At 34.2% G+C, this 144,179-nt stretch overlaps 4 protein-coding genes, 1 long non-coding RNA gene and 1 other non-coding gene across 8 annotated transcripts; 1 reads left to right on the top strand and 5 right to left on the bottom strand.

Annotated features, from left to right (window-relative positions):
• Positions 1–33,643: 33,643 nt before the first annotated feature.
• Positions 33,644–63,480, bottom strand: LOC147845589 (uncharacterized). Its single transcript, XR_015480637.1, has 4 exons — positions 63,343–63,480; positions 58,597–58,846; positions 34,329–34,423; positions 33,644–33,948 (listed from the first exon to the last, which is right to left on the bottom strand). It is a non-coding gene; the product is annotated as an uncharacterized LOC147845589 (long non-coding RNA).
• Positions 63,481–63,487: 7 nt separating this feature from the next.
• On the top strand, positions 63,488–66,933 carry s1pr5a (sphingosine-1-phosphate receptor 5a). The gene is given in 2 exon segments (NM_001007316.1): positions 63,488–63,555; positions 64,601–66,933. A coding segment is annotated over 1 exon segment (1,200 nt). The 5' UTR covers positions 63,488–63,555; positions 64,601–64,805; the 3' UTR covers positions 66,006–66,933.
• A 971-nt stretch (positions 66,934–67,904) lies between these two features.
• Positions 67,905–75,967, bottom strand: spc24 (SPC24 component of NDC80 kinetochore complex). Of its 2 annotated transcripts, none has more exons than XM_087242751.1 (6): positions 75,764–75,967; positions 73,982–74,175; positions 71,721–71,865; positions 70,154–70,258; positions 68,577–68,653; positions 67,905–68,483 (listed from the first exon to the last, which is right to left on the bottom strand). In XM_087242751.1, the coding sequence occupies exons 2-6, from the start codon at positions 74,154–74,156 to the stop codon at positions 68,377–68,379; spliced, it is 609 nt and encodes a 202-aa protein (XP_087098877.1). In that variant the 5' UTR covers positions 74,157–74,175; positions 75,764–75,967; the 3' UTR covers positions 67,905–68,376.
• Positions 75,968–76,677: 710 nt separating this feature from the next.
• On the bottom strand, positions 76,678–95,374 carry kri1 (KRI1 homolog). Its single transcript, NM_001002041.1, is given in 19 exon segments — positions 76,678–77,339; positions 79,236–79,331; positions 79,487–79,551; positions 82,213–82,343; positions 85,342–85,513; positions 85,630–85,748; positions 86,241–86,316; positions 87,443–87,613; positions 90,835–90,930; positions 91,039–91,171; positions 91,501–91,607; positions 92,030–92,107; positions 92,206–92,296; positions 92,438–92,487; positions 92,985–93,039; positions 93,262–93,364; positions 93,450–93,555; positions 93,898–93,974; positions 95,201–95,374. Coding segments are annotated over 19 exon segments (2,298 nt in total). The 5' UTR covers positions 95,277–95,374; the 3' UTR covers positions 76,678–76,843.
• LOC137490809 (Z30 small nucleolar RNA) lies at positions 82,059–82,157 on the bottom strand. Its single transcript, XR_015481566.1, has one exon. It is a non-coding gene; the product is annotated as a Z30 small nucleolar RNA (small nucleolar RNA).
• A 12,798-nt stretch (positions 95,375–108,172) lies between the features above and the next one.
• Positions 108,173–132,774, bottom strand: ldlra (low density lipoprotein receptor a). Of its 2 annotated transcripts, none has more exons than XM_087242323.1 (18): positions 132,552–132,774; positions 127,001–127,123; positions 126,268–126,390; positions 123,397–123,774; positions 121,770–121,892; positions 121,558–121,680; positions 120,171–120,290; positions 119,797–119,922; positions 119,545–119,716; positions 119,211–119,438; positions 118,203–118,321; positions 117,978–118,117; positions 117,753–117,894; positions 117,513–117,656; positions 117,206–117,421; positions 116,997–117,077; positions 110,473–110,636; positions 108,173–110,377 (listed from the first exon to the last, which is right to left on the bottom strand). In XM_087242323.1, exons 1-18 carry the CDS (start codon positions 132,607–132,609, stop codon positions 110,345–110,347), a joined length of 2,613 nt encoding a protein of 870 aa, XP_087098449.1. In that variant the 5' UTR covers positions 132,610–132,774; the 3' UTR covers positions 108,173–110,344. The 2 variants fall into 2 exon arrangements, with proteins under 2 accessions (XP_087098449.1, NP_001025454.1); NM_001030283.1 differs by lacking the exon at positions 108,173–110,377 and adding an exon at positions 111,872–112,141 and having other exon boundaries at positions 110,467–110,636; positions 119,211–119,318; positions 132,552–132,609.
• Between the last annotated feature and the right edge of the window lie 11,405 nt (positions 132,775–144,179).

Below are 144,179 nucleotides of genomic sequence, written 5' to 3'. Positions count from 1 at the left end.
TACTTTTTAGCTGTAATAAATTTCAATACGTGTTGGTATATGTATAACAAGTTATGCTCTATGTAAATGTTTATGATTGACGTATGGTTAAGCTCACACCTAATGTTAAGACACAATTTAAAAAACCATTTAATATTACTTTTAGCTCAATAAACTTCTAATTTGCTGCTTATTGATATTAAGGTAATAGTTAGTTTTAGGTATTGGATAGGATTGTGGATGTAAAATAAGATTATGCAGAATATGCACTTTAATAAACAGCCAATTTCTTGATAGTAGCAGTTAATAAGCCACTAGTTAATGGTGCGAATTGGTACTTAAACTAAAGTGTTACCATGGCCAACTTAACGAAACATCATAACCTTCATCCTGGCCAGTGTTTTCTTTCTGTTTTCCATTCTCATGAAATTTTATTTTTTAAAACATGAACAAAAAATTAACTGAGATCTGACCCCTATTTCTCTATTTCTGATTGCATCACTGAATCACACATTATTAAATTAATGCCTCTGACTCTTGGAGGGCAGAAAGGTGATAAACTCTTGACGTGATCTTCACTGATTTGATAATGGCACCATTAAAGCGTATTGAGGCCTTCAGGCGTCTCTGCAGTGTGAGAAAATGAATTTGTTTAATGATTAATTGAAGTTTACTTCTCAGCTTTTCTTTATGAGTCAGCACAGCTGTTCTCAACTGCCTGAGAAAACAACAGAAAGGGCTTGACATTTACTTCTGGCTTAGCAGGCAGTACCATTGCTCATACTTACTTACATTTGGTATTTGAACAAACTGTAAATATTACACTTCGATATGTAACAACTGCACAGCTTGAGCCACAAACAAGAATCAAGATGCAAACATATACTGTATATGATCTTTTTTAGATGCAAAATCTGAAAATTGTATCGCAAATTTAAACTGAATAAAGGGCTTTAGAAATATCTGTGACTTCTATTTTCAAAATATAATTTTTTTCTTCAAAATAACATGTTTATTTCAGCACATTTTAATACAATATAACACAGAGGTATCATTGATGTTTTTGTGATACTAAAATGTTTTTAAAAAGCTGTGTTATTCTAGAAAAAAAATGAAGTATATACAGTTAAATGCAAAATTATTTGCCCTTCTGTGAAATGTGAATTATTTTTCAAATATTTCTTAATTGATGTTGGGACAGAGAATTTTTTTTTTCCTTAAAAAAATTCTTTTTTTTTTTTTTTTTTTTTTAGTTTGGCTGCAATGAAATCAGGTTTTCAATTTTAAGTTAAAAAAAAAAACGAAATGTGGTCAATTTTTTTAGCCCCTTAAAATTTGTTTTATTGCCTACAGAGCAGCCCTAGCCCTAAAAAAACAAGTTAATCCTTAAAATTCACTCAAAACACCATACACTTAAAAAAAACACAGTCAAGTTTATCAATAGCTGTTTGTAACATTTATTTAACTTGTCAGGTCTTTTTTCCGTCAAATTTCTTAGAATCAATATAACTCTGTTTGAATCGAACACTATTATTTTTAATCAGTTAAAAATATGAATATGGAATAAATCTATCTAGCAGTAGAAAAAGCCAGATCCATCAAATTCTATGTCTTTAGTTCACTTAATATTTGGGAGCAAGCTCTATATCAGGGGTGGCCAACCTTGTTCCTGGAGAGCCACCTTCCTGCAGATTTCAGTTGCTACCCATATCAAACACACCTGAACCAATTAATTAGGACCTGAACACCACGTGATAATTACAGGCAGGTGAGTTTGATATGGGTTGCAACTGAAATCTGCAGGAAGGTGGCTCTCCAGGAACAGGGTTGTCCACCCCTGCTCTATATACTCCACACAATAGATTAAATCCAATGTGTTTTAAATTAAAAAGAAGAAAATAGAACACTTCAGATTTACTGATATTATTACATTATACTTGTTCTTATTGGTTTCATTTATGTTTAACTAACAAATATCAATCAGACCCGAACGAGTATTTTCTCCAGATGCAGCTCAGCAACCCCTACAGCAAAGAGCTGACTGAAGATCCTGCTCTTTCCAGGCAGCTACATGCATGTAATATCATGTATCCCCATTTCAGACCATCTACTAAATCATTACTGACTGGCGTGGCTTTTGGAGCTTTACCTATGGTGCTCTTGCATTTTGTGTTGAAGACAGACAAGGACAAAAAGGATCCCAAGATAGATGCCAAGATTTATAAATGGCCCTTTAATTTGTCATGCTAAACTTTTCTCACATCACTGTTTCTTGCAACAAACAGTACTTGTAATTATATACTAGACAACTTATTGTTTAAACATCATTACTGTTGTTAAAGAAAACTTTTAAAAAAATAAGCAACAAACAAAAAAGTAAAAAAAAAATCTCTCAGTTATACAACTCTACATTTGAAAATATATTTATGGTTCCACATGCAAAAGTACTAATAATGTTTGCCTTTAACTGTATATTTATTATGCAAGTAAACCTATACAGTTAAAACCAGAAGTTTACATACACTGTATAAAAACGCACATAACCATTTAAAAAAAAGTCAGATGTTAATGTGACTAAACTTTTCTCTTTTAGGTAAGTTAGGATTATCACATTTTGTTCTGTAATGCTTAATAGCAAAATAATGAGAGATCATTTTTTTGAGAAATTGTTATAACTTTTCTTGAAAGTCAAGTTTACATACAATAAGATTATTATGCATCTGAATAAGCGCAGATGATGGTGTCAAGGTTTTGGAAGTTTCTGATTGGCTAATTGACAAAATTTGAGTTAATTGGAGGCACAACTGTAGAATAGTATTTAAGAAAAACACATTGCTTCCTTGTGTGACAACATGGGAAAATCAACAAGCCAGAATCAACAAAAAAGCCAGATTACAATTTGCTAAATTACACTGGGAAAAAGAATACGTTTTGGAGACATGTCCTGTGGTCAAAATGAGCAGTGTTACATTTGGAGGACAAAGGGGAAAGCTGACAAGCCTAGGAACACCATCTTAAATGTGAAGTATGGGGGCGGCAGCATCATGCTGTGGGGCTGTTTTGCTGCAGGAGGGACTGGTCCACTTCACAGCATAGATGCCATCATGAAGAAAGAACATTAGAAATACTGAAGCAGCATGTCAAGACATCAGCCATGAAATTTAAACTTGGCCACAAATGGCTCTTCCAAACAGACCATGACCCTAAACATACTGCCAAATTAGTTAAAGTGTGCTTTAGGGACATTAGAGGAAATGTTTTGGAGTGGCCATCACAAAGCCCTGATCTCAATTCTATAGAAAATTTGTGAGTTGAGTTGAAAAAGCTTGTGCGAGCAAGACAGCCTACAAATCTGAGTTACACCAATTCTGTCAGGAAGAATGGGCCAAAATTCCTACAAACTATTGTGGGAAGCTTGTGGAAGGATACCCAAAACATTTGACCAAAGTTATACAGTTTAAAAGCAAAGTTAACAAAATACCAAGGAAATGTATGTGAACTTTTGACTGTCTAGAAATTAATAAAACATTTTATTAAGCAAAAAGAAATTCTCTTACTATTCTGGCATTTAGAAGATGTAAATCATTTAGTTAATCCTAACGGACCTAAAATAGTAAACGTTTAGTATGATTTACCATCAGGCATTTTTTTTTTTAAATGGTTATGTTCCTTTTTTTTAAGTGTACGTTAACTTCAGGTTTCAATTGTATTTACTTATATTTACCAACACGGCATAGCACACTGCAAAAAAAAATGCTTGTCCCAACACAGTTAACTTTATTTATTTTAATTTTGACCAAAAAGTGTGGGGAAAAATTAAGAATTGTGTTGTTTTAACTCATTTAAATAAAGAGTTTAAAGAGTAAACAAGCAGCAAAGTCTTTTTTTTTTTTTTTGAGTGCAGATGATGTCAGCCAAAGAGGAAAGACATGTCAAGGTAAAACAAGTGGTTACATTTTGCAAACGGATTAGAAAAACAAACAGAGCTTTACACTATACAATGTGCACACATAAATCACTCAGTTTTTAAAGAGTTGAATGTCAAGTTTAAGTCTGCTGTGCAAGAGCCAGATTTTTTTTAAGAAAGAAAAAAATTGACCACTATTTAATAAACTTGTCATTTAAACCACAATAGGTAACGCTTGACATTTTTATCTCATACACCTTTTACCCAGAACGCAGATGCAGGTCAGAACAAGCACAGCTCTCTTCCAACCCAAAGGCTTTGTTAATCAACTCGTCAAGCGGCTCTCTCTAGCTATTCAAGGGAATTCACACAAACCGCAGCATGCGTCCCTCCCCCTGGCATGAAGCTCATGGTTTGTGCTGATTAAAAACAGGTTTGAAATGACACGACTGATTTCTGCATGTGGGAAAGAGGCAACACGCAAACGCCTACATCGGTGATTCAAGATGAATCAATTGTGTAGCACAAACAGTGTGCTTTATTGTTTCCCACTACTATTTGTTTTCATTGCACAAAGTGTCTTGCTGGCTAAAACAGCCCCAAAGGACAAGCGCTCCAGTCTCATCTCAGCGTAGCATTTCTCTCTATTCGTGCCTTCAAGCGAAAGGAGAGATTGTGGAGTTTTACAGCTGCATATACCAGCCTATAACTTCAGGATGGCTCTGACAAGATAAGAACATAGTGAATGCCAGATGGCAAATAAATCTCATTATATAATTCAAAGTTTATTGTACACTGGAAAAATGTTTTCCTAGATAGTCTACAAGTGTGCTTTATGATAGAGAGGGCACCCATTTCAGATCTGCCTGCAGAAGTTATACCCAAAAATTAAGCTATTTATTTTAGTACATCTTGATGCAACTTGTGACTTGAGATTATTTTCCCTGTTTGCTTTTTAATTTGCTTTTTAATTAGATTATGGATTTTTCTTCCAACAACTTTTAACAATAAAAAGTTTGAAAAAAGTGACTTTTATTAACTTTTTAAAAGTTTGATGTGCTATATTGTCTGGTTTGATATTGTATATTATGCTCCAAAAAATTGTAATAAACTGCCATTTTTGTTATTTTTAAAGACTTCTTCTTTCTTTACGTATTATTTCTTATACATCATATTACTTCAAACTACTAAAATTCAATTAAAGTCACTTTGTTAAAATGTAGAGTTAAATTTTCAACATAAAAAACAGCAGAGATCAAGGTCCCATAATGCAATTTAAAACTGTTAATTGACAGATTTTTTTTTTACAGTGTAGACATACAGTGCAGTGTTTACACCTTCCTTGTTATCTAAAATGACTTTTCAAAATTTGCAGCAATATTTGTGACATATTTGTCTCTAAAGACAGATTATTCTGAGGTTTAGAACAATAAATTGTATTTATATACGTTCTAGTCTGTATTAATGTTGTGCCTAACGTAGTGAACGTACCTGAAGAGCTGGGAGGGATGCGGTGGAGCGGGGTGTGCGACGTATTTAAGGACCGGGGGGTGGAGACGTGCGATTTCCGGTAGATTATCATTTGTTTGCGGGCATCCGGGAGTCTATATGCATTTGTGTGAGACTCCTGAAACTTCTGTGAGACTTTGGATGTCTGGAATTACATTAACGATACTAGCCATTTTGCGAGCTAGTGTAGCGCGTGCCAGACTGTAGTAGTGTTTGCTGCTTAGAGATGGGCGGGTGTGTGCCTATGGTGATATGTGAACAGGTTATTGAGATTGGTTGTTCTGTGTCTGGGTCAGGGTTGCTGGGGCAACGGGGGCGGAGCCAGCACAAGCAGGCTGACCCGAAACCGCATACTTCCATACTATATAGTATGCTAAAATCAGTATGTGAGCCGAGTAGTATGTCCGAAATCATAGAATTCGAAAAACAGTATGCGAGAGGTACCCGGATGACTTAATATTTCCGGCGAGATTCTGGAGTGCACATCCCATGCATGCTGTGCTATCCCATGATGCCCCGCGAGCGAATTCATGAATGGGAGTGAAGCGACGCAAATTACGCAGGTACGTCATGTGACTATGTCAAAATGGCGGATGTAGTACGTCTGAATTCCATTCATACTTTTCACATTCATACTGTATAGAACGTACTTTTCTAACGGCCGAGTAGTACGTTTAAATTCAAATCCAGTACCTACTGAGTAGTAGGCGGTTTCGGACGCAGCCCAATAATATCCAGTTGCAGGCCCGCAGAACCACACACGTTCTGGCACACACAATCTGGCACACACAAGAGTTTCCGATCACCATTCAATATAATAGACTGAACAGTCAGTCATCATGATCAGTCATTATTATCTGACACAGTCAAAAAAGCAAATACTTGTTTGCTGGCCTTGCTGAAAGATCGAAATTGTACAGGTTTAATTTATATAATGGATTCACTTATGATGAAGGAAATAAGAGCAAGTTAATCTAGGCAATAATACATTTTATATGTAATAAAAATCTTTTACATGTGATAAATGTATAACACTATACTAGTATTTTACTCAAGCGATTTAATAGTGTATTTGCTTAATTTTCTAATAACTTTTAATTAATGATTTCCCACATTTACTGTAGTAATTTATAGTAAGCAATATATTGTTTTTAAACCAAAATTTAGAAATAGAAACAAATTAACTATTTATAATTAATATATAAAAAATAAGTATATATATATATATATATATATATATATATATATATATATATATATATATATATATATATATATATATACTTATATATATACTTATATATACTTATATATATACTTATATATATATATAAGTATACATAAGTGTATATATATATATATATACAGTATATATATATATATATATATGTATAACTCAAAGCTGTGACAGTAAAAGACAGTAGTTTATAATCAGATAATCAGTTAAGATAATCAGATTATAACTATATTATATATTGTTTCAATGATTAACTATAGTAATTCATTGTAATATGACACATTATTGTTGTATTGCTTTTATATTTTAGAAGAAAGTGATTTTAACCAAGTAAGATAATATTAAGATCCTGAATTAGTTTATTACACTTAATCCTACAATTAGACGGTCTATTATAATTTCTTTGTGTATGTGGACATGTGCATAAAGTCATAAGTGTCTTTAACCAATTGTTTTTATTAACATAATTTGAGTTAAAATTCAATAGGTGTCAATAATGCTAAGGAGTTAGTTAGTTACCATATAGCACAAAGTATAAACCTGTTCCGTAGAAAAGCAAAATTACTTCTGATGTAATCTAACTTGAACTAAATTGCAGAGGAAACTGTTAATCATCGCTTTATTAGATTCACCAGTTTGACTGCTCATGTAACCAGCCAATCACATTGCATGAACTGCATTTAAGGAGTGCAGAAGAAAGGTCATTAATTGACAATGGACATGGCATAGTAGCTGCTAACAGACGTAATGATTCAAGTATTTAAGAAACATTAAATTCCTGGCATTTTCACACATAATCATGGGTTTGCAGAAAACATTTATCCGAAAAAAAAAAGAGAAAATCCCAGGTGAGCTATGTGGATGGAAATGTCTTGTTGAGGCCAGAGGTCAGACGAGAAAGACCAGACCACTTTAGCTGATAGACAGAGAGCTACGGGTGTCTCTTACTAAGCGTGGTCTAGAGAAGAGCAAAACCAGCAACATTCACGCCAGCAGATGACAACAAACAAAACAGAGAAAACTGAACAACTGAAGATTAGAATAACATTGCATGGTCTGATTTCTGCTGTGACATTCAAATTGTAGGCTCGTTATTTGGTGTAAGCGACATGAAATGGCTTCATCACGTCTTGATTTGACTACTGTGTAATCTCTTTTCTGTGGTCAAGCAAATACGACAATAAGTAAGCTACTGTATAATACGTCTAAAAATCTTCAGTTTAGAGTTGTAGCCGGAGTTCTCACTTTCCCACTGAAGTCAACACGCATATCTCCCATTTTGCAATAACTTCATTGGTTACTTTTCTGTTAGTGACTTCAATACATGTTACTCATCACCAACAAAGCATGGTCTTACCCTTCCATAAATTGCTGATCTCATTCATACTTGCACACCCACTTGCACTCTACCATCTTCTGACATTAGCCTACTTGTATTTGCAAGCCACAAGTTAGCATCGTTTCATGGATGCGCGTTCTCGGTTTCTGACCCCACACTTCGGAACTCATTTCCTAAACATGTTCATGATCTACCTATACTGCAATATTTTAAAACACATCTTAAAACATATCTCTTTTTTTATTTAGTTTTTCTGTTCATTGGCTGTATGACCATCGACTTCATGTTCACCTGTTTGTTTGCTGCCACATAAGCAACATATGACATATTTCATGGCAAGATCAATGTAGATGAAAACATATTACATAACAATATCTTAATTCAACAGGATATTATTGAAAAAAAACAATGAAATAAAAAATAAATAGTTTTGATTTTTCAGTTCTCATGTATACCGGTGCCATTTCCTGCTGTCTTATGGAGTATGAATTCTCATGATCTCATAATTTGCAAGGATTTGTTTTCTATGTATTTATGGCAGCATTTTACAAATGTTCACTTTAACAATATTTGTGTTGTCAGCGCATTAGCCTAGGGGTTAATGCGCTGACATATAGTGCAGTAGCATTTTAGGGCGTCCCGAGTTCAAATCCTGGCTTGAGGACATTTCCCGACCCTACCCCCTCTCTCTCTCTCGTTTCCTGTCTAAAATACTGTCCTTTCCTCTCAATAAAGGCAAAAGGCACAAAAATAAATCTTATATATATATATATATATATATATATTTGTGTTTTGAGTTCTCAAAATACCATTGTCGTGTCAACAAACAGGCAAAATGTATAAAAAAAAAAAAAGGTTTCCATTTTTGGCTAAAAAGTTTGTCATGTCAACTAAATCATTAACTAGTAGTGCAAACCACACACAATAGAGCCTTTCACAAAGCAGGGTTTCGGCAGGTTTCAAGTCAAACTTAGGACTTTTTAAGTCCTATGAAAAATGAAACTGTAGACTTATGAAGGGTTAAACACGAAGGATTTCTAAGGATTTTAGTTTTTTTCCCTGTCTTTGGGAATTTGCTGTAATATATATATATATATATATATATATATATATATATATATATATATATATATATATATATATATATATATATATAATTGTTTCTCTTTGCAAAAAAAGCAAATAAATAAATAAAAACTAAAAATAAAAAACAATGTTTTATTGAGATGTATTGTTGGTGATTGGATGGATATCGACCTGATTGAGTAGCTTTACTTGGGAAAAAGCTAAATTAAGACCTGTTTAAAATGATTCCTACAACACAAGGTCTCAGTGAATTTAAAACTTTTTAAGGCTTAAAAGTTCTGAAATGCTTTGAAATGTAACACTTTTTAAGACCCAGCAGACACCCTGCAAAGTGATACCAGTAAATATCTGGAAAAGTTCCAAAAATGAGCTGTTCACATATCACACTCAAAAAAATAACTCGTTGGATGAACTCAGTTTAAATGAGGGCAGGAGTTACCTCCAATAAATTTGTTTAGCACCAACTAAAAAAACTACACAATTTAATACAATTGAGTTGGTCCAACATGAGTTTATTAAATAAAAGTTTTAAAAAAAATTGTATTTTGATTTAACTTAAACTCAAAGGTCTGATAATGTCATGTTTGTCTATTATGTGTCTTACATTTCGAAGTCTCTTAGTTTTATTTAGTTATTCCAAACGAACTAAAAGAGCTGTTTTTAAACATATTACATGAGTTACATTTACAGTTGATTGAGACTGATCTCAGAACTCAGAACTTACACTCTCAGAAAATAAAGTACACAAGCTGTCACTGAGGTGGTACCTTTTTAAAAGGTACAAATTTGTACCAAAAAGCTCCATATTAATACCTCAAGGGTACATATTAGTACCTCAAAAGTACAAAAAGTTTCTCTTAAAATGTGTAGTATATATATATATATTTTTGGTACCAATATAGACCCTTCAAGTACAAATGTGTACCTTTTGAAAAGGTACCACCCCAGTGACAGCTTGTGTACCTTTATTTCTGTGTAGGACACTTATTACTCACTGAGCAAAGTAACAAACTGCATTTTTGCTAATTAAGCTGCGAACATCCAATGTATGGGTGCTTCTCCAAGGTGGTAATCTCAAAACATTACATGAAAATATATTTTTACATTTTTAAACTAAAGTCTTTCTATTAACTTTAAACCCTTAAGATTACTATTATTGTCAACATTTTCCTCTCTTAATTCAATCCCACATCCCGCATTCTGGGAACTACAAATCCCCTAACCAGGTAGTTAGAGCAACACGATTCCTTTATGCTGTTCCAACATGAAATGCTTAATAATGGTTTACAAATGTAAGCGGACTGAAAATAAAACAAATAAATTGGCCAAAGAAATTACAAGAATTGTGTTGTCCAGCTCATTTTAAACAGGTAGTTTGAACAAGCAGCAGTCATTTTTTTATTTTATTTTATTTGAGTAGGATGACGTTACCGTAACTTTTTTGAAAAAGCACCGTTCATCCATCCTCTAAATGGCTGCACTTGTATTCGCAAACATGAAGGGGTCAGGCTTTTTGTTAATGCTTTCACTTTTATTTAAAAAGTCAGCAAGTGTGCAATATGCATCAGATTTTAGCCAAAGGTCCATGGGTGGTGCGATATCTGAGACAAGTAATGTTACAACTTGTTTCCGGAAATATGGCACATATTTATCAGTATTTTCAAAAAGGGCCTGTTCACACAATCTCTTTGGAGATAATTTTCTAGAAAAGTCTGTAATGTGAATGGCTTTGCAGCTTAGTAACATTTACCTGGAAGAACAGGCAGATATGCATGAGTGAACAATTTCTGCGGAAATAAGTAATGAAGTGTGGACATATGCCAAGAAATCTCACTTTAACCACAAACTTGGAAATAATTCTTGCACAACGTCTTTTGATACTGATCCACATGGCTTGATTTCTTGAGAAAGAAAAAGAAAGCTTGTTTTGAAGTTTGGGCCTAAATCATCCACAGAAGTGTTGTGCTGTGCCAAGTGTCAGATTTATGAGGGCAGGATATACAGCACAGTGTTTTAGCATGCACTGTGGCGTTTAGTGTAGCTGAGGTTGGATGGGCATTTCATCATGTTCATCCCTAGAAGAAATCAATAAAGCCAGACTTTCACACGCTTAATGGAAGCATGCACACGCAAACAAAACTCTCTTGCTCATACACACTGTTAGTAACAAAACCCTGACTTCTGTAACCAACCAAAGTCTTGTTTACACCCACGCTAAAAAGTGGAAAGATTGTACCTTTAGGTTTACAACAGCTTGTCACTGGTGCATTTCACACAAAGGGAGGCCTTTCAACACCAAAAGGCTGCAAAGTCAAATCTTTAATGCCGAGTTCAGACTGCATGGTTTTCAAAGTAGTCGTGTCACATATGTTTTCACACTGCATGACTATCGTTTCTTTGCTGCTTTTTTTACACTGCAAGATAGATCGGCGACAGGGACTTTCACATTGCATGATTTTACTATAGAAAGAATCGCCGACAACTTCGCCCAAACTATGTCTCACAGCCAAAAACACGTAGTATATCTTTTGTTATTAACTACATAATGAGAAAGAAGCCTTTAATGGGGTATAACATGTACATGTTTGCTCACCTGGGTTTAAAAGGAATTAGCCATTTCTCCTCAACGTTGATAATAAACTAATTTCTTGTGTGTCAAACAGACACGGTTGCTCCTGAGTCATGTCAAATCTCCACTAGTTTTTCCTCCATTTCATGGGTCCAAATAAACCGAAAATGAGTGCTTTTAACTTCTCCCCCAGCCTCCCGCTGGCCTGCAGCAGGTATTCACACACACATGCAAGTGAATGCCGCTCTCTCATTGGCTGTAGGCGATCACTGATGTTATTTTCAGTCAAAACTCAATTGACACGGCATGATTTGAATCGCTGACAGCTCCAGATATTTAGCATGCAAAATATCTCGCAAGCATCGGCGACTCATAGGCGATTCTCTCAGATCGCCTCCTCGATAGTTCATACTGTGTGATTGTCACTCACGTGCACGAGCACCGATTTGCCTGATAATATCCTGGCTCTATATAAACTACAAGTCCTGTCATGCACCACACACCCACAACAAGTCTCCTTTGATTACACTCACACAGCTGAAGCTGCTCATGTACAGATTACACACGCATATATGCAGCTCACTTTGACATTGTCATTGTCGAGTCTTTTTTGGTTAAAACCCTGTAACGTTACAAAGTTTTCCCTGGTATAGTTTCGTGTTCTGATCCTTGCTTTGTTTTATCGTTTATCCTGTGTGTCTCCTGTACTGACCATCTGCATGTTACCTGATGCCACCAGATTTTCTAGTTTGTTCCCGCTTGTGCCTGTCTGACTACGATTCTTCTGACTACGATTCTTCGTTGTCACTCGTGTCCCTTGTGGTTACAATACAAAGGACAGATCTGCATCTTTTAAAAAAAATGGACACAAGGTAGTGTTTTAATAGTGTTTTTCGTATTTATTCGTATACCGTCAGAGATTCAAAAAGAAGCTTTTATTAAAGTGTTACAACATATGAACCAAATCATCTAGCCACCAAGTCAAAAGCCACAAGTGATATTTTTACAGTACTGCATTGCAAGCTTTATGCGAGTAAGCAAATCTAAAAATCATTTTTCCCACTCTTTACTCACTGCTACTCTGTGATTGGTGGAATTGTCGGTACTGTATCATGGGTAATAGTCAAAGACTATTGAATACACAAGACGGGGAATAGTGTAGTGGTCAATATGACGAATGAAGCCCCGCCTTGTAGTGCCGGAGCCAATCATTGATCACTATAGGCTGAGCATATTCTGGAGGAGTGGCTTGGACCAGACCTGTTTCTGCAGATTGTGTGTGATTCAAATGTTAAGAAATGAAACTAAAGAGACAAGTGGTTAATTTTATTAGTGATTCCTAATATGAAATTTAATTGTAAACAATTTTGGAAAATGAGATTTTTTCCCATTTAACAGAATACCCAAGCATACTGCCTGAAATACGTTTCAAAGATGGCCGGCCAGTGAAATGACATTCCTTAAAGGTTCTTTGATATAGTTTTTGATATAGACTTTAAAACAATCAACAATCTACTGTGCAAAGTACATATTAACATATACTTGTTATTTCCCACTGCTGTAATTATGGTTATAATCTATTTCATTATTCAGAGGAAAACATGCTACATATATTTACATGTTGATCTAAACTGCACTTTTAGCATTGTAGGTTATATCTCTATAAATTGGTGTCTTGTTAATCACGGGAGTTACATTCTAAAAATAAGCAAATTCAGCTCCATTGTTTACAAATATTATGAATGTTTTAAGGCTGTAAAATCCCTCACTACACACTTTTCTCAGACAGGCATTAACATTTTCACACTTTTCCCTCTTGTTTAAACACTCTCAAAGTTTAAACTTTCATAGAAAAAAAAGTCCAGTGTTATAGAATGAATCCAAAGATCAAACCCTGTTATGATGTGCAAACATTTATCACTGTCAGCAAAAGGTTTATAAAGCTTTTAGCTTTTGTGTGGATAATGTTGGCATCCAGCATAATGTTCTTCTTTCATGCAGTTACTAATCCAGAAAGCTGAAGCAGACTCCATGCTTTAGGGCAGTGGTCCTTAATCACATTGCCGAAAACAGGTAGAGGTCCGTAGATCAATTGGTACCATGCCGCACAAGAAATTATTAATTATTTCTGTTTTATTTTTTGTCCGACTCTAAACAAACTTTTATTTTGAAAAATGACTATTCTCTTGCTTACATCTCAGTGCCCAAATTTAACCCACAAGAAGCAAAATGAAAAAGAAACAGACGTTTTGGGAAAGTTTTTTTGCAAAGGGGAACAGGCCCAGTGAAAGACCCTCTAATTGCCAAGGAATGGTTCAGCAACCCATTTGTTAACAAATCAAGTGAGTCCAACCATGTCTGTGCAAGAAGATGAATTGCTGGAGATTAAAAATGATGGCGGCCTTTTATGGGTTGTTCGCATATCACGTCTTTTCTAGAGTTTGAGCAAGTTCATTATTTTCAATGGAGTGATGCAATCGCGCCTTCCAGTTGCGGCCAGTTGAATAAACGCTGTTAGTGCATCGCAAGTCACATGACAATAACTGACTGATCAGCTTCAAACTTTGTATGAAATATACACATTACGGTAGACTAATTATCTCAGACAAACACAGAACACCCAAACACAGCAGTGCTTTGTAATTTTGTCCATAAATAAAACTTGTATCAGAGTGACAGCAATGTTTTGTCAGCTTGTCATCCTCTGAGAAAACGGTTGATGATCACCTAACAACCTACCAACCCCCCAGCCAGAGTCCACAATAAAGTTATCAAGCATTGACCGGTTCACGGGGATAAAAACGTTGGGAACCATTGCTTTAGGGGATCGCATACTGAATGTGCCACGCACATGACAATTGAAAGTAGCCTAACACAAACTGGACGCACACATTTGCATGTTATTTAATTTGAAATTGTACAATTGGTGCGAACAGTGTCCTGAATCGTAACTGGGCAACACAGACAGCCGCCGACTTGCGGCGATGGTGTGCATGCCTTGATATAAACCTATGTTTCCAATTCTAAAAAGCATGGCGAGGAGCATCCAGTGTGTGATGCCCTTTATGATGCTCTTGCTGCAGACAGTTAATCTGCTCTTTTTGCATTCTTGTTGAAACTCACGCTGCTAGAACTTCAAGATTTATGCTAATTTGGCAAGCTGATTGCATTCTGTACTGTAAAGAGAGACACGGAGGAGATTGGCAATCAGGACACAGAACACAATGCGCTGTTAAAAAAAAGAAAAGAAAAAGAATTAAAAAGAGCACTAAAAATCATCTGTGCGAGGCCGCGAGAGATGATCACAAACAGGTTTTTAGTGTCAGTCACTGATCATTTTACTACAAAAGAGTTTCAAAAAGTGCAATAAGCAGTGCAATATTGTTATCCAAACAATACATCCCGTTTTTCCACATTTCAGAGGAACATCATCAGACTTTTTTGATGATCTTTGCCCGATTGTTTGTGTGCCAAGACTCAGATGGCACCATTCACACATATTCGAATGAATTTCAAAAACAAAGCAATTTGTTTAAATCAAATCAAACCTGCCAAGAGTGTGAACACACCCTTAAGAATGCAATCTTTCAGAACGCCAAAGCCAAACCTTAGTAATTGTAAAAAGAGCTAACTTTGAGAACTATGAAACCGATCTGAGATCTCCTCTGATATCTGATGTTAGTTTAACTTGTCGAGGGCCGCCAGTAGCAGCTTTCATCACTCTCGCTGTTCCTGCTGGTGCTTATGATTATGCCTCTGAAAACAATCATTGAGATTGAGAAGACAAATGATTTGAGGATTATTTTACGCGGCCAAGCCTGATTCATGTGGATACGGGCGCCTGTCCTACAGTCTGAAAACAGGGAGGAACTAGATCAAAGTCTTGAGAATAATGACTGATGTTGACCAGCGAGTTTGGAAGCTTTCCTTGGCAGCCTCGCTCTCATTTTTTCACTTCTCTTTTTCTTTATTACTCCCTCTTTCTTCTCTCTCCATCCGCCCACACATCCTTCCACGGGCTTCCCAGGCCTTGGCAAAAAGCAAACCACTGCAAAACTAACAGCCTGGGCCTGTTCGCCTGCCAGTAGGACAGGAATCATGTTTCTAGAAAAATGACAGATGAAAAACTGCCTCAGATACACAAACACTCAAATCTATTGTGTTGAAAGTCTGAGGTTCAGGGCCATTTTGCTCAAGGAGCTGCAAAAATATTTGAAATACTGCATGGGTAAGCCTTTGCTCTGGGGTTGGCCGGTGGTAAAACACAACGATGGTGGTCTTGTTACAGAAATTACAGTAGAGAGCTGCGTTTTGTGGTTATTTATCTTTGACTTGTTGGTTTCAGAAATCTGGGAGACTTGCTGAACCTGCAGGACAAGAATTTGAAGTAATTGTTCACACATTTACCCTCACATTGTGACTTGAAACAAACTGAACTGTTTTGCTTGTCATCGTTTCTCACTAATGGAGACAATTTGCTAGCAAACAGCACTGCTTTAGGAAACTTACTTTTAGGATTGGCACACAAAAAAAAGAAATCACTGATCTAATCAATTATGTCAAGCTTACATTTCTCCTTTCACTGGACTCACTTTCACTATGCTACATAGCTAGAGCAGGTTGTGAATTAAAGTCACAAAGCTGTTTAAAGATTGCACAAAAATCGTAGTGCTGAATTTTCAGCATCACTTTCCTAGTTTTCAGTGATCCCTCCATGAATAATGCTGATATTATGATTTGCTTATTTGAAACAGAAATCTTTAGCTTCTGTAATGGAGGCCAGCTAGTGAAGTGCTGTGCAGGTAAACGTCACTCCTCTGACCTCTAAAAAAAAAAGGTGGTCTAGCGACAGACGCTATAGGCCATGGTCTTTAACCTCCTTGGTTGAGCAACCAACTGCGGCGGGGTTACACTTCTCATGATTTTCTTTACAAGTAACGCTGTATGATATGGGAAAAAAGGGATATTGCGATATTTTATTTTTCTGCAAGAAATTTTGCTACATGTATACAGTTTCACAAGATGGTTTAAAAAGCTCTGGCAGTTTCCCGCTTCTTTTTCTTACTTTCCGAGTCTTTTCTTACTGTTTTTTGTCTAATTTTGAATCAAAATATCTAAAACTCTTTGATCAACTAATAATATTGTTTTGTTTGCAGTTCAAAAACAGATTTATCTACCAACGAGGTAAGTAAAATATTCTTTTTTTTACTATGAAATCTTGATATTTAGACGAGAAACAAAACAAAAAGTACGAAAAACTTAAAAAAATTTTTTTGCATATATCATATATAAATAATTGAGTACAATGAATCTCCATAGAGAAATGCCACGTGACCCAGCTGGGACTCAAACTTGCTGTGAGGCAACAGTGCTTAAGTGGATTTAACATAAAACAATAAGATCATCCCAAAAGCAACTTAAGAATTTAAAAAAAAAAAAGTAGTTTGAACAAGCAGCAAATAAGCAGTAATTTTTTGAGTGTGTGTGTGTTCACCTTTGCGTGCAACATTTATATATTTATAAGTCACTGTCATTGTTAATTTGTGGGCTAAAAAGCTTGAGAACCCCTAAAATGGAGTATAAGGGCCCTATCATACACCCGGCGCAATGTGGCGCAAGGCACAGCGCAATACTCTTTTGCTACTTTTAGCTCGTCGCAAGGGTCATTTTGAGGTGTTGCGCCATGCTGTTTAAATAGCAAATGTATTTGCGCTCAAATGTGCGGCCATAGGCGTTCTGGTCTAAAAAAGCAGGCGTGTTTTGGCGCGTTGCTATTTTGAGAAACTGTAAATAGTCTGTTCTTTAGACCAGAACAAAGTCGGTCTATTGTCTCGCGCAAAGTGCACCTGGCTTACACACTACACAAAAGATGCAGAGCAATACGCAAATATCTTTACATATGAAAAATATATAATATCTTAAGTATATATATATATATATATATATATATATATATATATATATATATATATATATATATATATATATATATATACTTAAGATATTGTATATTTTTCATATGTAAAGATATTTGCGTATTGCTCTGCATCTTTTGTGTAGTGTGTAAGCCAGGTGTGTAAGCCAGGTATATATATATATATATATATATATATATATATATATATATATATATATATATATATATATATATATATATATATATATATATATATATATATATAGGATATAAATATAAATTATTAAAATATTACAAAACATATTAATTTCTAGCCTACATGAAGATTTAAAAACCACTGCCTTACTTTCTTCATCTCGGGAGGCTTTTTCAGTTCATTCAATTTGCTTTTGTATAATTTTATTATTATTAGCAGTATTATTTTTTATATCCATATTTATATTTGTTTTAATAAAAACAAGCTTAGATTTGACCACCTGTCAAATTTTAGACCATATGGGGCATGGCAGGTGTATTTGTACATAACTCTTGGTTATTATTGTTCATTTATTCGTTTGCTAGAAATAAGAACGGATTTTAGAAATAGTTTTTAAACAAATCTTTGCGCTTAACAAACAAAATTAATTATTTATAGTCTAATTGATGTCTGTGCGGTAATATACCATATCCACGAGAGCAAAAGCGAAAGTGAACTTACTTTACGTCAAAATGCGCTTATGGCGCGATGCAGCTGGCTCTTAAAGGGAATGGGAGATGAGGCTCTAATTGGTTTATTCTCAAAACACACCTATAACTCATTAAGAAAATAAACTTAACCCTTTTAGACCACGCGCCATGGCGCAAAGAGGATTTTCCCGTCCTTAAATTAGCAAAAATGCCTTCTGACACGCCCTAAAAGCTTTTGCGCCCTGCGTTTTGCGCTCTGCGTATGGACCGTCAAAATAGAGCCCTAAGTCTTTTAAAATGATTTTGCCTTGCAGAATTTCACATGTATATTACAAAATATTAAAACACAAGATCACATGATTGTTTACTGTGTTGTGTCTGCCTACTCTGAGGTACAAATCATAATAAAACGTGGCTTTTCCTATTTGGAGAATGTGGAAGTGTATCAGTTTATGATGCCCTGCTCACTGCATGGTGCTTTATTTGTATATTTTACGCCAAATGTCAAGTCTGGATAAAAAGAAATAGCCATTTCAAGCATAAAGAGGTGTTAGAACCTGACTTGAACACAGATCTGTTTCCCACAGTTACACTATAAGTGTCCTTCTTAGCGGTCAGCATTCCTGAGCGAGGTTTCCACATTCCTCCAACCACACTTGGTTAAATCCTGCTGCTTCCCTTCAACTCTACAATGAGCATTGCCTGAAGCAGACAGCTGACCACCTTAATTGGGTCTTTAAAATGTGGCTGGGTATAACCAAACTGGGACTTCATGTGGTCAAAGGGCCAATCCTGGCCAATAAAAATGGCACTGCAAAGGTGGGTGAAAAGTGTCCCATGCAATCCCACTAAAGAGAAAGCGAAAGTCCGTCACATTACAAGATGCTACTGTTAGTTTATTGCCGTTTTTAAAATATGCATCTACTTGTTTCTATTTTTGATTTATTTGGCAAAGAAATATATACTTGTATTGTGGTCATCTCCTCACAATGCAAAAAGTGATTAGTTAAAGCGAGTAAACCAATTGCCTTAAAAGCAACAATTTGACTTTACAAAAATAATGTAAGTAAACTCGTTGTTACTTAGAACTGTTAAGTTGACTTTATTTTTATAATTATGCAAATTGTATTCACATTATAAAAATAAAAGTGAACTAATCCCTTTTTTCTAATACACCTTTATTAAATTTGTTTTTTCCCCAGCTTTTCTTTATCTAGCAAAATGACAGTAAAATAAATATGCTCTTCCAGACTCCATGTGAGTCTTCTAAATTCAATACCTGCAATAATTGTAGATTTTTTAGACTTAATGAAGCACCAAATATATAATATTGTGATAATTACAGTAATTATTTGAAAAGAGAAGTGGTAAAAGATTTTGATGGTGTTTTTCCCCAGCTTTTCTGTATCTAGCAATGACAGTAAAATAAATCTGCTGTTCTTTTTTTAACAGGTTTTAATTTTCCATGTAAAGCTATACGCAACTGGGCTAACACCGATTCAATCACTGACAATTTATTTCAATAAAAGTTTTCAGAAACATATATTTACTAACTCTGTTTACTTAATAATATGGTTTAATTATCTTCCTTACAATAACATTTGTTTTTAATGTTTTTTAAGGTTGTAACTTTGTCATTTTAAAAATTGTGTAAGTCTGAAATTTAATTCATTATGGTCTTAAAATTGTCTTTAAAAGGTCTTAAAGTCTTAGTAATGCCCCATTCACATAGGGCTTCAGCGTCAACGCTTGATTGAAGGCGTGTCTGAAGTTGGGGCTAATGCAATCATCATAGCAGCATCAGCCAATGAAATTTAGTCAGCAACAGGACACTGTCTAGCTGGTGTATTTGCATACAGCGACCTGATTGGCTAATGCTTCAAATACACCAGCAAATATACAGTTAGACAGTGGTCTGTTGCTGACTGAATTTCATTGGCTGACGCTGCTATGACGATCGCGTTAGCCTCAACATCAGACACGCCTTCAGTCAAGCATTGACGCTGAAGCCTCGTGTGAAATTTGACTTGATGAATCCTGTAGAAACCCTGTTACTGCCCAAAAATTTTTTAAATGTTTCTCTAAATAAAATATATTGTGTTCAAAGGGGAAAAGTTTTTGTTTTTTACCCAGACATTGAAAATCAAAATATTTTAGAGGAGTAATCACAATACCATGATATTTTTATCCAAGGTTATCGTACTGTCATAATCTTATACCGGCCCATGCCTAGTGGCAGTTAGGAACTCTGTTTAGGCACTATATTAATAATTTCTCCAGATTTTTTATTCTATGGTACATATTCAGCCCCTAGCCTGATTGTATTAATTTGTTTACTTGTTTGTACATTTCCCATTACGTCTTGCTGTATGGCTTGTATTTGTATGAGCATGTGCATTAAAATAAGCCACAATTAATAAATAAATAAATGCATTGCTGAGCATCAATTACACTTTGATTTAGCAACCAAGCAACAATCTATAAAACCACTTCTTTTAGGCAATAGCACAACAGCCACCCCCAATTCTGATAATACCACGGATAAAACCTGCCTGTTTGTGCTATAAACCGTATTGGTCTACAGCTGGAATTTATCACCAGCATCAGTTTCAGTTTTACTTGCCTGAAAATTTTGCATTTCAGCATTTACTGTAACTGCACATCAAGCAAATAGGCTAATAATCTTTGCATCTTTAGTTATTGATGAGTCTATAGTTTCTTTTTAATAGTCATAAAAATAGTTTTTAAAGAAACATTAAAGTTATGAGGAAGTTTTTGTGCTCCTGTAGCAAGTTACGCTCATAAAAAGTATTAATATTTATAATTAATAATAACATAAGTTATTTTTTAAATATGAATATTTGGGTTGACTTTATAAAAATTACATTAAATTGAACTGCTTGTCTGCTGGAGCCTTCAATTTATTTGTCTATTAATTCAAAAATCAATTCATTTCTTGGCCTGGAGGAATAATTAATCTTACATTAAAGACATGTGACCTCGCGGTGGAGTGGGTTTTGGGGGGCTGCTTAAAAAGTTTATATAATAATTTCATTCATTAATGGCACAAAATGAATGCAAAGTGATAATAAAGACATTTATACCTACTTATCAAACAATTACAGCTTCAACAATATTCAGATTTAAGGGACATTCTACCAGAAACATACATTATCTCTCCCTGAAATAAAAAACATAAATACAGTGAATAAAAAGTATCTCACACCAAAAATGTCTAAAACGGACTGATGGTTGATTTTTCATGTCATTCTTTTGGTTCTCAGATTTTTGTAACTTATTAAAAACACCTAACGCTGTACAAACCCTGTCATTGTACTTGTCCTCAGCCCAATTGAGCCTACAGCTTTTATAGTTTTGTTATGCTAAAAACTGTTATTTATGGGGAAAAATAAGTTGCTATCATTTACATCAATTGATTAAAAACATGAATTTATAAATAAATTCTACAGGTAAATACTATTTTACAATTGTCCCCATGTTTCTGTCACATTTGTATTCAATTTAACAAAATGTGTGCATTACATGTTTAAGGCTATGCCTTGGAAATGACATCATTTGACAGATGTAAAGGTGACAGTGATCAAGGATGCGCTCCATCATTGAATTGTATGATTTAATGCTTGTTTTTGTATGATTTTATTTTTATTTTTTTGAGGAGGGCAAGCTTTAGTCAGGCCCTGTCACATATTTTATAAGTGAAAATATGTTTAGAACGTCCCTTTAAGCATCAAATGAGCATAATAAAGGATCATGTGACACTAAAGACTACTATAATAATGATGGAACAAATAGCTGAGATTGCTGGATATACCACAGCAGTCAAAATGATTCGCCCTCCTGTGAATTTTTTCTTACTAATAAAAAGGAAAAGAAAAAAGCACGTTATGGTCAATATTATTAGCCCTCTTAAGCAATATTTTTCTGATTGCCTACAGAACATGTTATACAATGGTTATACATGGTTTTATTAACCTAACTAACCTAGTTAAGCCTTTAAATGTTACTTTAAGCTGAATACTAGTGTCTGGAAAATATATCTAGTAAAATAGTAAGTACTGTCATCATGGCAAAGATAAAAGAAATCAGTTTTTAGAAATGAGTTATTAAAACCTGTTAGTAATGTGTTAATTCAGAAGGGCTAATATTTCTGACTTCAACTTCAACTCAACATATATATATAAATAGGATATACTTATATAGTTTATATTTAAATTTAAATCAAAAAGATTCTTTTTAAATTGTAATAATATTTCACAACATCACTGTTTCTTTAAAGGACTTTTAATCAAATAAATGTTGCCTTGGTGAACATAATAAAGTCAGGAATATAATAAAAATTATATATATATATATATATATATATATATATATATATAATATATATATATATATATATATATATATATATATATATATATATATATATATATATATATATATATATATATATATATATACATACATACATACATACATATATATCTGATGTCTGCTGATATAATGTGACATAATGATAATAAAAGATTATTTCTGAAGTTAAACATTTTTACAATTTTTACTTTACTTAACACTGAATTACAACTGTCAACCAGGCAAGTCATACCAGTCAATGTGTCTAACTTTAAACAGTAAAACTGTCAAACTGGTAAACTAGCTGACTAGTCATCATCACTGGCTTTGACGTGTGGTCTGATGGTGGCAGCACCTTCTTTATTCAAGAACTTTTGTTTTCTTCACAAACCAAACAATTCTCCTTGAACCTCCAGTTTCTATTGTGTTTAATTATACTGTCCATTGGTTTTTCACCACAAGCTAGTATGAACTGCGTCATGTGATACTCTGTGGGAACTGCTGAATGGCTGATTCTGATTGGCGAATGAACATTCTAAAGTATGTAATTATTTTCAGATAAAACAGCCCAACCAGTTCCAATTACACTTCCATATCTCCATGGTGAATAATTTTTGTCATTTCAAAAGACAAAAGAGCCTACAACAGCAAAACATGCAAACTATACAAGTAGTTGAAAATTGTCAAACAATTGCATAAAAAAAGGCAAATTTTCTCTAGCTCTAAACTGATGTTGATTTAGCAAATAATTTTTTTAATGCATTAAAAATGTCCAACATACAAGGTAAAATAAATCATGTGATCAAAGGTAAAGTGAGATAACCATATAAGCAGAATAATCAACTCCAGGCTGTTGAATGATTAGATAAATAATGCAATGCTACACCAATTTGCATCACTGCCTCAGGTATGCATTATTCTTCTTCTAATAATTCCATCGCCTCAGGTCAATTATTCTGGATAACGTAATTTTCGTCATTATGATCAAGTTTTATTGTCAATATACTTTAAAAAAGTATATTTATTGGTATTGATTGTTTCATTAAGAACCTTTAATATCAACATAACTTCTTCAACATGCAAAAAATACAATTTAAATGTTCGGCAAGTCAAGAAAAAAAAATCTTCTGGAACATCATTGTGAAACGTGTACTTTTAAGAGTGCATTCAGTCACTGTCTTTAAAATATAAACTGTTGCACAAGTTTTATGATGTTAAAAAAAAGGCAGGCGAAGTACGTGAGGGGGAAACTCGGAGCACTTTGTTCATTTCCAGCAAAGCAGCTGTGTCAGATCCTGACGCTCCACACACACTTGAGGATCCACACGTAACTGTGTATATCACCGTCCACGAAAACACCCCCGCGCCACCCTTAAACCCCTCCACCTCTGACCTCACAACCTCCACACCACACTCGCCTGCCATCACAGCTGCTTCCCACAGATTGGATGAGATTGTATTTTTGTGTAAAATGCAGAACTGCATGTTTCTATTTTTATCCACAACACTTTATAGTGCACAAAACTTACATTTACATTTTTAACATAATTTTGACAAAATTGACATTTTTATTAACAATATATTTTTAATAAAATAATTAGAATTAATTACAATTATAAACTTAATTTAATTTAGATTTTCATATAATTTTATAAAATATAATGACATTTTAAATTATTAAATAATGCAGTAAAAATGTGTATTTTTTAAATAATACGCAAGGTTAAGATTTAAAAAATGCATTCATTAACTAGATTTTAAACTAGCTTTAAATTTAATTCAAGATAACTTCAGGCCTGTTTTTCATCGAGGGTGAAGCCATGATATACAAAAAAACAACAACTGGATGTATAACACTTGTTTATACCAGCAGAAAACACATATCTGTGTCTCATCTGTATATCTGGGAAAATAAAAAAGGTCTTTGTTTGGTTTGTGTTGTGTTTAACTTTTCTGTGGGGACAATATGAGGATACGAGAATTTGATTACAAGACATGATAAGATCTGGTGTAGAGCTCTCAGATATACAGCAAAAAGAGAACGCAAATGCAAAAAAAAAAAAAAAAAAAAAGTTAAGGATATCTTTATATGTTGTGACACGCCTGAGATTAAAAAATGATAGCTGTGTCCATGATTGCTGAAAGGAGAGCTGTCCAGACAAGATTGTAAAGTGATGATAATATGGCCTACATTATCGTGTCAACAGATAATACTATTAGAATAGAGCATTTTGTTGAGATATAACTCATTCAGTCCAACATTTAAAAAAAACCTTCAGACTAACCACTCTACAAAAGCAAAGAGCATTGTGTGTAGTGAGTAGGACTGCATGATATTGGTTTCTAGTCCAAATCTCTAAAAATTCTTAGATGAAATAAAAAATTGATTTCTAAAGAAATAAATTAAAATAAGTAAAATAAAAAGTAAAATAATATTTTTTTTTTGCTTTGAAATGTAGATATTTGAACTTGAGACAAGAGAAAAAAATTAATGAAAAAGTACAAATATAAAAAAAACCCATGTTTGTTTGTTTTTTATTTATTATTTTTATTATTTTTTTGCATAAATCATATATATTCCATATAAATAGAGTAATTAAATTCAAGTCTGTAGTGGTCAACTAAGACTCAACATTGCATATATTGCCATGTGACTATTGCGAATGTGCCCATTGCGATATTATTGCTGAAACAATATATTGTGCAGCTCTAGTAGTTAGGACACTGTGTTATACATGTGATTCTTCTAATCCGAATACTCATAAGCACAGAAAGCATGACTGAGATCATGTCCACACTAATACGTTTTAGTTTAAGCATGTTTTGGCGTTCTGAGCTGGCATTTTTAGGAAACGTAAATGCATCATTTTGAAAACATTGTCCAAAGTGGATTAATTTAAAAATGCTAATTCCTTGTTGCAGCGTGGATTATGAAAATTAACATTTTCGAAAACGATGCATTTTAGTCATATGACCAATTCAGCTAACATGGTGAACAGCATTGTAAAGCAGTCCATTTTGACAGCTTTATTAAAGATTAAAGTCAGTTTGTACATCCACCATATTGCCTCTCTTTAAAGCAGTGATTTTCAAATGGCCCATTTCCACTGAGTGGTAGGGTACGCTTCGGTTTTCACTGTCAAAAGGTACCAAAAAGCAAACTGTACTGCACCACTTTTTGGGTATCCTTTTGAAAGGGTACCTAGCACAACAAAAGGCTTACCAAAAGGTGGAGCAAGACGCACAATTGAACACTATTGGTTTACAGAGATACGTCACAAGCTCGTGCACAAGCCAGGAGAATGAAAACAAATGAAGCCCAGTTTTTTTTCACAGCCGAGACACTGCACCGTAATAATATATACATATAATAACGAGCCATGGTCAAACATTGTTGTCCTCTTGATGAACAACCACAAAGCCAAGAAGAAAAGCAGAATCTACCCTGTGCCCCATAGTTGTTTACAAGGCTGTCTAAACGTGAGCGGTTTCACTTTCTCGAGAGCTCGTGTGCGCGTCTATATTTAAAATAACAAACTTTTATGTGTGTGTGATTATTGAAGTGCTTCTGACATAAAATCCTTTCAGAAACGGACAAACATGAGAGTGACACATGAAAAAACTAAAGAGAAGCCTTAAAAAAAAACTAAGGAGTAAATGATATATTCAGCAACCTAAAACATGAACAAACTGCTGTTTAAGTTATGTCATTGGCTAGAAAACTTGAAATGACGGAATTACTTTCCAACTAGAGGTAACATGTGCTGGTGAAGATTACAGATACAGATGAGAGGTTACTGTGGACTATATATTGCATGTTGTTTCTGAATTCAAATAAGGATTAAATGTATGCTGTGTGTAGTTTTTCTGCAATTGGAAGGGGGTCGGGCTCGCTTGGTGATTTCCAAAAGGCTCATATATGTCGATAAACTATTAAAGTGACCATATTTTATCTATAACATAAAGAAGATAAAAATTGTTTTTATCTTAGAATATATTTAATATATACTTAATATTTTAATCGCTACATAAAAAACAAGATGCAAATAAAAAGCCATCAGCCTTTCAATTTTTTTTTCTCTTGGATTGCGATCCCTGGGGTTATTATGCTAGATTAACATCACAGCAATAGCGTTAGTTGCAGAAGATTGATTTTATGACACAATGTTTAAGTTTGACACCTTTATGGCACTCACATAAATGAAAACAAAGCCTACGACTGAACATAGACGATGATCTCCAAGTGGCAGTCTACAAAAATATACTTGTACTGTAAACATTGTGCCCACCATTCACATTAAGTGAGGTTAAAAATCAAGTTAAACCAATGAATAATGATTATAAAAAAAAGTATATGGTTGTTAGACTGTTGCACTTTTTTCTGTTGTCAATATGCTTGTGTTTATATAGCTCCTATAGGTGTGTGTGCACAATTGTGTGCAATATTTGTATGCTTATAACCACCTCTGAGAATAGCGGGGGTCGAAAGTCACTGGAGTTGTTATTTTAGGGGTCGTGGGCTGAAATATTTGAGAACTCCTGCTTTAAAGGACATGAAATGTTTATTGGGAGCTGTTGTTCAGAAGCAGACGACAGTTGCGACATTTTGCTGCAATGTTTCAAAGAGATGGAAAGTAAATAAACGGCAGGCAGATATGACGCGTGTAAAAACGTCTTAATGCATGCGCAGTACATGAACGAAAGCATTTTCAGTCATTTTAGTGTGGATGATGGAAAGAATATAGTTTGGACATGGGAGTGTTTTAGATGCCGTTTTCAAATTTATCTGAATTAGTGTAGATGTAGATTGAATTCAAACACCAAGATCAAAGGTTCAACAGCTGCCTTTTTTCTCAGATCAAAGCAGGTATAAACCCAGGTTCAGAACAATCTACGTGACCCCCAGTATATCCTGTGGCAGGACGGCCTCACAGCTCATCTCCAAAACAAGAATTTTATCAGTGTGCAAACTCATCTTTTCTACGGCACAATGCATGCTGGATTCCTGCTTAGTCAATTGAGGATAAGGAGCAATTTAGATAAGAGTGTCTCGGGGTCTGTGGAAACAGGCAGAGGCCTTTGAAAGGACTTGTTGGAGAGCAGTTCATTGGTATAGGACATTTACAATGTTGTTTCTAGGTAACAAAAGGAAATGAACCTCTCAATGCTTTGAAGGAGGACGTTAAATGGTTTTCATACAAAGAAAGTGAATGGATGTTGTCAAGGTTAAAAAAAAAAAAAACATCATAAAAGTCGTATAGAAAAGTGAGCTGCTCACATAGAAAGTGATTTTTCCATTACTATGATATACACATCTGACCACTGCCATCATGTCTCTGATGTACAGGCTTAAATTTTATGTATATTAATTTTATGATCAATATTGCGTGTATTCAAATGCGGCCAGATCTGATAATTTACTGAACCAAAATGATATTAGTTTTTTATATGACCAAATTCAGAGATGAAAGAGTAGCTTTAAGTACATAATTCAGCTTTACAAATGGGTGATGCCATTGAAATAATACATTTATATCCATAATTTAACAGTTTTCAGTATTTTGAGATCCAATTTTTTGTCATTTGTGCATTTGAATTGCATAATGGGACCTTGATCTTCTCTTTGAGAAATTTTCAAAAGGTGACATTTATTGATATTTTTAGTAGTTAGAAGCTAAATATTATCTGGGTTTGTGTTGTTGGTGGTAATAAGCCTTCAGTACTTTACTGTTATTTTATGGACATAATTCACTATATATCAGTTCTTATACTATGTCAATAAAACTCACTTTGTTAAACAGCACAGTTGAATTTTCAATATCAAAACCCGAAAGGGCAGAGATCAATGTCCCATAATTTATTAAAGAAATACATAAAAAGCATAAATCAAATATAAAAATTGTCAATTGATAGATCTTCTTACAGCCTAAAGCACAAAATTTAGCTTTAATAGCTTAAACTAAAACAATAATAATAATAATAATAATTATGGGATATGATGGGAGTGTTTGAGGAAATCTATTTGAAAATAGTCTCTTTTTTGTACGCTTTAAAGGTACTGTACATAAGTTTGTGACTCTTCTAAAGCATAAAAATAAACATACTTGTTTATCTGAAAAACAATGCTGAAGTCAGTTATTCTGTTTTGAAAACGTCCGTTTCAGTCCACCCAATGCCAATTTAACCAATTATATTTTAGCACTCTGAGTTGCCTTGATGGAAAACCGCGTATTTCATTCATTCATTGATTCAGAAAGGCTTTGAAAGCATGTGTCCGTGACTGAAATGTGACCTCTGGTGGACAGTAGCAGACTCCGAAATGAGACACAGATTCAGAGCTCTACATGAGGTTATTAATTAGCAAATTATAAAAATATTACGAGCGTAAACATTAGGTTACATTGTAACCCCGTGTCCTAACAACATGCTTCGTGACAAGATACGCAGTGATAAGCAATTTGGCTGTTTGCACCACACGAAACGCAACAGAAATATAAATACAGCCATTTAGAAGCACAGAATGTGCACTCACTCAGGAAATGGTAAGGTTTATAATCTATTTCATACATAATAACCCTCTTTAACATTATTACATATGCATTCTGAATTACTCATATGTCTACAGTTCTAAAGTTCAATTTCAAAAGGTTTATTTTATTTACTATAAACTGTATACTGTAAACTATCTGCTGCTGCTTTCAGTAAATGGCAATAAACATAATGTAAAATGACATTAAAAACTCACATTGTTAGTATTTAACACTGAATAAAGCACATGAGGTTTACCTAAGGTAATCATTGTCAGTTTTCTGTTGTTCATCAGTGAGAAATAGGAGTCGTTTATAATATATCAATCCGAGGTGTTGGTTAGGACAAAAACTTTTAATAATGAAAAACATTCCTTCTATCAGGTGCCATTGCTTTTATTTAGAGCACTGTTTAAATCACTCGCTCATGTGCTCAATCTGGCAACCTGCGCTTGGGTTTGTTTTGATCCAGGAGTGCAATACCTAGTTCAACAACTGGGTGTCAAACTTACGTATGCATTTTTAATTGAGTGACGCTACATGCAATTTTTTATTTTTTTAAATCATACAATTCAACTATAAAAACTGCAGGCCAATTTACCAAGGCAGTCAATGGTAGATTAGAGTGTATAGCGTTAGATTGTGAAACAATTTTTTTTGCTCTACTTGGGAAGACTGATCACAATAAAAATTGAATTCTTGTTACACACAAAAAACATGTTCAGAATCTTCTGACAATTGTAGTTGGAATGACATCTTAAGTGAAAGGAAAGGTTCAGGACGAGACAGAGCAGGGTGGAAATAGTCTCTCTCGTTGAGCCAGTCGAGATCGCCTTCAGATTGTGGTTCTGGGAATAAACAAAGCCAGCACAGGAATGCATGTGATGTGGAGCGTCTGTTTTTCAAGTAATGGAATAACTCTTATTGCTAAGTAAAAGTTTCCTGCGATAAAAAGCGCCACAGACGTCAAAGCAATATTTCTTGACATATTTTCAAAAGAGCTTCCTGTCCCTCATCCAGGCCTCCATATGTTTCAGAGTGGTCTCAAATGTAAAGGACACAGCAGGGATTGGTTTCCTCAAGACCACTGGAGAGATCATGTAATGACAGGCCTCACTCTCCAACCCCCAAAACCAACAGATCAGACCCAAGGCCAAGAAAAAGGAGGAGAGCGCGAGAAGCTGAGAAAAGGGAGGAGAACAAAAGAGGGGTGAGAAGGGTGTAAAGGGTGGAGAGGTTTGGGAAATTGCCCCATTAAAGACAGAGACGAATCTCTGGTGGATACTGGGGTCTGCTAAATTACTGCCTGCATAGAGGTTAATGCCAGAATAACACAGGAAACTAACTGATGCGTGGTTCTCACTGTAACTTCAGCATTAAGCATGTAGTATTTCCAGCGAAAGCGCAGACGCCTCTTTGTAGCACATCTGATTCTGCACTTCACAATGCATTCTAGATTTATAAATAACTTTTTGGCACATTTATGAGCGTCCACATTAACAAGCACTTCAAAAAATGAAGAAAAAAAAGGAAGAAGCATTCTTGCAGAAGTGTGAAACTGAGCCTCAGACGCAAGTGCGGAAATATATTCGCATGACCTCAATGACCAAAAAGGAAAGAATGTGGTTGTAAAACATCAAACATACAATGCAAATCGACTGCATTAAATGAGATACTTTGATTCAGCTTGCCTACGCTAAATGTGGGCTGTTTTCCAGAGCTGATGCAAAAGTTATGCAAAGTGCTTTTCACTTGAGACTCTCTGCACCGTGAGAAAAGGAAGGGTTTTGCTAATGATTATCTAGCGCCTTGTTGCAAATTAGCTGTTTTAAAACATCAACATGACACTTATTGCAACCGGTTGTTTGGTTGTGGCTATAAAAAAAAAAGTAAGGCTGAATTCCTGAATTTCAATTCAGTGAATCGATTCCTCATCGATGTTATGATTCTTTTTCAGTTCCTGTATATAATCGCCATATCATTACAGCATTGAAATAAGTGCTAGAAAATACCAATTTCAGTTTCTCCATCTGACTACAAGAGCATAAGAAGGAAAGTGAGTGAGTGAGTGAGTAAATTAACGTTAGTATACATGAGAGAAATCAAAATACTCTGTTTCATTACTAATAGACAGCTCGCTAAGTGTTAAAGGTGCTGTGTGTAAGTTTTTGACTCTTTTAAAGCATTAAGATATCATGTATGCAGATATGTTTGCAGATATTTAAGAAACATGCTATGTGAACATACTTGTTTAATTATGTTTATCCATGTCGGAACGTCTGTCTTTGTTTTGGTTCTTTTAACTTGTTCAATCTCAGTTTAACAAATTATATTTCAGCACCCCAGGGTAGCGTTGGTAAAAAAACAATGCATTTCGTTCCTTCAGTCCAGAAGGCTCTTAAAGCATGCACCCATGACGAAAATGCAACCTCTGGTGTACAATAGCAGACTCTGAAATGGGATGCAGATTCAGAGTTCCACCTGAGGTTATTAATAAGCAATTAACAAATATTACGAACATAAACATCAGGTGTGCAGGTTACATTGTAACCCTGTGTCCTAATAACATGCTACATGATAAGATTTGCAATGATTAGCACATTGGCTGTTTGCACCAGACAAAACAAAACAGAAATTTAAATACAGCCCTTCAGAAGCACAGAATAGTGCACTTACTGCACTCCAATAAAATGTTAAGGTTTATGATCTAAATAATACATTATTAAACTTCTTTAACATTATTAAATGTAGATGCTGATTCACTGATATGTGTTGGTTTGCACAGTTCTGAAGTTCAATTTCAAACGGTTTATTTTATTTTCAAGATTTGAGGTGAACTATCTGCTGCTGCTTTCAGTAGTATGGCAATAAATGTCACATAAAATGGCATTCAAACTCACATTGTTAGCATTTCATACTGAATAAAGCACATGAGGTGAACCTTAGGTGATCATTGTCAGTTTTCTGTGGTCCCACACTTATTTCAAAGGAGCGCTACCCTGTACTAAAATGGCGACTCTTTTGACGCATTCATTCCAACAGACAACAATAGCGTAGGCGACTTCTAAAGTAAATATCTATGAGTAGTTGGTAAGTGCTTTTTGGCATGTTGCAGTAGGTTTCAATGCAGTTAATACTGTGTTTCTATGTGTGGTTTCTATGGGATAAGCTATGGGACATGCCATTTGTACTGCAGTGCCATGGCATTGATAGTACTCTGAAAAGCAAAACAAAGTAACAATCTCACAATATCCAAGCAAAACTGTCTGCTTTCAGCTCAAATCCCTTAGAAGCATGGGACTAGCATTTAATGAGTCTTGAGGAAATGGCCTTGCATGCTCAGGAGCCTAAACAAGAGGTCAAAACATAATCAGCAACAGATAAAAAAGGAAATACAACAAATCTGAGAAATAACAGGATGTTCTTGATAACAGACTCGATAACAGCGGTGTATGGAGATCCTCACTGTTAGCACTATCGGGTCAGACGCTGATAGCATCTGACCCCTTGCTTCCCAAATGCAGATAAGCACATTTTTTAATAAAGTAAAAAAAAATGTCTGTAAATGTAAAGCAAAATGAATAGTTTTCTGAATCTTGCAATCATTGTTCCTATTAAACCAGAAAACACATACATATCACATTCATACTACATATCAAGAAGTATCAGAGCTACTGCTGATAACATTGTCAGTTTCTGAGAATCGTAGCTCAAAAAAAAGCTAGCCGCAGAGAGGGTGCTGAAAGTCACAGCTACTCCACCCCGAAAGCCACAGTTTCAAGTTTTAGCACCTAAGTCAATGTGACATATTAAACTTGTATCTGGCATTTGCAGAAGTTATTAATCAACAGTGCATTCATTTACTTCTCTGAAAACAAAACATTTCATGATATTCATTCTTTAAAAACAAACTTTAATCTGTCAGGTCAGAATTTTTACTATTTTTAAACTCTTTTTATTGATTTCATACTGTATATATAAACTACGGATTTCATTTCCCTAAAAAAAAACTGTCTTTTTTACACAAAATAAAATAAGGCAAACTCAAGTTGTCAATTTATTAAAGGGCACTTATGAAGAAAAGCATCTTTTGTAAGCTGTTTGGACAAGTGTGTGTAGGTTCAGTGTGTCCACAGTCATATTGGAGTGATAGAAACACAATAAGCCTTTTTTAAATTCCCTGATGTCAAAATAGATTTAAACCCCTCCCATTTTGAGGCCGACCACAACATGATGTACAAGTGCGGTTTCCCCACCTACCGAATTGATTGACAGCGGCATATTAACATGTCTTTGTAGCAATGCATATAATCATATCAATGAGATATAATGTACGCAAAGCAACTATGATTAAAAGATCTGTTCAACTCTCTGTGCTCATCAATCATCATCAAATGTAATCAAGAGTGAGTTTTAAACGTTTATAACATTTTTAAAACAGCGCACGTTTGTAATGAATTACAGCCAATTTACCTTTTTTAACACCACAACCGCATGTCAGTACAATTATAAATGAAGACACTTCAATCCCGGTTTGTGGACGCTAAATCAGGTTTATTTTAAACTTTAACATAACGGATATTCATACAACAGTGGATATTTAAGTGTATCCTGTTACAATTGCCATGCAAAAACAGTGCAAAGTTAAACGCATACACTGTGCATGTGTTACCTGTATGCGCACATGAATTTTGTAACGACAGTGTGTGACACATCGAAAGGCTTGAAATAATCTACAACAAATACATCAAATAATCATTGGGAAAGTTCTTACTGTAGTATTACTTACAAATGGTACGCAAGATCTGCTTGCTTCATGTCTGTCCCTGTGCTGTTGCTCACTACCACACAAAAAAAAAAAAAAAAAAAACAGAATTTTGGAGTTCATTGTATTACTGATATATTAAAACTAACATACTGATATTTAAATCAAAAAATTATTTTGATTTTACAGGGACTTTAAAACTATGAAAGCAAATCTACAAAATCTGACAACATCTGAAAGTGGTCAAAAGTGCACAATCTGAAATTGCTTTACCCCTGTATTTAGTGTTGTCAGCTTTGACAAAAATACATCTTAAGACTAGGTGGAAACAGAGCTGAAGATCACACCATGTGAACTACATATCTCGTCAGTTCTTTTCTGTGAACTGAAGGTGAGAAGGTGTTGCAAGCTCATAGTACTTATGTGACAGTTTCACGTCTTCTCTGCTAAGCTCACCTGTTCATTGTGTTTCCACCTGGAGCTTTTTGGTCTCAGCCGACAATGATTCGTAAACTAATCTTAGTCATAGGCATTCAGTGGTGGAAAGAGAACTGAAAAATAAAAGTAAAAAGTAAAAGTAGCATTACTTGCCTAAAAATATAGTGCAAGTAGAGTAAAGGCATCTGTTGTATATTAGTCAAAGAATGAGTAAAAAGTAGCACACTTAAAAGTACTCTAGAGGAGCGAATATTACACTGTGAAAGCCTCATGCGTTTACATGCAATTTGAGCATGTGTGTAAAAGCGTAACATTCTGTAGTGTATTTAGTAGTCATTTAAGGCTATTTTAGTTTTTATACAGTAAACATCCTTCATCTTATCATCAGTGACATGCATCTTAACAGTTTCTTGTCATTGTGTTACAATTTTATATCTTATTGTCTAGAGGTTGTTCTGTTAAATTTTTTATGTCTAATTTGATTGGACGGAAATTAAATGAGTGCTAATTCTGCTTTAGCCAATCACCATATACAAGAAATAAAAATAAAGTAGTGACTGCAGGTTGAAGGAAATTAGTGGAGCAAAAGTACTGATACAGCACTATAAATGTACTTAAGGGAAAGTAAAAGTACAAACTTTAAAACTACTTAAAGTATAATTCCTAAGTAAAACTACTTAATTACAGTAACTTGAGAATTTGTACTTTATAGTATTTTTGGCAATAAAGTTGCTGGGAGATGCCTGCACAATAATCTTTTATAACATTAGCTACTACGATTTTATAACATTACACTACCTACGATTACAAGATTAATGAAAATACGTGCTACTGCTGCCTGCCGGTGCGATGGGTTGCAGGAAATAAATGCTCAGAGAGTTCATTAAATTCTTGTTATAATTTCATGCTATTATTTATTATTTTGTTTTTTTGTTTTGTGGTTGATGTGGTCTCGACAGTAATTGTGATATTTTCCAAGTACAAAATGTCCAAGTCCGAGTCAGGTTTGATTACATGTTCACCCGGATCCAATCAAAATTGGACTCGAGTCATTTACAATGAACAGCTTGCCGCATTTACACTGCAGATCTTGATGGTCAACTCCGATTTTGTAACTGTATCTGATTTTGTTTGATGACCGGCTTACATCATCTTTAAAAGTGACTCATATCTGATTATCTGCATTTACACAGCATACGGCCAAAACGCAACGACCATGAAAAAAATAATAATAATTTTAAAAAAGAGCGGGCGCTGACTGACAGCTGCAAATTAAAGAGTGCTCTTTTCAATCTGTTCGCAGGGTTTAATTTTTTTAAATTCTTTTTGACTAGTTGTTTTACTATAGTTTATGACCAAAAAGTTCTCATTTGGCCATCTTCTTTTAATGTAATACCCTTTTAATCTACTAGGCATCCTAATGTGATGTCCATGGCATGACTTTTACACGTGATGTATGCAACAGTTTTACATTAGTTTATATTAGATATGTGGCAAATGTTGAGCTCTGGCTATCTCTCCCTCTTGTTAACATGCTAAAACACTTGTGCTACATGACAATATAAAAGCTTTTTTAGTCCTCGAGTATGAGATTTAAGGCTTGGGACTCTGCTGCACTCTGAAATAAATGTCATTCACTATGGTTTTTAATGACGTACAACTCGCATTGACACATGACAGGTGAAAATCCAATCTACCTGCTTACACTGCAGACACAAGGACACAGATCAGATTCATATTGGATAGGTTTCACAAATGAACAAGCCCTGAATCTGATTTGAGTATATCTGAATCCATGTGATTTTTCCTGCTTACACGTATATGGCTTTTATTTTGAGTTGAGATTTTAATAAGGTGCAGTGTTTTTATATAAATATATTTTCCTGACATTGTAAAGAACTTTAAGCAATGACAGTTGTTTAAAATGTGTTATTTAACAACACACCTGATGTGAATGAAATGAAAGAAGAAGAAAAAAATTAATGAAACTATCTGAAAGATGAGTTGTCTATGTATGAGTGGATATTTGGAAGAAGGTGGCTAACCAACTTCTTGTATGTTCTCCAAATATTCTTGTAGTTTATCAGCAGCCAAATCTCTGTGGTTAGTGTGTAGCGAGAAAAGAAGCTCTAGGGTGAAAGTTTCAGGTAAAGTGTGTATAATATTATTCAGCAAGTGACAGATTGGGTCAACAGATATCAGTCCACATAGATGGAAAACAACAAACTCAGTGACCCTATTTCTCTTCGTTTCCTCAGGAAATCCTACAGGGCCACTTCTGTCTGCTAACTTTAAACATGTCTGACTACCATTTAAATCCCCAAAGACAAAGCTGGAGAGCAAGATCCTGGAAAATCACTCATCAAGAATCTAGAAAAATAACATTGGATCAGCAGTTATAATTAAACATTTAGGGGACTTAAGGGAATGTTTTTTGTTTTGTTTTTTTGTATGCAATGGAACTACAGAAGTGTCAAGATTTAGCTAATAAAAAGCGAGTCAAAATAGTAAATAGTAACATGCTAATGGTCTAATCAGATTCAATGATCTGTGCTAAGCTAAAAGTGCTTCTAGAAAAGTGTGTCCTTTTATAAATGTATCCTTTCCACTGAGCAGTACAATTCAGTAGAATAAACTTGTGTTTTCGTGGTATATGGAGGAATGTTGCAGTCGACTTTATTCATGCTCAAAGAAGGCTGTATTGGCATTCACATACAGCGTCGTTTGCGCATTGATGTTTATTATATTTTAAATGTAGACAAACAGCAAGTTCATGTGCAAATAGAAGTGACAAACCAGCGCCTTTTGCTCTTTCCACACAGTTAGACATGACTTAAATGGCCCTTGTAAACAACAATGGAGGACATACGACGGTTCATGTTCTTGCTTCTTGACTTGTGGCTGTTTGTCACTAGAAGACAATAAAATTTGCATTATTACGATGCATTTAAAAATGTCAATTCCTGTGTTGTAGTTCTCATGGCTTGTATTGCACATGATAAAGATGATTCTCTGTAAACCAATTCAGCGAGGCTAGCTCCACCCATGTAGTACTATACTATTATTTTAGGTGCCTTTTTGAGAGGGTACTAAAAAAGTGGAATGGTAGACCATGTTGGCCATGATTTCCACTTATGCATCATACTTGGAGGAAAAATGTGTTTAAGCATAATGCTTAAAGCATCAGAATCTGTACTCTGTATGAGCTGATCACCATGACAAAGAATTGGCACTTGGTATCAGCTGCAAAAACCCTGATCGGAGTATCCCTACTTAATATACTTCTTTTTTGTTGTTGTTGTTGTTGATATTACTATGATTCCTTTTAGTTTTATTTATCATCAGTTATACATGATAGAGTTTGTTACATTGGTCCCACTTTATATTAAGTGTCCTTAACTACTATGTACTTACATCAAAAAATAAATATAATGTACTTACTGTGTTTATAATGTATTTGAGAACACTTGTGGTGCTTTTGAGTTGGGATAGAAGTTGGGTTATGGACAGGTTTGGTGGTATGGGTAGGTTTAAGGGTGGGTTAAGGTGTAAGGGATGGTTTACAGTGTATTTACAAATGTAATTACAAAAGTTAGTTACAGATGTAATTACATACATGTATTTAATCAAGCATAAGTACACCGTAAATACATGTATTTACACAATAAGTACATTGTAACAAACTATTAAATCCTGTGTAAGTACATATTAGTTAAGGCCACTTAATATAAAGTGGGACCGTTACATTTGATAAATTACTTACATTTTATGTGTGTTATCATGATGGTGTTTAGTAGGGGTGTGAATTCTAGTATGTTTCTCTGCTTGTAGACAAGCTGTTTGAGATGATTCATTCACTCATCATATGACTTTCTCATCACCACATGGTTTTGGTTGTGTTTTTGTCTGTGTAACAAAGGTACAATGTTTCAATGTTAGTACTTCAAAACATTGGTGCATAACACTATAAATTAATCAAATACAGCAGTTTACAGTAAAATGTTAAATATTTTTTTATTTTTTTTATTTGCTTGTTTATTTTACAGGGACAATACACTTGACATTGTTATACAAAGATAACCAAGGTTGTGTACATAAGGCATATAGCATAAAGCTAATTTGCAGCCCTTGTCCCTGGTTAGGCTTTACATAAAAAAATAAAATTTAAAAAAAAAAATAATAATAATAAAGAAAACCGGCAAGAATAAAACACAATACAGCAAACATGTACAATATTTACAGAGCCATAAACATAAGATGCAAGTCCATATGGATAAAGAGAAATGTAAATGGGACCAACCTGAAAGAATAATACTTAATGTTCACATTGCTGTAAAGATTTCAACCATTCTTTCAGCTTTACAGAAAAAACTGGGAGTTCTGATTGTAACTTTAAATGAACAGGCATGGCATTCCATAGATGTGAACCTTTTACTGAAAAGGATGACTGACCCACAGCGGTTCTGCATCTGCGGATTCTACAATTCCCACTTACTGCCCCTCTAGTCTTCGCCCCATCACTACTGAATTTATTTATTAACTCACAAACTACTTTAGGAGCAAGACCATGTATGCACTTAAACATGGTTTTTAAAAACGAAAACTTTAAAAAACTATCAAAACTTAACAAATTATATTTTTTAAGAATTTGACAATGGTGCCAACTTATTGGTTTCGGATCCATTACTTTTAAAGTTTGTTTGAAAGGAGACATTACAGGCTTAACAACTGACTGGGTTGCTTGTCCCCAGATTATTGCACAATAAGACATACGTGAAAATATCATAGCATGCACAAACATTTGTGCTGCTTTAAGAGATATATATGGTCTTATCATACGAAAACAGTTTAAATTTGTCTTAATGGCCTTAGACATTTTCTTGATGTGGGCATCAAACTTAAGCTTCGAGTCTATGATGACACCTAGGTATTTAAATTCACTCACTTCCTTAATTTCCTTTTGGTCAATTTGGATTTTAAAAGCATCTAGTGCTCTGTTTTTTGAGGAGAAACACTTTGAAACTGTTTTGTTGTAATTTAGAGTTAGACAGTTGTCCTTCAGCCAGTGGGAAATACAGACCAGTTGGTTAGTTAACATTTCTGCAGCCTTCTGTGAATTTTCTGCGATTTTATGCGGTTTTTAACTTTAAAATTCTGACCAGCTTTTTAAGAGTAAATTTCATGATTTTTTTATTTTGTTTTTTTACAGTGTATGGTTCACTATTTTGGTACTTCTGACAGGGGACTCGGATATAAATGCATACCGTACCTTACTGTACCATACCAAATTCACTAGTGTAAATGAGTAATGAGGAAATGGTAAGTTTTATCTTGGTCAGTGGTTAACTGCGAACAAAAAAACAGGGTGAGGATGATCTAATCAAATGTGAGGTCCAAAAAGGCATACTTCACTACAATAGAAGACAGCTGAGCATGACCTGAGTAGCTTCTTTGAAAATGTTTTATTCAAAAAAAGACAGACAAGAAGTACCCAAAAAAAAACATTCTATTTCCAGCAAAACTCAGTCAGTTCACTTCAGTTATTTGGCCATCAAAGACCAAGTCCTATACTGAGATCTGAATAAAAATCTTTGATACACTCTCAATCAAAAACAGCACTTTAAAATCAGCGTAATGAATGCTATTTATTATGCTGAAAATGATCGTTCATGGGGCGGCACAGTGGCTCAGTGGTTAGCACTGTCGTCTCACAGCAAGAAGGTCGCTGGTTCGAGTTCCGGTTGGGTCAGTTGGCCTTTCTGTGGAGTTTACATGTTCTCCCTGTCTTCACATGGGTTTCCTTAGGATGCTACACGGTCCAAAGACAAGTAGTATAGGTGAATTGAATAATCAAAAATTGTCGTAGTGTATGAGAGTCTGTGTATGGGTGTTTCCCAGCACTGGATTGTGGCTGGAAGGGTATTCGCTGTGTAAAACATATGTTAAAAATAGTAGGCGGTTCATTCCGCCCTGGCGACCTCTAAAATAGAGACTAAGCTGAAGGAAAATTAATGAATGAGTGAATGATAGTTCACCCAAAATGAAAATTCTCTCATTGTGTTCTCACACTTTGCTTGTCAGAAAAGCTATTTGGATTTCTTTTTTTCATTGATCACAAAAGATATTTTTTAAAAATTTGGTAATCGGTAGCCTTCAACTTCCATTGTATTTTTTTCCCTATTGGGGATGTCATAGGCTACCAGTTTCCAACATAGTGCTAAATGCTAATATTTTGAATAGGTTTAAAACCCTGCCATCTGCAACCCCACAAGAACAGACCTGTGACAGTCCAGTTGCGAGCCACTGATATGGAGATAGAGTGGGTTTAAGTGACATGTGGAACATTCAAAAAATAGGTCGTCTATTTAGAGATGTTTGGAGGAAGATGCGAAAGAAAGACTTGACTCACATATTTGTATAAGGACCCCCACCATCACTTTCCCTATGCGCATCTAGGGAGAGGCCAGCTGGTCAATTAACTTAACACAGTCCAGACCATCTCCAAAACCACTAGAAACACACACAAAGAAATGTTAGAAGGAAATTCTAAACATGGTGCAAGGCCAAGATAACGTTTTAATGGGAACGGCACAGTATGTTTAATCTAAATTTCTATGGGCATACTGTAAAATACTGGCTATGAAAGAAAGCAATAGTTCATGGGACTTTTTTTAAAGCATAAAAAGAAATCAACCAATGAAATATCAAAATGCTAACATTTAAAAATAGCATTGATATATATATATATATATATATATATATATATATATATATATATATATATATATATATATATATATATGTGATAGCTTTCTCCATATATATATATATGTTAGCTTTCTCCAAACAGACCTAGACAGAAAAATACATAAACTACTAGAAAAATAAATTCATGCATATAAAAACCTACTATTGAAAAAATAAAAACTTTCCCACATGACAACTAGCCCTGGTCTGTTTAATAGAATGTTAAACTAGCCATATTGCTTTCCTCTGTCATCGCGTCAGTGATGAATTGTCTATTGTGGTATGAGAGGAAATGAAAGCCCCTCAGCTAATGGAAACTGTTTATATTCCATCTTAAAGCATGTTTGACATGAAGACATTATGTGAATGACATCAGCATTCCAGTCCTGTCCGGCCAGCTGAGTATATTTCCTAATTCGCCTCTTTACAAATGTAAACACAAAGACAGAAAAGCACATCTGCTTCTAATGAACTATCAAATACTCATTTTGGTGACGATTTAACTGTATGTATGTGTTGTGTGTATTTTTGATGAATTCAAATAGTTTTGTCTGTACCTATATTTGCTATAAGCGTATATATACGCATTTATGCAGAATAATTTTAGGAGTATCATACCTAAAAACTTAATATATGAAAAAAATAATACATTTTTTTACTTTAAGTTAATGTTTACAATGCAAATCCAATTGGGGAAGCTCTCATATGATCAGGGCTTGACATTAACACCCGCCTACCCGCGAAATGCAGGTAGATTTCAGCTGTGCAGGTTAGACAGCCTCTCATACTAGCCACTTTGGCTGGTTTAAAACAAAAAAAATCATTGTAGTTTTCTTAAAAGCAGGGTTCGACAGTAAAGATGGCCCAATATGCATGCAAATGTGATCCTAGAATAAAGAAGCAGCACGACTGACAAAAATAGTGTTCGCGACAGCAAAAGAAAGCACGCAACTTTAAAAAAGTGTGCATACTTCGGTTTCCTGGTGCAAAGCAGCCATGGTGCGATCGGTTCTCTTTAAAATAAACTGGACAAAAAGCGGTGCTCATGCACCCACTGTCCTGCTGCTTTTAAGAGCTCCAAATGTTTTTAAAAATGTATTTGTGCTACCAACAGCAGTTGCCACTTTCGCTTTAACCAATCTTTGAACGGATTATTAACTGACCCAACCATATGCACATGATAATATGTTCATTATCAGACACTTATGTTTTTCACCTGCTTTCTTTTGCTTAGTTATTTTTGGTTATGGTTTAATTATATATTTTTTACAATAGCATTGCTTTAATGGGAGATTAACTCCCCATTTATGTGTAGTTAACTGATGATCTGTGAGACTTAGCCATATTTTTAGATATATGACAGTAATAATTTTTTATAATGCCAATTATTTGTATTTTTAAGAAATAAAAGTCAAATAAAAGTGCATTTATACTGCCATTTTTTGCTTGTTCATTCATTTATTCGTTTTTTTCTTTCCGGCTTAGTCCCTTTATTAATGCGAGGTCGCCACAGTGGAATGAACCTCCAACTTATTCAGCACGTTTTTACGCAGCGGATGCCCTTCCAGCCGCAACCCATCTCTGGGAAACATCCACACACGCTTATTCACTCTCATACACTGCGGACAATTTAGCCTACCCAATTCACCTGTACCACATGTCTTTGGATTGTGGGGGAAACCAGAGCACCCAGAGGAAACCCATGCAAACGCAGGGAGAACATGCAAGCTCCACACAGAAACATCAACTGACCCAGCCGATGCTCGAACCAGCAAACTTCTTGCTGTGAGCCGACAGCATTACACACTGCGCCACTTCGTCGCCCTTTTTGCTTGTTTTGACAGGTTATTTAAAAATTTTGGCAAAAAAAAATATATAATGTATATATATTTATTTATTTTTGGACAACAAACTTGTGGCTAGTGAAAATGGCGAGTGACTAGTAATGTTGGAAAACTACTAGCCACAGTTGCTGGTGATCAAAAAAGTTAATGTCAAGCCATGCATATAATAGATCTACAAAAAGTCAGAAGATTTTACTTCAAAAACTCTATTGTAAATAAAATAAATGAACATTTTAATATTACTATAACAATAGCACAATAATATTAGTAAAATTAATAATTAAATAAAATTAAAAACTAAATATAAATTTACACACATTTACACAAGTAAAATGTAATTGTTAGTATAGACTTGATGGGCTGAAAATCTACTGAAATCTGCAGATAGGCCGTGTGGGCTTAGTTTTTATGCAATTAGTGATAGATGCTAAATTGCTAGCATGGTTTCAAATCCACACCAGCTAGAAAGTATTCTTAGGATAACAAAACTTTGTTCCATTTTTAAATTATATAACCACTGTCACACCAATAAGTCAATGCAATCCAGCAAAATCTCTGCATTTAGTGAACCATAAGCCTGTGAATGGGCTTGTCTTGTAACACTCGTCTTAAAACACATAAAACAAATGTTTTTTTAAGGTTTAGACAGTCAATAGTTAATCTCAGGACTAGCGCAGAGCCATTTCAAAAGTCAAACAAGTAAGGAGTTCACAGAAAGTACACCTTTCTTGTGTTATACAAAAATTACCCACATTATTCACACCTCAGAGTTTTGCCAAAGAGTAAACCAGCAGTGTTTTTTTTTTCTTTGTTAATGAACAGTTCACTCAGACTACATGAGCTTTAATGATTTCCAGAGGCTCACTTGAGTCAGCCAATAACAACACAGCCACCAAAGGAAGAGTAATTCACTTCCTGTTGCAGCAATGCCATTGTTACCGGATAGAGTCATGTCCATATGGGTGCTTACGAGGTTTCTTAAGAGTTCATGCCATATATGAAAGAATAAAGGCTTGTTGTGGAGAACAGCGAGACACAAGCCGTTTAATCCACTCCTCCACCTAATATTAAAAGGTGGAGCTGGGATTCTGGAAAATTGTTGCACAAGTGAGGCAAGCAGTGGGAAAACATGTACAGCACATGGTCTCTCCAAACTTTGCCTTTGCAAGTTGGAACAGTTTTTCAAAAAATTATCCATCCAATATTAACGCAATAATAAATATTTAAAGGAACACTCATAAGCTCATTTTGAAGGTCATGTAGAGTTAAATAGTAAAAATTAGCAGTTTTTTAATCCATTCAGCTGATCTCAAGTTCGGGCAAAAGCAAATTTTGCTTAGATTAGCATAGATTATTGAATCGGATTAGACCATTAGCATCTCGCTTAATTTCAAATTAAGAGTTTCAGCAATTTTTCTAATTAAGTCTTGACATTTCTGTGGTTACATTGTGTACAAGATCGATTGAACCTGAATTGATGCTATTTTCTAGACCAATATGTTTAGGAACTGTGGTCTCATTCCAGCCAAATAATCAAAGAACATGCTGTTGTACCATGTGCAATGATATCATGCACCATCTAAAAATAGGTCCCAGCTAGGTAACTAACAGCCCTGCATAATTTCATTTGCATCCATGGTACAAAAGCAAATTTCCTTGATTATTAGGATATAATGTTAGAATAGTTCCTAAAAGTATTGGCCCAAACAATAGCGACTTTTAATTATCTGCTGGTCTTAGTATATGTTTTGGGAATCTTTATACATTTTTTTGAGCGATATGCTATTGGTCTAATCTGTTTTAATAATTTATGCTAAGCTAAAAGTGCTCCTGCCAGACATAGAGATAAAATTAATGGATTAAAAATGGTAAAACTCAACCGTTTAGCTGAGTTAGAAATATTTCCAAACAAATTGGAGTGTTACTTTAAGATCCATAGGATGCGTAATGTATTGTAGGGGGTCTTTCAATCTGGGTCCTATCGCACCCTTTAAATATGCACCATTTCTTTCTTAAAACCCAATAAATGGACTCTACAAGACCCCATTTGAAGAACAAACATTAAAAGTCTTGCATAATTGCTTAAAGTTCTCCTTGTCTACTGTATAAAACCATATAGAACACTCACGATAATAGAAGCAACTTAAATCTGCTTGTCTGGCCTCTTTCAACCATTTAGCATTCCCAGCCTGTGGGTGTTGTTAGCTTCTAGTGACGTGATTGTGCTAGATAACGAATGTTTGTAATTGTAAATCCCAACTAATTACCAGCACTGGCTGTTCTGAACCAACCACAGCGTACCAACCACCCGGCTCCTTCCTCACTCAAGAATCTTTATAAGCACTTGGAAGAGGTTTTCATCTTCGGGCTGCCATCTTTTTCAAACAAAACAGGATATTTGGATGAGAGCAGTCTAAACATTGTATTTCTACCCCATCTACGAAGCCTAATGTAGTGTGAATTTATATCCTCTGGGCTTAAAGCAGCGAACGGTTTCCACATCACTTTCGATCTTTGTTTTGATTCATTTCTCGTTTCTCCGAGCAAATAAACTCTAGATCACAATGTGTATATACATGATTTCTCTCAAAGAATGTGTTTATGTTTGATCTCTCTACTACACCAGACCCCCCCTAGTTGTCTTCTCGATTTAAGCACAACTCTTTTTCACAGATATTTTTGGTCACTGGAGCTGAAACAGCCTCAAGTGCCAAATCATTTGCGTCTGGATCTGATTATGAGGGAATTGCTCAAAAAGACGAGAAAGGCCGTGTGTGAACATGTGAACTTTCCAGCACTTCTGTGGGAGTGGATGCCATTAGCATCTTAGAAAAACATTGCGCGCTGAATTGTTTCCATAGTATTTGACTTTTCTCATTCTTTAATGCAGCATACATCACGCCCCCATAAGAGAAGTTCAGAGATTAGCAGGACTACAGACAAATAAAATTAATGCAAACACACACACGCACACAAAATGATAACACTTTAGATTACAGCCAGCAATTTGCATATTACATAACATGATATTACTGTTTTTGTCAATAAAATCCAATGACAATTCGTAATTTATTCAGTGGCTAATTCATATGAATTTGTTCAATCTCATTTGTACAATTTTGTACAATTTGCTTATCCCCCAACGACAGTAGGATTAAGAGGCTGTATTGAATGCCACACCACCTTTTTAAAATCGTACATTTTCAAATGACTGAACTTGAATGAACAAATTCAATTCACAATTAGCAACTAAACTGAAAAAATGTAAAATAGTTACGTTTCCTCATGATAACAGGCTGATTTTTGTAGTAATTATGTACCTACAGTTTATCGTATGCTCATTTTTGTATACGAGAAAAACATTAACAAGCACCACTTTAGTTTACAGCCCACTATGATTCCATTCAGAAGTTACCTTGTGTGCCACTTACTTTATGAAAGTGTTTTGCACCTACCTCAACTCCCCAACACCACCAACACAGAGTATCTTTTGATCTTTAGTTTGCATGGCATTGTGTACCATCAAAGTGCAATCAAGCTAAAAACAACCTTGTATCTTTTTAGCACATCTTACTAAACAACATAATGAAACACTTATACTTCATTCTTACAGGACAGTCAGATTTTTGCAACCAATATTTAAGCAACATTTTAAATAGGTCAGGGAAATAAGAAATTAAACTTAAAATTAAAGGAGCAAACAACATTTAATTTGTAACTGTGGCACAAATGTGCTGTTTACGGTTCTGTGTTATTACAGTGCAAGCAACCGTTTGTCATAATGAGTAAATATTACATGTGTGGGCTGTTAATGAAGATATTTAACACCATTCGTTGTAAAACTATTAGTTTAAAAGGAACACTTGAAATGTTTGGAAATAAATCACTGTAAATAAAACATTAGTCGACTTAAAAAAAAAAGTTAAGTCGTTGCCTTAAAAATAGCGACAAGTTGATTAAAAAAAGAGGAGTTAGCTTGAAACTTAATTGATTCAACTTATTTTTGTAAACATGCAAAGTTCATTTGCATCATTTTAAGACAACTTTTTTACTCCTGTTTTTAAGTCAACTAAAAGCTTTTTACAGTCTTGCTTCCCCAAACTTATCATGATGTTCCATTAAACCCATATACTATACTTAAAGGTGCAGTAGGTGATTGTCTTCATAAACATTTTTGTTGCGGTGGTTGAAAGTCTCTTCACATTGCAATAGTAATGATTAAAGTAAAGATATAAATGTTTTTATAAGATTATCTGGCTGATAATTCTCACAACTCTGATAAGTAGCCTAAACCGTCTGTCAAAAAATGTATATTTGTACAACTGCGCAACTCTGTTCACACAGACCCCTAATGCGCATTCACGCGGACTGCAGTCACATGGACAGACACGAGTGACAGCAGTAAAATCAAATGCTGAATCAAAACTTTTTAAAATCCTGAATCAATACTGGAGTTAATTTTGCACGCTGGAGAAAGCATGACACCATGGCTGAAGTATCTCTTTTAGACAGGTAATGTTCTGTTGTTTTGTAGTTTGTAATGTTCTGTAGTTGTTTTATGAATGGGTTATACGCACAGAAGTGTTGTTCAGCCACTGAAATCTTCCAGCAAACATTTAATGTGACTATATTCATAAGTTCCTTTAACAGCATTGATAATGTGGATTTGTATTTAGTTATTAGTTAATTAGTTTTAACAAAACAGAAGTAAATAGCGCTGTTCCGCATACTCAGCTGAAGTTGCTTTTATATTCCCATCACATTGGTAAACAATGACAGCCTGTGACGCGCTCCCTTTATGGTTTATAATGCTAATCTGAATATTCGGTCTGAAATAGCATGCAAGTATGACTTATAAATAAGTGTTATTCCTGCATGCCGTAGACCAACGATTAAGAATACAGTAGTTGCTTTAGGACAGTTCTTGAGAGAGTTTTGCTTGCAAACTACAAAACTGAAAATGTGCAAGATATAATACAGTTTTTCATTAAGAATTGTAGTATTAAAAAGTAGCCTACTAAAGTTTTTTAACTGGCGATAGACATGATCTAGTGGGTCTCTGTCATCTTTAATGTGCGCGTTCGCGAATTTAGGAGGCATGGCTTTGGACGGCAGGGGAGGGATTGTATTTGAGATATATTGTGCTAAACGGTTAGCATTTAGGCAGATCACCTACTGCACTTTTAAATATAAATGTAATACCAATTGCAGTTGGAATGTAAAGCATTTTCTATATATAATTTAAATTTTCCTCTCCTAGAAAGGAGTTTGCTTCCACCCAAAAAGTGGCATTTACTGAATGGTATACTAAATAACCTTGAGGTAACTTGAGCTAAAACTTTGACACGTTAGCCTTGTATTACATTTTGGAAACATAATAGTCATAATAGGACTAAAGTACAAACTAATCTAGTCTAAAGTAAGCAACTATAAACACAGACTTATACGTAATGTTCGATTTGTCCTCAATTGACTCATCTGAATGGTTTCTTTTAAAGAATCATTCAAAAGCATTAAAGAAATGGCTTCAACTTCACTTGTGATCTAGTGTTTTGAAAGTCTTAATATACCTACATTTACACAACACAAACGTTTTAATCATTTTGTCTCGTCATTTACACAACAGAATTTCGGGGGCTAAAAATGCACGGATTCTGAAAAAATATATAATAATTAGCTCTTTGTTAACGTTAAAAACATGATTTTGTGAAATAGGTGCATCATGCGCTTATACAGTTCAAGTCAGAATTATTAGCCCCGCTTTGAATTTATTTATTTTTCTTCTTCAAATATTTCCCAAATGACGTTTAACAGATCAAGGAAATTTTCACAGTATGTCTGATAATATTTTTTCTCCTAGAGATAGTCTTATTTGTTTTATTTCGGCTAGTATAAAAGGAGTTTTGAATTTTTTAAAAATTATTAGCCCCTTTAAGCTATATTTTTTCAATAGTTTACAGAACAAACCATCGTTACACAATAACTTAAATAATTACCCTATCCTGCGTAGTTAACCTAATAAAACAAAGTTACGCCTTTAAAATTTCACTTAAAGCTGTATAGAAATATCTTGAAAATATCTAAAATATTATGTACTGTCATCATGGCAAACATAAAATAAATCAGTCATAAGAAATGAGTTATTAAAACTATTATGTTTAGAAATGTGTTGAAAAAAAATCTCTCCATTTAACAGAAATTGGGGGGAAAAAATAAACAGGGGAGCTAATAATTCAGGGGGGCAAATAATTCTGACTTTAACTGTATGTGTTATTATCTATAGGCATGAGTATTTGACAAATAATTAACAATGATAGACTACAGGACTGTATGTGCGAATGGGCCCAGTGCATTCCACACATTTACTTCACTTGGGTGAGTTGTCCAGCTATATTAACTCTTTTTTTGTTTCCACTCAACATAACCAAACATCCGCAACCAATTAAGTAGTGGACAATCTCCTATCCTACCCATTTCATTCTGTGTGCACGAGAGCTGTCAACACTCCCACAGAGTCTTATGTGCCCCATTGAGACGCGTCTTTTTGGGACTTAAAAAATTAGTCCGGCCAGAGTTTAATCTCTTAAAATGTCCAGGATTCAGCCTTTTCTTTCGGTTTAAATCTGTCAATAATCGTATGCACTTTTGATTTACTTTTTTACTTAAGCCTACTTTCCGCGAGCACAGTCGCACAAGCGAGAACATTAAATAGTTAATTCTTTATTCTAAGTAATTCAGAAAAACTTTACTAAATACTCGGAAAGGACGAAATGGCATTTGCCTGTATTTAAATAATCTACATGTTTTAATCTTGCGATTATTTTTATTTTTAGAGATATTGTCTGCTTTTATTCCCTTTTCTGTCATTTCTTTCTCATTCGCTGAATATTTTATTGATTTGATGATGTTAATATATCACATTTTTACATATATATCTGAAATGCTTAGGCATTTATGTTTAATTTAAACTTGAAAGAGAGAGAGAAGCAGATTTAGAAAGGCCCATGTATTGTCTATTTTTTTAGAACGTTTCATTGCCAACTACTGGTGTGGCATGCATAATACAGCCTCTTTGTCATTTACATAGATCTTTTTGAACATTGTGTATCATGTAAAACTCTGATATACACTCAAAAACTGTGACTTATGTTGCTTGTTCAAACTATTCATTTAAAATGAGTTAAAACAATACAATACTTAAGGGTTTTTGAGACGGCTTAATCGTTTTTAAAAATTGAACATAAAATAATTAAGTTAACTTAATCGATTTGTGTTGGGACAACATAAAGGTACTGTGCGGAACCCAGCATTTATACAGTGTAGACTTTAGCTTAAGAATTAATTACTTTACCAACAAATATCCATATTAAACTTAACCACTAATGTCAAAACGCAAAACTAAAATGTTACTTTTTCTCCAAGCACATTATAATCTGACAAAACAGAATGCAATTTATATGCCGCAAAGTATCATTAGTGCAACTAGAAAAACAGCAGTGCTTCATAAACAGCAGCCTCAAGGGGAGGCGTTATTTTTCAGGGATTTATAAAGAGGGCTTTCTCATGACTCACAACCATCCCACTTCTGTAATCCCCCCGCTTTGAATGTGGGAAAGCAAAATTTCCCCCCATCTTTCGTTCATAGGAATGAATCCCAAACTAATGACTAAATACAAAAACAGCCGTCTAACAACGGCCCCCGTATGTGCGGATCTGTGGGGCTCTGGACTGCACATCATCATAGACCACTGCATTAGTGTCGTAGTTGAGGCCGACAACAAGTATGTGAATTCATGCTGACAAACTGTGGAGGAAAACTAAACAGTTTTGTCAATGGAGAGGGCGGCAATTGTATGTTTATGGGAAAGGAATGATGCATTATCTCTGGTGACTTATAGAGCTTATCAGAGAATGTGAAGATAGAGAACAAAGAAGAAAATGGGGGAGCTGTTGAAGGTAAAGCTCACCCTTAAATAAATCTTGTCATCACCAATACATTTTGGTTTAAAAATTCTACATTTTCTCACCCTTTTGGCTGTTTATATACTCAGAGACATTTTCTTGGATTAGAGTGAAAATAAGTCTTCTGATTGACGTTTTTACAGCCACATTGTTCAACACTTTGTTTAAATAGCCGATACCGATAGACTTTAAAGATGAGATGTTTTAAACCACTGTAATATTGCCAGTTTGTGTATTTTAAAAACTATTGTTAAACAAGTTAACTCATTTTGTATTTTTATGCCTTAGTTAAGTGGTTCGCGGGACAATGAGGGAGCGATTTCCAAAAATCAAATACATTTTAACGCTTGGCGATTTCTAAACATCAAATACATTTTATTAAACCATTAAAATTACCATATTTTATCCTTAAACTACTGAAGAACAAAACAGTAGTTAATAGAAACGATGTTACCAAACAACATGCAAATAAAAAATAAAAAAAACACTGAAAACCCAGCTGATTTATGGGGCTATCACACAAAACATGCTTTTACATTACAAAAATGAAAGGTGCGCTTTATGTCGCTAGGCAATGACTAAATCAGCTGGGTATTAGGGTGTTGCTGTTGATAATAATATAATTTTAATATTTAATAATATTATGATATTCAAGATTTGTGATTTATAAAGCTCAAAACAGCAACCACCAAGTCTCTTCTCCATCTTCAAAAGTCTCCGTAGTCATCTTGACAACACAAACACTGCAGGTACCTCAACGGAAACCCCACCTCTGCTTTCATTTGAATAGAAAATGAAACGGGCGTGAATGACGTAACACTATCTCGGCTCAGAGATGACTTTTTTCAACTGCAAATGCATGACACCCAAGGGCAAAAACGCGAGGTGCAACAGGCGGTTAAAATGCGAGGCACACAGGATGCATAAGCAGCTTGCAAAACGATCACAGCCTTTAGTAAATCATTCAAAAAAGGCACCTCTCAATGCAAAAAAGGCGTTCGAAGTAATCGGCCCTCTAGTCGTTGCCTAGTGACAAAGTACACCAGGCTTGTTTTTTTCCTAAGCAAAAAAATCCAGTGTGGTGCGCTTCACGATTTTCGAACGTAAAACCGCGTTCGGTGTGATCAGCCCCTAAGCCCCGCCTTCTACAAAAAAGCAGAATGCAGCATGTTTGACAAAAAAACTTGGCTTGTTATATTATGTGGCCTAATCATCATCATCTTACATTTCTATTATAGAAATCTATTAAATAAAATAGACAATATATCCCAGCTCTAAAATTAAACACCCTCATTTTCATATATCACGCAATAAGTCAATATATTGACTATCGCAACAGGCCTAGTTTCTAATAGTATGATAACCTTGAGGTAAAATATAACGGTTTATATTGTGATTACTACTCTAAAATAGGTTCTTTTAAATGTCTGGGTAAAAAAAAAAAACTTTTTTTTTACCTTTGAACACAGTATATTTTATTTTAGGAAAACATTTTTAATATTTTAGAACAGCTAAATAATTTTAAAAAAATAATTGCTCTCTGCTTTTTTTATCAGCTTAAAGCAATGGTTCCCAAAGTGGGGGTCGGGACCCCCCTAGGGGTCGCGGTATAATGAAGAGGGGTCGCCTGGTGATTTCCAAAAATCTATTTATTTTCAATTAACCACTAGAATTACCATTTTTTACTGAAGAGAAAAAAATAGTCGTTTATAGTTGCATGCAATATTGTTACTATAGTAGCTTATAGTTACTAGTTCTATTGGATTGCGGCGACCCCTGGGGTAATTACATAATATTAAAGACACAGTAATAGCGTCAGATGCAGCAGACTGATTTTATGGCACCAGGTTAAACTTTCTGGCCCATTTACAGCACTGACATACATTTAAAAAAATTAAACGAAGAATAGAATTGGGTCTATTGGAGTGTGTGCGCCATTGCAAGCAAGGTTTCTGTATTTATAACCACCTCAGAGAATATTGGGGGTTCACGAGTCACTGGCATTGTCATTTTTGGGGTCGCAGGCTGAAAAGATTGGGAACCCCTGGCTTAAAAAACACTAATTTCTTTACAAAAAATATATATTTTTTAAATATTTTAAAAACCTTACACATTCCTTAGGAACAGTATAACAGAAGTTTTTTTTTTTAGCGGTTTTAAAACCTTGACTTTTCTTAACCAAAATAAACCTTGAAACCAGTTATTGTCCCATGCCTAGCTGAGACCAATAATAATTAAAGAAGAGATTTTCAAAACCGCTGTAATACTGCCAGTATGTGTTTATTAAAAACTATTGTTAAACAAGTTTGTTAAAAAAAGAACGAAAGCCAGTATTGTGAAATGGGCTGCAAAATGCAACTAATGACGGGAGTTTTATTCTGTTCTTCCTCAAATCCCGAGTGAGAAGACTCGGTCAAGCGGTTCATCCAGGAAATGAGGAGGTTTGTAGCACTATATAAAGTCTATGGTATACATGTTAGCTTTCAGTGTAATCAAAACGGTCCCAATTGGCGGTTTCTTCCGGTGTTTATTTAGCCAGAAATCCCTGCTGACCACAACAACATGCACTGCCATGAAACTCTCTCTTCCGTCTGCTTGTATTTTGCATAAACGGAAATTCAGATTTGGCAATGAAAGCTGCAGGCGGAGATGCATTCAAACGTAATATCAATTTTACAGCTTGAGACCTGTCAATACAAGCCTTCTTTCTCTTGAAGTTTGCCTCTGAGAGAAAAAGTTGCCATTTGGGATGTGCTCCAAAAAGCTGTGAACACTATGAACTGGTGGATTAGATTTAAATATTTCCATATGGATGGTTTGTTTTTGTGCATTACTGTCAGTCAAACAGAATCCCACCACTGGATCACGATAGGGGTGAACTTTAATAACAAAGGGCCCATCATTCAAAGTTTGTTGTGGCTGCAAAAGATTCACTGCATTTAACCAGCACTCTGGCCAAAGGCTGTTTACTGAACACAGTATGGTCAAGCCGTTTTGGAGACAGACAGCCAGGCCCCAAAACGAGACCCCAAAGAATGAAAAACAACAAGCAAATGGAAGAGAAACTAACACAACATATTTTTTTCAATAACATTATGCCAGCATCAATTGCTGCTCTTCTGCAACAATTTAAAACAAAGAAAGACAATACAAAAGTGCCATTTTGATACTCATATTTCATTAAATGGAAAATTTCTAAACTTCAATCTCAATATAAACCAAAAAAAGTTAAATGTTTCATTCATGTATTTAGCATTGTTAAATAATTGGGAGACAATGATGCCAACCCTGTATACAAACACCTACTGCATACATTTTGTATTTAATTGTTATTATATATTATCAATAATTAATAGACTTCTTCATTGTAAAAGAAATTAATAAATCATATATTTTTATAAATACACAGTATTGTGAAAAAGTCTTAAACAGCTTTGTTGACCTAAGGCTTTTGCACAATATATAATCAATCAGTCTCTTTATTAAAGACAAAATGAAGATATAGGAAATATGTACAAAAACAACAACAGCACAACATTTCCTCTTCAAACTAAAGTCTGTTTATCCCTTCGACTGCCCGCTCTACCAAATGGTCCCTTGTTGCACTACTAAACTTGGTTTTGGTTTTATTATTAAAAAAAAAAGAAGAAAAACAAGAAAACACGTTAAATGAGAATCTGAAAATATTTTATCATACTTTAATGAAGATGATTTAGTGTTCAAAAAATATTTATTTTAAATATTTTTTTTTTAAAAACTTGGTCCTACATTTTCCATAATATTAAATTTTCCATAATAGATGTATTAATTTCGCAAGCTTTACCATAAATCGACATATCAACCATTTGGTAGAAGTTGATATTTTTAGAAATTATGGGATGTGTTAAAAAATGCATTGAGTGTGTTAATTAGCGTAATTAGGAGTTAAGAAATGCAACAAAAAAAAAATGTGTTATTGTTAGGGTTATTGTGGCTTCCATTGTAAATAATGCTTTTCTTTCAGCACTTCAGAGTCTCTCTTTAGGTTAGAGTATCTTATCTTCCTTTTTCTGTCCAGGTGATCTCATACAGACTCTATAATATTTAGGTCTGGACCCTGTGGAGGTCATTTCTTGACCGTCTGTGTTTCGTCATCTGTTTTTCTTTCTTCAAATAGGATTACACTGCAATTATCAGATCATTATCATGCTGAAAATAAAAAGTATTACCCCTGAAGCCCTTTGTAGAAGGAATGGTATAATGGATCTGTAATTTTCACCAATCCCAATTCCATCAGTTCAGACAATATTGCTAACAGCACTGGTAGAAATGCAACTCAAACCAGGACACAAAGCCTCTCTCACATGTCTTAATTAAATCAAAGTAATTAAAACACTATAACCCAACCTAACTCATATCCCAACAAACCATACTTCAACTGAAATATAATTTATTCATCCTGCATAATCCTCAATTAACAAAAAAAAAAAAAAACTGGCAAAAAATATGTACATTTATGACTGGTTTTGTGGTCAATTGGGCCAACCTATAGACCTGTGTTTCTCAACACAGTTCCTGGAGGCCCACCAGCTCTGCACATAATCCATGTCTCCCTAACCAAACACATTTGATTCAGATCATCAGCTCATTAGCAGAGACAGAAAGACATTTAATGGGTGTCAAGGAGACATCTAAAAACATGCAGTGCTGGTGGTCCTCCAGAAACGTGGTTGAGAAACACTGCTATAGACATTCCCTTTAGTTTTTCTGATTTTGGTTTACTGCGATAGCTATTTGTAAAGCTGATCTGAAGACACTGTGAAAAGCACTATTGGCTTTGTTCTTTAGCATAAAAATGGGTGCAACCATTAGAAACGTATTACCTCCAGGCTTCCATTCATTTTAGCCATAAAAACTCAGTTTTTAATGCTGATTGATGTTGTAAACTGGTGTTTTATTATTACAATCTTTAAATTTTCATATTGAGTCTTAAACACGCTTCTTTGTGGTGCGAGTGTTTCTTGAGCTTATTATTCCTAGTCATTTCCCAATAGGCAACCGACTAAAAAAAGTCCTAAAACGGTCAAAGAAAAAAGGCTTTAAGGAGAACGCAAATAAACTCGAATTGAACTGAACTGGAGAGAAAAATGAACAGAGGAGGGTTGGTCTTTCCATTTAAAACACCAATGCTGACGTAGAGCAGGTCTGTGATTTTTTTCCTGGTAGCTTTAAGGCTTTGGACAGTTAGGCAGGGTCAAACAAACCCCCCCAATTGGACACAGGAAGTCTCATGACCTCATAGGTCCAGCCTTTCCGCCAACGACAACAAGACACAAATATAACTGTCAACATTGAACTCGCTCCCTCAACCATGAAACACTTCACCCATTTTTGCTGAATCCTGATAAGCATCGACTTCACACCAATACAAATCACATTGTTCTTTTGAATTCGTTGGAGGGGTCAAATACGTAATGTTTAATCACAGATAATGATGCTGAATGTGGCAAATAGAGAATATATGAAGCAGGAAATAACATTTATTTAACTGTCATCTAAAATGTGTTTGGCTTGACATGACTTCAATAATTCCAGTGGCCAATGAGACACTCTGTGCGACAAGCCAGTGAGTTTAACTACTGGAATTTAATGGTATTTTCCCACACCGCTACAGCAGAACTCAGTTAATTGAGTTTCTTTCCATCACTCCCAACCATAAATAACAACAATAAAAGGCATTGAAAGAGGAGGCTGAGCTGTTTAATGTTTGTGTATTCAGCTAATGCGATTTTGCCAAATTGAGTTGATACACTGACTGATTTGGCAGAAACCTTGTGTTCTCTTTCAGTGTCCAACAGTTCATTTAGATCATTAGGATTAAAGATTTTAACACCTAGCTAATGATATTTCACTCAATTGAATACGAGAGTATACAGTAAAGACAACAGTAAAGAACTGAATGGCCCATTCAAGCCAATGACAATGATGAGTGATGAATAAAGACAAAAGTAAACACAACAAGCAAGATAGCACACATGTAGTTTGACTATAGCATTGTTGAATCTACTAAAGCATTCATGTTTTAATTCAATCACTTTTTAATCATTAAGGTGTTTTTGTTTTGTAATAAAAGTATTTGATTTTCTTTTCAATATTATTTCTATGCAATATTTTAATATATTAAATTATCTATTATTTGTCATTTTTATACATTAGTGTACAATTATCTACATATTTTAATTGACTTTTTTAATCAGTGATTTTTTATTTTGTTATAATTAAAATATTTGAATTTACTTTTAATATTATTTATATAAAATATTTTAATATATCAAATAATTTGTGCATTATTAAAAAATTTTATATATTAGTGTGCAATTTTGCATATATTTTTTTAATTAAATCACTTTTTTAATAATTGGTGAATTTTTGAATTACAATAAGTGTTTGAATTTCTTTTCAAAATTATTTTTATTTTTATGCAATATTTTAAATAAATGATGTATTATTTGAAATCATTTTATAATTACTATTTGTATATTATTTTAATTAAATCACTTTAAATCATAGTGATTTTTAAAAATTGGTAATTAAATATATTTAAATTTCCTCTCAATATTATTTATATTTATTTACAATATTTTAATATATTAAATAAATTATTTATTGTTTTAAACTAGTGTACAATTATTTATACATTATTAAAATTAAATTCATTTAATTATTAAGGTGATTTTTAAAATTAAAATAAAAGCATTTCAATTGTCTTTCAATATTACATATATATTTCGATACAATATTTTAATACATTAATTAAATGATGTATTATACAGAATTTTTATATATTAGTGTACAATTATGCATATATTATTTTAATAAATTACTTTAATCGTTGAAGTTAATTTTTTTAATTATAATAAATAAATTTATATCCAATATCTTGATACATTAAATAAATTATGCATTATTTGGAAGTGTTTTATATTAATTATTTATATATTATTTAAATTAAATCCATTTTTAATCATTAAAGTGGTTTTTTTTTATTTTGTTATAATAAAAATATTAGCATTTCCTTTCAATATCACTTATATGCAATATTGTAATATATTAAATAAATTATCTATTATTTGAAATTTTTATACATTAGTCTCCAACTATTTATATATTATTTTATTTCACTTTTTTAATCATTGGTGATTTTTTTATTTTATGATAAAAATATTTAAGTTTCCTTTCAATATTATTTATATTAAATATATTTTAACATTAAATAACTTGAATTATTTGTACTTTTTATATATTAGTGAACAATTATTTATTTATGACAATTATAAATAAATCCCTTTTTTAATCATTAGTGATTTTCAAAATGTTGTTATAAAAGTATTTGAATTTTCTTTTAATATTTTTTCGCATTAATATCCAATACTGTAATGAATTTGTATATATTAGTATAAAATTACGTATAAATTAATTTAATTAAATTACTTTTTAAATCATTCATTTTAAACAAAAACCAAAACATTTAAATTCTGATCAATTTTATTCATATTTACATATGAGTTTATTATTATTTATGAGGTATTTCCATTTTTTTTTACCTTTTATGGACCATTTTATTAAGTTTTGTATAATGCTTTGCTAGCCTCAACATGAAAAAAAAAAGAAAAAATAAATAAATCAACTGATGAAATGACCACTGTTTGACAAAAGAATACTGCAAAAAAACTTTCATCTGGAATTGCACCTACTTCTAGTCTGCAACTTTCACATCTGTATCAGAGGCGCAGCAGACATTCAAATGTCTGAAACAGGAGCCAAGAATCAGGGTGAGCCAACAGTCTCAGCGGGGAGTATCAGAGTAGAGTGCTTGATTATCAGGCCTTTGTGTGTAAATGTAGGTAACATGCTGAGGCCCAGATATCCAGACACAGCAGGAGCGATGAGTCTGTCTGCTGGCTGGAGGAGGTGGAGCCCCTCTGAGATTGCCATTAGGGGACCCTGAGGGCACAGAAAAAGGAGAAAGGACCGATTAAGCAACTCTCCCTTCACTTCTGGCAATCTGGAAAGCATCAGAATGTGCAGAGGCCTGAAAATGAGTGGCCTCACTGCCCTATGAACAGGTGAACAAGCCAGGTGCTGGACTTCTGCCAGGACTTTTTTTTCTTTCTACTGTAGAAAAATCACACTGTAGGTCAAATATCACATTCCCTAATTAACTTTCACTGACCAAAAAGCTGAATTTCCATGATTTTCTGTCAATTCAATGAAAAAGCAGGCCGTTTGTTGTGTTTATACATTAATAATATAATATTAAAATCAGGACCCTAGCTAGCCTATTGAAAGGGCTGGTTCTTTTTTTTCCAAAAGTAGACCTTTTTGCAGTGATTAGCTTCATTTTCTATTAAATTATCAGGTACAAACACTGCATTTTAGTGACATTTTAAGCACAATTTTTGTTGCATTTGCATTTGATGTGATCATAATCACGCTTTTTGATGCAACAAAAATATTTCCTAGATTTTGTCAAAGTGCTTACAATCCTATTTTAAGTGTTTATTTACAGTGTTGCCAGATAAAGCAGACTTTTTCCAGCCCAAAAGTCGTCCAAACCCACCCAAACACACAAAAAATGCCCAAAATATTAGCTTAATATTTAATTTTAATTTATTTAAATCGAAATTAAACCTAGCTACTTTACCTGTTATTTATATTTTTAAACCATAAAGCAACCAACATTAGCAGTCACAGAACCACAGCACAACCGGATCACATCGAAACACTTTCCTCATCTCACCCACACACTGCACTTACCTACTGTTGAAGTCACAATTATTGGCCCCCGTTTATTTTTTTTATTATTATTTTTTTAACCAAGTTCTGTTTAATGGAAAGATTTTTTTTCTCAACATTTCTTAACATAATAGTTTTAAAAACTTATTTCTAATAACTGATTTATTTTATCTTTGCCATGATGATAGTGAATATTATTTTATTAGATATTTTTCAAGACACTTCTATACAGCTTAATGAGACATTTAAAGACTTAATTAGGTTAATTAGCTTAACTAGACAGGTTAGGGTAATTGGGCAAGTTATTGTATAATGATGTTTGTTCTGTGAACCATCAACAAGTACAAGTGTTTTACTCTCGAAATGGGGTATAAATTCATCTAATTTGCCGTTTCAAATTCTTTTGAACATAATTAGGTGCTGCTTGTCAATTAGACAATGCTTATGTTTTTTCTTGCTGTTAATTGTGAAGAAAAATTTATTAATAATAGGATTACAATTTTAAACACAAAATAATTGAACAAAGAAATATGAAAAAATGCTTATTTGTCCAAAAAAAAAAAAGTTTATTATCATCATTATTCATTATCATCATTATTTATTATCATCCATTATTTAAAAAAAAAAAACAATTGGGAATTAAACTTGTTTTTTAAATTAAAAACTGTAGCATATAGGCAAATAACAGCTCATTTTCTTAGTCTAATTTTGTCCATTGTAATTATTGAATTTATTTTAAAAGCCTTGTTCTATTGGTTATTTTCACAATTTATGATGGCATACTGTCAAATATGGAATAAACGAGCTGATATAGCAGCCAAATTCTTGATTTGTCAGCAGGGGAGTGGGTTTTGTTGAGCCACCCGAACTCTCCCAGGCTACAAGCCTGAAAATGATGTTAAAATAATAATATTAAAATTGTTTCAGCTTGAATATCAATTTGCAAGAATTTAGTAGCCACTATTAGAACAACAATTGATCATTTACCTCAATTTTTGAAAATAAAAATGGCTACAAAGTGCTCTCTCCCATATTTGATAGCTCGATAGTAGTGTTACAAGCTTTAGATTTAGCTTTATTGTCATTACTTTTAAACTTTGGAGTGATCAATTAAGGCAAATGCTCTTAAAATGCAGATTATCTTGTCATGTTAGCCTTAATTACCAGGTCCAGCAATCATAACAATATGTGTCAAATTGCTAAATATAAACAATATTAATAATAATAATGATATAGTATCGAAAAATGTTATTTTGAAAAATGGAAACTAACATTTTAAACGACAAACAAAAATTCCTGATATTTTTTTTATAATAGGACAAAAAAAAAAGTTTAAATGGTCCTTTAAAAATTCCATGATATTCCCAAAATTCCATGACCTACAGGAACCCTGCTATTACTTATGTCATAACCCAAATAATCCCTCTTTTATATGATTCCGCCAACTCTGTAAAGTCATGGTTGCATAATTGGAAAACTACAAGTGCAGTGGCTATTCAGAGGGGACGGCGTGTTCCTCATGGAGTGCTTTGTTCCACACGGCCCAGTATGACCTCATAAGTGTTTCTCAAGGAAATCCCTCTCCCTTCGAGGTACAATGACAAAGTTTCCTGTTTAAGAAAGCAGAATCCGGCTTCTGGCTTGCTCACACTCACAGCTGCCTTATGTAATTCCAATGCAATTTTTAGACGGCTCACGTTTTATGTATTTGTGCATCACACACTCTGACTTATTTATTTAGTCATATGGCTTGTTGGACAGTGTCTGCACGTCAGAATAAAGGAAGTGAGTACTGTGGAGAACAATATAGCTCAAAACATCCTGCATCACAGCTATGAGTGTATTTTCAAATGGAAACAATTCATTTGCAAAGATTGTATAGAAAAGAAATCATGCTCAAATATACAGTTGTGCTGCAACATTTACAGCTATTGTTGGTAGTTTGTGATTCACGGGTGTTTCATTTATTTTCACTTTCAAATTGCATTCTGACATGTCGACGGTGCCAACTATTAAATGTTGAAAATTCAAGACTTTGTTGAAAGGAGGATGCTGAAACAGTGACACTTTCTGATATTGTGCCAACATGAAAATGTATTTTTGGGGTCAGCTCAAAACTGGAAAATGAGTTGCAATTAATTTGATTTTACTGAATCACTTCTTAAAAGTGGTAAAATAATAAAATATTATTATAACAAAAGTATTACAATATAATATATTATTACAATATTCAGGGCTCACAACATTTCAAAATCCCTGGTAGCCCTTCAGGCAGACACTCTTCAGTTTTTGGTAGCCTAAATATAAATTCAGGTAATGCATTATTTATTAAATTAAAACAAAAACAAACATTTACAGAAAAAAATTATAAAATGGCATTTGTTATAGGCTTTATGTTTATTTTTAAAATAACACAAATATTATTTAACATTGTTATTTGATTAATATTTAAATAACATTGTTTCGGGTTATTTTTGGCAATTTTAAATTTTAGGCAACTAAAAAATAATAATAATAAATAAAAAACTTTCCAGAATGTTACAGGGTAGTTATTTTTTATTTAAAAAAAAATAACAATTCAGACCTGGATGTGTTTCTTTTTTTGGTGAACATGTAAGAAGATATTTTAAAGAAAGCATAAAATGCTTCAAAATATTTTTATCTGTAGAAAAAAATAAATAAATAAAAATAAAACCGGTTTGAAACCGATTTTGAGTAAATAGTGAGTGCGTTTTTGTTTTTGGGTAACTGCACCTTTAACTATCCTTTTAAGTGCAATTTTAAAAAAAAATAAGCATTTCCTTTTACTAGCTAACAAACCAGAACAGGAATTATGATCTTAACTATAAACAAATAAAGATGATAACCCCCAATTTATAAACAGAAATATTTTTAATGAAACCGAATTTAGGATTTAACAAATATAATTTAACAGTTTCTACACACTAATGTGTGCGTGTGTGTGACTGGACTTCATAAATGTAATCTATATTCAATTGTAACTTTTAGAAGTAAAACAATTACATTTTGTACTCTCTACATAAATTTGATGTTGTTTAATTTACAAACAGAAATAAATTTAAATGAAGCAGATTTTAGTAGGCCTATGACAAAAACATTATTTAACAGCACACACACAGGGTAATATGCAAGTGTGTGTGTGTGTGTGTGTGTGTGTGTGTGTGTGTGTGTGTGTGTGTGTGTGTGTGTGATTGACTTGACTCATCATTGATTTAAAATGTGAATCATATTCAAATATCAAAATTGTTTTGATGTAAAACAATTGACCTCAATTACAAATATTTGTATTCTTCACATTAATTTAGCCTTTTTCCTTCACTTTCGTCAATTGGTGAAGTTTTGTTGGGGTCTTTTGGAGCTGCGTCGATGGATTTGCTCTTCAGTGTTTGAACTTTCAGCAGTGAAATTTAACCCACACTGAGCTGAACTAAACTGAACTTCAACTCTGAAAACTGGACTGACAGAGTTTCAGTTTAACTGCTATGTTAAGCTGATTTAACTATCTAGCTACATTGTAAAACGCTAAATAAATTAATTAATTAATTTTATGATGTCCACGAATTATTTATCGTAAATACGTTTGCATGAATTGTGCACTTTTTAATTAACTTCGCAGATAAGAAAAAAACACAAAGCCATATAAAACGTCAAAGTATCTTCAAGTTTGCAAAGCAATTCATTACCCAAAGTAAGTTGCTGTCTCAGCAACCGCAGACAGAGCAGAAAGAGGAGAACAGCCGAAAGCCAAGACCAGCCCACTTCAAGAAGAGTCCCGATCCAAGGTTCAGATCTCACATCAGCTGCTGCCCGCTGCCTCAGTCGGTTGTGCGCAGGACATGAGGGAGAAATAAAGGAGCATTTGTCATTTTCATTCTTCAATACTTCCAACTTAAAAGGTACGTGAATTTACATCTGTGCACGAGGTTTCATTTAAACATCGATTGACCGACTGGTTGAAAGAGAACTGTGCGAGTAAACTTTTGCAGGGACTTTTCGTGCAGTTACAAACTGCTGGATTAACTTTGCTAGCCCAAAAATTGACTAAAAGGAGTGATCGTGTTTGTCTTAATCTAACGTTAGAGCAAAACTTTTGAATAAACTATTGAATTGTTTAACGCAAAACGCCCAATAGTCGTGCGATTATTTACTATAATCTACATGCAATGAATAATTCCCGGGATAGTCCTACTATCCTTTAAAAATTTAAATAATTGTAGCGCTTAGGGAAAAAAGGTTTAATGCTAAAGCAAACCTGTTAATTCGTTAAACAGATTTTGTCGCCATATAGTGTGTAGTTTGAAAGCTAAATATAAAATACGGGGGAAACAACGTAGATGATAGTGTATTTAACACGATAATAGTTTCTATCATTACAGGAAAATACGATATAACAAGTATATCTGTAACTAATGAAACTGTATTATAAATAGCACATTTTGGAGACCTACTTTAATAGCACAAACAGATCATGTCAACATTAAATAACTATCCAATGTAAAGTCTGTAAAATAAACTGTCGCCAAATGAAATGACATACTAGTAACATTGACAATGTTTCATGTAAAAGTATTATCAATTCTTTTTCCAGTAGGCTACTGTACTTTATTTTAGTCTGCTGACTTATTCTAATTTATACACTGTTTTACTTACACAATTTACTTTGAAGTAAAACCCAAATTGTGAGTGGAAAAAAATATTTTTGATGTAACTAAATGCAATCTGATGAAAATGTCCTTTAATTTAGATAACAGTGCATTATTTGAAAACACCTATTAAATATTAAGCATGAAAGTAACATTATTTAAAACAGCATGTGATAAATGTTAAATTTATATTTCATTGTACATGCATTTTTATGTTAACAAATATCTAGTTATATTTTATTAAACATTATTGTTGTAATCCCATCAATTAACATTATTTTCGAATGCTTTATTTCAGTTCCCTCTGGTGGCATTGGAGGATATAGCAAAGCTATGATTTAAGCATCAACAAGGAAAGGAGTGCATATTTCGCCTTAAGGATACTATAATACCCTGTTAAATCCTTAAGAGATTGCTTTATGTGATTTGGTGGAATATGGCAATAAGGACTACCTGTTCAACAGAGATCCATCAGCGAGTCTTTTAAGGTCAGCAGAAGTGAAATGGAAGCTTCATACGCTGCCAGTGCTGCCATCGAACCGACTCCACCACCCATGACCTCATCCCCAGGTTACATGTTCAGCATGTTTCGGGAGTACCAGAGCAATGCGGTTATCATGGCCCATTACAACTTCACCGGGAAGCTAAAAGAGAATAAATACCGGGATGGACTGAAACCCGAGGCCATTGCGTTTCTCATCATTTGCCTTCTCATTGTAGTGGAAAATGCGATTGTTTTGGTGGCAATATGGAAGAACAAAAAATTCCACATGCCAATGTACTACTTACTCGGCAGCTTGACGCTGTCTGATCTGCTTGCCGGTTTCACCTACATGGTGAACATCGTGACTTCAGGGGCAAACACTCTCAAAATGACTCCAGTGCTGTGGTTTCTTCGAGAAGGTGGTGTGTTTATCACTCTTGCTGCATCTGTCATCAGTCTCCTCGCTATAGCTATTGAGCGGCATGTCACGATGGTCCGCATGAAGCCGTACCAAGGAGCCAAGCGTGGCCGGATGTTCGGTTTGATCGGTGCAAGTTGGCTCTTGTCAATTCTCCTCGGCATTCTTCCAATCATGGGCTGGAACTGCATAGGAAACTTGGACGAATGCTCCACTGTCCTGCCGCTTTACGCCAAGAGCTTCATCCTTTTTTGCATCACTGTTTTCACCCTAGTTCTGATGTCCATCGTGGTGCTCTACGTGCGGATATTCCGCATCGTCAAGTCCAACACCCAGCGGTTAGGCTTTGGCACGCAGCGTAAAGGATTGGCGAGGAAGTCCCAGAAGTATCTGGCTCTGCTGAAGACGGTCACCATCGTTCTTGGCGTCTTCATCGCCTGCTGGCTGCCCCTCTTTGTGCTTCTTCTGCTGGACTTCTCCTGCCCTGCTCAAAGCTGTGAGGTGCTGTTCAAGGCAGACTACTTTTTGGGCATTGCCATGATCAATTCGCTCCTCAATCCCATCATTTACACCCTGACTAGTAAAGACATGCGCAGAGCCATTCTAAGACTGGTCTGCAGCTATTGTCTGCTAACAAAAGATGGACAGGTCAAGAAGTTTGGCATGCCGTTTCTGGATTGTAGCACCAGTAGGGCAGAAGTGCCGTCACACAGGCTGGAAGGCCTGGAGACCACAGTTTCATCAGGGAACTTTACACCATCTACTATTAAAGCCATTTACCCAAGGATACTTAAGAGTTGAGGAGAAAGAAGAATGCATTAGTTTTGAATAAACCAGGTTCTGGTTTACTTTGAATATTTATTTTAAATAAAACTGCCAAGTAAACAAGTCTGAAGCAGAAGTCGGAACTCATAAAAGTCCTGTTTTGGACTTCAGACTTGGCTTCCTCCACATGCATTCAAGCAAGCTATGCGGCTGCCAGAGAAAGTGGTTGACCAGACAAGAGGAATTTTTGTACTGTGATAAACACCAGTGTTTAAAATGGACTGTCTGAGGGTCAGACTTGCAAGTCAAGAGCTACAGTGCCTTTGTAAAAATAGGATTTTGAACAGCAAATAACAAGCAGCTATGCAGCAGAACGATGCATTGCACAAAAATGCTTTGAAAAGACGTCTTCTGATGTTATACGAGACTCTCGTTTTTATTTTGTAAAAAAAATATGAGTTTGTGTAACGAGTCATTTCCACCTCCAAACAACAGCTGAATTGTTCAGAGACTTTGTGGAGAAAATGACAGGTTGATAAAGCACATTTGTTCATGGGTATTTTAAAAATACATTTTGTAAGAGGTTTCGTTCTTATAATGGTATTTTTGGGAAATACTTTATTCCTGTTTAAGCTCACCATACACCGTGGTCTGCATTTACCAAAAGAGGAAATTCTAATGGCATTCAGTGGCACAAGCTATATATAAATATTGTATATTTTATAAATATTGCAACAAAGTTTTGTATGCTATTTTATGGAAAGCCTACATTTATGTGTAGCAATCTGTCATGATAAAAACAGCACTGACATTCAAGCAATATTGCATTTCTGTAATTTAAAAAGAAAAAGTGTCTGTGTACAGAAAACGATGCATTAGTACGTGTTTAAATGTATTTTGTTGGTCCTAAATTATAAGCCTTAAGACAAACCTTTAAGTGCATTAATTAAAAGTGTTTCTTAAATATTTGTCTTGTGTTCTTTTGAGCCAGAGGAACTGACTCATTTTGCACTACATAAATTAGAGTGTGCTTCTAATGATTACACAAAAAATATTCATTATATATAGATTCCCACAAACATTAAAGACAAACTTATACATATTATGTAGGTGTATGTAAAGACAAGCGATAGAAAAGCTATTCATTGTTATGATTTGAGCAGATTATTCTGGAAAGTAATAGTTTCATTTAGCTAAAACATTTAATTAACACAACAAATGCACATATGCAACTTTTAAAGTCAATTACAAAACTATTCTCTTAAATTGAATCAAGCTAATTTCCATTTGCTTCTATCACACCCACACCACATGTTAACCAGGCATAAACTAAACTATGACAATATTGTGGTTTTGTCATTTCACAGGGCAAGAGCCACATGTACAACATTTTCTCACTGCTCTGGCTTCGTGAAAAACCCCTACAGAAAAAAAGATGTATGCTCGTGCCAGTCCGGATGTTTACCAAAGCTGAAACTGCTAGTCTCTGCACCTGAAGGGCCTGATGTGACTCATTTTTAAAGTAAGACAAGCAAAGGTTAAACTGGTCACGCGAACCAAGTAGGATGACTAGGCTTTTAAAAGAATAGAACACCCATCCATAGGTGCAATGAAAGAAATTCAATATGCCAATAAAGTGAAATTAGAAGCAGTGAAAGTAGAACGGTCCAAAAAAAAGAGGGAGGGGCTAATTTTAGTCGTGCCAAAAAAGTGAAAGTAGAAACAGTAAAAGTAGAACAGTCCAAAAAAAAAAAAAAAAAAAAAAAAGAGAGTTGGGAGCGTTTTTGCAAGTAATGACTAAAATTTGCCTCTTCACCACCCCCATGGATGGATGGATGGATGGATGGACGGACAGAAATATAGATAGAGATAGATAGACGACAGACAGATAGAGGCTTTCATTGATAAATAAATACGAAAAACAAACAACAACAATTTAGACGAAAATGTTATTTTAGAAAGGAGTATAAGTTGCAAAAAAGTACCTATTTACAAAAACACTGAAATAAAAACAAACAAAAAAAAAACAAGTTTAAATGAATGCAAGATACAAGCCATATATGCTAACTCTTGAAAATCATTTTTTGTCATTTACAAAAACCATACTTCAGTGATCTAAATGTCCTCTTTAAAAAAACAAGATCCTAAATTTGATAGGATCAGATTCACTGCTCTGTGGAAATCTGAAGGCTTAACAATAAAATGTGTTTCTAAATAAAGAGGTTCACATTTCTATTTTGTTAACGCACTGTGCATTGTCAATCAGCTTGGGGAATTTGTGAGGCAGTGACATCTTGTGGCGAAAATGAGAAATATTTACTAACAGACCTGCACATACAAAAAATACACGCACACACACATATATATCAAACAGTAAACAAGCTAACGCTGTTCACATGCAGCAGGTCTACCATTCTGTCTTAACCAGGCTCCAGAGCTCATCGCTGACCTCACAGGGTGTACGGGTGGAGGTGTCTATGTTGATGGGGGTCACCACATCCGCACCATAGTGAACTATCAAGAAGACAAAAGGAATTTGTAAGCTCTAAAATCATACCAAGTGATAACACTGACCTTCAGCATATGCTGTAAATGTGTCAGGATTACCTCCTTTCAGTATGTGCGGCTCTGTGTCAAACTCCAGCTTTATCTTGGTCACTTTAGAGTAGAGCTGAGCAACATATCTGAATCAAACAATCAACAAAACAATCATAATCATAACCTTAAAAAGAACCTGTAAGTACTTAACCTATTTAATTATCGCAAGTAATAGCCCTGAGAAAAATCTTTCGATTAATTATTATGTGACAAATGTTGAGGAAGTCTGAACATACACAGGGATTCTGCAGAATTCAAAATGTCAAATTTAAGACTTTTTAAAGACCTTTTAAGACCATTATGAAATTTCGGACTTATACAGGACTTTTTATATTATATTATATTATATTATATTATATTATATTATATATTGTTATTTCTTAGCCAAATGTTTTGAGTAAATAGTCAAAATAAGCAAAACCTAGTAGCACATACACACATTTTTTAAATAAAACATATCTTTAAAAACTATAATGAATTAAATGTATGCACAACAGTCTGTCCAAATCAGTGCCCTCACCATATACAGACTATAAATACACAGAGAACTTTTAAACAAATATTATTGTAAGGATGATAATTAAACAATACTGTGAACAGAGTTTTGTCAAAAGTTCTATACAGAATGAATTGTTGGTGATTGGATGCGTGTTGGGCAGCTTTACACATACATAGGAAAATTAAGACCCATTTACAATTATTTAAGCTACAATTATTGACCTACAAGACAAAATTTCAGTAAATGTAAGGCTTTTTAAAGAGTAAATTTTCGTTAAATTAAATTAAAGACAAATTAAAGACATTTTTGAGACCCCTGTGGACACTCTGATGACAGGAATTGTTTTCACAACATTCTAAATACAACGGGCAACTTGTTTGTTGGCATTTGTCTGTGAGATGTGAATTGGCCTTTAAATGTGTTTAATAAGCGTTTCACTGCAGTTTCTGACTTTAAGTGGTCTCACAATAAAATGAATGTAACTGAAAGTAACAAACCTCAAGACCAACCTTTGCAAAAACCAGGTTTGTTATTAAAAATTTACAGACTTGACAAAGAATGAAAGCAATAACAAATTAATCACTAAATTGCACAAACGTTATTATTTAATATGGAACAGTTTAATAACTGCTTTATCACATTTGATTTACTCTATAAATTCTAGTAAAGGTTGACAGTTATAGTTTAACAAAAAAAAAAAAGAAATCATACTTATCACTCTCCCTCAAGTGATTTCAAACAGTTTTCTTTTCTTCTGTTGAACACAAAAGAAGATATTTTGAAGAATGTTGAAAACCTGTAACCATTGACTTCCATAGTAAGAAAAACAAGTACTATGGAATTCAACGGTTACAGGTTTTCAGCATTCATCAAAATATCTTCTTTTGTGTTTAACAGATGAAAAAAAAAATACTCAAAGGGCGAGTAAATGATAGAATAGTCTTTTTTGGGTGAACTAAGCCTGTAAGGGAGCTGTTTTTATTTGGCTAACAAAGCATTTAAAAACATTTATGCACTATATTAAGATACATGTTTGGCATAGGAAATGTTTGAGAGCAGAGCGAGAACAATGTATAATAAGTCTTACATGGCTGAAGGAATGACCTCAGTTGTGTCCTCATCCACTTCCTGTTGCAGGGTTTGGATTTCTTGCTCAGCATCTCGGAGTCTTTCCAGCTCTTTCTGCAAGAATCTTATCCATGTGCTAAGGAGACATTCAATTAAACTCATCTGTATTTCTGTAGCGCTTTTGCAATGTACAATGTGTCAAAGCAGCTTAACATAGACGAAATTCTAGTAAATTGAAAATAAAACAGTCAAAGAGCATTAAATGTTCACACTTTAATAAAAATATAATTATATTAGATTTAAAACTATGCATTTACTAGACACTACTTTATTCAAGAAGCTTTTTTCTTCTTACAGAGTGAAACATATTCATAACAAACAGGGTGAAATACATTTTGGAATGATTTAATCAAAGTATGGTGTGATTGCCTTGCTATAAATTAATTCTGTCAATTTACTCTCCCCCTCTACTTGTAAAATGCCGTTTTGAGTTTCTTTCTTCCGTTAAACATACAAGAAAATACTTTAATAAAATACTCAAAACAGTGACACGGTGGCTCAGTGGTTAGCCTCACAGCAAGAAGGTCGCTGGTTTAAGTCCCGGCTGGGCCAGTTGGCACTCCTGTGTGGGTTTCCCCCAGTCTAAAGACATGCCCTATAGGTGAATTGAATAAATCAAAAATGGCCATAGTGTATGTGTGTTTCCCAGTACTGGGTTGCAGCTGGAAGGGAATCCGCTGTGTAAAAGATATGCTGATAAGTTGGCAGTTAATTCAGCTGTGGTGACCTCTAAAGAATAAAGAGACTAATCTGAAGGAAAATTAATGTATAAAAATATTCAAAACTGGTATACGTTGACCTTCACAGTATTTCTTTTCCTACTATGAATGTTAAATGGTTACCGTCTCCAACCTTTTTCAAAATATCTTCTTTTGTGTTTTAGAGACAAAATAAACCCATAAATGTTTTGAAACTACTTGGAGGTGAGAAATTTGTCATTTCTGGATGAGCTATCCCAGATGAGATTATTAATTAAAGCCAGTCCACTGTCCTTGTTAAAATATGCATGAATCAATGTGAAAAACATTCCTTTTCATCAAAAAAAATGTAAAAAAAATCTATAAATAAATAAATAAATTTATATATATATATATATATATATATATATATATATATATATATATATATATATATATATATATATATATATATATATATATTGTATGTTCTACATTCAAACATGTTCTACATTCAAATTCACCATTTAACATACAATTAAAAATTCACACTAAAAAACATTAATTGTCTGTTCCAATGATAATTTTTTTTAATTATAGTTATACATTGTATATTCTCAGAATTATAATTATATATTCTAATGGAATAGTGGAAGAGGGAACCGCAAAATATAAAAAATTCCAAATTAGAAGTGTACTAGGTTGTTATGGTTAAGCACAAATAAACATTTGTGCCATTACACCAATTTATTTCCAGTTTTTTAGCACTACAGCAATTTAGTTAAATATGGCAGGCAGTTATACAAAAAGATTATTTAAGTTTGAGGAAAAAATGCTACTGAAGGATACTCCAGCTCTGAGTCCAGGTTTTGACTTTTAGACTGGCTCCTCTGCACCTCCTGCTCCATCTTCATGATCTCCTGCATCATCTGGCTTTTCTGTTGGTCTAAATCCAGAAGCTTCTGGCCGACCACCTCTTCTGTGTGCACAAGATCTTTGACAAGACAGAAAAAAGGATTTTTTTTTATATGCCAATTGTTTGTGCATGAAAAAGCAAGATGAACAAACTACTTTAACAACGTTCAGGATTGTACCGGTATTATGCAAATATTTGTGGTTTAATGCCACCAGTGATATTTTAGCATTAAGGAACTATTTTAGTATCTTTTAACAGTTCTATTAACAGTGAACAGCTTTTTACATTTTGATTTTTAGTATTTTTTTAATTTTATTAGTTTTTTTATATAACTGTAAAATATTCATGTTGCTTCAATGATTTTTTTCCCATTGAGTATCTACTGTAGTTTTAATTTCTAACAAGCTATTAACAGTGGGCAGTTTTTATGTTTGAATTTTGTTAAAGTGTCAGTAAATTGTTTTTAATTTAATTAGTTTTTTATTCATAACTGTAAAATATTTTTGTTTCAATTACATTTTACCATTGAGTATCTACTGTAGTTTTTTTAATCAGTTATTACAGGGTATATGCAGGAATCCTAAAGGTAATTTCAATACCTTTAAGACTTTTTAAAGACATTCTCAGAGTATTTTAAGACCTCATCACCACTTCAAGTTCTAATCAATATCAAACCTTTAACTTAACAAACAGTTGTTAATAAACAGTTGTAGTTAAATAAATCAATGGAGCACAACCATACAACAGAACTGCGATAAGCTTGAAAAAAAAACTTGAAAGAATAAATTGAGCGGTTGTTTTCAGCAACAGGCTTCACCCACTGTTTAAACTCATCTTTTAACCATGGGTACGCAAACTTACATTTTCCCATCTGTTTTGCTCTATAGTTTCGCTACATGTGGAGAGCGTCACATCACCTTCCCGCGTTTCTCGCAAATTACATTACATCACCCAGATGGAGGAGCCTGGCCCGAACCAATTGCGTAGATCAAGCACGTCTTTGTTAATATTAGGAGAAAAATAAATATATATATGCTTTTTGGAGTCAAACATTTGAACGAAATGTAAGACCTCGTAAAAACACCACTAAGACTTTTTAATGCCTTTTAACGGCCTTCATTTCCTCATAATTGATTTATCAACTTTTAACGCTTTTTTAGACCGTGTGAACACCCTGTATTAACAGTGAACTTATTTACTTTTGAACGTTTAGTTAAAGTTTCAGTAAACTGCTTTTATAATTTTATTTATAAACATTATAGATTTTAACAGTTAAGTTTTTAAATTTTGAATTTATTAGTTAGTTTCAAAGTTTAAGTAAATTGCTTTCAATTGTAATATTTTTTTATAACTGTAAAATATTGCTGTTGTTTTAATGATATTTTATAATTATAAATTTATTTTAAAAACTATTGTTTTTTTATATCTTATCAGTTTTTAACAGTTAAGTTTTTTATGTTTACATTTTTATTAAGGATTCAGTAAATTTTTAATATTACTAGATTTTTTTAAAAAATGCCTTTATATATATTTTTTAAACATAAAATGTTTAAACATTGAACAAAAATGAAACACAAATTTTACTACCAACTGCGAAAATTTTAAATGTATACACGTATAATTTTCTTAATTAACATTTATTTATTCAAAGTAAGTAAATTATTTCCAGTTTTATGTTTAAAGTTTTTAAATACCTCGAATATCCCTGATATAAACTGATTTTTGACATATCATCCTTGTTTGGATAACAGGAGGAATTAAGAAATAACATTTTCTTATGAAACAGCACCTGCATGTCACTTGTTAAATAAAAATTGCGATCAAAGAGGGCTTGATTGTTTCTATTTTACTATAATGCATATCTGAGTCCAGGTCATAATAACAATAAAAAAATTAAACATGCAGGAATTCACAATAAGTCCTACAACTTTAGCATTTAGACAATATATTTAATTCAGCATATAACACAACTTTTAACAAACAAGCAAAGGCATACAATGAATTTTTGATGTATTTTACAAAGTTTATATTAATCAGGATGTAAAAAAAAACTATTTCATATCATTGCATTACAATCAAAATCAGAAAAGTTAAGGTTATTAGGTACCATAGGTTTAGCTACTTTCTAAAAACTTAACAGTTAAAGAAGTATATTTGTGTATTAACTGTATGTGTATCAGTGCTGAAGTAATACCATTTAGGAGCTCAGTAAGCGTCTTCTTAGTCTTGATGTAGTGGTCGAAGAACTCCTGCTTTTTTTTCCTTGCTGCTTGAAGAACACTTTCTGCCTTACTGCTCATGATGATCTCATTCAAAGATTCTCCTAATTTCTCAAGGTCATCATCATGCATCGAAATGCTATGGGACATCTCTGCATTAGTGATATTTCTGTAAAAAAAATGAATAAAAAAAAGTTAAAAAGTATCGCATAAGAAGGTGAGCTTATGTGCCATGACAGAACATTTATTTATTTATCAGAACATACATAAATATTTAAACACAGTGATACAAAATCAGCACAGGTTTAAAGCAACAGAGAATTAAACACTGGTTGCTATTAATATAGTAATTCAACTTTAAACAAAAACCTAAAATGTTATTTGCAAACAATTTTAACTTAAAATGTTAAAATGGCATATTATTCAAAGCTTACCAGTAGGATTTATTCCTATTCAGAGACTTTTACAGATTACTTTTATTTTTCTCTAGAACTATTTAGTTTAAAATGTGTATTCTTTTGAACCTTTTTTTCTGATTTTTTAGCAAATGCATTTTATTCATTTATTTTTGAAGAGCCATTTGGATGTGTATGTGTGTGTGTGTGTGTGTGTGTGTGTAGATAGATAGATAGATAGATAGACAGACAGACAGACAGACAGACAGACAGACAGACAGACAGACAGACAGACAGATAGATAGATAGATAGATAGACAGATAGATATCAAAATGCCTTTTTGAAAAATTACAATAAATAACAAAATAATATTAAAGTATTAGTATTATTACTAATACTACATTATATATAAATAATGCAGGTTTGAACAAAACCTTAATTTATGTCCATGCACAACTCAAAGATAAACAAATATGAAGCATCAACCGTAACGTTGGCTGTATTCTATTCAATTTTAGCGCTTTTACAATGTAGATTGTTTTCAAAGCAGCTTCACATAGAACAGGGGTAGAGAACCTCTAGGTCTCGAGCCACATGTGGCTCTTTGACCAAAAATACGTGGCTCTCCAGCTGTCTTCCTTCAATAATATTCTACCGTTACAAAAAATAAGAATATATATATATAAGAATTTATATATATCACTATAAATCAGTTTCACATTGAAAATACAATTACAATTAACGTTACCTTTTTATTGTAATTTGTACAGCAAAATGAATAAGAACTCGGTTAACAAAAAAGCGGTGTTTAGACCAAAGGTCGTTTGTGGCAATGTGGATTAACTTTATCGAAACACCAATAAAGGGCAAACAACTTATATTTTTATGAAAACTTAAATTTAAAATAACATTCATGAGTGGTGATGGGAAAAATAAAAATACCATAAATTGTTTCTTTCATTCATGGACTTGACATGGTTACATTATAACTTTGCGTGGCACACAGTTCAAAACATTACCAGATTACTGGTTTATAGTTTAAAGTTAGTATAGTACAAGTATAGTTTAAAAAGTTAAAATGCTTTTAAAAAACTTCTTTACAAATTCGACAAAATTAAAATGTTAGCCAGCTAAATAACTTATTTAGGTAACAAATCAGCCACAATTTAACGTTAGTACGTTACATCACAGAATGTAAACAAGCACGTTTGCCTGGCATAAAAAATAGATTAAAAAAAAAAACGTCGATGTATGACATACGGAAAACGAACATTAAAAATATCTGATTTTGTCACAGAATTAAAGTTAGCTTAGCAATGTCATAACTGTTTTGTAAGAAAAAACAGTCAATGTTACGTTACCCGAAAAATCAACCAAACTAACAACGGTTGTGTCTAAGCGAGCTCAAAATAACGCATCTACAAAACCATTGTTACTTAATTCGCCATGACGCGTTGAAACACTGACGTATATTGTATAATAACGTAGTTTATATTTATACATTTCAGAGTAACATTATATAGTCTCACCCAGACTGAACGCCGAAATCCCGATTTCAAACTGGCGGGTGTTCCTTGTTCTTCTCGTTTATTCAGCAGTTAGCGAATCGACTTCTAGTGCTTCTTCGCCACCTATTGGTACGGAGTATGCAGATTTTGAAAAAAAACTTATTTTACTAGGCTTCTTTAACTTTAATGAAACTGTTTGTTTTTTTTTTTAACTTAAGAGCTTTCGCCCTTAAAGGGCCTGTTAAGCACATTTTGTACATTCATAAGCTTATGAATGTACAAAATGTGCTGAACAGGCCCTATAAGGGCGAAAGCTCTTAAGTTTTTCAAAACAAAGTATATACATCTAATCAAAACATGCTCAGTTTCTGGTCGATGCTTCATCCATGTTTAGTTGTGTGAACTTATTTAATTAGAAAACTGTCCTGTCATTGTCAACATAAATAAAAATCTATCTTAAATATATCCTTGTTAATAAAAAAAAACTGAAAAAACACACTCCTGCTTAAGTCTTGGGTATATAACCTCCTTTGTAAAACGTTTTAACAAATTAAATAAAACCCTTATTAAAATGATTAACCATCATTGAAAATGGAGAAAATAAAAGTATTAAAAAGAAGTCTTCACTCACTGAATCAACACAGCTTTATATTTAGTTATAATGTAACGTTATCTGAAAACTGAACAACTACAGCTAAAACAGAAGACTGGACTAAAATACACATTTTTTCCACTTTCAATAAGGAATGTGAAAGAAAAGGCTCTAATTCCACAAAAACTCTTTTAATTAAAAAAGAAAAACAGAGAAAGCTTTCAGCAATGATTCAGAAACTTTCAAGATTGAAATGAACATGTTAATAATGCAATTTCCTATTTTCAGCGGTTCCTGGTCCCTTAAAAACAGCTCAATCAAAATGGTGTTGATTTCCAGCATCACTGTTTGCTCTTCTTCTGCTGCTTTTCCTGTTTCTCTCGCTCTTTCCGTTTCTGTCTGTACAGCTCTCTGAAGTGGAGTCTCTTTGGATTGAGCCCGTAGGCTTGTAGTCTCTGTCTGCTGAATTCTCGACCGGCCATCTTCACCGTCATGGACTTCAGCTGCCGCCGTCCACCTGAGCGACGCATTTTCTTTCTGGGTCTTTTGGGTTTTTCAGTTCTTTCAACATCTGCCTCTTTCCTCTTGGTTACCACAGTCTCTGCCGTCTTCATCTTTTTCTTAGGAACCAGGAACTCCTCGTCATCCTCCTCTTCATCATTTGCGATGGTCGCTTTGAGGTCCTGGACATCTGCTTGCTCTGCTGGAGGAGGTTCAGCTGTTTCTTCAGTCACAGTGGTGTCGCTCTTCTCCGTGAGCTCGGCTTTCTTTAGACGATCCCTCCTCTTCTTTCCCACCTTCCCCTTGGTATCCTTTTGCTCCTCCTGACCATCATTTCTAAGTAAAAAAAAAAAAACACACAAACACACACAACAATCATTAAACTTTAATGTACTGTAGATTAGATCGAGGTTTATGTGACACAGGGTTCCCATACTATCCTAAACAGCCAATTTAAAGACTTTCAAGCACATTTTAAAGCACCATTAATTTCAAATTAAGCACCTTTGTAATTCACACCCCCAGAATATGTAGTGCCATGAAAGCCCAAATGTACTTAGCATTAACTTACACTTAATATTTAAGTGGTGTCATTTTCTAAAAATTCAGATAGTTTTAAACAGCCATGTTGTTGTCAAATTCAAAACCATTAATATTCATATGTGTTTTTCGAAAATATTTATAAAATGTGTATTATTTGTTATGTATTGTTAAAGATATTAGGATTTTAAAAACTTCTAGTTTTTCTTATTCTGTTTTTGACAGCAGCGTGACAATTGTTTAAATAACACCAAAAACAAATTTAATTTTAAATTTAATTCTAGTTTCAAGGACCCTTCTTAATTTTACATTGCTGAAATTCAAATACTTTCAAGATGTGTGGGAACCCTGGTAATAATTCTGTTGCACCAAACTTTAAACCTTGCTTAAAAAAAAAAAAAAAAAAAAAAAAAAGCAAACACAAAACATGAGCTTGGAATAAAAAACAGTCCTTTTTTACAGTCCTTTTTTGATTTCCATAAATGTATGGTTTGTTAGAATAGCACAAGACTAAGCTGAGATACAACTATTTGAATATCTGGAATCTGAGGTTTCGAGAAATATCTAAATATTGATAAAAATCAACTTTAAAATAGTTCTAATTAAAGTTCATATAAATGCATATTTTTATATTTTTATAGTTAAGTTACAATATGTCATAGGCCCTTATGATTTTTGGCATAAACAAATCATTTCGACCCATACAATGTATTTTTGGCTATTGCTAAAAATATACCAATGCGAAATGTTGTGGTCAGGGGCACATGAAACAATTACAGTCATTATGCTGTAAGTATGTTTTATTCTTGATGCAAACTTATATATATACCTTTTTAATTTTAATTATTTTTAATTACATTTTATTTTAAAATTATTATTATCTCTCTATTGGTATTGATGGTTCTATTAAAGAAGTCACGAGGGCACAGTGGGTAGCACGCAGTCGGTAGCAAAGTTTTTTCCTCTGTGGCAACCCCAGAATAATACAGGGACTAAGCCAAAAAGAAAATGAATGAATGGATAAATGAATGAATGAATGAATGAAGGGTTCTATTAAGAATTTTTTTATATCCATATAACAGTTTCAGTTTGATCATGGATTTAAGCTCAGATTTAAATGTTAGCTAAGGACATATTTTAAACTTGATATTGAGGAGGTTTAAAGAATCACAAAAAGGCAGCCCTTATTTGTAGTCAGGCATCCTTTTTTTTACCAATTCTTCTTTCAACTCTTTCTAAATAAAAGCACCATTGCACCATTAAATTAAATAACTAATGGTTTGACTCATAATTTACAGCAGAAGTTTCTCAGCAAATATGGGTTAATTTTTTATTTACCTTTCCATTACTGGCATGAGCCCATTCAAGTCACTAAATGTCAGTTAATAAATGAATTAAGATGAAAGAGTAATACTGCTGCAGTTTAATTTAACAACAATGAATAAGAATTAATCACTTATTTATGTTTTAATCACAGTTTTGTTAATCCATGTTTAAAATGAAGTGGTGAAACTTTTAAATAAAACCATGATCAACAAACCCTTGACTAGCTCTAAACTTTGCCCATCCTAAAAGATCATATGATGGATCATGCACATGATCCTGAAAATGCTAAATCTGGAAGAGTTTCATGTATAAAAAAACTAATCTAAAATGTGTGTGCATTAATGTGATGTCTAAAGTAACACTCACTCATTAAACAAAGACACGAACACTTGCTGTTTCTTCTTGACATTGCGTGCTTTTATCTGGAAGTTCTTCAGGTCACAGAGTTCCTCCCTTTCTGACCTAAATAATAAGAAAAATCTATGAAAACAATGTTGAAGGACAAAATGAACAATCCCAAAATAAACTGTTAATTTTTCTCCAGGTATTTCCCATTTAATATTACTTTTTTATGCAGTTTATTTATATCCATCACAAAAACAACCATTATACACTACCTGTACATGCAGGTCTTCCTTAGTGAGCACCAGCGGTTCAACTCCTTATCACCTGCATTCAGAATCTATGGAAAGAGTGAGAATAACAAAGAAATATTATTCTGATTTCTGAAATTTTTTTTTTTAAATAAATTATAGCACAAAAATATTTATTATATTAAAGGATGCACCAAAATAAGAACTGTGTATTTTTCCAAAATATTTATTTTTAAAGTTTCTGGCAGATATAAAATTAAACACTTAAATAAAAGGAATTAGGAAATCAGTATTTATTTGGTAATACCTCTGACAATCAGAACAGAATGTTTAATGACTAATTTTAATCAGTCTATTATCATTTTTGACCAATGTATTGTGTCCTTGCTGAATACAAACATGACTTTACAAAATAAAATAAGGTAGTAATTAACAGAAAATAAATAATAGTCATTTAACAGTGAATTATTAATTATTTTACAGTTTATATAAGTTTATAAAATAGTTTATAGAATATACAGTGCTGGGCAAAAAAATTATCACCATTAATCACATCCAAAATAAAAGTTTGTTTTGACATAATATATATGTATGTATGTATGTATGTATGTATGTATGTATGTATGTATGTATGTATGTATGTATGTATGCAAGTATGAATGTTTAAATTAGCTGCATTGCTATATTCATGGCAAAACCTGTATATACTATTAAATATACAATATAACATACAATCATATCAGTTTCTTAACATTCGTTGTACAAAAACATAAAAACACTTAAGAGTCATATACAATCTTTAAGCTTGATTTATGATTTATTCTAAAAATCCTCCTGAAGACACCTTTTCAAACATTACCCTTAAATTATTTCCTTAAAGGTGCAGTAGGTGGTTGTGTTCAGAAGCCTTTTTTGTTGCGCTGGTTGAAAGTCTCTTCACAATTTAATAGTAATGATTAAAGTAAATCATCTAAATGTATTTTTATGTATTTTTATATTTTGGATAAGGCATAAAACTAAAAAATGTTCATCTAATAAACAGAGTCGGGCCGACATCTCTCATAATTATGATAAGTAGCTCAAACTGTCTGTCAGCAAATGCAGATTTGAACAACTGCGCAGGCGTTTGTAAGCAGCTCCAGCGGACCGCTGTTTGTGCGATCGGTAAAAACCTGCTAAATCAAAACTTTTTTAAAACCTGAATCAATATTGGAGGTACCTTTGCACGCTGGAAAAAGGATGACACCATGTCTGAAGGATTTCTCTTAGACATCAAACCATTTTTGCTTCAAGCAAAGCTGATGTAACGTTAGATGTTGTTGTTACAAATGGGTTATATCTTCACAGAAGTGTTGTTCAGCCTCTAAAATCTTCCGGTGAAAGACTGATAATACTGTTTTCAGTTTCATAAGTGACCTGTTACAGCATTGATAATGTAGAGTTTAATTAGTTTAACAACAAAACACAAGTAAATACCGCTATTCCGCTTAGTGTCTCCCTATATTGTTTACCATGCAACTCTAATATTCACTCTGAAATCGCATGTCAGTTTGGCTTGCACGCAGCCACACAAGCACTAGTCGCTTTTAACACGAGAGAGGGTTCTTTAGCTGTGCTCGTGTTTCAGGAGGCGTGGCTCTAGACGGCAGGGGAGGGACTGTGATTCAGAGATTTATGCTAAGCTGTTAGCATTGTGGAAGATCACCTACTGCACCTTTAATAAACGTTCTCTAATATCATTTAAAAATACACATTGTATTAAAATATCTTTTATTATCAAAATATTCTTAAGTAGGTTTTTCATCCCCTTTTGATAAATACAAATGTGTGAGTCTTGAGTGTCTGATTCTGCATCTCGTATGTTCAACCTGATCATGTGTTCTTTCAAAATGCTAACTACTTCTTTAATTTACAAATGACTCACTTCATACAATTCCACTTGTCATTTCTCATTAATATACAGATTTAAAACAGGTTTAACATCACATAAGATATATGTGTGTGTACTGTGAATATTTATTTTGTTTATATAAATACACACATGCATGCATATATTTGAAAATGTTTTTTATACATATTTAGATATAAAATATTTATGTATATGATACAAACTATATATAAATTAAAATATATAATCAAAAAACTAAAGTTTTATGCATGTACTTGTATTACATATATCTTATTTGCCCAGCTCCTATAACAAATAATAGTTTACACATAAATGAAAGAAATCAGTAGCTGCTGGAATAACCCAAACTGTCATTTAGTACAAAGAATTTAATGGTATCTTTATTTTTACCTGAAGGTTCACTGTAATTTATGATCAATGTATTGTGCCCATGCTAAAAAGAAGTACGAGTGAAAATATAATAAGATAGTAATTAACATAAAACAATTGACAGTAATAAAACACTAAAAGCAATAACAAAAAAAATCTAACAGGATTTACTGTACATCATTTATAAATCTATATTAACTTCCAGCATCTCCAATAAAAGATTTACCTGAAATGGCAGTGCATGTAAAATCTTCTTAAATCAAATCCTCTAAAATGTGAGCCTAAAGCTAATCTGCACTGGTGGTTATCAACGCAGCTCTGCTCAGAGAGAAGATTACAGTCTTCAGACCCTGGTCAGAGTTACTCCCGGAGGAACAGCAATACCAGGTCAGACACAATCACAGCTCATCAGCACAGAACTTATTTTCATTAAACACATTAAATTCGTGTGGATATGCCTGAAGCTCCTCACCTCATCAGTGCTCAGCCCAAAGTCATTGGCTACCACTTCTCGGTAGCGAAATCTGCACGGCAGGTCATCAATGATGTCCTCAAAGTCCAGTTTATAGTACTCGTCCAAGTACTGCTCGAAGCTCTTCTCGTCTGGAAACAGGGGAACAAATGGGGTTTGTGTAGGCTGAAACATTTTCTGTATGTTCGACCGATGACAGACAGTGTAGAGACGCATGATACTGGCCTTTGCTGATATCCGATAAGCAGATATGTAAGGGATAATCAAGGGATTACTGATGCGAATGCTTGAGGGCAGCGCATTTATTTCTAACTGTGATCAAAACTGACTGGAACCACATGTGCAATACACAATTTTAGCGCACACGTTACTCGGCCAGTATGCGCAGGCATTCTGTTCAAATGGGAAACAAATTCTCCAAAATTGCTTGCCAAGCTTATGATTACATTTCATATTAGGAATCACCAATAAAATTAAACAATAACTGTCTCTTTAGTTTAATTTCTAAATGTTCGAATCACACAAAATCTGCAGAAACTTAAGTCGTTCCGGGACCCTCCCCTGGAGAATTGTCAGTCTATAACTATCAATGATTGGCTCCTTTACTAGAAGGCGGGACTTCATTAGCCATATTGACTGTTTCCACATTCAAAACTATACGAGTGACCTGACTTGTGTATTCTATAGCCTTTAGCTGCATCCAAAATTCCATACTTTTGCACTATACTACGCCATTTTGTAGCATAAATAGTAGTGTAAATAAGTAGTGTGTTCACACTGAAAACTTAAAAAAAAAAAAAAATAATAATAATAATAATAATAATAATAAGTCCATTTTAGATACCCGGATGATGTACTCATTCAGCCGGTAAAATAAAATGTGGAATGATGGAATCTTCACGCACTCAACACCCGCAGGTTTGCTCACGTAGCGGAAGGGGCAGAGCTATCACACGCACATGTTGGATTACTTTATTTATTTTGGATGGTGAAAGCAAAATTCTCCTATGAGATTGATTATAGCAGCTCCCAATGAAGAATGTAGTTATACTCATGGCAACTGATAAACGTCATAAAGGAAACAATTTGAATTTGCGCTTAGTAAAAAAACATTAGTGCTCCATATGGGACGACACTTCATATACTATGCTGTTGAGTGTGTAAGTGCATAAGTACGTAGTGCATGAGTGCATAGATGCCATTTGAGATTCAATAATTGAATTTTTCACATCCGGGTTGTGAATTTTATATTATTTTGGTGGGTACTCAAATGAATATTACAAATAATCAAACTGTCTAAGTAGTTGCATAATTATAAAATAAACACACAACTATAACAGTTTCAGCAAAGTCCCATTAAGGCAAATTCTTTATCTCAGCAGCCATCTTTGAAATGCCTCTCTGGCATGCAAGTGCAGCTTATATCTCTATGAATGGGGAAACAATGAAGCTGCAGAAACTGTTAAAACCTGGACCGAGCTCCCCCCCTGAAAAACTGTCAGTCTATGGACCATTTTGAGGAACGTAAATAAAAACGGTCCTAACATATATCCTGTTTAACAATTTTAATTTCCATAGCTTCCAAAAACATCCACATACTGATAAATAACTCTTATGATAGCAGTTGTAACACCGTTATGATAGAATTGCCTCTTGTTACAGTTATGAAATAGCTTGAAAACAAGCAAGAAATGTTCATGGGCCAAAGACATCACCACATTGAAATGGTCTATAGCAGAGATGTCCGGTGTCCTGCAGATTTTAGCTCCAACTTGCATCAACACACCTGCATGGATGTTTCTAGAAAGCCTAGTAAGAGCTTGATTAGCTTGCCCAGGTCTGTCTGATTGGAGTAGGAACTAAACTTTGCAGGACACCGGCCCTCCAGGACTGAGTGTGGACACCCCTGGTCTATAGCAATCGATGATTGTCTCCTTAATTTGAATTTGAATGAAGGACAACATCCATACTGTTACATTTTTCCTCATTCAAAACTAAACGCATGATACGTCTTGTGTCTTGGTTCCAGGTTCACCAAGTCAAATGATTTCAATGATTTCAAATTATACAGCTTACAACATTCAAAAATCAAATCAAAAACAAGTGCTCTATAAATTTATTAAACAAGACATTTAGGGTGCTTTCACACCTAGACATTTGCTTCGGAACCTGTCTCATTTGCTCAGTTAGCACGGTGCGTTTGCCATATGTGAATGCAGCAATCACGTTTGGATTCATGCCAAATCAAACGGTCTGAGATCGTCTAAATGAGGTGGTCTCAGTTTGATTGAAGCACACTCTGAAGGGAATCGATTGTAATGAAAAAGCAATATGATTCAATAAAGCAGGCTTTATCACAGTGCATTATGATTATGTAATAGTCATATATATGGCTATATGAAGAGAGAATGGTGAGCAGGGCTGGATGTCATTCCTATTGGTAAATATAAGTTTCATGTTGAATAAGAAAGTGAAAGCATAATGATGTTAAAGAGAGTTGTGTATCTGTTAGGAAATGGTACTGAAAATACGATCTGATGTTTTTGTTTCCATATTTTAATCTTATAATATGTTGTTAGACCTGTTGTTTTGTTTATTTCTGCACTGACACCTCGAAAAAAAGATCAACACCAATCTGCTTCATGATCTGACTGCAGTCTTGCTCATAATGTCTTATTGCTCATCATCATAAATTAAAATAACCACGTTTGACAGCTGAGCAGAATAATAAACCCTGAAACTCTGACCAATATGAGAAGAGTTTACTTGCACGTGACTCGTTTTAACTGTTTTAGTCTGTTTAGAAACTTTGCTGTGTGAAAGCGAATCGCACCAACAACAAAAATAACATTTACTCATAGTTTACTCACACTTAAGTGGTTCTAAACTTTTAACTTCTATCTTCTGATGAACACCAAACAGGATCTACTGAAAAATGTTGGAAAATAGAAGCTAATGCCATCTTTGTTAAGAACAAAACTCACTATAGTAAACAACATTCTTCAGTGTATCTTGTTTTGTTTTCAACAAACTAAAGACACTCAACCTGGTTTGGAACAACTGGAGGATGAGTAAATGATTACAATATTCATTTTGTCTGAACAATCTGTGTTAACAGCTATCACTCACTTGGATCAAAGACAGGCTTGCTTTTGCTGATGATCTCTGCAAAGTGGGACTTTTTCCTCTTCTTTCCCATGAGTGGGACGTCCTCTTTGCTCTTCTTTTTCTTCTCCTCTCTCTCTTTTTTTCTTTTCTTTTTAGAAACGGCCTGTTGGCTTGGGTCGTAATCAGCATCCATCTATTCAAGAGATTTAAGGTATGATTAATAGCCATACACAATGAACAAATCAGTTCGGTGCAGCATTTATATTGCGTGTTAAGAATAAGAAAGCATGCTAAAAAGTCTACTCTTACGATAAAGTCAGGATCATCACAGTTGGGCTGGTAGTGTTCCTCCGCAGTATAGTCTTCCTTGTGGTCATACTCTTCCTCATTCTGCTGTTTTCCCACCCATGTATCCCAGTTCCAATTTTCTTTAAAAAAAAAAAAAGAAAAAAAATTCATTATTTATACATTTATTAAAAAGTAACAATAATTTAAGCCATATATTTGCATATATTTGATAAAACATTCTTTAAAAATGTTTTCTGCTTTGATATATATATATATATATATATATATATATATACAGTATATAAGTATATATATATATATATATATATATATATATATATATATATATATATATATATATGGAGATGTATCAAATGTTCCTTATTAATATCAAAAACAGTAAAACATAGTTGTTTGGCAAATATTTTTCTAAATAAAATGAGACTATAATAGATTCAATAAAACATCATTCATTTAAAAAACCTAAAACTGTAATAATATAATCAATCTTTTTTGTCTATAAAGATTAATTTACCATCGTTGCTGAAAGTATTTTTTTCTCAAAAGTTGGTAGTGATTGTGAACATGGAGTGAACAACATCAAATATTGCAATCAAGATTCACAGTGTTACCTTCAAATTCCTCATCGCCTTCAAACTGTGGTTTTTCTTCTTCATTCTCTTCATAGTATTCATCACCAAAGACCTTCTGCAGATGGGAATTAAAAACAGTAGTTGTTTTTTTGCACTTGCATCACTATAAGCAGTCACACATTACTTTACATTTTACATTTTATTTCACATTATATTAATTTACTTATTATCACTACTAACAGTCTTGCCATGCTTTACTAATGTAATTAAGTTAAATTTTACAAAAAGAGTTTAAAATCGATAGAGCGCTGAAGAAACTACTGTTATACAATAACTTGCATATTTACCCTAATTAAGCCTTTGAACGTCACTTTAAGCTGAATACTAGTATCTTGAAAAATATGTAGTAAAATATAATGTACTGACATAATAGCAAAAATAAACTAAATAAGTTATTAGAAATGAGTTATTAAATCTATTATGTTTAAACTGTGCTTTAAGCATCTTCACTGTATTTTTGATTTTATAATTGTTTAATAATAAAAACAGTCTGCAGCAGCAGGGATATTGCGCGCTAGCACTTTAAGAATAGTGCAGCTCTGATATGGTTTCTCTTTCACGTGTCTTTGAATTCTCAACTTGTGTGTTTATTAAACAAATGACGGTTAATATGAATAAACACTAAACACCGGGCTCCGACACAAATGTGCATGTATTTGATCATTAAAGCGCTCACATTAAGATGGCGTTAGATGTGCGTGTGTGTGCTCTGCTGTCCGAGGCCAACACACAACAGCACATGCTCTTTCTCGCTTTTAAAAATATGAATGATGCGCATCCCGTGCTGCAAAAGTTACATTAATGATAATGTACCTCGATTACCTCGATTAATGGTTTTTCATAATCGTTAAAAGGCAAAATCGTAATCGGATTTTCGATTAATTGCACAGCCCTGCCATACCCATTTCTTACTTTCATGTGTAATTTATGAGATGCCATTTTCCACATTAACACTTTTTCATTTTAAAACACATGCATATTGTTATAGGGACGGCTGACACTTACGCTAATGTGACCTGTAATAAACTGATAAAGTCAGCTTGCAGATTCATAAAACAACTATTACGATATTACCAAAAATAATGCTTGTTGGATTGGATTATTATTACCAAAGATAATGGATTATCGGACACTTTAAATCATGAGTTTTGGTTCCAATTCTGCAGTTGTTTCAGACAAACCTGCATAAGCTGGTCGTGTTGCTGAGGGTCAAAGTCTCCGTCCAGGTCAACATCATTGAAGGCTAGCTGTTCATTTCCAGTTAGCTCCTGCAGTTTTTTCAGTTTATCCATGATCTCTGCTCGCTTTAGGTTCTTCAGTTCCTTCAACTGCTGCTGCTTCTGTTCCTTCTCCTGCAGGAGGTTAGTAAGTAAATTGTGAGAAATTAAACATTAAACTCTCAATTTTCTTACTTCTGAAAGATCATGTGACACTGAAGAGAAAATAACTAAGCTAAAAATCCATGTTTGCTGAATTCACTGCAGGAAAGAAGGGTGTAAAACTTATTTTTACAGAAGACCACTTCATGTGGCTGCTTTTAAAGGACTGGTTATAACTGTAGGACTGTATAAATGTTAGTACTAAACATTCAGTTAAAAAAAGTCTCTTTATTTCATTACAAAATAATAACGACAAACCGTAAAAAATGTCAAATAAATGCTAATTCTCAAAGTTATTTTAATATGAATCCTTTTTATTACTTTTCTCTAAACTGGGCCCATTTAAGAGAAAAATATCTATGGAACAACAACTAATTTTGAGCTGGGTTGCATAATGCATTATGGGAGATTATGGTCAATAAACGATATAAAGCAGCATGGGCATTTATTATAATAATGGGTTCACACTAAACAGGGTTCAACGCTAAGGATTCTTTCTACTAGCCCAATCGAGCCAGTGGTGAAAATTTTTACTTGCCCTGCCAAAATTTTCACTGACCCCAAGTAAATAGCTATTTCTTAGCCAAATATTTTAAATAATGCATTAAAAGCCATAGATAATTGTATACATACACTTTTTATACAACATAACTTTTCTTGTTATGTATATATAACTTTCTGTGTGTGTGTGTAATATACATATATATATATATAAATAAATAAAAGCAAAAACGACACCCACAGACATCATCACCAAATATAAATCAAAAAGGTCAGACTTTCTCATACATAGCCACATTTAAACTGTCATGTTTGTAAAAATCTATCTACTAAATTAATAAATCTATTTAAAAAAAAAAAAAAGCATCGGCTAGAATTTTGCATTATAGGCTTAAATTCTAGAGAGAAATAACAGATGAACCGAGACTGCAGTCAAATCATGAAGCAGATCAATGTTGATCCTTCTTTCAAAGTGTCAGTGCAGAAATAGGGCGACGCAGTGGCGCATTAGGTAGTGCTGTTGCCTCACAGCAAGTCGCTGTGCCTCCAAAAACAAAGGTCTAGGTGTGAAAGCACCCAAAAGCCTGGTTTATACTTCTGCGTCAAGTGATCGGCGTGACCCACGTGTAGCTGTGCATTTATACTTGTGCGCAATGTTTCTGTTGTTCTGCAATAACAGCTCCGAAACGCTAGTTGGCAGTGAGGTTAATGTTCCTCTGTGTCGAGTTTCTTTGCTGGTGTTTTGTTTTTCCTGAATGCTTCCTTAATGTACATGTGGTGCAAACTCGCTCATTTTGACACTGACAGCCTCAGCTTAGGGCTATACATCAACACGTAGGCTGCACCACTCTGTATCACACTCGTGCGCTTGACGCAGAAGTACAAATCAGCCTTAAGACTGTATTTGCATGCAACTGACAAACAGTCTCAGCCACATTAAACTTCAGTGACAAGGCAACACTGGTCTGATCTGGCAAGTAACCATCCTGTGTATTATCCAGAGCAAACTCGCATGCTGGCCATTGGGCAGTCCTTATTTTCAAGCCCTGCTAAACATGAAGCACCACGTCACTTGCTCTTAACTACTCACAGGATGTTTTTTGCTTCAATATCTTGAACTTGAGCTGAAGACACGTTTGAAGTCAATTCTGCGTGTTCACGGCAAATATGTTGCACATTCCCGTTTAGTGTGCCCAAATTGCATTGGATTTGTATGTAATTTAGTTGCATGGATACTTACATTTGCATTTAGTTTGAATAATATGCTCTGACAGACCACATAAAATTATATGGAAAGTCATTTTTGACACATTTTTTATGCATTTTACAACATTTGAAGCTTTTTACACAATACAATTTATTATATTTGAATCAACCTAAAAGCATCTCTGATAAGTGTAAGAGACCTTTTCTTAAAGGGTCACGAAACACCAAAACACATTTTTTGAGCTGTTGACAGTCGTATATGTGTCCCACACTGCTAAAAACACTATAAGGACACCTATATTTCACTAAAAAGTGTAAATTGGTTGTTTTTGCGTTATTTCAAGCAAATTCGTACTTCCGGTTTGAAACGAATTTTTGAAGCTGCGTCACGGTCATTACATAATAGCGTTGTATTCCAGCGTGCAGACTGGGCGTCTGTGCCAGAGTGAGTCTTATTACGTCTTACAGTGTGTTGCATTAATGCATGAGTAAGGCTTGGTTCAAACCAATCAGCGCGCTCTATTGTGCAACTTAATATTCATTACTATCACCGTGTTTTCAGGACAGAGACGCCACGTTGTGTTGGCAAAACAAGCGTGAAGTGTTGCTTTTATAGTTTGCTGCAGTTAAGTTTCGTTTTCATTTTCTCTCTGTGAGAGCTCAGAGTCACGTGTGGATTAAGTGTACGCGACGCGCGACAACAATAACTTACGTGTCTAAGGAGGATTATTGTTTACCTGAGAGCTGTTCTCATCTGCAAACGTTGAGATCTGGATTCGTTTGTAGTATTCTCTTCATAAAGACGCGGCTCTAGTTGCTGGTGATTGTCCTGTCTCTACAGATTTGGTAAGTGAGCGACCAGTGCTCTTTGTTTATTCAGTTTGTTTGTATCTAACAAACTATTGCACAGAGTGTAAACACGTTAGCACCACAACCAAACTTTAACCTCGTGTAGGGTTTTTACCGCATTTAGTGACCGGAATAACACGCGCGGCTTTCTGACACTACCTGTCGTGTGCATCTAAGTTTCCGGGAAATGCGGAGGTTTTTTTTTTCTCTCATTCGCCGTGCGGTATGAAACATTGCATGAAAAATACATGCTTAGAGCAGCTCCTCGAATCAAAAATCTTGTGTGTCGCGAGGGGCATGAATGAATTCCCTGAATGAAAGAGCCAAACTGCAGTTAAAGTCCACCATTTAATAATTTGGCAAATAATTCGACTACAGATGTCCATGTAGGTTAAACAGCATCACTTTCTCATGTGTGTGTGTGTGTGTGTGAGTGTGTGTATTTTGACTCTGAAACTCCCGCGTGCCCAAATAGACACTCCCACACCATCCCACTTTTCTTCCTCCGACACTCCCCCCTAAACAGAGCTGGACACGCCCACTTTTCTGACTTTTTTCAAAGTAGAGGTGTGAAAACACCCTGCTGAAACGAGGGGGTTTCATGGCCCTTTAAAGAAATGATTAAAAATCATGTTTACCTTCTTCTTCCTTTCTTTAACCTCTTCTCTCTTCCTCTTTCTCCTGTCGTCTTTGCTGCGGACAGAAGTTGCAATGTTGCGGGGATATGTTTTGACCTGTGGAGAAACAGTGGGTTGATGGGTAATGCTTGAAAAAAAAAGAGCTCATTTGAGGAAATGAACAGAACACAAATACAAATCAGTCTGATCATGAACTCTTCCTACTTTTCCAGCATCAGGCTCCTCAAAGCGGAAGTTGTAATGCCTCTCAAAGTCTTCCTGTTTATGCAGAAATGATTCTCCTTCATCCTCAGAATCATCCACATCATCCTGCATGAGCTCATTATATGTGGGGATCCTAAAACCATTCACAGATTCAGAGAAACTTATAAAATCATTCAAGGGCTAAGGATATTTTTTAAGAAATTAAAATGTTTACCAGACAAGGAATTAATTAATTGTTCAAAAGGAGAGATTTTTATCTATAGCTAGTTGACACTGTAGAGATTATAGTATATTGTGATTCTGAAAAATCAGCTTTGATTTAAAGAAATAAATTACATTTTTACTGTTTTTACAAAATATTGCATATAAAACAATGCAGCCATGCTGGGACAAACAAACGGATCCAAAACATCTTTTTTACTGGTTTTGTTGTATGAGTGCAATACTTGAGTCAGAACCTACCTCTCTTCATCCTCCTCCTCCATGTAGCCCTTGTTGAGCATGAAGTCCCGCAGGAAAGACTCTTTCTCATCTAACTGAGGATTGTTCCAGTAGTCCCGCAGATATTTCTGAATTAACATGCACATCAGTCAGTCCAAAATCTAATACTTAAAATCCAAACAGATCATCCTAAAATCTGATTCTGAACCACAAAACGATTTTTTTAGATTTATTAATCGCAAAGCTGAATACATAAGCTTTGAAATGATGTGTGGTTTGTTAGAATTGGACAATTGCCCAAGAATTTGGGCGATATTTGAAAATCTGGTATCAGCCGGAATTAAGCTGGTTGCAATGCATATTAGTAATCCAAAATTAAAGTGAGATATTTCAAAGGTATGAAATTTACAAAATATCTTCAAGGAATATAATCCTTATTTAATATTCCAATGATTTTGGGCATGAAAAAATGTTAATGAATGGCTATTCCTACAAATATACTCATGCAACTTGAGTTTTGTGGTCACAAATATCTTAAAAAAACACTGACCATGTCCTTAAGTTCTTCTTTCTCATCCAGCTCTGTTTGACCCTTCAGCCATTCCACATAGTCAGCTTCCTCTTTGTCCTTAAACGCAGAAATAAACAACAGGCCTATCACTGGATACAGTTTTATTAAACACAATTATATGACATCCATCCAGCCGAAAGCTACAGTGTCAGCACTTTTTCCTCTTGTGTTTTGGTCCTCCGTGTCAAAAACTGTCCGTCACCATCACTGTCCTCATCATCACTGTCTTGAACAAACTTGCGCAAACTGACAAAGAGAAATACAGACAGAACAGAATAAAATGAAGAAACTGATGCAAGCAGAGATCATGAAAACTGAGGAATCTGCAGGAGCTAATCGGAAATGAGCAGCTGGCCTTTAATAAAAATACAGGGGACACTTTAATACCTTTCCTGTATCTCCTTTTGCTCCTGGATGTATGTGGGAGATGCAGCTCTCTGTAATACAAACACATTCATATGTAGTTGTTTATGGTAATCAAGCTGTTTCAGGCACTAAAGAATGCACTTAAATGAATAGAGGAGGTCATTTCCATTTGAATTCATTTCATCTATACATTGTTTATTTAAATAATGAAAACAAAAACACACAAACCAACAAGTCGACATTCATCTGCAATGTGACTAACTTTGATTTACAAACTAAATCAATATACACAACAAGAAAAAAACATTGAAAAGTTTTATAATTAAATTATTAAATTATTTAAATGAAATACTATTAAAAATAGTAACATAACTGAATAATTAAAAAAATATTATTAAAATTACCTAATGCTGACAAAAATATCTTACCCTTTAAAATTATGATTATCATTTTAATAATATTCCAAGTTTTTTTATTTATATAAACTGCAAGACAGAGCAAAAATGTGGCATAAAATAAATGATCATTTTTGTTCTACGCTGATTTCTAATATCTTAAGTATGTTTACCTCCTGCATCTTTGCGGAGATTTCTTCATCAGCACTGTCATCGTCTTCATATTTTCTGCAATGAAGCACACTCGGTTACATTATACAAACACTTTGAGTGAATGAGAACCATTAGAAATGTGAATAAATAAATTAATCTGCCAATTATTTTCATTAACCTCCCAACCATGCAAGCGAAGTAACAATGACAATTTACTGTCTGATTAATACAAAAGTAGATATATTACAGTGAAAAGTTTCAGCCAAGTCCATCATTTCTAAACCGATGATTTCTTACCCTCCTCTCTCCAGGATGACTTTCCTCTCATAGTCCTTAAGGAACATGGGTTTCTCTGACTGTTTCGAAGTGGACGGTTGCTCATCGCTGCCTGACCCAGATGCTGATTAAAACAAAAAGTACAGTACAGCATCTTAATACAAATCATAAATTGGAGCAGACATTGTACTATAAAGATCTTTACATACTTTCTTCTGTGTAGAATTTGGCATCTTTCTGATAGATCTTTGGATCCTTTTTCTTCAGAAGCGAGAGAGTTCTGTAAAAATCTCTGTCTAGCTTTGGATCCAGCTCCTGTATGTACAGTATATAAGAGTATTAGACATGGAAACATAGACTGAGGTAGAGTTAAGTTTATATTCACACATTCATTCATTTTAACAATCCTTATATGCTTTACCACATTATTTTGAATAATCGGTCTGAAATCACATGTAAGTTAGACTTCAAAACAACACTAGCACTGTTTAATTGACTGTGGACAGTGCTGCACTTTGATAGTCATTGGCTGCTAATATGATTTCCTTAGTTAGAATTTGCAAAAAAAAAAAATACTTTTCTGAAATTATATTATTAATGAGAATACCTAAACATTTGAAAAAGAGTTTCAGTAGAGAAAATGAATGATTATTTTACCACTTCACTGTCATCAGAGTCAGATTCGGAGGAGTTTGATGAATTTTCCTCTTCCTGGTCTCCATAACGGTCCTTCACTGGAACATTCAGCAGAAACATTATAGTAATGCAATTGGCTGTTAATGTACTTAATATCAGGATATGGAGTGATGTAGACTTTATATATATATATATATATATATATATATATATATATATATATATATATATATATATATATATATATATATATATATATATATATATATACTTTTTGGCTAGAAATTAATGGCTACAACAACACACAAAAGCAAAACAAAATTAATAACCTAATGTCCAGAAAATACATTGAGGTGGTTTGAAGATGGGTCTGTTCAATGGTAATTACTACATTAAGTAAAAAAAAGTTGTAAACCAATCATTTCACTTTATAAGTCCTCTATAGAAGCCATGAACATTAGTTTGGTTTTGCTTGTATTTGTTTTTTTAATCTCTAAAAGTACCGTTATGCATTTACTTGCATTTAATATATGGGCCCACAATTTCAGCTTAAAATATTTAATATTTAACTGAAAAAAACTAATTAAACTATCCCTTTAACAAATGTAAAGGCAAAGCATCTCCCAAAATTAAAATGGTTAGTCTCATGTCTCAAGAATATTTTTGTGAAAATAACATCCACACTATTTGCTACTACTGTAAAATAAAAGCACATAAACAAGGAACATTAACATTAAGACATTTCAATCTCCACTTGTGCCTAAAATAGATAGACAGACAGAAAGAAAGACAATAAGGTAGACAGACAGACAGACAGACAGACAGACAGACAGATAGATAGATAGATAGATAGATAGATAGATAGATAGAATTTCTCAATAGCTTTGATATTAATACCACAGTGCTTTGGAAGAGATTTATAGTACCAGTTGTTTTGTTTGGGGTGAGTTTTTAACCTCATATATATATATATATATATATATATATATAGAGAGAGAGAGAGAGAGAGAGAGAGAGAGAGAGAGAGAGAGAGAGAGAGAGAGAGAGAGAGTCATATTTTTAAGGAAGAGGCAAATAATACCACAATTTTACTGCAGTAACCATATTGTTTAAACTGTTATAGTTACTATGGTATTTGTATTTATTTTCACATCACTTCACTTCACTTCACTTGGACATAAACGTAGATAAAAGATTATTGATGTTTATAAATGTAACTAAAGCATTTCTACAACAAAACTCAAGAAAACCACACTTATTGTTGATATAAATATACACTTTCGTATTCAACATGTAGTAAATAACGCATGCTAGTACAACTTACGTCTCTGCAGTTCCTCTTTCTGGCGATATTTCTCATACTTCTCTGCAAACTTCTTGTTAATCTTGAGATCCGACATGTTGTCGTATAACTGTGCGGTATCTTCTGATTTGAGATCAGATTAATATCTCGATAATTCAAACTCTCACGTTGGACATGTTGCTCTGCTGTACGGCATGGGCACGTGACCTACGACCCTCTCCTACGTCATATAGTTCAGGGTTCAACTATCGCCTCCTTTCGTCGATTGTTTTTCTACTAACATTTTACTCCTTGTTAGAAATTAAACCGGTCCTTTCTGTCATATATTTAGAACGATTTTTTTTTTGGAGTCTGTGATAAAAACAAGCAGCTTTTGTTGCCGCGAGTGAGTAACACATGTCCTGAAAAGTGAAGCCAAAACATTTCATCGCTCCCTAGTGGCGGGATGTTGTATAACTCATAAGCCACGCAGTCTCCACCTAATCAGGGGTGCCCAAACTTTTTCCTATAAAAAGCTAAAAGGCAAACTTGATCGAGGCTAGTGGGCCGAAGCACCTTTATTCTATTTTGAGTGATGTAAACAATAACAATATTGACCGGACCTTCCTGTTTTACATTTTAAAATTCCATAGCTTCTGAGAGTCCAAAAAGTTCCACATAATGTTATGATAACTGTTAACACCTGTTATGATAACACCAAGTTATAATTGAATCGCCTCTTACAACAAGCAGGAAATGTTCATGGGCCAATGGCATCACCACATTGAAATGGCTGAAGGTATATGCCATATAGGTAATTTTCTCTAATGATTAAGGCCAGACAGAATGCGGACCTTTTTTGCTATTTCAGCGCCGAATTTAGTTTAAAATCTGCGGATTTGTGCAGAATTATTTTGTGAGTAGGCTTAGGCTATCATGACTAAAGCCTATGAACTTAAAAGTAATACCTTTTTAACTTGTATTTAATGTTTACAATGCAAATTCTATTAGATCCACTTTGGTAAACAAAGCAAGTCTTCTATTTAATATATCATTTAAACTGTACAACTGTACAAACTGTAATTGTGAGTAAATTATATTAACATTTTCATATTAGTCAATAATTATACTGTAATGATTTAAAACTGAATAAATCTAAATTTACACACAAGTATAAAAACAGAATCTATGATGGACTAAAAATTTGCGGAAATCTGCGCGCACAGATACTATGTGGGCCTAAATTACTAAAACAATGCTTTATATTAACTAATAAAGTATTTTATGTTAACTAATACAGTGTTTTTACATTTTGTAATTAACTTTTTACAGTTAAAACAAAACTAGTTTATAACAAAATTATTGTAGTTTTTGCTTTGATTTGCTCGACGATGTCATCTGTCCTCCATCTGTTGAGTGACTGTATTTACAGTTTTAAAAAAAACTAGATTCATTTACAACATTTAATTGAAACAATAAAACAGCAATAAAACAAACAAAAAAGAGAGTTCAGATCCCTGAAGTGTGTTAAAGGCATTCGGTTAAGCCCTCTACATCATTCTTACTCTCCTCTCAGATGGGATGGTAGTCAAAATCATAGGTTACAATGGGCCAAACATTGGTCCGCGGGCCATGGGCATCAGATATACATAAAAAAGAGGTGAGCAAAAAAAGAGTGATAATCTGAGAATAAAATACTTAAGTAATTTGATACTATAAAAACGTTGTTTTAAGGGTATAGATTTGAGTTATTATACAGAAATGTCTTCTTTTGTTATAGAAAATGTTTAAAAATCAATCACGTTTGATCTTGGACCACATTAATTATATATTTTTTTATTACAACACAGACTATAACCTAATGATTTTCTTATATTTTCAAAAAAAAAATTCAGCTTAGTCCCTTTATTAAACTGGGGTCGCCACTGCGCAATGAACCGCCAACTTATCCAGCATATGTTTTACGCAGGCTGGACGGTGGTGCATTGGGTAGCATGTTCGCCTCACAGCAAGAAGGTCGCTGGTTTGAGCCTTGGCTGGGTCAGTTGGCGTTTCTGTGTGGAGCATGCATGTTCTCCCCATGTTCGTGTGGGTTTCCTCTGGTTTTTCCCACAAGTCCAAAGACATACGGTACAGGTTAAATGGCTAGGCTTAATTATCCGTAGTGTATGTGTGTGAATGAGTGTGGATGGATGTTTCCCAGTGATGGGTTGCAGAAGGGCATCCGCTGTGTAAAACATATGCTGGATAAGTTGGCGGTTCATTCCGCTGTGGCGACCCCTGATTAATAAAGGGACTAAGCCAAAAAGTAAATGAATGAAAATATAAGAAAATCATTAGGTTATTGTTTATGTGTTGTCATAAAGAAAACCTTTTTTTTTTTTACCTCTTTTGTGCATTTATTTAAAGATCACATTTCATTTTGTCACTGGCATTACCTACTTTTTGGCAATGTTAAAGGTTTTTATAAAAAATTTCTTGATTTTCATCAGTACACTGTAAAAAACGCTGGGTTTCACACAATTCATTCATGTTTTTTACAAAATGAAGTGGAGTGGAGATAAAACAATTAAGCTGTCCTTAAAAAACAAAAGAATTGTGTTAATTCAATTTATTTTAAATAAGTAGTTTTAACAAGCAGTAAAAGTCCCTTTTTTGTGAATGTAGTTATACAGAAAAAAGACGAATAATGCAACAAATTAGTATTATGGTTTATGTGTTGTTTGAATGCATGTATTATCTATTTATGTGTGTTTGCTAAATTATTGCTCTGTTATTTACTATTTTCCCTGGTTCCATGCTTTATTTTACATTGTGGAGAGTTTATTGTTAGGCTACATGATGGGTCTGTCTGTCTGTCTGTTCTTTGTTTTTCTATGTCTGCAAAAAACTATAATACTAAAAAAATATTCAAAAGTGTTATTTAATGATGATAGTTTATTTTGTATGTCATTTGCATCATATATTTGTTTGTTTTGAGCACAGTGTATTTCGATCTGTTTTTTTTACCTTCAAATAAACCACCTACCTTCTGTATAAAATATCAATTATTGCCTGTTATTGATGACTTAAAAGTGTTTAATTGCTGGCAGCTAACTCTCTGCAACTCTCACATGGTCATCCACTGAAGCTAAGCAGGGCTGGGCCTGGTCAGTACCTGGAAACAATACCTGGAAAAGAGACCACATAGGAAAGCTAGGTTGCTGCCAGAAGTGGTGTTAGTGAGGCCAGCCTGCGGTTTGTGTGGGTCCTAACGCTCCAGTATAGGGAAGAGTACTCTATACTGCTCAGTAAGTGCTGTCTTTCGGATGAGACGTTAAACAGAGGTGTGGATGTTAAAAATCCCAGGATGTAGGAGTTTAACCCTGGCATTCTAGCCAAATTTGCCATCATGGTCTTTCTGACCTCCTAACCATTCACATTTCATAATTAGGAAATTCCTCTGGCACAATATGGCTGCTGTTGCGTCATTTAGGTGAATGCTGCACACTGATTCTACCCATTGTGTAAAACGCTTTGAGTGTCCAACAAATATAAATGTAAGGAATTAATAATGGTTCAAATACCATATTGTTTCATTTCAAAATATAAAGAAATAGCCAACCTAAAGAGTCTTTCGAGTGTAATGTTTCTAGGGTCAGATACAGACTTTAAAAATACAAATTCCATCACGAGACCTTTGTTTGAGACCAAGAGGAGTATAACTATGGTAAGTATAGAGACAAAACAAAGGTTTGAAAATGTAAAATGGAGTTGAGATGATTTTGACTACAGTTATTTGGGGGCCCTAAGCAATAAAAAAAAAAAGTTTACAAACTAACCATATACAATGGGCCATATTTGTGGTTAGATTTGAATATTTGCATGTGTAGATCAGAAGGAACCTCCACTATTCATGTTTTGAAAAGGATTATTACCGTTAAATATAGACAGATTTTACAACATATAATAGAAAATTTATAAAAGAGTTATAATATTGATTCGCGATTAATAGGCTTCTTAGCATTGGTTGGGCCCTCTTATTCCCCGGATTGATTGTCTCGCTTATTGGTTAAGTAAGTTCCCGACTACAAAAACAGTCCTTTGTCTGTGGGCTCTGGGGAAAGAAAAGTGTCATGTTTCAGTCGACCACTAGAGGGCAGAACCTCAGGTCAAATAAAGCAAAGTTTTTATTTTTCGTTAATAATAATGATATTGTAAACATACGACGTCGATACATATTTATATATTAATTAGTAATCATATTATTGATATTTAGAAACAAGCACCAGTTCGGGTTTCTACACAGACCCAGTTCTGGTAGTTTTTGACGACTACAGAGAAAGGTAAACAGTCCCCTTTCTACATATAGAAATGGCAAGAGGCCAAAGTAAATTAAAACATAAGGGCAAGTTCAGAGTTCTGCTTTTACCCACCATTCATTGCTCTAATCTCCTTCCTCACCCTCCAGTGCTGATGTGGTGCCGACTTCCTTTCTTTAAACTCCAGTTATGGCTAAGAGGAAGGAACTTGTATTTGACTTTGATTTATTTTACCCCAGAATTTCCCTTTTAAGCAGATGAAATTTAAGAAGCAAGATATAAATGTGAGGATGCTTTTTTGCCAAAGGACAAACACACTAAATAAACATTGTCAGTAACATTGTGTCCAGAGTATCTGCAGCTAATCATTGATGTCAGATCCTGGCCTCTTTTTTTCTGGGAGATTATTTGAAAGAAAACAGTTACATGCTGTTCTGGACACACTATGATGTACGCTTTGTGTTTTTAGAAATTAATTAAAGCCAAATAAACTAAGACACTAATCCTAAAGCACTGGAACATTTGGTGGGCATAAATTATAGAGGGCAAAAACAACAGATTTGCTGAAACATACTGTTTTTGGATCAGTGCGATGTGTTTTTTGCCAGACAAAAATCAAATCAAATAAATATTTAGCAAGGACAACTTAAATTGATTACAACGCTCTTATGTTATAAATAAAAAGATATAAATAAATGTTCTTCTCAACTTTAAGCTGTTAAATTGTTTTTAAAAGTGATTATAATATGAAACGTTTTGTAATATTATAATACTTTTTGAAAGATTGTGTGACACTGAGGACTGGAAATTCAGCTTAGTCACCACAGGAGTAAATTACAATTTTATCAACACTTCTTGGGGCCCTAAACAATTAGTTTTTTTTTTTTTTTTTTTTTTTTGAGGGGGCATCTCATACTAAAAGAAAAAAACACAAGATCATTTAGAGCCCCTGCTGAAAAAAAAAACAGCTTAAACCAGCCTCTGGTTGACTGGTTTTGGTTTTAGAGGGGTTTTGGCTATTTCCAGACTGGTTTCAGCTATTTCCAACCTGGTCTGGCTTGGAATTGACCAGCTAAAGCTAGCTTGACCAGCCTGGTTTAAACTGGACATACAGTTGAAGTCAGAATTATTAGTCCCCTTGAATTATTAGACCGCTTGTTTATTTTTTTCCCCAATTTCTGTTTAACGGAGAGCAGATTTTTTCAATACATTTCTAAACATAATAATTTTAATAACTCATTTGTAATTAATGATTTATTTTATCTTTTGCCATGATGACAGTAAATAATATTTTACCTGATATATTTCAAGACACTTCTATACAGCTTAAAGTGACATTTAAAGGCTTAACTAGGGTAATTAGGTTACCTAGGCAGGTTAGAGTAATTAGGCAAGTTATTGTATAATGATGTTTTTTTCTGTAGATTATCGAGAAAAAATATAGCTTAAAGAGGCTAATAATTTTGTCACTAAAATGGTGTTTCAAAATTAAAAACTGCTTTTATTCTAGCCTAAATAAAACAAATAAGACTTTCTCCTAAGGAAAAAAATATTATCAGACATACTGTGAATTTTCTTGCTCTGTTAAACATCATTTGGAAAATATTTAAAAAAGAAGAAAAAAATGAAGGGGGCTAACAATTCTTAACTGTATTTGGTTTTGGCTGGGCTTCCAGTCTAGGGTGCGTTTCCCAAACAACGACGTAACTCACAGCTGAACTATAATAGTACTATGCATCGTTTGGGAAAAGAATGATGTAGTGATGAGTGTTTCTCAAAACGCATAGTTTCTCTGTCGCAGATCCATCGTTTGAACCACATTAGTAATAACGTAAAACGCCCAAAATGAAACTCTAAACAACCGATGTGGTTGAGAGAGGAACCCCATAATTTCTTTGTGCAAACTATATTGTTTTACACAAGCACGCATTTAAAAAAAAATCCATTATTAGTTTTGGTAAAAACATACACTTGTTTTCCATATTAATTGAAATATATATATAGGACCTCATATAGGACCTGTTTTTCCTTTTTTTTTACAAGTAGTTTACAACTACTTGAGTATGAATAATTTAATATGTTCAGAATATCTTGTTTTTTGCTCAACAGTCAAGCTTTAATTATGAAAATGCTCAAACTGTTGTTGTTTTTTTGAGCGAGATCCTACTGGTCTAATGCGATTTAGTGATCTATGCTAAGCTAAGCTAAAATTGCATGTGTCATTCTGGTTCAGGGTCCCTAGTGCACAGCTTATGAAGGACCGATTCTGCTTTAACATTAGTGGGGGGAAAAATAATAATAATGTGTAGCACTGTCACCTCACAGCAAGAAGGTGACTGGTTCGAGCCTCGGATGGGTCATTTGGCATTTCTGTGTGGAGTTTGTATGTTCTCCCCATGCCGGGGGTTTCCTCCGGGAGTTCTGGTTTCCCCCACAGTCCAAAGACATGGGGTACAGGTGAATTGATTAAGCTAAATTGTCCATAGTGTGTATGTAAGTGTGTGAATAGGAGTGTATGGGTGTTTCCCAGCACTGGGTTTCAGTCAGAAGGGAATCTGCTGTGTAAAACATATACTGGATAAGTTGGCATTTTATTCCACCTCTGATGAAAAAAGGGACTAAGCCGAAGGAAAAAGAATGATTGAATGAAGATAAAAATAATAGAACATTAAATGAAATAAACAGTTTAGCCTGTTGAAAATAATAGCACAAAACAGTGATCACATCTAAATAAAAAAAATCTAAAAATAGATTGAAAACTGAAATGACTAGTTTTTCAGTTATGAGCAGTGAACAGCCATTCACTTCCATTGTATTTTTTGTTCCAACATTCTTCAAAATATCTTGTTTTGTGTTCAACATATAAGGTAGAAACTCCTATAAGTTTACAACTACTTGATTGTGAGTAAATTAATATCTGTAGAATATCTTGTTTCAACAGAGTCAAACTTTAACTGAAATGCTCAAACTCTTTTGAGTAAGATGCTACTGGTCTAATCCGAATGAATAATTAATGCTAAGCTAAGCTAAAAGTGCACATGCCATTGTGGTTCAGGGTCCTTAGTGCGCAGCTTATGGAGGATCAATTCTGCTTCAACTTTAAAAGCTGTAAATAAATAAATATAATAATAATAATCAAATCAGCTCCAAAACTGTAAACAGATAATGTTACTTATCTCATGTGTAACTGACCCACAATTCACACCTTGAACTTTGCCTGTAAAATAAAGCTGCTCATGTGAAATCCCACCCACCTCACTCCGTGTCTGATATTTCTGCTCGCCCCACACTATACTTAAAAGGAGAGCCAGAAACGTGATTGATAACAAAACCATGTTGGAGGTGGAGCTGTTTGCCTAGTAGCTGCATTCAAAAACATGCAGAGGTCGCGGAGGTTCCCCCTTCCCACTGGCCCCAACCAATCCGTGGCCCACTTTTTCCCCAGATGCCGTTTTTTCCCCCAGTGTCATCCTGTGGGCCAAGTGTGTTTGGAAAAACGAGACGTGGGTTGTGCGAGTCTTTTCCAAGAAACCGCATTCTTAGAAATCTTCTGATTTCCCGAAAGTCATGGCTTTAGTGTGGGCCCTTGGTGGTTTTATGGGACAGTCTAAATCTACCTGAATTATGTGTGCGTTTGACAGGAGAGGGCTTTTATTTATAAGCACAGTCATGTGTAAAATGAGGCCTTTAAGTTCACATTCACAGCTGCCTCTGTCATGGCTGTGTTTTGCAGAAGGAATTTTAGGCCTGGCTGGGCCTCAGATCTCTGGGAAGAAGAAATACTTTTTTTCCACTGAAATTGATCCTCATCGGCCTGCTGTTTTCATTCTAACTCAAACTACTGAAGCCATTTGATCTGTTACAGCTCTAAATTATACAGCAATACTGGCTCCTGTAAAATATATATATATATATATATAACACATAGTTTAGGAAACTGAACATTATTACAACATAATTACCTGTAAATTACAGCTGAATCTAAAAATCTTCCACTTGTCGTTTCACTTTTTTAAGTCATCAATATTATCAGGAAAAATAATGTTCAATATCGGTTATTACAGTTTCCATCCGTTGGTTTGGCTCATATTAGGGCCGGACAGAACCTGCAGACATTTTTTGCTATTTCTGCTGAGAATTTTGTGGAAAATCTGTGGATTTATGTGGAGTAATTTTGGGAGTATCATAATTAAAAACTTAATATATGACATCAAAAATAATACATTTTTAACTTTTATTTAATGTTTACAATGCAAATCCAATTAGAGTCAAATATTTGGTAAACAAAACAAGTCTCTCATATAATGTCTCTATTAAAAGACAGAAAATATTACTTTATAAATTGAATTGTAAATAAATCATTTGAACACATTCATAGTAGTCACCATTTTTACTGAAATTAACTTAAAAACTGAATAAATATAAATTTGCATACATTTACACAAGTTAATAAATAGACTCAATGATGGGCTAAATATCAGCAGATTTCTGTGCGCGCAGATTCTGTGTGGGCCTGCTCATTTCTTACAGTTCAGCACAACGATATAGCTCACTGGCAAAAGCTCATATCTCCCAAAACGATGGCGGTCACACTTTTTCCTCTGCCTCCCATATCTCTCCTGGCTGCCTCTTGTCTCATCTTATTCTATCTCTGAGACTCTCCTTGCCCTGCTCTCCAAACAAATAAGGAATTATGGATTTGATCAACTGGTCTCTGAATGCAATTGACACCATCTTCTCGACAAGAAGTCTGGGTTCAGGGGAACCCAACTGTCCTGCGTGGATTTTTGCATATGAATACATGATGGACGGGTGTGAGAAGTGGTGTGTTGTGTGCCTGTCCGCTCTGTCCCTAAAGCAGGGGTGGACAACCCTGTTCCTGGAGAGCCGCCTTCCTGCAGATTTCAGTTGCTACCCATTTCAAACACACCGCAACCAATTAATTAGGACCTGAACACCACGTGATAATTACAGGCAGGTGTGTTTGATATGGGTTGCAACTGAAATCTGCAGGAAGGTGGCTCTGCAGGAACAGTGCTGTCCACCCCTCCCCTAGAGGATATTGAAGATATCTACCTATTCGGAACCTTGATAACAGGGTTTCTGCTGATGGGCTTAGATGGGGCCCTGAAGAAACCGACGACTGATAAAAGCAATCAGTGCAGCTTAACACCCTACCAAGCTGGCCGGCTGGAGTGAAAGGGTGGTGAGCAGGGTTGTTAGTACTCAGACTGTGGTCTTAGACCGCAAATTGGTAAAACATCGGGAAGAAACTAGAGGCTTTGCAATGAAATTTGGTCAGACCTGCAGACCAGCGATGGACAATAGATTTATGTAAAATTGGCAGACATTGACCCAAATTAAAAACTTTTCTTCCCTTTCGGCTTTTGTACTGTATACAGAATAATATACTGTAATATAAACACACAAACAAAAAACACCTACAGTGCTGTAAATAAAGATAGACATAGATTCATGTATGGTATTCCTGGTGTTACTGTATGTTCTTGACTATATTTGACTGTTGGACAGACTATTGTGAATGTGATGACCTATACAATAAAATACCGCTGACACGTTTTTGAGTGAACAACCATTCCACTCAGCTTAGATCAACCAGATCTCTTCACTAGGAAATTATGCTATAGGTTTCTTATACTCAATAATTTACAAAGATGTACTTAGACATTTGCTATTTGATGAAATGAATAGGAAAATCAATTCTGTTGTGAACAATCATCGAGTGGTTTGGAGGTTTGTCCGTGTTGTTTTGAGAATGTTATTCGTGTTTTAAGAAATGAGCCAAACAAATGAATAAAAACTGTAATAATAATGTATAATACTAGATTCATTTATTGTAAATAATATTTCAAAAGGGATAATTCACCCAAAACTAGACATTATTTCATCATTTACTTACCCTTTACTTGTTTTTTTCATCTGTTGAACACATACAAAAAGATCCAAAATCAAACAAAAAGTGCTCAGGGGTAGCTTACATAACGTGTCGGTGCTCTTTGGGTAAGGGATTTATCAGAATGAACAGCAAAAATCAGTCCAAGGCAATTGAAAAATGTGGAAAACTATTAAAAAGCCTTTATTGACATGGCTCTTCCTTAAAGGGTAATCTGATTAAGGCAGTTGGCATAGGTTTTAAGCAATAGCCATGTCAATAAAGGCTTTATAATATTTTATCTACATTTTTCGAATGCCTTGGACAGTTTTTTTTTTGTTTTTGTTTTTTGGTGTTTACACACAAAAATATATTTTGAAAAAAGTTGGAAACCTGTAACCATTGACTCCCATAGTATTCATTTATGAAAGTCAATGGTTACAGGTTTTCAGGTTCTTCAAAGTATTAAAGTATGCTCATAAAGGGTTGGAGTCACTTGAGAGAGAGTAAATTGTGAGTAGATTCTCATTTTTTGCATGAACTATCCCTTCAATCCTAAAAATGCTGAGTTATTTCAACCCAATTCTTTGTGTAATACAGACTAAGCCACCGGCTGGGTAATTTTTAATAAAAAAATTAATTTATCGGGCCAAATTTACCCCAATGTTTGAGTTAGTCCTTATTTTACCCAATTTGGGTTTAAACAACCCAGCATTTCTTATAGTGTTTAAATCAGTGTATTACACTCTATATAGATTTTAGTATTTACTAGAGCTGCACGATATATCATTTTAGCATCCATATTACAATGTGGGGTGGTGCAGTAGGTAGTGCTGTCACCTCACAGCACGAAGGTTGCTGGCTCGAGCCTCGGCTCGGTCAGATGGCATTTCTGTGTGAAGTTTGTTTGTTCTCCCTGTGTTCGTTTGGTTCCAAGTCCAAAGACATGCGGTACAGGTGAATTGAGTAAACTAAATTGTCCGTAGTGTATGTGTGTGAATGAGTGTGAATGGATGTTTCCCAGTGATGGGTTGCGGCTGGAAGGGCATCCGCTGTGTAAAACATATGCTGGATAAGTTGGCGGTTCATTCCCCTGTGGCAACCTTAGATTAATAAAGGCACTAAGCTGAAAAAAAAACTGAATGAATGAATCACAATGTGTGAATGTGGAGTCAGGATTATAGTTGACCAGGTATAAAAGTTTAGAAAACATGACAATTTTGGAGTTATTTCAAATTAAATATCGCAATGTACGTTTTTTTTCCAAAATCGTGCAGCTCTACTGTTTACAACTCTTTGATAATGACTGCAAAGTACTATTAACTATGGTGTACTCATAAACTGTAATAAATACTATAGTATACTTGTTTTTACTACAGTAAAATGTGGTGTTTTATAGTATAATACATATAGTTGTAGTAAATTTGTTTGTATTACTTTAGCTGTCTATAGAATTACCACAACAGATTGATTCAAATACTATAGTAATTCCTTCAAATTACTAAAGTGTTAATTTTATGAGGGCTGTTTTGTCTGTGTTTTTTTTTTTTTTTTTTTCACTTTTAAAGGGCCGGTAGTTGTTGACTTAGATTTTTACAAATCAATAATGACCACAATGATTTCAGCAAAATTTTCTTTAAAGGGCAGCTATGATGAAAATCATCTTTTGTAGGCTATTTGGACAGAACTGTGTGCAGCTATAGTGTGTCCACAGCCATAAAGAAGTGATTGAAAGACAATAAGTCTCTTTTTTTTTAATTTCCTGACGTAAAAATAGGATCCAAACCCCTCCCATTTTGAGGCTGACCGCAACATGACATAGGAGTTTCCCCGCCCACCAAATTGATTGGCATCTGCGTATTAACATGTCTTCATAGTAATGCTTATAATCATATCAACAAGACAGGACGTGCGCAAAGCAACCGGGATTAAAAGATCTGTTAAGCTCTTTGTGATCATCAATCATCATTAAATGTGATCATGAAGGAGTTTGACACGTTTAAAATGTTTTTAAAACAGTGCATGTTTGTGATGAATTACATTGTTTTACGCGTTTTATCACCACAGCCGCACCTCAGTACAATTATAAAAGAAGACGCTTCAATTCCAGTTTTAAAGACGTTAAATCAGGATTATTTTGTACATAAACATAACAGATATCCATAAAGCAGTGGATATTATAGTGTATCCTGTCACATTTGCCCTGTGAAGACAAAGTATGTGTGTGTGTGTGTGTATGTGTGTGTGTGTGCATGAAATTTGTAACAACATTGTGTGTGACTCATCGCAAAAAGGCTTGAATTAACTCCACAACAAATATATCAAATAATCATTGGGAAAGTTCTTACTGTAGTATTTCTCACAAACGTTACATGAGATCTGCTTGCTTCATGTCTGTCACTGTACTGTTTATCTGACGCAGCCAAGGTGGAGATTGAGGCACACTGACAGACACGTGGTGCGGGGATATTTAGCATTAAAGACCACAAAAACAGCTACATTGTGTCCAGAGCAGAAAATCCAACATTCCAATAGCTATAATAAACAATATGATGGGTGTTTTGAGCTGAAACAGACACATTCTGGAGACACAAAAGACTTATCTTAAATCTTGAACAAGAGGCAAAATAGGTGCCCTTTAATGTTGTACTAACGTATAGAAATGCTTGCATCTCAGAATAAATCAATGAACAATTATTAAAGTGAATTAAGTAAACTAACAGCTGATTTTTTTTCATTTTTTTAACTATGCCTTTAAGCAATCCTGAAAATAGCAATTGAAGTGTGACAAATTACATTATAAAAAATATGCAAGTTAAATATATGTATGTATATTTTTATTTCAAGATAAAATAACACAAGTTATTAGAACTGCATTTGGCTTTTCAGAAGACACATAACTAAATTAGCTCATCGGAATGTACAGAAACATGATCATTTACATTCAACAATTAAACAACGGACATGGCACAAAGCCGATTATCAAATGAAGATTTAGATTGCAAAAAAAAAACAATAAATAAACATTTCGCTATATACAGTACTGTAATTCTTACAAATGCAATAGTACAGATATTTACATTATGTACACGTTCACATTGAGGACGTAAGGCGATTGTGCTGCATCTGCATGTTTAAAAAGCTTTTACTAAAAAACATAAAGTACATTCCCTGACTCTCTGAAGAGTTTAAGCTTCCTTATTTTCACCACAGTAGAATTAAAGTCGTAAATAATCATTGACTGCAAAAACAAAAGACTTTATGATAGTGATTATTAAGCAACCCCAATATCAATACCGCATATCAGACAGATTTCATTTACTGAGGTGTGTTTTTCAAGAAAAAGCAGTTTCCATGGAAGCCCGCCACTGAATAAAATAAATAAATAAATAAATACAACGTAAAAAAAAATTTAAGTCAGAATTTTGAGTTATAAAGTCACAATTCTGAGTTATTAAGTCAGAATTCTGAGCTATTAAGTCACAATTCTGAGTTATAAATTCTCAATTCTGAGTTTTTAAATTGGAATTCTGAGTTTTAAAGTCACAATTTTGAGATAAAAAGTAAGAATTCAGAGTTATTAAGTCAAAATTGCGAGTTATAAAGTCAGATTTGGGAGTTATAAAGTGAGAAATGCAAGTTATAAAGTTAAAATTCGAAGTTATTAAGTCAGAATTGCGAGTTATTAAGTCAGAATTTTGAGTTATAAAATCAAAATTCCAAGTTATTAAGTCAGAATTTCCAGTTATAAAGTCAGAAATGCAAGTTATGAAGTCAAAATTCCATGATATTAAGTCAGAATTGCGAGTTATTAAGTCAGAATTACGAGTTATAAAGTCAGAATTGCAAATTATTAAGTCAGAATTGAGAGTTAAATCAGAATTCCGAGTTATTAGGTCAGAATTGCGAGTTAAGTTAGAATTGTGAGTTTATGGTAGTTATTTAGTTAGAATTGGGAGTTATTAAGTCAGAACTGCGAGTTATTAAGTCAGAATTCCCAATTATTAAGTCAGAATTGCGAGTTATTAAGTCAGAATTGCGAGTTATTAAGTCAGAATTGCGAGTTATTAAGTCAGAATTGCAAGTTAAGTCAGAATTTCCAATTATTAAGTCAGAATTGCGAGTTATTAAGTCAGAATTGCGAGTTATTAAGTCAGAATTCCCAATTATTTAGTCAGAATTGTAAGTTATTAATTCAGAATTGCGAGTTATTAAGTCAGAATTACGAGTTAACTTATTATGTAACTCAAAATTGCAACTTTATAACTTAGACTTCCCATTTTATAACTCAGAATTTTAACTTTATAACTCAGAATTCTGATTTTATAACTTTTTTTTGTATTGTATTTATTTACTTATTTATTTAATTTTTACTCAGTGGAACTGGCTTCCATAAGTTTTAAATGCATTGCTGACCTAAGAATAAAAACAAGACATGTTTAGGAAAATAAACTTTGCACATCCTATGTCAGTAAATGTACTATCCTAAATATATTAACACATACTGCATCTTCAATTACTATACTGCATGAACCAAACAATACAAATGTTTTGGATAAAGGTTTTTGATGCCTCTGAAAACTTTTAAAATACAAATAAAAGCAACTCTTTAAAATGTACTAATACATACACTATCTACAATAACCTATGGACATCTGATAAGGATAAGCCCTCCATTTTTAAGTGCTGTTAAGTGGATTGCTATATAATTTCTATATAGTGAAGTGCTAAGTTGCCTTGATAAGCCGAGGTTCTTGTTGTTGTCTGAGGTTTCTTTGTTTTCAGTTTGGTTTTCCCTGAATTGTCAGCACTGGATTGTTGTTTTTTTGCATTGAATGTCTTGTGTGGGTGGAAAGGCGGTTTGGTTCTCTATTGTTCCCCAAATGCTGTTTTGCTGAAGAACTGACCTCCGTGTAGGTAAAAACTGTATAAACTGCCTCCAGTCTTGAAACATTGTCAGTTTCAGCATGGATCGTTTCAACAAGTTCATCATCAGATTTCATCATCCAGACTCACAGTCTGTCTCTGTGAAAGCCAAAAAAAGACCACAGTTATTAGACACAAGATTTTTGGGTTTATAATGTTAATATTATGCACTTCTTTAAAATAAAGTATCATACCTGAGGGTAAAAATAGCCATCAGAACTGTTGTTTCTGCATAAATGCACCTGGTCCTCTGTGGTCTTCTGATAAACCGGGTTGTCAAAGTGGATGCTGTTGGTATTTTTCTGACGCCATTTTCTCCAAAACAGTGCAGCGCCACCCACAACCAAACAGAGGAGTGCTTTAAGAAGATAAACAAAAAAGAAAATGACTTAGAATAGAAGTTTTGAGAGGAAAACACTAATACTTTAAAACACATAACAAATGAAAATTAGTTTGTGCTGTATCAACTGTTCATGTAAAATTTATATTTCACTTGCTTGCCTGTCGCGACACCATTAATTCATGTTACGATACTATACCAGCTGAAGTATCACGATACCAAGTAGTATTGCGATAACTCAATTCGTAACTCAAATTATATAAAAAAATCAGAAATACTATATTTTATGTTGTAATAGGTCTACTTGAAGTTAATTCATAATTGAAAAGTATTATTTGTACATCACTTCACCTAACATTTTTTTTTTTTTGTAGATCTGATCAACAAAAAATACATTAAAACAAAGATAAAAATTATACCAAACTAAATTTGTTACAAAAAGAGCATTTTACAACACAATTAGACTATAAAAAGTGGTCAACATTTGATAAACTAATACTTTAATATGCATAACAAATGAAAATTAGTTTGTGCTGTATCAATTGTTCTTGTAGAATTTATATTTCTCTTGCTTGTAAGGTTGTCACGATACCATTAATTCATGTTACGATACTATACCAGCTGAAGTATAATGATACCAAGTAGTATTGCGATACTGCAATTCATAACTCAAATTATAAAGAAAATCGTCAGAAATACTATATTGTATATGTAATAAACTACTTGAAGTTAATTCATAATTGAAGAAAGAATTTTTGCACGTCACTTCACCAAAAATCTATTCTTTTTGTTTATTTTGTAGATATCTGACCAGCAAAGAATACATTTAAATAGAGATACAAATAAAACCAAATGAAATATGCTATAAAAAAACATTTTCCAATACAATTAGACACTATATGAGGTGGTCAAAAACTCTTTCAATGTTTCCTGGTTGCTATTTGGGGTTTTTAATCTATTGTTTGTTTGTTTTTCAGTCTTATCAGGCAAATTTGATTTTGTGAGTCGTTCTTTTTAAGAGATTGTCACAGTTGTTGTAGCTATTAAATCATACTGAAAGAAACAGAAATGAAGCGAGTCAGATGTGCTTTTGAAACGTCAGAATATGTGCCAGAGACTATTAAAATAAAACGGTCTATTGCTGCACAAAGACGTGAGCAATTTAGTGACTTTTCCACATGTAACATTATCTATTGTTGAAAAACCATTAGGCGACGCAGTGGCGCAGTAGGTAGTGCTAGGTAGTGCCTCACAGCAAGAAGGTCGCTGGTTCAAGCCACAGCTGGTGTTTCTGTGTGGAGTTTGAATGTTCTCCCTGTGTTCGTGTGGGCTTCCTCCGGGTGCTCCGGTTTCCCCCACAGTCAGGCGGTACAGGTGAATTGGGTAAGCTAAATTGTCCGTATCAGTGTGAATGAGTGTATGTGGATGTTTCCTAGAGATGGGTTGTGGCTGGAAGGGCATCCGCTGTCTAAAAACGTGCTGGATAAGTTGGTGGTTCATTCCGCTGTGGATTATAAAAGGGACTAAGCCGAAAAGAAAATGAATTAATAAATAAAGGGATATATTGTCTTGATTGGTGTTGTATATTAAGAAAAAATCTTGTAATGAACTGCCAGTACATTTTCTGTTATTTTACAGACTCATTTCTACTTTCTATACATTAAATCATTTTAAACTACTAAAATGTCAATAAAAGTCCCCTTGTTAAACTGTAGAGTTGAATTTTCAACATCAAAAGTCAACAGAGCAGAGCTCAAGGTCCCAAAATGGATCATTTTTTTACTGTGTACATACAGTTGAAGTCAGAATTAGTAGCCCCTTTCATTTTTTTTCTTTTTTAAGTATTTCCTAAAAGATGTTTAACTGTGAAATTTTCACAGTATGTCTGATTAATTTTTTTCTGCTGGAGAAAGTGTCATTTGTTTTATTTCGGCTACAATAAATATCAATATTATTAGCCTCTTTAAGCTATTTTTTCCCCGATAATCTACAGAACAAACCATCATTATACAATAACTTGCCTAATTACCCAAACCCCTCTAGTTAACCTGATTATCCTAGTTAAGCCTTTAAATGTCACTTTAGACTGTATAGAAGTGTCTTGAAAAACATCTAGTAAAATATTATATACTGTCATCATGGCAAAGATAAAATAAATCAGTTATTAAAATTATTATGTTTAGAAATGTGTTGAAAACATCTTCTTTCCGTTAAACAGAAATTGGGGGAAAAAAAAATAAACAGGGGGGCTAATAACTCTGACTTCAACTGTATATTAAAAACAGCCCAAAGAATCTGTATAACGCATTTTGTTCCTTAACCTAATAGTAAACAGTACCTGTTGGGAGCTAATGATGTGTTTATGTATAATTTGCGGTGTGTATAAGATGTGTGTCCACTTTTGGTTGTAACTTAAAAGAAAATCCACACTTTGCTGAAACACTTGAGCAACAACAATGCTACCAATGCTCTTGCCATTAATCTTACACTCCCCTAAACATGTGCCAAGTGTTTACATGAACATGACAGGCAGTGCTTTAAAAAAATACACTTTAATACCTATTTCGCAAGTTCACACCCACACAGAGAAAACAGATCAAAATAATAATAGTTGCCTTGTAAACACATTGCACCTGAGTGTAAAGGGATTGCCCTTATTGTAATGAATACATGTGTTGCTCCTACAGAAATTGGCTAAAATATATTAAATCAAAATTGAAAGCTTGATTCAGCCTTAATGTGTTAGAAATTAACCTTATCCTCTAGTGAAAATGATATTGATTTCAATTTAAAGTATACTTCATGAAGTACCTGAATTTGAGGGTCAACAGATACTGTACTGGCATCACAAATTCACATTTCACTTTTTTGCTGTAACTAATTTATCCACAACTTGGCAACCATGCCTTGGAGGGGGCATTGATTCACAAGTTAATCAAAGAAATATTTCATAACAGAGCAGACCAATATGATTTTAAGCTTCAACAATAATAGGCAAAAGGTTGTTTAAAGAGGTTTGAAAGTACCCTCATTTGTACAACACTAGCATGAAAGAATAGGTCAGGAGAGGCAAGTTGTCGCAATGCACATACATTGAATATCTATGTGTGCATATGAGTCAAAAGTACTTTGAAAGGCTGTATAAATGTAACAAAGTATACTTTGGGCTTTAAGGTCATGATAATTTAAGCTGATGTTAAACAGCTAGCGGTGACAAAAAAAGCAGACTGTGTTATCTCCTCACATCGTCCAAAAAGCAATGATTGAACACATGAATAGGACTAAAGATGACTGCAAACTAGCATGAGCATTCAGTGTCTTTGTGCAAGAGAAAAAGCTAGGGGTAAAGCCCTACAGGCTTATCGGTTGTTGTATAAGACTGATATTAGCTGTGTTATTTAGCGATTGTTATCTCAGAATAACAAAACTTTGAATGTCGCCAATAATTAAACCAATCATGATCAGGTATTCCAGACAGACATGTAATAACTCTCTATATCAATAGCTATAAGTTACGGGTGTCCAAACGCGTTCCTGGAGGGCCAGTTTCCTGTGAAGTTTAACTTCAACTTGCTTTAACACACCTGCCAGGAAGTGTCTAGTATATCTAGTAAGAGCTTGATTAGCTGGTTCAGGTGTGTTTGATTAGAGTTGGAGCTAAACTCTTCAGGACACCGGCCCTCCAGGATTGAGTTTGGACACCCCTGCTATAAGTAGTCTATATTCATTACTTAAATTGGGAAACTGACACTAGGACTGCAGATAGGCACTACAAACCGAACATAAACCAGCACTTCACTTTTTCATCACTTTTATTTTTTTTTCATTACCATTTTTATTCTCATGCATCTACTAGATTGCTAAACTGAACATCCGAAAGTGTGATATCTTTCTGTCAGTACTGCTGGTGGCTCGGATGAATTGTCGCCCATTTAATCCCTCACTTTTTTATAGTAAGTTGCAAGTAGGCAGTGCAATCAGCTTCCAGTCAATATCAACTACCTCTTTCAATCTAAAGTATGACATCACTATTTCTGTTTGAGGTGAACTAAAACTGAGCCCAACTCAATCGAGCTCTGGACCTGATTTGGAGTACTCACACTTGTCAAATGAACCGGGAAATACACCCCGACACAGTTTGCACAGCCTAGTGGGAGTACATCCTGATTGTAACTTTGTTGCCTACCTTCAGGCAGAGACTTTGGTGCTGTTTACACTATTGTGTTTTCCTTTTAAAATGCAGTTTCTAATGAAAACTCTCCTTGTTCAGACTGGCGTTTTTATTGTGCTATAGAAAAAAGTAATCTCTGTCCACAATAGGGGTGTCAAAATTAATTGTTTCTTCGGTGCACCTCGATGCAGATGCGGACAATTCGGTATCGGTTCAGTAATAATCATAACCGGTTATTATGTACTGACGTCATTTATCTCCTATGCTCTCTGTCGCGAGGGAGGTGAGCGCGAGTATTTACAACACTTAGCCAACTCAGGGCCGGCCCGTGGCATAGGCACCATAGGCAAATGCTAAGGGCGCTGTATATCCAGGGGGCGCCAGAAATGAGCGCGGTTCAGTTGGTTTTGTTTTCGATATTCCTGTCACACATTCAGTTATAGACAGCAATAACTCAAAAACCTCTTACCCTAAAAAAATCTAAAGTGTGTTTCCTACAAAAAGACAAAGCTGGTTATGTTTCAAAGCTGTCTTCCTTTTTTTCGCTCAACATTACGAGCACTGCTCCGTTTAAGTCCTCGCAATATGTGTTTAGCCGGGAGAGCTCGCGCTAAGAGGAGCTCTCAGTAAGGGACCGTCGAAAAGTGCTTCTTTTTTTTCATTTATTTTTTTTTTCATTTTTCTGCTCCGCTCAGCGCAAGCTCTCTCTGTTGCGAGGGCTTAAGTGTGTGTGTGTGTGTGTGTGTGTGTTTGTTTGTTTGGTGCTGTCTATGTTTGTGTATGTGTTTGAATGAGAGACAGTGTGGTGCTGTGTGTCTGTGTGTTTATACAAACAGCTTGTTATAGCCTCCCCCCTAAAATATAACACTGTATATGGAAAGCATCGTCAATGCACCGAGATATCAAATTGAACCAAATCGAAGGCATGATAATCGTAATCGAACCAAACTGTGACACCAGTATAGGTTCACACCTCTAGTCCACAATACACAAGCTAAAACACATAATCTATGACGATTCACACTGGCATTCATATTTGCAGTTCGAAAGACCAGTCATCCATTTCCAAAGATTTGCGTTTAAGTTTATATATACTGATACAGATTATCAGGATTTCAATGTCAGGATTCTGCCCCTTCAGTCTTGTTAATTCTTGTTTTGCTGGCAGAGTCCAGACCCTAGTCCTGTCTTGTCTTGTATGTTGTGCTCGGCTCGAGTTTTCTCAGGTCGAGTACTCATTTTCTGTCATTGTGTGTCTTTTTGTATGAGCACCGTCTCAGCCACTTGATGCGGGTGTGCGATGTCTGGGCTGCTTGCGACACGCGCTCTCATCCTGGTGTTTGTTCTGTCTGCAGCGTGGCGTTTCATTCCCAGCATCTCAGTCTAGTGTGTTTCGGTTTTGGTTGGCGCCGGCATGAAACATGCAAGTTGCGTGTGTGAGTGCACGGTGAGTGTTTTCATTTATCGTGTACTCGTGTCTTGCGCTCAGTCCTCTATTGGTGTTGTGTTTAGCACGTGGTTCATGTTTACATGCGCTGTGTCCTTTAGTGTCTCATGTGAACACGCAGGTAATAAGTTCTCTCTTGAGTTGAGTCTCACTTTAATGATTTCTAGTCTCATTTTATGTGAGCACATGGCTTGTGTTGTTTCTTTGTCATGTGCATGTCCTGTCTATACTCCCACCTTCCTTGTTAACCCATTATATAACCCTTTTGTTTTATTTTAATTATTAATGAATCATCTTTTGTTGCACTTCTTGCTACATCATCCTTCCTGACAGACTGTGACATTTAATAAATAAAACTAGATCTTCAGTGTTTTTAAAACTCTCAGTGTTCATCCCAAAGTAGTGTGGATGCCAGAAACAAAACGAAAACACATTAGTGTAAATGGCACATGTGTCAAAAACACATCCATTATACCAGAGGTGCATAACCCTGTTCCTGGTGATATACCTTTCTGCAGAGTTTAGCTTCAACCTGATCAAACTCAACTAAACCAACTAAGTAGGATCTGAAGAAGCACCTGGTAATTATAGACAGGTGTGTTTGATCAAGGTTGCAGCTGAACTCTGCAGGAAGGTAGATCTCTAGGAACAGGGTTGGGTACCCCTGCATTACACCTTTAAATGCTTTTTTAGTTACCTCACAAGGTACCTCACATCATATCTCTACATGGTCTCTTAGTATTTAGATTGAAGTACTCACCAAGAGGAACCACAATATACAAGGCCCACAGTGTGGAAGATGACGTATCAGAGACAGCCTTAACATCACCAAAGTGGACATCTAATAGAGAAATCACAATTTGTTTTCACAAATTACAGATTCACTGTAATATCTTTGAGTAGGGGTTCAAGAATTTCTGAGGTCTTGAGTTCAGGTTTGAGTTTCTTCAGTGGTAAAGCAGGACATACCTGTCTGGGTGAAAAAGGGAAGTTTAGTTGTGGCCTGTGAAGGCACCAAAGTGGCAGCTTGAGTGGGTCTGTTAGGGATCTTGGGAGCCGGAGTAGGTAAAGGTTGTGAATTGGTAGTGGAAGGCCTAGCAGGTTTTGGTGTCGTTTCTGAAGGAACTTGAGGACGAATGGTTGTGGGTATTTCAGGCCTGACAGGAGTTGCAGCTGTCACTACAGCTGTTTAAAAGAAAAACAAAAATTTTGAATGTAGGAATCGGTATCCTGTAGGAATTGAAAATCCTAACAACAATTACTAAATTTGACTTGCCTGGTACACATTTCCGCATATCTCTGGCCAACATCATATTATCTGGACAGGCACATGTGTATTTGGGTGAGAATCTGTTAATCTGAGGGGCAGCAAGGCACAAGAACTCACAGCCACCGTTATTGATCCTGCACCAGTTGATTCCTGGGAGGACATGAAGAATAAAGAAACCAACTTAGTTAATAGTGATTCGGAAAGTACTCTAAAGGCAAATTTTTGATTATTCTCTGGCTAACACACCAGTAGGTTGTTTGAGGTTGTGGAAAAGAACAATGTCCTCTGGAGATGAGAGGTGTTCGGCCACTTTTGTGATGTCTCCTCCGGTGACGCGGTTCGCACTTAAAATGGCGTTATTGCTTACATCCGTCCAAAACACTTTCTCCTGAAGATGAGGAAAGCTTGGGTGAGCATTGAGGGTTACTCCTAAACAAGGTGTCTTTTAACAAGAACTTCCCAAATACATACCTCAAAAACAGTGAGACTCAGAGGGTGCGCAAGTTTGCCTTGGTCAATGATTAGAGTACGCCGACCATCTCCCTGCACACTGATGCTGGAAAGAGTATGGAGTTTGGAGTCAACCCAGTACAGACGCTCGGTCAATAGGTCTAGGAATGAGAAAGAGTGAGAACAGTGATCACACTTAAGTTACCATTTTGTCAACAGTTAGCATGCTTGTGGGTAAGTTCATACCTAGGGTTATTCCATTGGGCCACACAATGTCGTCCGCAACTAGAGTGCTCCGGTCAACTCCATTAAGACCACTTTTTTCGATCTTGGCTGGTGTGCCCCAATCGGTCCAGAACATGAAGCTACAAAATATTAGAGAGAAACTAACGTTTAACCGCATACTTTCAGTCTAGATTTTAAATCTGCATAAACTAGAAGTTGCTGAGTAAGTAAAAAAGTAAGTAATGCGACAGCAGCTACAAGACAATGGCGCCAGTGCGCTCACCACACACCAGTTATAGGGGGAGTGGAGAGACAGTGATAAGGCCAATTCGAGAGATGATTGGGAGGCGATGATGGGTAAGGGCCAATAGAGGAAATTTGACCAGGACACCAGGGTTACACCACTGCTCTTTACGAAAAGTCCAATGGGACTTTTAATGACCACAGAGAGTCAGGACCTCGGTTTATAGTCTCATCCGAAAGACAGTGCTCACTGACAGCATAGTTTCCCCTTTACTATACTGGAGTAGTAGGACTCACACAGACCACAGGTTAAGCGCCCCCAACTGGTCTCATTACACTTCCAACAGCAACATAGCTTTTCCATGTGGTCTCACATCTAGGTACTGACCAGGCTCAGCCCTGCTTAGCTTCAGTGAGTAACAGGTTATGGGCTGCAGGGTAATATGGCTGTGGCTTTTGTTTATGTACTTTCAACTGAATCAGAATATTGTGAAGGAGCAGGGCTTTGTTTTTGCATGTCATTCCCTCATTGCAAACTAAAAGTAAGAGGGGCATGGTTAAGAATATTGTGGCTGAAGCCATCAAACTGACAAAAAACAGAAGAACTGACACTCCAAACTAGGAAGACATTAGTCAGACTTTGATTGAAGATTACCAGAACAATTTTTGTTTTCAGTTGATTAACTTCCTCAGATTCATTGAACAACTATTGAATAACTATGTGCGCTAGCAAAAAAAAAAACAATATAAATTCTGTTTTTATGTGGACTTTAAGAGGTGACATACTTTTTAATTGGGTCGACAACAATGGCACGTGGTTTGGCCAGGTTCTCTTTGAAGAGCGTCTTGCGTCTGCTTCCGTCAGCTGTTGCCACAGAGATGGCGCCCCTGATGCTGTCCGTCCAGTAGATGTTTCCATGGATCCAGTCCACTGCGATACCTTCTGGTGCATCTAAGTCACTGCCAACCACAATGCTGTGTTGGGATGAGTTGTCCGCTGTATCCATTGGGGCTCTGGAAATGAAGAGCTGATACAATTACACCAGGCACCAGTCTGTTCGGTTACAAGCAAATGATTTCCACACGTCTGTTTGATGAAGATCTTCAAAGATCTTTTTACCTGTATATTTTTTTCAGGGATAAATCCGACCAGTAGATATCTCTGGAAGCAATATTCATGTCTAGTGCAACAACGTTCTTCAGGCGGGGGATGACGCGTATGTATTCACTGCGATCCAGAGTCATCTTCCTTACTTCATGGCGATTGGTGAAAAATAGGTAGGCGATAGTTCCTGTTGAAATATATATTAAAGTTTGAGATTGTCAGATTGAGGCCATATTAAAAGTCCAGGTGGATGGGTAAAACTTGTACCAATAGCTTTGCAGGCCTTGCTGGCTGGGTCCATCTGGTAGCCATCCTCACACTCACACTTATAACTACCCATCTGGTTGACACAGATTTGGCTGCAGGTGTCTGGGTTGGCACACTCATCGATGTCTGAAGAAATCAAATAAAGTTAAAGGGTCGTTTTGTTGCATCAAACTGGTGTCTGTAAAATCACTAAATCATTGAAGTTAGCAAGCATGTCAACTCACTAAGCAAACTCAAAGCTTATATCCAACTTTTAAAAAGCAAACAAATTTAAAGTCTAAATTCAATAGTTGTTTGAACTGGATCAGCACAAATTTCTGAGGTGGCACGTACTTTGAACCATTTCAGTATGGGAACCAATTTCAGTTTCTTACCTTCACAGCGTCTCTTGTCCACCAACCGGAAGCCAGTAGGACATAAGCACTCATAACCAATCTTCAGGTCATTACAGATATGAGAGCAGCCACCGTTGTTGTAAAGACACTCATTAGAGTCTGTGAATTGGGAAAAATGTATATATTGTAGATCTTTTTTTAAAGTTAATGCACTTACAAAAATGAACCATGGTTTTATTGCAGTAACTAAGGAACCAAAAAATGAACTACAGTTTTGCTACGACATTTTAAGAAAACCATAATGACAACAAAATGATTCATGGCTTTACTATGGCATTTGAAGTAAAATCATAGTAACTACAAGTTGAACCATGGATTTGCTATGGAATTTGAAGCAAAACTATAGTATCTATAAAATGATCCATGGTTATACGGTGGCATTTGAAGTAAAACCATAGTAACTATAAACTGAACCATGGATTTACTACGGCATTTGACGAAGAAAAAAGTACCTACAAAAAAAACATGGCTTTACTATAGGATTTGAAGTAAAACCATAGTAACTACAAATTGAACAGTGGTTTTACTATGGTCTTTGAAGTAAAACCACAGTAATTATAAAATAAACCATGGTTATAATAAGACATTTGAGGTCAAATCATAGTAGCTAAAAATGAAGCTTAGTTTTACTATGGCATTTGATGTAAATTATAGTAACTACAAATTGAACCATTGTTTTAGTACAGCATTTGAAGTAAAACCAGAGTAACTACAAAATGAAGCTTAGTTTCACTATGGAATTTAAAGTGAAACCATAATAACTATAAAATGATCAATGGCTTTACTGTGGTATTTGAATTAAAATTATAGTAACTATAAATTTACCCAAGGTTTTACTACACAAATATAAACAAAAAAAACAAGTGAAACCATAATAACTAGAAAATGAAGCTTAGTTTTACTATGGCATTTGAAGTAAACCATAGTGACTGTAAAATGATCCATGGTTATACTACAGCATTTGAAGTTAAACCATAGTAATTAAACCATGACCCATGATTTTAATGAGGTATTTGAAATAAAACCAAAGTAACTACAAACTGAACCATGGATTTACTATGCAGAAAAAAACATAGTAACTTTAAAACCATAGTTCATTTTGTAGTTAATAAATAATTATAAATAAATAATTGTAATAATAATTCAGTTAAATCCACCATAGTAAAACTATGCTTCATTTTATGCATCATTATTTGACAATATTATACAGTACAATATTAAAAACGATGGTCTCAAAACCACAGTACGCACCAAAAAAACATTGTTACTACAGTCATATGGACTACAGTTTCACTATAGTAAAACCATGGTTTGTTTTTGTAAGGGTATGTAGACCAACTACCGACTCGGTTTCCCTGGTACTTACCACATTCTCGTAGCGGCTCATCAGACCAATCCCTGCAGTCCCGTTGCTTGTTGCAAACCTTTTCCATGCTTATGCATTCACCGCTGCGGCACTTAAACCTGTATGGTGGCTCACAGTGAGTTGCTGAAAATCGGGAGAAGAGAAATTTTAGTAACGCATATCAGGAAAAGACATAAAGCGTATGTTTTGACTATCATATCTGTCTGGTTCACCATTGACGCAGCCCAGCTCATCGCTCATGTCTTTGCAGTCATAAACGTGGTTGCACTGCCGACTGCCGTGGATGCAAGACCCATCACCACACTGGAACTCATCTGGACGGCATGTTGGCAAGGCTGTTCATATGGAAAAAGCAAAATAGTTTATTATCTCTTAATGAAAAATGACTTGCCTGATGCTTTTAAGTTATGTGGGAAGACAAATGTATTAATAAGCATTTTATTGTTTACTTTGTTATTTCTCCACACACTGTAAAATCTCATTGGCCCAAAATCCTGCTCCTACTTTTTGTACATTAAATATCAGATATACATTCTGCATGCATTATGCATTTAGAACTTGTACTGTTTTCATCTGGTATCATCATGCATTCAAATGCACTTCTTGGGGCTGCTTGAGTACACATTTTGTTCACACAGAAGCAAAAAGTGCAACATAAGAAGCATGAATACCTTCTTTTTAATGTGCTTTCTTACAAGACGTCCCATAACGATAACATGTTATAGATATAAATAAAACTTATGTACTTATGTAAGGGGATCAAAGAGAACATTTATTAATATGGACTTTTTAGGTACAAACGTGAACTATTGAATAGGCCTAGGCTACTATAATAAAGAAAATTTGCTAAATAAATAAATAAATACTCTTGACACATGAAAGTGTAAAGCCTGCAGCTCACAACAATGGTAGAAAGTTATTGCGTTTATTATTTAATAAACTGTTTACTATGAATTTTAAGTAATTTAGCTCACGCGGATAATTGAATATTAATCAGATGATGTCATTACGCTACTGTGCCATCAGCCAATCGTTGGATTGCTGATCATAGTTTCGAGGATCGATAGATATGTCCTTCGCAACACATTAAGCGATCTCAGATCAGTTTATTCAGAAATTTTAATCTGATTTGCGAACTTGTTTGAAGAAACAAATTAGCCAGAGATCAGTTATCAAGATTAACAAATCCAGGATCTGTCAAATTATCTTAGATCATTTAAGCGAGGTACGAAGAATGGACCCCAGGTGTAAACAGAGATGTGCATCGGGTCAGTTATCTGTTTATTCAAAATATGTTCTGTGACGAGTATGGACTTTAAAATATGACAAAACAACCTGAATTTGAATTGTGTTAATTTGAATTATTAACAATTTATTTAATAAAACTGAATATTATATGCCATTGAAAATTGTTATGAATTTGAATTTCTTAAATTGAATATTTTACATCTGAAATTTAAGACAACTGAATTTTCCTATGGCAGATTTTTGTAGACATACTTTCACACTTGACTGCAGATATCCAGTTGTACTAATACAGTTTCAAGTTTTCTAAATCAAGAAATTCTGAAAATCAAATCAATATTCCAGAATTCAAAACCTGAAATTCAGATTGTTGCGTTTCATAATTTAATAATTAAACTACCATGGATGAATGAAACTCTAGTTCTGCATCATTATTCAAGGTAATTCCTGCAGATTATTTCACACAGATATTCCCTGGTATGCTTGTGGATACCATCCAGTGATAATCGGCATGTCACTTCGAGCTTAACTCGTATGGAACATTATTTTAACAAGTGCTTGATGACAAATATAAGATCACATTTCATTTCTTACAGCAGTTTTGCTCATCCGAGTGATCCAAACAATCCGCTCCTCCATCACACTTCCAGCTACCGTGTATGCATTCCCCACTTCCGCAATGGAACTCCATGGAAGTGCAGGGATTTTTGGTGGGCTTAGATGTTCCAGGGCCACATTTTTCAGGCAACTCATCTGAATTGTCGGCACAGTCGGCATCTCCATCGCACACCCAGAGTCGTGGGACACACTGGGCGTTGTTGCACCTGAAGGAGCTGGAGCCACACGTGGTTGGAGGACAGGAGACTTCATCACTGCCATCTTCACAGTCTATCTCATCATCGCACACGAATGCAGCCGTAACGCACTGACCACTGCCACAACGGAATTCTCCATCGTGACACTGCCGAGGATCTATAAACAACAGTATAGATTTAAACTCACATGAATGCACTCAAAATTTGCTTTTGCTGCTTGTTTAAACAATTTATTTGAAATGAGTTGAAACACCACAAAATTTATGTTTTTTAGGACACGTTTTATGTTTTATGTTCAATCTACTTAAATTTGTAAGAACAATTAAGTTAACTTAATCGATTTGTGTTGGGACAACATGTAGGAATTGTGTGATCTTTACATATTGTGTGATCCCACATCTTTACAGTGTATAATTGAGTAAGCTACTTCAAAAATGTAACCAATTAGTAATTACGTCATTAAAATTTTATTTAAATGACTTTCCTAATTTCTTTGAATAAGAACATAATTTACCAGATAAGTAATTTAATCACTCATTTCAATTCTATAAAATTTAATTTAACCATGACCTTCCAGTTTTACTTACTTTTAAAATTAACACTTAAAAATGTTAAACATTTTATGTATCAAAACACTTCAAATTAATGACACCATATTTATACTTATATATATATATATATATATATAATTTATACACAATGCACACAATATTATCACGTTTATGTCATTGTTTCGTAAGCACGTGCAATCGCACAAGTCCAACCTTCATTAGTTGAAAAATTGGGTTATCATGGATAATACAGTATGTGAATAACAGCAACACATATATAAAATTGTTCTGTGAATTTATTCCATACATTTTTAGCTAATTTCACCCTCAGTTTATTTTTGTTCTTAAGCATGTGCAATTGCCTTGATAAATATAACCTTCTTTAATTGAGAAATAGAATTTGAGTTTAGACGCAAAAACCTCTAAAGGAGGAAAATAAAATTTTCTTCAAAAATGAGCATTTTTCTCAGGCTCCTGTGTGTGGGTTCAGTAATTTCACTTTTATGGCAAATAATATGTTCTTTTCACGTTTTTAAAAATGAAATACCCTAACATAAACATTGGAGTCAACATAGAAATTTCAGATGGCACTTAGAGGTTTTCCATCTTAACTCTTCAATTATTCAGCAAACTATTTTTGTATGACAGAAATTCCATTCCTCTGCTTCTCTGAATTAATTTACACTACCTGACAAAAGTCTTGTCGTCGATCCCAGTTGTAAGAGCAACAAATAATAACTTGTTTTCTAGGAAAAGTGGCAGAATGATGATTTTTCAGATGAATCATCTGTTGAGCTGCATCCCAATCATCACAAATACGGCAAAAGAACTATTGAAATCTGCATTGACCCAAGATTCTCACAGAAACCAGTCAAGTTTGGTGAAATAAAAATCATGGTTTGGGGTTACATTCAGTATGGGGCGTGTGAGAGATCTGCAGAGTGGATGGCAACAGCAGCAGCCTGAGGTATCAGGACGTGTGCTGCCCATTACATTACAAACCACAGGAGAGTTCAAATACTTCAGCAGGATAGCGCTCCTTCTCATACTTTAGCCTCCACATTCGCCAGCCCAGTCACCAGACATGAACATACTTAAGCATGTCAGGGGTAAGATGAAGGAGGAGGCATTGAAGTGTCTTAATGGACTCCCAGATGACTTTATTAATAAGTTGAGTCATTGCAGAGATATGTGGATGCAGTCCTCCAAGCTCATGGGAGTCAGACACAATATTAATTCTGTTTCCACTGCACCATGACTTTATATTCTATACTGTACATTATTTCTGTTAAGTGACAGGACTTTAGTCTAAGCACAGTCAGACCTTAATGTCCTAATTAAATAATTAGAAATCAAGGCATGATCATATTTTATTTAGGTAAAATAAGCGTAATCTAGAGGCCTTTGCCTTTCATAAGCCACTATATGAAATCTGATACCAAATGATCAACTAGAAGTCAAATTGTCATTTGTTATTCCTAAAACTTGAAGATGCTAAAAGACTTTTGTCAGCTATTGTTTACAAAACTGTTATATTTTTATTGTTATATATTTTTATATATATATATATATATATATATATATATATATATATATATATATAGGTAACACTTTAAAATAAGGTTCATTAGTTCATGCATTTAATCATGAACAACACATGTACAGCATTTATTAATCATGATTGAACATTTACTAATGCAATATTAGCATTCAAGTCCATGCTTGTTAACATTAGTTAATGCACCATGAGTTAACATGAACTAACAATGAACTACAGTATTTTCATTAACTAACGTTAACTAACATGAACAAATACAGTAGTAAATGTATTGTTCAATGTTTGTTCATGTTAGTAAATCCATTAATTAACATTAACTAATGAACCTTATTGTAAAGTGTGACCTATATTAATGCCAGTACATTATATGTAATGGTAATTACATTTTTATTAACTAAAATAAAAAGTAAACCCACTCTTTACTTTTTTCAGTGGAAAGGTAATTTAGTAGCTAATATTAATTAATTATTTTGTAACTAATTCCACCAAACAGTGATCTGAAGCATTACTAATATATATATGACTTAAAGATGTGGCTCACCGCAGCCTTCCTCATCCGCATTATTCTCACAATCTGCTTTTCCGTCACATTTCCAGCTCTTGGGAATACACTGGTTTAGTCGACCACCACAACTGAACTGACTGGGTCTGCAGGTCTTGGCCACTGAAACAGATTTAAAATACAAATTAATACCATCTTTAAATTTTCTGCGAAAAAAAGCGAGTGGTATAGGAATGTAGAATATAACCATATGCCTTAATTTCAATTCCATCTAACACTGGATATTTAATTGTGAATGATCTGTTCTTTTTTAGGTTTTTACACTTTCACACTTAAAGACCCACAAATTATAGAATTTTTTTGGTGGGGGGCGTTGTAGTTGGCTATGGCAAACAAAACGCCATAGCCAACTACTGGCCTGACATATAACCCTGTGAAGATGAATTGTATTGATAATGTTGTCATCCAAATGCAAAAGTTTTCAGAAATGCAAAACAATAAGAAAAAGTTTGCTTGTTTTCAGTAGATTACTTTTGTTGAAACATGCTCTAAATATCATGCATATTTAAGGAAATCACTATATAGCAAACGTATTTTAATAGAACAAGTATTTCAGCCACTAAAAAGTGCATAGAATTTTTTTAATTGCACATTAAACACATTTAAATACTTTTACTAAAATTACTTCCAACTCTATTACTGCATGCACTGTAATAGTATCTTTGCCCCTGCACACTTTCTTTGTTTGATATTTAGTTGTGGAAAGACTTACAGCATGCAGCAGGAAGTTCATCAGTGCCATCACCACAGTCATCAGTTTCATCACACACCCATCTCGCCGTGATGCACTTTCCATTGCCACACTGATACTGCCGTGAATCACAAGTCAAGGCACCTGTTGGAAGGAGAAATACTGTAAGTGACACATTCTCCTTGACTAAGGGTGCCGTACGCTAATTATTCCAAACTATGCTGATACTTAAAAAACTAAACAAACACGCCTCGTCCGTTGTGATATATGCGCTATTAATAAAGGACACACCCCAACTGCTGATTGGCTGATCATCTGTTTTGGGACTCAGCCTGACACTGCTGTCAAAATGGTTTTTTTAAATAATTGTTCACCAATTCACCCATAACTGATAACTCTGTCCTCATTTTCTCCAACTTGGGCTTATTCCAAAACAGGTAAAAAAAATTTGTTTCCATGTTGCATGGTTTATTAACATTCATTAAAAAGCCTTCTTCTTTTGTGTGCAACAGGATTTTTTTTTTTTACCTCAAAGCCAAGTAAATGATGGCAGAATTTTAGTTTTGTGTGAACTATCCCTTTAAATGCACATTTAGTCTTTCTATTAAACATAATTGAGGTTGCATCAAAGACAACAAGCTAAATTATTAGATGACAATTGCTAAATAAATTTCTTTTATGGTGCACATTAAAATCTTCCTAAGGGCTTACATATAAACATTACAATATACTCAGCCTATTGCTGATTACAGTACATTATCAGTTTCAACAAGTCTAGGCAAAGATGGTGTCAAGTATTTCCTGCTTTGTAAACCAATATGAAGCACTGTGCTGATAACAATTACAGGGTTGATGCAGGTTTCATCAAGTCAAATTTAAGACTTTTTAAGACCCTTTTAAGACCATTATGAATGAACTTTTAGACTTATACAGGGTTAGTGATTATTTCTAATGGCCTGGTTGGTCTAATGGAATTTTTTTTATTTTGCTTGCCACAAATTTTTTTTATTTCTTAGCAACATACTTTAATTTGTCAAAACAAGAAAACTCTAGTTGTTTCAACATACTATTTTTTTTAAATGACAAGTTTAACATTCTTAAAAGTATATTTGTTGTGGAGACAATTACAAACATAATCAAAAATATATCATGCATTTCTTATGCGTTTCTGTTATAAATCCTTAAGTTTCATATTATGTTTACTTCTTCTTAATTCTATAAAGAGTTTTCTTTGAATAGAAGATAATGTAAAGGCATATATTGCTCTGTTATTATCGTGAGAAACTGTAGTTTTAGTTTTCTTTCCCTGATTAGGGAAATTCATTTCGACATCGAGTATTTGCTTTAAAAATTGCCTAACAGCTATTGTGAATTGTATCTCTTTGCAATAAAAATCCTAAATAATAAAAAAAGGTTATATTACAATGGATTGTTGGTGATTGGATGGAAGTGGACCCAATCAGGTAGCTTTAGTTGGACAGAGAAAAATGAACAACACACAATATTTCACAGAATTTAAGGCCTAAAATTTAGTTTTTAAAATTTAAGACTTTTTAAGACCCCATGGACACCCTGAATTATAAACATTTAATTATTACTGTAAAGTATAGAAGTTTATTTCTGACATGGATTGCAACTTTTCAATTGCTACGTAGCAGAGAGGGAACCATCAGGATCCTCAGAAGTCATCAGAAAGTTCGCTACTACATTTGTATAAAACGGTGATATCACAAACACAGATAATAAACAAAAGCATCGAGCACCTTGATGTCATAACATCATCAAAAATGCAAATCGATTTGATGTCAACTGACTATCTTATTGTCAAAATGACATCAAATTGACATCTAATATTAGCATAAAAACAGGTCAGAAAGTGGCCAATGTTAGATGTCAATTTGATGTCGTGTTGACATCAAGGTAGTTTACATGCCTTGCATGGATATAAAATCCAGTGTACATTTGGAATTGACGCTTTCAGATGAATAAAACTTTTAATATTTTTGGTGTCATTATTTTGGAGGTCAAAAGGGCATCAATGTGTGGATGTCAAATGAACGTCAACATCTTGACATCAAATCAGTTTTCATGTTTGACACGTTTTTTGATGTCAACGTCAATTTGATGTCGTTTTGACATCAAGGTACTTGCTCTGGATCTACTTGTCACCAGCTGAATCTAAAAAAATGGCTGACGTTTAATGAAAATACTAAGAAACTGTAAACCTATGTAAACGTAATGTAGTCATAAACATTGATAATTCAATTGAACACAAGACACCTATTCTCTCCAAGCAAGCAGTTGTGTTACTCAAGCGGACCTGTTAAAAGTCATGTGACGTTCATTATAGTGTATTAAAGTTATGAAGGGAATAATGATGCATAGCAAATGCTCTTTTGATGGCTTTACCCCACGGCTCAGTGCATCTGGGTCACCATTTCTGAAATAAGTGTGGAGGTCACAAATCAACTCAACCACAGGTTTTATTTTAGAAAGAATGACATATGGAAAGCATTTCAAGAATTTTCTTTTACAAACTATTTTGAGGGATGTACACAACATCTTAAATGGCTTACGTAGATAAACAACTGATGTATTAAGATGATTGTCTTTATAAGACAAATATTAAACGCATTTAGAGTTAATAACCTCAAAGAAAAGCTCAAACATCAAGCAGTACAGTTCATTATTGCCGTAGGACGTAGAAAATTATTAACTTATATTGACCATTTCAAACTGAGCTCATCCAATCAGCATTCAGAGGCAGATCAGTCCATTTTATAATTCAAATGCGAACACAAAGTGATTAATGATTACACAAAGTTCACATTCAGAGTAGTCTTATCTGTATCAAGAGACAAAGCTTCCCTTCTGTTGATATAAAACGTCATCTCTTCATGGCACCATGTACTACTCATTGTTTACTGACACGGTTAAAGATGGTGGCCACAAAGCAACTTGGCTTTTTTGCTTTGTGTCTAATTATCTAGACAGACTACTATCAAGTCATCTTCACGGCGGAGTCAATGATTTTAAGGCCAGTAAATCTAGATCAAATACACTGCCTTGAAATCTGCAGTGCATCATAAATGATAAATGCTCAAATGTCTTCAAGAAAAGTTGTGGGCTTTGAGAAGGTTATCTTATCTTTTGAGAGGTTATTTGCAATGCATCGTTCTTGTGCTTCACTAGAGTCTGCGTGACACTGTATGCACGTGTAGACTGATTTCTTCATGGAGTTATCTGCGCTATCTGCAGGTAAAAGTAAAAGGCCAACATGTGTAGTGCACATGGGTGAATCCTACAAAACCTGTCACAAATGGTAAAGTCTAGATAGGATGCTCGGCCGGCCGGAAGTGTGATATGCACATCAACAAAGCAGCATTTATTTATGACACTGTATAACAATAATTCATATGTTTACAGTACTGTGACGGTTGGGTTTAGGGTTAGGGCAGGGGTAGACATTAAAAAATACAATTTATTAGGTAATTTAATAGATAACATAAACAATACTTGGTACAACTACTGTTTTATGTTACTGTGATGGTTGGGTTTAGGGTTGGGGTGGGGGGTAGACGTTAATAAAATACAATTAATGGGAAATTTAATAAATAACATAAATCTTTTTTGTTAACTTCCGGCCGCAACCATATCTGATCTAGCAACAACTGTCACAAACATGTACAAGTTGCACAAAAAACAATAAACTAGACTAACTTAAAGCTCTGACCTTTTGGTGTTTATTAATAACCGTGTCACTTTTGTTGTTCATGGTTAAAAAAAAAAAATCATAACTAAGAGAATAAGACATTTAGAGTCTCTCCTGTGAAAGTTTACTAATAATTTGAGCACATCAAATGTTCCATTCAAGTTTATTTGTGTAGCGCTTTTCGCAGTAATTATGTTCCAAAGCAGCTTTACAAATGGTGCACATTGCATATTACAACGCAATTAAGTTAACTATGCATGTTCAGTTAAATAGGCAAGTCATTGGACAACAGAGGTTTATTCTGTAGCCAATCGAAAAAGGAGGCTAATAATATTAAACTTCAATATTAAATTAAAATGCATTTCAAATTTGCTTCTTTTGTAGGCGAACAACAAGAAATTAAACCTTCTCAAGAAGAAAAAACATAACATGAAAGTGGAAAAGAATATGTCTGAAAACACTGTTCATTAAAAAAAGGAATACGCAATCTCATCTTATACAGTGTACAATGGATACGTCCATTGGCTATTTTGGGGCTTTTTTGTTCACCAGGTAGCACTAATTAATTTAATATAAAATACATCAATTTATAATAAAGAAAAAAACATCATTGAAATGAAATGAATTAGATTAATTTCAAATTAATACAATTGTGGTCTTCAATGTTCAGTTTTGACAACACAACATTTGCAATATCATAGTGTCAAGCACCCTCTGCCAATATATATATATATATATATATATATATATATATATATATATATATATATATATATATATATATATATATATATATATATATATATGCATTTTCTCAAAAATAAATAAATCAAAAGAAAGATTTAGGTGTGATTTGTACATATTTTCAAGAGATGCACTGGCATAACCTTAGCGTACACTTGAAACAGTTAAACAGCTCCAATAAACTAATTACATCTAAGAATAATCTAGAGATAATGCATATCTATAACTATACCAAAACAAACTGCTAACACACTAATAACCTACATGTATATGTTTTTATTGTGTTTAATTTTTTTTCCTAGAATACAATAGCAATTCAAATCCTCCACAACAACAGTCCATCAATCCAGAAACACGTAACAAAATAACTTCATAACAGCCATTATATTCGATATATCGAATATATTATACTAAACCAGTTTTCATAACTGTCCAAATGAGTAATGCATGCATCTGGGAAATAAAGGTTTGGATATAGGAAACCAGTTTTTTTGGTGAATGCATTGGATTTACGGTACTCCTGTCCTTCTGACATCACACACTGCAAAAGACTTCTGGGAAATTCATGTGGGAAAATACTATGGAATGAGGCCCCTATAGCTGAGACATGAGGACAGCAGCCTATATGCACATGTGCTTACTCTGAGCCAATATTGTTTTGCCCTACTTATAGTGAGTTTTAGTGAGAATTAATTCATGTCGAGCATGTTGACTTTGGTATACATTGCAAAACAGTCCTTAATAAATGTAGTATCGAATGTTAACACTAAACAGTTACATCAGAATATATAGATAAACGTATTAAAAGTAAGAAAAGAGGAAATACTTATATTATTAAGTCCAAAAATGAGGATATACAATTACATACAAACACATTTGTGGGAGAAAAATAACCACAATACTGAAACTTTTTTGGTTATTACATATTTAGCCCACTAATTCATATAGACCGAAAATATAAGCCTTCAGCATGTGAGAAATATGGAAATTACATATTTTTTTGGAATTAAAATGTATACAGAGAGACAAATAATAAGTATGAACGATTATATTAAACAAATAAACGTATTAAAATAATTACATTTTCCGAACCAAAAGGTAAACTTGTTTACTCACCTGACTGAACGGGACAGAATAACGTAACCGCCAATAAAAGCATGAATGAGATCTCCATAGTCTCTAAGCGAGCTGTTTAAAGCCCTCGTTTCTCTGTTAGTTCGGTGTTTACTGGGTATATGTGAGGTAAATAAATGGTTGTGATGAAAAGGACGGACTCTTGCTCATCTGAAGCTGCGGGGAAATGTGTACTTCACAGACGGTGAACGCAGGTATTTGTGTTGCACTTGAACTTGAACTATTCGAATTTGAACGGGGGTGCGCGAGTGGGCGGGGTTTCGTGACGTAGCGGTGGGATTCGGTGGTGTGATTTAAGAGTTTCGCAATCAGGGGCGTGGCTAAAGGGCATCCATCCCAAACAATTCCTCTCATGCGAGTTTCCAGGTATAGAGAGACTTTCAGCTACTCGGCTTATCATTTATGGCGGGGGAACAATAACAGTGCGTAAAACGTGATCTGATAATACGCATAAAGCTAATTTATCTAGACGAGTTGTAAACAGGTACATCTGGCCAGTCCTTTCACACGAATCTCTCAAGGCTGATTTATGTCATAAAGCAAAATAATATAGCCTATCATTAATCTAAATAAGGCTACATCCGTGCTTTTGTGACCTTGACATATCTAATAGGCTATATTATGATCATAAAAGAGTAGGCTACATTCACAGCAGCCATTTTAGAAATGTGAAATAAAAACATGACCCTGCTACACCTAATAAGTGTAATTACAAGCAGTAATTAAGTTAACGTTAACTAACGTTTAACTGGTCAAATTAGCAGCCATGTAAAAACAAAAAAAGCACTCAATGTCCAGCCTTGAACTACTGGTCCAGACGTCATCAGAACACACTCTTCTTAAAACCAGAACTGGGACGCTTACCAAAACAATTCAGTGTTGCACTGTCATTTTCCCTTGTCCTATTTTGAGTATAGTTTTGGGAATTTGATCTTGCTGTAGCTTAATGTTTATCTTACATAGGAACTGAGGTTAAGATTTCCACCAGAGCATGTTTTTCACTGCCAGAAATGATGTTAAAGGGATTGCATTTTCATTTTTGGGTGAACTGTCATCATTTTTGGCTGCTAACTCTACTTTTTGTTCTGTTGAACGAAAAAAAAAAAACTTTGAAGAATGTTGGAAACCTGTAACCACTGAATTTCATAGTTTTTGTTTTTCCTACTATCGATTACTTCCTAAATTCTTAAAAATATCTTGTGAACTATCCCATGAAATCTCCTCATCTATTATTCATTCATTTATTAATTTTCCTTCGGCTTAGTTCCTTTATTCATCAGGAATCACCACAGGGGAATGAACCACCAACTTATCCAGCATATGTTTCACACAGTGCATGCCCTTTCAGCTCCAACCCAGTGCTGGGAAATCCTCATATATTATAAGGCTTTTTTTTTGTCTGCGCTGTAAGGGGGAACATAGCATTTTCATTTTTGGGTGAACTGTCATCATTTTGGCAACTAGCCCTACTTTGTTATCTGGTGAACACAAACGAATATATTTCAAAGAATGTTTAAAACTTTTAACCATTGATTTCTAGACTTTTTGTTTTTGCTACTATTGATTACATGCATCTATCTTGTGAACTATCCCTTTAAGGAACTGAAATCTCCTCATATATTGTTCATTCATTCATTCATTTTCCTTCAGCTTAGTCCCTTTATTCATCAGGAATCGCCACAGCGGAATGAACCACCAACTTAGCATATGTTTTACACAGTGAATGCCCTTCCAGCTACAACCCAGTACTGGGAAATCCTTATATATTATAAACAGACTTTTTTAGGACTGTGCTGTAAGGGGGGAAATATTTGCAAGGCCCCTTGAATTCTGTTTCGTTTACTTTGCAACCACACAGTGAGTGATCCTCCAAATTAATGAAATTTAAAGAGTATACAAGTGTAGTCAAAGTCAGAACAAGTGTACAAGATGTAAAAAGAATTAGGTTGTGTATATCTACATTTTTTTTTCTCTCAGATTTATTACCTATGGCTATTTCTTGTTCTCAACATAATGTTAATGTCATATCAGTATAGAGTCAATCTAGGGCCATTTACAGTTGAGGTCAGAATTATTAGCCCCCCTTTAATTTTTTTTTCTTTTTTAAATATTTCCAAAATTATGTTTAACAGATTAAGGAAATTTTCACAGTATGTCTGATAATATTTTTTTCTTCTGGAGAAAGTCTTATTTGTTTTATTCCAGCTAGAATAAAAGCAGTTTTTAATTTTTTAAACGCCATTTTAAGGTCAAAATTATTAGCCCCTTTAAGATATATATTTTTTTAATTGTCAACAGAACAAACAATTGTTATACAATAACTTGCCTAATTACTCTAACCTGCCTAGTTAACTCAATTAACCTAGTTAAGCCTTTAAATATCACTTTAAGCTGTATAGAAGTGTCTTAATAAATATTTTGTCAAATATTATTTACTGTCATCATGGCAGAGATAAAATAAATCAGTCATTAGAAATGAGTTATTAAAACTATTATGTTTAGAAATGTGTTATAAAAATCTTCTCTCCCTCAAACAAAAATCGGGGGGAAAAATAAACAGGGGGCTAATAATTCTGACCTCAACTGTATCCTTTAAAATAAAAGAAAGTTTTGCAGACAAAAAATAAAATATTGAGCAGAAATAAATAAATGTAAATCTCCAAAAATCACGAAGCGAAAATTTATTTTTGAGAAACAAAAATTTATTGTGCTAACAAAAATAAAGTACTGCAAAGTGAAAATTAAGTTGAGGAATAAAAATTAAATTTACAAAAAAAAAAGAAAGAAAGAGAAAAAGAATTTATTTTATTTGCAAATGAAAAAAATTTTTTTTATTTATATTTGCAAAACATTTGTATGGCATTACCTTTACAAAACCTGTCTAGTCAATTGTAATGCTCATTTTGATTTGCTCTTTAGTCTGCCGGGAGTTTGCGATGCTTTTTTCACTTTTCACTTCACGCTTTGATTTGAAAAAGAGTCTAGAGAACTCAGACGTTTACGGCAGGCCCGGACCTGCTGGACTGTATTTTGTTTTTGCTAAATTTGTTTGCAAATTTAAATTTTATTTCTCAAAAAAAAAAAATATTTCGCTTTGGGCTTTTTGAAAATTTGCATTATTTATTTATTTTTTGCTCAATACTTTATTCTTTGTTTGCAAAACTTTATTTTATTCAGCAAGTATATACAGTACAGCCCTAGATCGACTCCATATTTGTTGATTTCAAAAAAACATTGCAGTCTTTTTTGCCACACAAGTGCAAAGATGTACAAGTCTGCATTTTGCACATAACTAAATGCACATAGCTTGTTGATCAAAAACAGATCTCTTGATTCTCAGTTAAACTGTCAAACTCTTTGCAACTTCCAAACATTTCCTTCATTCTTTCACATGCAAAATGATCCGTTTAATTATGAAAATCGGTCAGGCCTGCATGTATAGACACTTTTGTGTTTGACATGGAATGTTTGTATCGTCAGCTAAATTGGCAAGTTGTAATAAAACGGAAACCTTTACAAAGCTGTCAATCAACCTATTAGGCTTAGAAGCATATACTGTATGAGAGAGGGAGAGAGAGTTTGCCCACAGCACAATCACAAGCTTTTTGAATTTTTTATATATGGAGGATTGTCAAACAGGTGTCAAAGTGGAAAAAAAAACCACTGAACATTTTGAACAGTATGAGTCACATGAATGTGTTTTAGTCAGGTTTTGTAAGTTATTTTGACAGACTTGTAATAGATCACTAGCAAATAGTTGTGACTGTACGTACAGTTTAGAGAATGTTACAAATGTGGCAAAAGAATTAAGAATTGTTTAAAAACTCAGTAATATTGTGGAAAAACATGTATGCAATAACTGTTTTAAATAATTGATTTTAAAATAACTATGGGTCACACTTTATTTAAAGGTACAATTTTTCCTCTAACAAGTCACGAACTTAATAAACCACTAACTTTTGACACAATAATCGGCAAATAAGCTGCTTATTAAAGTAGTAGTTAGGTTTAGGTATTAGGATTAGGAATGAAGAATAAGATCCTGCAGAATATACTAGCCAATACCTTAATAACAGGCAGGTAATAAGATACTAGTTTAGAGTAAGAATTGGTACTTAAACAAAAGTGTTAGATAACTATTTTAACATTTTTACTTGTATAAAAAATAAAGTTCATGTTTGTTTTAAAGCAAGGTGAGGTGAAAACTGATTTTATTTTGAACAAAAAAATCATACACTTAAAACAATTCTGTAAACAAAATACGGTACCACTTTATATTAAGTGTCCTTAACTACTATGTACTTACGTCAAAAAATAAATACAATGTACTTACTTTGTTTATAATGTATTTGAGAACACTTGTGGTGCTTTTGAGTTGGGATAGAGGTTGGGTTATGGACAGGTTTGGTGGCATGGGTAGGTTTAAGGGTGGGTTAAGGTGTAAGGGATGGTCAACAGTGTATTTACAAATGTAATTACTAAAGTTAATTACAGTTGTAATTACATAAATGTATTTAATCAAGCATAAGTACACAGTAAATACATGTATTTACACAATTAGTACATTGTAACAAACTGTTAATTCCAGTGTAAGTACATATATTTAAGGCCACTTAATATAAAGTGGGACCCAAAATACATTTCAATATGATCGAAATGGAGTGGGATGAAAGCTTACACTAAAACATTTTTTTTTCATTGGATTAACTCATATTTTTTTAAAGGAAAATGGTTGTAAACAATTTTAATGGGCTGAATTTAAACCAATTAAATGTAATAATGTTCAACTTTGTTTGTTTCAATGTAGCTTATATAAACTGTTTTCGACAATTTGCAATGAACCTTTTTGTTTTCAGTGTACTTGTTCAACTAATGAACAAAAAAAAGTGTCTGACCCTAAATGGAAATCTCAATAGTCACCTAAATGTGATTTATTCAAATATGATGGCAAAGATTTGTAGCTTTCATACATTCAAAAAGAAGTACAGTTTGGCGAATGCTCTTATCTGTTCTCTTTTTCATCTAAAACCAAAACAACAAGAGCCTGTGTCTCACCCTGATCAGAAACCGGATCTGTGACTCTGTCATGCACCCAACGCTCCCCTAACATCATCTACCAGGAAGCTCCCCGACTTGTCTAAACAGTAAAAGACAGACAGATCAAAATAAGTCATGATGTACATAGTTTGGTGTGTTGGTGCTTCACATGTTTGCAGGTCCAAAAGCTACAACCACAAAAAAAAATCAATGTGAAAGCAAGAAAAAGAAAACAACTCCGCATCAGAAGCAATATCTTATATCAATAATAAAGCTCTGCAAATAGAAAGCAAGAGCTGTCTTTTCATGCTTGTTTGAGAGTTTAATGTGTCCATGACTATACTGTACGTGCTGAATAGTGCATTCGCTTGATTTTTACAAGATTTTAAGAGGGATATTGTCGGTTTCTGCTAACACAAAGTGAAAGAAAAAACTGAATTAAGCGAGCTTACAATCACATTTAGCAGATGCTTTTGTCTTAAAGTAACTTACAGTTAAGGAGGCATTTAGTAATTCAATAAGAAAAGGCAGTAAAAATTTCTTAAAGATTCAAAGTAACTTTATTGTCAAAGAATTTAGTATTAGAGGTAGGAGGTGGGAGTGTTTTTAGAGAGAAGAGTGTTTCTACAGGTGGTTTGTCAAGCCCACTCACTTGTGTGAAGCACTCTTCATAAATGCACAATGTTTTTTGCTTGTTTTTGTTTTTTAAGAGATATGGAGTGATTGTAGTGAAGTGTATTGTGCAATAGTATAAAAATGGTGCAAGTGTCAGATAAAGGACCAATCCCAATTCCATCCCTTAGCCCTTCCCCTCACCCCTCATTTTTTACGTCCACGTCAAGGGGTAGGGGTGTCCCAATTCTCTTTAACTTGAAGGTTTAGGGAAAGGGGTGAATAGCCGTTCGAACGAAGATTTTTCAGGACCACGCTCGAAATCAAGGGGTAAGAGAATTTCCCAGAATACACCAGCCACAACAGCAGTATTGCTAAACCCGGAAGTAAGGAGATCCACAAATTAGTATTTTTTTTGTCATTATCACAAATTTTTACGACAAATACATTACACATTTAATACATTCATAACCACGTTCAAGTTTTACTGTTATGCTTTTTAAAAAAATGCTAAATTTTCCAATCTATAATCCATAATCACACCTCCTGTACAGCAGTCCCACAACATTCTGACACTCGATGACACTGTCAGTAATGTCTAGTGTCTGCTGTAATGTTAATGTTGTTTTCGTGTGTTTACATAGATGAATATGGCCACTGTGTAAATACACAGTACAGATACAATCTTGTTGTCACATTAGATCGTTATGATAACATAATCAATGTCTTCAGTGATTTCCTGAAGATAAATACCAAAAAAAATAGCACAACTGGAATAACTACAGTAGTCGTGATGGTCTGATCTCATATGAAGCATGAGATAGCGATGACAAATGATTGCGTGTGCAGGTGCTGTAGTGCTGTCCCGATTTTTAGGGTTAATTTTTAAAGCTCTTTACCTTAACCCTCGGTTGTAAAGGGGAAGGGGTAGGGGTCAAAAATAGAATTGGGATTGAACCAAAGTGTCAGAGAGTGCATTTTCTACAGTGGTTTGTCAAGCCCACTCACCTGTGTGAGGTACACTCAGAATTGCATAATGTTTTGGCGGTGTCGTGTAGTGTGGTGAGGGGAAAGTAGAGAAGAGGGGATGCTGATTTTGTTCACAGGTGATTCTGCAAGAGATTTTTAGTTTTTTTTTTGGTGTCTTTAGAATAATGTTTGTGATTCTGCAGTCTTTGTGGGAATGGAAAGATCATTCCACCAGCGAAGAACGTTGAATGAAAAGGTTTTGGAAAGTGACTTGTTGCCTCTTTGTGATGGTACAACAAGATGGCGCTTACTTATACCACCTTATCTACTATGTACTTATATTTAGTTCAATGCACTTGTCTACATACATATTTTTACAGTGCACTGATATTTCAAAAGCACCTGTTTGCAATTACATCTGAAATGAATTCCTGCAAATGCATTTGATTACACTGTTGACCAATTCCTGACACATATACAACCAAAACTGTCCCTAACCTTAACTTTATCCCATGTCAGTTGCACTGTGTTCTGCAACATAATATTAAAATAACAAGTCTACTGAATTTGTTTTTGATGTATTTATAGTAGATAAGGCCTCTAAATCTGGAAGCAAACATTAAAAATTAACTTTTAAAATGAACGATGCAGAAGTTAGAACCATCAAAAAACCGTCATGTGAAATAAAATTGTTGAGTTTAGAGAAAAGTCAAAATAGATCTCACCACATGATACAGTTATTTTTAAGAATCAACATTTTATAATGCAGAGCACACATTGGAAGGAGGTTAAAATAAGCAGGTTTGAGCACAACTCTTTGATAACTGAACAAACAAGATTCTATTAGGAAACTCCCTCAGTATGTTGGTCAAAATCTCTTGCCCTGAATGCTGGTTATGACATTCCGGAGCAGAAAAGGAGCTGGGAGGTTAACAATAAGCTCTCTGTGTTCACTGGGTCCCAGTGTGCACAGACCTCCCACAACCCATAAATGAATAAATGCAGAGGATCATCAAACACAGTCTAGGAATGCTTTGTTTTTCTGGTCAGATGTCAGATTATCAAATTTAACCGCATGAAATTATGTCTGATTTATAAATGGGGCTCACAAAAACCTTAAAATTACAATTAAGAATTAGTATTTTGAATTAAAGCCACAATTTGGCCACTAGAGGTTGTGTATTTACAACAAACAAAGGCTATGACTGAGTGTGGAATCGTTGCTCTTCCTTCCGCTCATTTTATAAGTCCCTTAAAGTTAAATAGTTTTACCATTTTTTAATCAATTCAGCCGATCTCCAGGTCAGGCGAGAGCACTTTTAGCTTAGCTTAGCAAAGATCATTGAATCAGATTAGCGGTGTTGGGTAAGCTACTTGAAAAAATGTAGTGAGCTAAGCTAGCTACTCTACTTAAAATGTAGCTTAACTGCACTATAAGCTACCCTCTGGGAAATGTATCTACTCTACTTAAAATGTAGCTTAATTACACTAAAAGCTACCCTCTGTTAAATGTAGCAAGCTGAGCTAAAAGCTACAGGGCAAAAGTAGCTTAGCTACATCTAGGCTATTTTTTCCATTTTCATTTTTAATTAGGAGTAAATTTAATCCAAGTTAATCAGTAACTGTCAGTGAAACATCTGAGGCAGAAGTGTTCAGTTCAATTATTTACTGCTAATAATATGCTCCAAACAAAACCAAATGATAGTATATAACAGTACAAACAAAAAATTCAATAACACCAGGTGTTACACATTTAAAATACTATACTAATTTATAGTAAAGGGAAATATTTATGAATAAGCATTATATTATATATATATATATATATATATATATATATATATATATATATATATATATATATATATATATATATATACACACACACACACACACACACACACACACGTCTTCATTAATGAATTACACTACATAATGTAGTATCATTAACTATCTAGAACTAATATTATTACTATAGTATACTTTAGCCTTTAGGTTACTACAATTTAGCATGTACTTTCTCCAGTTATGGTCTCGAGGAATCCTGCTTCAGAAATAACTACTCTCCCTCAGTCAAATTTCTTGTGTTAGCCTAATTTGTTGGTGACATCACCAACCAAAGCAAGAGGTGGCAGTAACGCGCCAAAAAAGAAACTTCTGACCATCATAAAACAAGAAGAAGAAATCATCATTCTTGCTATCATATGGATTTCCTGTATTCGGTTGAACAACGGCCTGCACAGTTCTGTGAATGCCAGTGCCGTCACTTATTGATCTGCAAACTGTACGTAGCTGGTGTGGATGCTACTGCATTACTTGACTAATATATTAGCTTCGCTACTAAAAAGCTATTTGATTAAAAAAGTATTGATGATACCGCCATGCTACTGAGAAATGTAGTTAAGCTGGTAGCATCACTACTTGTAGCGACGCTACTGCCCAACTCTGCAGATTAGACCATTAGCGTCTCTCTCAAAAATGACTAAAGAGTTGTAAAGCTTGACTCATCTGCAGTTAAATTATGTACTAAGACCGATGGAAATTATAAGTTGCTATTTTCTCTGCAGTGTGACTAACTATGGATTCATTCCGACGTAATAATCAAGAAACTTTGCTGCGATACGGGCAGCAGAGCTTTTATTATGCCACAATACACAACTTCCAGTTCTTCGGCTCATGATCATTTGGAGAAGAAACGCTAATGTTTTATCAGACTAATTACATTTTAAGATTCTGTTTTAATGCTGCTCTGTCCAATCTAATAAAACACACAACATATTCAATCGTTTTTGGTCTTTTCATGTTTTCTATAAAATCAAACCGCAAATTGGGAATGTATGACATGATTAGGACATGATTCGCGTCTCTGGTTAAAATCGCTTATTTCTCTGGATTTAAAGTACAAATGAAATCAAAACTAACTGTATGTTTTTTTTTTTTTATCTCGCATTGCTGGATTTGTGGTGAACAATTCATCTGTGTATTTCATTAAGGAAAAAAAATTAATTGTAGGCCCATCTGGCTGAGGTGTTGAGCTTCCCTCCAACCTGGGATGGGAAGTATTTATGATACATGTATTTCAAATTTGTCTTTTAATTACAAAACAGTACTTTGTAATTTGTATTTGAAGGGGTTTATGAAAATGGCTGAATATTTTGTATTTCAGTGTCTTGTATTTTTCTATCTTTAAAATACTGTCAAATACTTTGTAAGAAGTCTGAATGAAGACATCACAAAAATGTGGCCCTAATAGTGGTGTTTTCTCAGTTGTTTGCCAAGACTAGACTAGAAAATGGATTAATATTGAAGAAGTTGATTAGTGCTTGAAGTTTAGATGGTAATTTTGGAAAACATATAAAGAAAATAGCAGACAAATAGCAGGGGTAGATTCAGGAGCAAGTCAAAATAAGACAGGAAAATAAGACAAACAACGTAAAAATAAGTGCTAAAGTGGCAACACCTACAAAACGTCATTGCTTGTTTCAAACGGCAGTAGCTGATCTGCAGGTGCTCTTTATACTGTTTTAATTACAAACTTTGACAGTTTATCAGTATGAGGCAAAAATATTTAATAATACTCCAGTCTACACACTGGTCATAAACTCACAACCCAGGTTTTATGGCTGCAAAAACAGATATCGTGTGTTATATTGTCTATTGAAAAGTACAATTGCAAAAAAAAAAAAAAAAAAAAAGACTGAAACTGGAGATTTTAGTAGATTTCAGAAATCCTGGCTTTACGTTTTTATATTTTAAACAACTAGATTTATTTAGCAAATTATTTTAAATAACAAATTTTTCATTTATCACCATTTTAAAATATAAGACATTTATGAGATGGTGGCAATTTTCACAATAGATATAGTATAAATATAATAGAGAGATATGGTGCTATATTAAAACTCATTATCTGCATGAAATAGTTTTTACAGTGATTAAAGAGATCATCTTCAAGACACCTTTCTTGTATGCAATTTGTACAAAATCTATACTAAAATCAAAGAGAAACACAAGTTACATTTCCATGAATACCTCCTCGTGTACAGTAGAGGCGAACGAGGTGGCAGAGAAAGGATTGATCGAATAGGCAAGTTGATGGAAGGTTTGCAAAGAAATGTCATGCTCCCTTGTAAAAGTATTTTCAAAATACAGTATTTTATTTTGATACGTTTTGTGGCTGCTGTATTTTTTAGTCTACTTTGATAAATGTAAAATTGAGGTATTGGGTATTATAATTTATTTCAATGTATTTTTTCTCATCCCTGCCTCCAACTATTATTTTGACAACAAACAGAAATGGTGAGGAGGCGGAGTCTGTTAGGTTGTAATAACTCATCTAAAACCATTATCTTTCTGGATGAAATGCCTACTTTACTACTCTATTAAGCTCGCTGTAGAAAAAACAAGCCCCGCCCACCGTTTACTCATTATTATTACTTATTTATCTTTATGCTTTAGATAACAGATACATTACAATATAGTAAACAAAATAAAACAATGCCAGGGTGATAAAAAGTAAATAAAAAAAAAGAAAAAAAAACAAGAGTAGGAATAATTAACTAAAATTTTTACAATTACAAACAAGCAGGAGCTTTACATGAATCAAACATTTTGAAACTAGAGCACAGTTAGGCAGTTTTAAGCCTTTCTAATAGCACTACGCAGAATAGTACAAAAGCAATATTTCAGTTCCTTTTAAATCACAGTAAACTGGGACTTTTGTTGTAAAATTTATACTTATGAATATGAAACTTAATTAACTAAATAAATAGGTTAATAACAAAGTAATAACATAATTAAAATATGCAAAAATTTCGCTTTTAAAATGCAAATTTAAATGAAAAAGTACCTTTTTTTGATAAAAAACAGAAGCATCATATCAAAGTTTCTTAACAACTTCAGTGCCAAAAGATGTGAGGTACAGTTTCCAAATACAAAAAACAAAAAGAGCAGTTTGTTTCAATAGCCCTTTTAAATTAACTGAGGAAATGT

This window comes from Danio rerio, chromosome 3 (genome assembly GCF_052040795.2).
Source record: "Danio rerio strain M-AB ecotype USA chromosome 3, GRCz13ab, whole genome shotgun sequence".
NCBI lineage: Eukaryota > Metazoa > Chordata > Actinopteri > Cypriniformes > Danionidae > Danio > Danio rerio.
Note: the sequence above shows the minus strand (reverse complement) of the source record. Positions and strands in the feature narration are given on the sequence as shown.

Bases quoted from the DNA above. Each gene is read 5' to 3' on its own strand.
- spc24 (XM_087242751.1), bottom strand. From the start codon at position 74,156: ATGTCCCATAGCATTTCGATGCATGATGATGACCTTGAGAAATTAGGA. The intron at 68,654-70,153 runs GTAAGACTTATT...TGTTTGATTCAG, and splicing joins GAGGTCATTCCTTCAGCCAT to ATATGTTGCTCAGCTCTACT. The intron at 68,484-68,576 runs GTAATCCTGACA...TCTTCTTGATAG, and splicing joins GCCGCACATACTGAAAGGAG to TTCACTATGGTGCGGATGTG.
- ldlra (NM_001030283.1), bottom strand. From the start codon at position 132,609: ATGGAGATCTCATTCATGCTTTTATTGGCGGTTACGTTATTCTGTCCC. The intron at 123,775-126,267 runs GTGAGCCACATC...TGTTGTTTATAG, and splicing joins TGCGGATGAGGAAGGCTGCG to ATCCTCGGCAGTGTCACGAT. The intron at 117,657-117,752 runs GTGTGTTAGCCA...ATGTCCTCCCAG, and splicing joins CAACCTCAAACAACCTACTG to GAATCAACTGGTGCAGGATC.